Genomic DNA, 143437 nt, shown 5'->3' on the forward strand with positions numbered 1-143437 from the left:
TTTCACCTGATAGCAACAAAATACAGCGTATGTTTTCACGATGCAGCGCCAGTACATGTGTGTGTTAATAGAGTGCTGCAGGGCCCTGGTCCCCTCCACTAAAAGCCAATGGGATTTTTCCAGACAGAAAATAAGTTCTTTGGCAAACAAAAGTTTATGATACTTACACGTTTTGTTCAGCAAGATAATCTTCTCTAAGGACCACTGATTTTTGAAGCGTAAGTGGAATCGCCAGAGGTAATGAAGTATTACCGGTCGCATTACTTCAACTTTTCAGACAATATAGATAGATAAAGATATATAGACAGATAGATATAGAGTATAAAAACAGCGAGGCTGTAAAAGCGGACTAGTGAGTAGATGACTTTCCGTGTTCGGCATGAGGACGTTAAAGTCCGTTACAGCCTCTGTAGTCTCATTTAGCCGCTTGTTAGCAACCGCCTTTTTTTTAAGCCACGTAAAAGCTTCGAAATTCACGAGTCGGGGGCATCTGCCGACGTATTTTATGTCGTAGAACAAAATGTGAAAACCTCTTAGCCCACTGACTTTGAGACGAGGGAACCGGAAGTGTAAAAATGGCTGTGCACAGGCCAGCATAAAAAGGTGCACTGGCAAACATTTTGTCAAGTGGGTTTGCAAGACACAAGATCTGATCATTGCCTTAACATACGGAACAAAACAAATCTGCCTCTGTGGAGTCACTGATCACGTCCCAAATCCTCCCCAAAACAACAGATACGACGGGGTAAATAAAACAGGGCTGTTTGGCTCAGCAGCAGACGTATAATCACTCTTTTGTTGGGGCACCAAAGGGGGCATGGCAATTATTTAATCCCGTCCAAGCTGAGCCACGGGTCGGCCTTCCTCCAGCCCTACCTTTCCTCTCCGGCCCAAGACTCTGTCCTGCGGCAGCTTCGGTGGCAGATGGGAGATGAAAGGGGGAGCCGGGAGGAACGAGGGGAATGAGAACAGGTGGGGGTGAAAACTGAAGAAAAGGAAAGGGCACAGGGGTCAACTGGGGCAATAGAAAGGGGGAGGAAACTTACATATAGACTTGCAGAGGGACAGATCGATGGATTGATTTTTTTTCTTTTTTCTCCTTTTAGTCTCTTTTTTTTTTTTTTTTTTTTTTACCAGATGTCGACCAACTCTGTAGAAATGTGAAAAGATGCCTGTAGGATAACCTTCTACTACTAATATCCCATAGCTCTCTTATGTGCTGCAGTTTGTTTTAGTGTGCTGTACATCATCTGAGATAGAGCCTCAACATTTGCTCTGCTGATGCAACACCTCCTGTGATACAGTACAGAGAAATGCAGCCTATAAAGGAATTTAATATTTGAATTTAATCAGGTATAGGATTAGGGTAAGTAAAACAGACAAAGTGGTAAGAGAGGGGTGGGGGGCTAGGTTGGAGTAGAATACAGTTTTATAGGTACTCAAAGTGAATAATGCCCTTTCAGAGAGGCTTAACAGGTTTAAGGACTCCGTAAAGAACTGAAGGTAAAAGGCCGGCTCACAATGTGAATACAGCTGCCCATTCAGGACTTTAGCACCCCCCCCCCCCCCCCCCCAAGCCATACGCTAATGCTGCCCCCTGCCTTCCTGCTATGGAGCAAGCCCCAGCAGACTGTTGAACTCCTGCTGCATCCCGCCCCCCTCCCCTCCCTGCTGCGGCACGCCGGGCTGGCCCCTGGCAGCTGTTTAGCCAACTGAGGCAGAAGGGGCTGCAGGGCAACAATGCAATTTGACTTAACTCAACCTCCGTCTGTGTGTGTGTGTGTGTGTGTGTGTGTGTGTGTGTTCTTGCGTCAGTATTTTTTCCCAAGTATTTCATTAAGAATGGAGCTCCATGGATCAAGCTACCCCAATCCCAAAATCCCAACACCCTTGACTATCACACTGTGAATATAAGATCATGCTTACCAGTTTAAATTACAAGCGTTTGAGCTGCTCGGAGCATAATGGAGTTTAATTACACTCCTGTAGAGATGACCGTACCCAACTGCCCAAGCAGTGTGTCGAAAGGCAACGAAGCTATGAAATATATATAGAAAGATAAGATGTAACTGGACAGAAACGTCCCGTCTGTGAGAGCAATCGTGGTCCTGGTTCTGACTCTGACTATTTGCAGACAGCAGCATGTCGGTATCTTCATTAGCATGCCGGCAAGCAGACTGAACCATTTTTCAACTAACTCGATCTTATGAATAAGGACTAGCCAACCACCTATTGTTACAGCGTGGCCCATACGTCAGACAAACTGCTTCCTGCCATTTTTAACACTTTTTAAAATCACATTCCTGTCCCTAATTGGTTACAGCTGTAACTGCATTTTTTTTTTTTTTTTATCTTTTTGTCTTCTGCTTTATTAAAAAACGCTTCAGTTTCATCATTTGCGTCCAGTGCCGGTGCCGCTTTTACCAGTCCTGTTTGGTCGTGTCACACGTCTGCTGAAGGCGTGTTCTGAAATGAAGCTGTTAGCGCAAGTTCATTCACACCACTTACAGACTCAGGTGTCTCTCCTGATTGAACCGGTTCACAGGAAAAACCGAAAGGACGCCAGGGATATTCAAAATCAGAGTATCGCTGCAATCTCCACACTGCGATGTAGATGGACATGGCTTGGGCGAGTGCATCAGCTCCCCATCAGCACAGTCTGGCCTCCCTCAACGCAGACTGTAGCGGCAGAGCCCCCTACTGCAATTTCTATGAACCTGCGAAACTGGTTGGACCTATTACTCCATCTGACAACAGATGTGCCAGATGTGTCTCAGTGAAGGATGATCAAAGATCTTCATAAAGGACTATACTTAAAGGAGAAATCTGGTGTCATTCTACAGTTTTCTTGTTGTCAATACATCCCATAAAAAGACCAAACTACAATGCCCATGTTCATCATTACGAAGACACGCGTCACCCAGCGCAGCGGTGTGGTTCACTGATGCATTTTTAATGTCTTTGGAACATTAACGGAGCTCTGTGGCACAGAGGAATAAGATATATCGGGGTGTGGATACACAGGTAGCACTTGTTAGGATCAATTCATCGTTGGCTTTTCATGGTTTTGCTGACAACGAGAAAACACTATCTCAAGCCTTTGAGGTCTGTGTGTAATTTCTATTTACTTATCTCGTATAAATGTAAACCACCCCACATCAGAAAGCCTACGATATACAGTGCATCCGGAAAGTATTCACAGCGCTTCACTTTTTCCACATTTTGTTATGTTGCAGCCTTATACCAAAATGGATTAAATTCATTTTTTTCCTCAAAATTCTACACACAACACCCCATAATGACAACGTGAAAAAAGTTTGAGATTTTTGCAAATTTATTAAAAATAAAAAACCTGAGAAATCACATGTACATAAGTATTCACAGCCTTTGCTCAATACTTTGTTGATGCACCTTTGGCAGCAATTACAGCCTCAAGTCTTTTTGAATATGATGCCACAAGCTTGGCACACCTATCTTTGGGCAGTTTCACCCATTCCTCTTTGCAGCACCTCTCAAGCTCCATCAGGTTGGATGGGAAGCGTCGGTGCACAGCCATTTTCAGATCTCTCCAGAGATGTTCAATCGGATTCAAGTCTGGGCTCTGGCTGGGCCACTCAAGGACATTCACAGAGTTGTCCTGAAGCCACTCCTTTGATATCTTGGCTGTGTGCTTAGGGTCGTTGTCCTGCTGAAAGATAAACCGTCGCCCCAGTCTGAGGTCAAGAGCGCTCTGGAGCAGGTTTTCATCCAGGATGTCTCTGTACTTTGCTGCATTCATCTTTCCCTCTATCCTGACTAGTCTCCCAGTTCCTGCCGCTGAAAAACATCCCCACAGCATGATGCTGCCACCACCACGCTTCACTGTAGGGATGGTATTGGCCTGGTGATGAGCGGTGCCTGGTTTCCTCCAAACGTGACGCCTGGCATTCACACCAAAGAGTTCGATCTTTGTCTCATCAGACCAGAGAATTTTGTTTCTCATGGTCTGAGAGTCCTTCAGGTGCCTTTTGGCAAACTCCAGGCGGGCTGCTATGTGCCTTTTACTAAGGAGTGGCTTCCGTCTGGCCACTCTACCATACAGGCCTGATTGGTGGATTGCTGCAGAGATGGTTGTCCTTCTGGAATGTTCTCCTCTCTCCACAGAGGAACTCTGGAGCTCTGACAGACTGACCATCGGGTTCTTGGTCACCTCCCTGACTAAGGCCCTTCTCCCCCGATTACTCAGTTTAGATGGCCGGCCAGCTCTAGGAAGAGTCCTGGTGGTTCCGAACTTCTTCCACTTACGGATGATGGAGGCCACTGTGCTCATTGGGACCTTCAAAGCAGCAGAAATTTTTCTGTAACCTTCCCCAGATTTGTGCCTCGAGACAATCCTGTCTCGGAGGTCTACAGACAATTCCTTTGACTTCATGCTTGGTTTGTGCTCTGACATGCACTGTCAACTGTGGGACCTTATATAGACAGGTGTGTGCCTTTCCAAATCATGTCCAATCAACTGAATTTACCACAGGTGGACTCCAATTAAGCTGCAGAAACATCTCAAGGATGATCAGTGGAAACAGGATGCACCTGAGCTCAATTTTGAGCTTCATGGCAAAGGCTGTGAATACTTATGTACATGTGATTTCTTAGTTTTTTATTTTTAATAAATTTGCAAAAATTTCAAAAAAACTTTTTTCACATTGTCATTATGGGGTGTTGTGTGTAGAATTTTGAGGAAAAAAATTTATTTAATCCATTTTGGAATAAGGGTGTAACATAACAAAATGTGGAAAAAGTGAAGCGCCGTGAATACTTTCCGGATGCACTGTACAATGCAAATCATTCATCATTTATAAGCCTAAAAGTCAAATCTGGGCACAACGAATGGGGATCAGTAGTTTTTATACTTAACCGCGCTGTTTTACGGTCTATTGGACAATCAGACTATGAAGCAGTTCATATTTTCAGCAGTGCAGTGAGGTCAGATCATTTTATCAGCATACAGTCAAGATATAGGCTTTAAGCCAATAAAGCACCAGACGTGACCAAAAGTGCAGCCACCTGAACCCAGATGGATTCCCAGTCTGATCACTGGGTAGTCCACCAGAGCACTTTGCAGGCTCCCGGCTAGGAAAATAACCTCTGTTCTGTTTAAATACATGAGGGCTTTATTCCATATTTAAAAGAACTTATTGAAACTTTCATATTCAAGTGTTCATGTTTGCAGTGTAAAAAACAAAATCGGACAATCACAAATTGTTCAGTTACAGGTATTTTCAAAGTATCTAACACACCTTGTTTAGCTTTCAGACATATAGACCATATAATGGTCAGGTGCGGAAATCCACTCACCATTACAGTACATGTGATAATCTCCAGACACTGATGCGACTACAACTTATACAAGGACACACACATGGATTTGACTGACTTTTGAAAATGAAAGACTCATTCTTTGCATGTCAGCATCAAAAGAATGTAAAGGCTTTAACTGTGGTGTATGCTTGATTTAAAAAAAAAAATGCTTTACAATGCAATGCTTTACAGGAGTCTCACTTCAGTGGCAAAAAAAAAAAAACTCAACAAAAATAAAAACCCTCCACACGGTCTTTCTTTATCGCTAACATTGTTAACATTATTTTCTCAATCCATTTTCATGTGACCTCACAGACAGCAATTCCATCAATACAATGTTCCTACGAATACAGTTTTAAAATATAACCACAGAAAATCTGTTGAGTACTATCAAAAAGTACAGTAACCAGCGGTGGAGTCCAAAGGAACGGAGGGGTTCCTGCACCTGAAGGCCATGTATGTAGTCAGTGATACAACTTAACAACATCTCTGTCTGACGACTTTGTTGCTATAACGCTGGCCGTCCATTCAGTTTGTCATGCATGAGCGCGATGGCTCCGCCTGTGAAGTCTCTGAGAACCTGCACCGTCTCCCGCTGGAGCTGCAGCGACTCGCGCACAAACTCCTGCTGAGTCTCAGCCAGCTGCTGCACCGACTCAGACAGAAGCTCCAGGGAGCGGGAGACCGTCTCCAGCAGGATGTTGGTGGCGTGCTGCTCTTGAAGGCTCAGCGACGCATTATGCAGCATGCTGTCTCTCGTGCTCTGCGAGGGCTGAGCCGGCATGGGCAGCGGGGCCGTTGACGTCGAAGGTCCCGAGGACGTCTGAGGTTGTCCTTGTTTCTGGATGCCGTTGTTTCCTTGGTGATCCTCTGTTGGTTTTGCTGCCTGAGTGGAGGGAAGCACGTCATCCCTTTGGTCATCGTCCGAGTCTCCAAATGCAGCGTCGACATCTTGAGTCAAAACAAAAAGGCTCGTCAGTGTTTTCTTGTTAGTAAAACATGTTGCGAAAATCCAAGGTCTTTCTCAATTTGTGCCCAAATCTTGACAACTCACCTTCTGTCGTGGGTACTTCATACTGCACATCAAAGGCAGATTGTGTCGAGTCCCCTGCAACATTCAAAGCATATTAATAACACAATTTGCATGAATTCCTCACCATATGCATGTATATCTTGTGAGCTAAATGTGAGCACAGTGAGCGACGTTCAAAATAACTTACTGTGTGTTATGAGACTTATAAACTTCACTGATGTCTAGACTGAAATGAAGGCGACAACATTTTCATTTTTAGGTGAACTATTCTTTAAAAGCACTCACTTGTGGCGTAGGAGGTTGGTGGGGGCATAGACCCCATGTCCAACCCTCCGTTGGGAGAACTCTGCATTCCAATCATATCCTCCTCTTCCATTTCTTCTTCCTCCTCTGGCACATCGTCGTCATCGCCAAGCGGGCCAAAGTCACCCGCACTCTGGTCTTCCTCGTCCATCTCCAGGATCTGGAGCACTATTTTCTCTGTCTGATTAAGGTCTCGGGAAAGGCGCGAGTTGAGGCCCCTGTTGGGCACTGTCCCTGACCGCATGGCAGCCACTTTCCGCTTGGTGTCACACTTCAGATCGGACCACTTCTTGATGACCTCGATGACCTCGCGCTGGCACTCCCCGATCTCATTGACCCGTGCAGTAATCTCTGCCCATGTGCGCTTCTTCATGTCTGTTGGCACGCCACGGTTGAATTTGCCTTTAAGGGGGAAAAAACAAAATGACCATAAGCACTTCAAATTCAACCACATTCATACATTCAGTACACTTTCTAGTATACCCTTGTTTGCCCAAACCATCCAACCTGTTCTCTCTGCTTGGCTTTGTTTATTTTATGCTTTGGATTAACCAGCTACTGTGCAATCACTCCTTCACTTTCCAGGAACCCAGACACAAAACCTCAAAGCAATGTCTTCATTCAAGGAGGTGAATGAAACCATTCTGATTGGGAGGAGCACCTGAAGACACATACCCACAACAACCATACGATGCTTCCTCACTTCGTCCAACAATATGTGGACTTCGCTGAAAGAGAAACGGGCTTTTCTTTTCTTGAAGCGAGTAACACTGTCTTGGTTGTAGTATATGGGTGACGACATCCTCCACGCACACTGTCAATAGGTATCCAGCTGCTTTGTGGTCTCTGCTGTGCTTCAGCTCCTCCAGCTGTCTGGGGTGTTGTGTTCACAACAAAGTCAAAAAGAGCACACGAGTGTTAATGATATATCTGCTCATGTGTCACTAAACTAAATTAACCAGTGACATTAAGGGCTATACACAAAAAGCTGACTTGATGAGAGCAAAGGTAAGTGGTGTTACTGGAACGATAGCGGTATACTCAGAACAGCTGAGCAATGACCATGTGCACGCCTGGTTGGTTGATTAGCCAAATAGATAATGAATGATCATCATCAACATTTCAACTGTAGCGTAGTTACGTGCATATGTCTAACTGTCCTCGCATTAAGCAAGAAAACAGCAGCAGCTCAGCGTGATGATAACAATGTCAGTGCAAAGAGTGAATGAACAATGGACGATGCTATAGGCGCTTTATTCACGCGACAGCTTAGTTAGCTAGCTGACTGTATCTAGAGCCCACTCGTAGTTAACGTCACAGTCAAATGATACCTTAACCGACATTGCCCTGCTTATTTTTTAACGAGTAACGGTTAACTGATGTCCCTCATACAGTGCAGCATGCACTTAGTTAGCTTGTTTGAGTCTAATGTTACACAACAGCACACTAGGTTAGCTCTCTCTGCAGCAAGACGTTAGCTAGCTAATGCTATGTTAGAGTCAGAAATGGCTAATGAAGCACTTAGTTCACGTAACCTCACTTCACGAGGTATTCCTTAATGGCAAAAATAGCGAATGAGATGGTGAACATACCCCCAAGTCAAAGAAAGTGGGTTTTGGTCCAGAAACGTAATGATAAACTTCCCTCTCGACAAGATAGCTATTGTCAAGCTAGCCAGTATGAAGCTAACGCTACACAAAAGATGTCCGGTTAACGTTAGTTAGTTAGCTTGCTAGCCAACTAAAGCAGCTGGCTAAAGAATTCTCGACCAACGTAATGATATAAGTATGACAACAGTACATGATCTTTAAGTATTGCTTTCACGTGTAACTTATAACAATAACAGCGATTAACATAGTGATTTCGCTAATTATGTCGCTTCGTTTCATGTCTTGTGTTTCCCGTTGTAACAATGTGCTTTTATTTTGAAGGAGCGTGTCTTTCTTCTGGTATCGTAGGCTGACTTGATTCTACAACCAACACACACACACACACACACACACACGGTGGAAATACAGTATGTCTAGCTCAGGAAGATCTGAAGTATCTGATCCAATGATTCCCTCACTCGTGAAGCTCTTATTTCTTGACGCAGGGGGCGTTGGTATTTATCGCTTTACTGCATTAACAGTTAGTATGCTGGTGGTGTACAAGGTATGCAAAATAGAACAAATATTGATTTCACTTGAATGCGTCAGGTCTTCTGTCAGTGGAGGGCGCTGTTGTGTCATTTTGACGGTTTTAGTTGAAATCAAGGTTTCATAGTGCAGAAGAAGAGACATATTTATTTAATGCTATTAAAAAAATATAACCATATAATAGATTATTTCCAAAAAACCCCCAGTAACATTAAACATTAAATGTCCAGTGTTCCCCATTTATGTTAGGGAGGTTGTCATTTAGAAGCATTGAAGCGTCATAATCACAAAATATTGGCTGTAACTCCATATTTGGATTTGAATGAAGATTTCATATTAGTTGGCTATTGGAAATCGAACATTGGCTATTTGAAGTTCAAAATAGCCAATGTTCGATTTCAAATAAATGCTTTGCCAATCTGAGTGGTCCAGAAGCAGATCCCAGTTCAGCCTGAGTGAGAATCCAATAGTCACACAACAACTGTTCACAGTGCATCAAGTACAAGACCGACATTTTGAACATAGCCTTTTTATTCCAAATATGGCACAGGTTATTCATTTTACCAAGCATCTTCAGTGACAGTTTCATGACTGTGGCTATGACTACATGGGTTAAAAACCCCTTAGTAATGGCATCTTTACTATGGCTGCATGCATTAGTGGCATACACGATATATATTATCAATTTACACACTGTGCTGGCATTATGTGGTGCAGGCATTATGGAGAAGTACACAGTGATAAGTGATCAGTAAGCTGAGACATAGAGAATGCTACGGCCAAGTTACACTACCAGCATTAAACATGAATTGTCAAAATATTAGCCTGCCCACACAAAACATTGTATTTATACACTAACAAACTACTATGAATATTAGGTCACTTACAAGTTTGGTATTTTATTGACTTGTTTAGACCTTCTAGTGGCTGTAGAAAGCACTGGGATTCCTGACCGCTATGCATATACAGTAACAGTGCTACCCTGATGCAAAATAATGGGAGTGTACAAATCATTAAACCATGATCTGCTTGCAACTGGATGCGGTGCAAGCACATCAGAATTCAAACATTTACCCTACTTTACTGTAACCAAAATGGTGAGCTGTCTCACACTGTTGTTTTAGTGAACAAGAATCTCCAGTCAGTGGACTTGGGGCTGGTTTAACAAAGACACTGAATATAACGGACTGTGGTCTAACAAATATTAAAACTTCAGTTATAGTCTGTTTAGTTCTTATCTATTACAAGTCTCTGCGAAGGCGTTGTCCATCCACACAGTCTAAACACACCCACACAGTTCTGAGAAGGACATAATTAGGCAAAATAGGTGGAAACAACTGGGCGGGTGGCCATTCCAACCAAAAAAGTAGTGAAGTAGGTTTTTGTCAGCAGGTGTCAGTTGTCGAATGTTGAAGGTACGAGTGTTTGTAATAAGCCTGGGGTTAAGGTAGCAAAAAACTTGTCCGTCAATTTTGAAACTGTCCAACGTCAGCATTAAAGCATGAAAACAAACAGCGAAACTAATCTCCGCAGACCCCCTCTGACATACAATATCTGTGAAACCAGCCCCAGCCCACATTAGGTTTTTCACAAATTTCATGATGTAAAGCATCTTAATGTTGGCCTGCCCCCTCCTGTGCCACTTTGACTTGAGGGCATGAGGCGGATCAAGAGCAAATGCCAAGCAAGCGGACTGAATGACACAAATTCAACATACTATCATCTTTATGCACCTGAATCATGTTGGCTAACATACTTGTCCAGAGCATTCAGTGGCATTTGTTTTTGAGCCTCGAGCCATTGCGAGTGCAGGTGTGCCCTTTTACAGTATCAATTCTGTCTTGTGAGTATCGTGGAACAGCGAACAATCCCACGACACGTATTGCATTAACATTCTAAATACACCTGCACGCACAAGGGGGTCGCTGAATGACAGGAAGTTGTCGGGATGGTTGAGAAAATATTTAGTACTGTGTAGAAAAACAAAGTGGTTCCGTATAACAAGCAGGGGAGACATCGTCTGGACTCAAGAGTACATGGTCAACTGAAGCCACTGAAAAGACAAGAGCAGAGAAGATGACTGACTTTATGTAAACAGTGAACTGTTCCTATCAACTGAATCAAATACTTTTGAAATATCTTAATTCCAATAAAACCCCACTGATATTTAAAAAGAGCTGAGATCGGTTTACCTCCTGAACGTTGACTTTGATAGTCCCATTGTTATCCTTATCCAGGGTTTTGAAGGCACCTGAATCAGAGCAAATGTTAAGCCCACTACACCTTCAGTTTATGAAGTCAATCATTCTTATCACGCAGATAAAGCTGCTAAACCAATAAATAAATCCATTTATTTGAAACTCACGGCACATGGCATCCAGCCTCACAAGGCAGCCGATGTAGTTGTCGAAATCCATGTTCCCGTTTTCGTCGCTGTATCTGCGAATGATCATCTGGAACAGCTGGTCATTGAGGGGGAAGCCTGAGGACGAGATTAACAGATGAAAACACCGTATATTACCGTTGAACAGCAATTACATAAAAAGCGTACCCACACATAGGCTTAAGACTGCACTGTTCAACACAAATATATACAAACGACTGGTGCGACATTCAAATCACTAACCCTTTACACAGCAGCTCAAAGATGAGGCTGTCAAAAGAGTTCAGAAACATTTGACTAATATTTGACTAGCTGCCCTTATCTACGAATTTGTTGGAATATTTAACTAGTGTTAAACTGGCCATACAAGATAATAAAATGATGCCAGCAGAGGCTAAACCAAACCCAACCTCACAAATTCCACATTTGATGGAATAATAATAATGGTAAAATGATCATATTTACATGTAGGTTTTCTGGATTATGAAACAACTCTCCCTCCATGACTATTGCTCTACCTGTGGCTGTTATTACTGGTGTTAATAAACCTTTTGGTTTCGCCTACATCTTTTCAGTGGCTGTGTAGGCAACAACACACAATACTACACAACACTAAGGGAAATAAAAAATAAAAAAATCTCACCAGCAGCTCTGAAAGCATTGGGCAACTCATCTGCACCAATGACACCGGAGCCATCTGTGTCGTGGGCTTTGTACACTCCCTGAACAATAACAAGGAAGTATTTAAAGCATATATGCTTTATGAAAGTTTCCTAGTAAGCTCATTCACAACCTAGAACAATATGTCTCTGTAACAACCTACATAGCTGCCAATATGTTTGTAACAACTATATGAGAAATTCCTTTTAAAAATGAATACAATTGATTACGTGTTTTATGTTTTCCTTGTACTAATAGGCTTAATTCAAGTACCAAATACATGTGTCACATGACAGGTAATTTGTTACCAAGATCCATTTGACAGGAAATTAAATGATCCGTTTAATACTGTGTGCACTTCATTAAACAGATGTATGTCTATGTCAAACATGGCACTTAATCAAAGTAATGAGAAGTTTGGCGCACTGTACATTCAAAGTCCTCCCTAAACAGCTGATACTGTATATACTTGAAGCTACAGCTCCTTCTGTGTTCACTGTTACTGGAGATGATTAACAATGGCCACAGGAATGTAACTGCAGCACAGAAACGGATGTGGGGGACAAATGGAACGGGGGGCCTGTTGTACTTGCCTGCCATTTCTTTATATTGTTCCAGAGGTGTTTGAATTCATGAAAGCCGAGTTTCCCAGTGCTGTCACTCTGAAGCAGCAGCATTAAGGACAACAGACATCAGGTGTTCTTCCTTGGCTCCAGCTCAAACAAACAGTGGAATTACTTGTGTGCCCGCTGTATTTGCCTAAGGCGTATTATGACGTGCCTTCCTGGGGTTTACACTACAAATGACAAGGACCACGTAACTGCCATTTAGCTACCTTTACACTGTTGATTACTAATGAACAAAATAGAGTTTACTTCCAGCTTACATTACAGAGCTATGAACCCCCTGTTTGCACAAGCCAAGCATAGTCTCAGAGCTTTTGACAGTTTGACCAAATTTCTGGGATCATGGCCCTTTACTTTTGGAGCAGAATGCTCGAGGAAATCTGATATCCGCTCAGTGCTTAACCCTCACACATTTCAAGGTCATCGATCCTCACCATCCAATGCTGCTGGCCAAAAGGAGTGGGCATAGCCCAACTGTGAAAATCTTCTTTGGCTGGCCAAATCATGACAGTACTTTGCCTCAATGTTTCAACATATGTCCGCAGCCTTTATGAGCTATGGGTGTGATGGAGTCTGGTGAGGCGACGCGTCCCTCTTTATAGCCAACTGTTGATGTATTTGTCCTGTCCTGTCACCATCAGGCTCATACTGTCACCTGGACACACAACACAAAAAAGCCTACTATTGATAGAAAGGATACATCCATGACTGCCACCATGCTTCTGCAAGACTCAATGCTGAAACCATCCGTCTTCAGGTCTCCACCTGAAATACGAGAAAAAGCAGTCATTCACCACGTTGTGCACGCCTCTTTTACAGATGGATAAGAAGTGCAGAAGTTGTAAAGGACTGAATCTCGACAGAGTTAAAGTTAGACCACAAACGACGACACGAAATGCGCGCAGGGACGTGTAAGAGACAGACTCTATAAATATGACACACATAAACAGGTCTTACGCTTTGCAATGATTCTGTTGAGAATGTTCATCAGCTCAGGTGGGCTCACTTCCATGTCCTACGTGACAAATATTTAACAGTGTGAACCTGTACAGACACCCAACTGCATGGTGTAACACAACAGAAGATGGAGAAACATTCTTTCATCAGTTAGTATATGGAATATATATAGATAGCGTCGTTACAGGTTGACATAGCACTCACATCTCCAGCGAGTTGCTGGAAGACTCTGCGGAACTGTTTCTCCTCGTCGCTCTCATGCTGCTCTGCATATACAGCTGGCCTGCGTGGTGGAGGCTGCGGGACAGAGTCACAGCAGACATTAGAATCCAGAGGCGGCAGGACAGTGATGGTCAGACAGAGCTGCTAATGCAATGACTGCTACTCACAGGGTCAGAAGGCACAAACTGGGCCGGGTCGATGTTGCTACAAAGATGAGGTTAAAAGTGAAGAGACAAGTTAAGACACAAACCGCCTTTTTTTTTTTTTTTTTTTTTTTTCGTGGCTCAGACAGGTACTTTGTGCAGATTCTCACCTGACAACATCGATGACGCCACTGAGAAATTTTTTGGCAAAAAACATCTTCTGTCAACTGTTAAGGACAAATGAAAAACATACATTAGATGATAGATTGACACCTCAAACAACACCCAAGTCCAGATTCTCGAAAACACTCTTTTACTAAAGACTTCGGCACTGTAGGATCATGGTTTTAAGCATGCATCTATGGAGTAAGTCGAATAAAATACTTCGAAAAGCATGGCAGATGATCACTTGTGGATAGAGTAGAACTGACTATAGCAATTAACTAGACCTGAATTCAAACTTGCTCTAGTTTTTCCCCCCTCAAAAAGGGAAATCCCAAGCAAAACCAGAATTTTAGATGGAACAAAATAGTCAGAAAGCAGGAGTAGAAGGCATACACAAAAAAATAAACACAACATACACAGACGATGCAAAGCGTCTGTCAACCACTGCAAAACATGAACTGGTTTTAACGTCGTTCGCTATTCCGTCCTGTCATATTTAAGATACATATAGTGTTTGAGAAGCTGCTACCAGCAGCACTGGTTGAGCTTGTTGTCTATGCAGCAATGGCATGCAGCCATGCCCTAAGGGGATGAATAAAGTATCCAAGCCCTGTGTTTCCTTCGATTACTACAGCGGAGTTGGAATAATTAGCGGCACACCCACTACAGCCCCTCTTGAAATGTTTCCTGTTGTGGAAAAAAAAAAAAAAAAATTCAAAGCCGCACCCAGATTACAAAAAAACAGATCCGATTTCAAAAGGTTGTCATAGTGCAGCATACATTTATAAATACACCTTGGAACTTTAAAAAGCCCGCTAGCGAGTTTTTACAGTTTGAAAGATTAGTTACGTTAGCGTAACGTTACTCTAACCTCGCGGAAGACAGAGCTAACATTACGCTCCAGGCTTAACGTTAGCATTGTGTCAGATTAGTTTATATTATTAACCCAATCAATTGCAGCTGTCTAATACCGAAAAGGCGTTGTCTGAACCGCACAACCTCCTCACAGAACAGACATGAGATACTGGCGATAGCGTGTGAAGCAGCTAGCATAACTAACTTTAGCGTTAGCTAAGCTAACTTGTCGTTACACGTAAAGGCACGTCAAATTCAGCTAAACTCGGAATTGTCGTGCTTAACAACTATCTAATCCTACACTGTTTCTAAAGCAAACGTTGGTGGTCTAAAACTCGACGTCTGTATTTACCGTGAGGAGACAGCACTTTGTAAAGTTGCAGGCAGTAAACGGCTTCCACTAACCTCAGCTGGCAGGAGGGTCCGTCAACACGCCCCAAATGACGCCGCAGAGAGGACCTGGGATGCGAGAGGAGGTCTCACTTCTGGTCGGCATTTCCGTCTTTGCTTCGGGGTTCAGTAAAGATTCGATATGATGCGATACACTTCACTTCTTCTGTTTGTACTGCCCGGTGTCTGCTTGCGTTGACAGCGCTTTAAGACGTGCATTCAGATCGTATTTACATTATACCCCCCCCCTAGTAGTGTGATAACGTGCAACGGTGATTAGTTAAGTCACGTCAATTTTATTTATATACCCCGATATCACTAATCACAATTTGCCTCAGGGGGGGGGGACATGCAATAGATGTCATGTATATTCGCTTAGGTTACATTGTGTAAGTAAAGAGTTAGAATTATTGTTTTGTTATTACTGAAATATAAACATTATTTGTCGTGCGGCGCGTCTCATCAAATGATGCTGTAATGTATGCGACGTTAGCAGCGCAGAGATCTTACCACGACGACATTTCCGGGTTATAGACGATGTGTCTCTTTATAAGCTACATCGTCTTTGTTGTATTTCTCCTTTCTTCGTTTCGTTTGTCTGTTTACTCATTTCTTTTTGCGCAGTGTGCGTGTTGAGTAACGGCGTCTTCCTGCCACCGTCTGATGGTGGAGTGTGAACCCGAGGAGCTGTTTTATGAAGTATAATATACCTTTATTGTTTAGATATGCGATTTCATGCTCTCTCTCTCTGTGCAAATAGGGTCTTCCAGTAATTAGTTGTTTTGTTTTTCACCGTTCCAAGACGCGTTTGATGCCAAAGGTGTTGACTTGTTCTACATTTAAGTCAGTGATGATATATATTTTATTTATATATATATATAGCAGTTCCACCTCATTTCAACTTTGACCTCCACACAGGTATATAAACATGTTCTGAGGACCTTTTATGGTACATAAAGTGAAACAAACCTCTTTTCTATCCAAACAAAAAGAATAAAAACAAACAAACAAAAAAACACACCATCAGTAAATATATTACACCGCAGCAACACTGTACTGGCTTCTTCCAGACTTAACATTAAGGTGTCAGTGAAGGCTTGGGCTCGATAATGTACTGTGTCATTATCTGTTATGGTATCACCATAATATGCAATTACACAGTGTTGCTGTGATATTTGTAGTCTCTTCTGTAATGATAACAGCCACACACACACACACACACACACACACACACAGAATGATTGTTACTAACTGTGCCAAAGTAAAATGTGTCAAGGGAGCCAATTGCCTTACGCCAACATAAAAAGAAAACACAAAAATGTAAAAAAGAAAACTTGGATTCAGTTGCTCAAAAAAAGAGAGAAAACTCGGCTCATTCTCACTTATCAGTGTTCTTTCGCGTGCTTGTGGCTGACTGGCCCTGCTTCTGTCTATACGTTCATGTATTTCCATACAGTAAAACAAACATTCAGACTTGACACTAAAGTGTTTTAGCCTCTTTTCCAGAAGCTGCAAGTCAACACAGCGGCGTGGGCTCAGTGTGAACATAGCTGTAACAGGAGGCAGTAGATGCACAACATTTAGCAAAGCAGTTGTTTTAATGCAACGATGACAGTCTTCTGGTAGTTTGGGCACAAAGTTGATTGGCTACAGTGAACAAATGAACTAGTTACGAGATAAGATCAAGCTTAAAGTGATCAGAGCTGTAAATATTATGAAGCGCTTGACAAAAGTAAACTAGAATATAAACAGGATATTACAAATGAAGTTCATCTATTGGCATTCTACTCATTGTGAATGGCATCACATGGAGATTTATATGTGCTGCTCCCCACTGTGCTCCGCTCTACAGAACCTGAGTTCATAATCGTTTTTGTCTCAGACATTCCGGTCTGATTTGTATTGTGTGGTTTGTCACAGAGTGAGCACTCTGATCATCTCCTCCCTCCGCTAACCGTCACTGAAAACTACAGTAGGAAAGAGACATCTTCATTTAGCTGGAGATCGCCATGCAGCTCCTTCATTGACCCAGGTCTGGTCCCTGGAACCCTAGTTTGAGAACCACTGCATTTTAGTGGCAGCTGAGGCATCACTGGAGCTTCGGCGCCATGTCCCCCCCCCCCCCCCCCCCCCCCACATCACTCAGTTTTACTTTGCTATATCTATAAATGAAAGATTTCTTTGGAGAAGAATATTTTCACGACGGTTCATTGAGGAGCTGGAGCGCCGTTAAAAGGCCCTAACAATCCCTCTGAAGATTTGCCAATAGACTTGGGGCATGTTTAAAAATGATAGCACGCCACATTGAATAATTAAACACAGCTTAATGAGAACGGAGAGAAAATTGTGTTTTCATTTATTTTGACAAAATCCTATTCTCTGATAATTGGATCATATGAGCAGTGATTACCCCATACTTGTAATGGATTGTGCCAAACTGCCAAGGGTAGGTTTTTTTTGTTCTATGTACTGCTTTTTGTTTCTGCAGACGGAGCTGTAGTCACAGATACAGCTGTCAAGTGTTATATTTAATCTGTTCAGGTGCACTCCGACTGGGGCCCTCATTTCCTGTCACCTCTCTACTGTCTACCCACTAACAATGGCACAAAAATGCCCAACAAATGCTTAAAACTAAGCTACAAATCCTACAGTTTATTCATTCTACAGAGTTTCACTTTCCAGGAAGATGAATCAGTGCACACAGTTGATCAGGCTGTCATCTTTACAGGGTGAGATATCAGAAATCAACCCTAGCAGGCTGCGTTCTGTCCTTCCAGCTTGACAGAACATTTTACTGACATTCCTGGCCAACTGACTTGAAAATGGTTCAATAGCAATAATTTGAATATTGGCACAAAGATCAAACGTCGGCGTTAATCATCTGCCTTTCCTGCCACAGCTCTTACACAGGCCAGGAGGCTCAGCCCCAGAACAGCAACCCCCACCCCCACACCCACCCCCACCCTTGGGTTTAACTGGCGTAAAATGGGACTGAACACAGGTTTGACAGCTGAAGGACAGAAACTGTTTGTCCATCATGCTGCCTTCAAAGTGGCGCCGCAAGAATTCAAAAATGACAGTTGACAGTCTTCGGACATGCAGATTTTAACGCGTGTGTTTAAGTGTAAGTGTAAGTGTAAGTGTAGGTGCTGAATTAAACCAACAGGTGGAGTCAGAGAGCATTTGCCAGAGCTGAGTTATGGGAAACACACTGCTGTATATTCTGCATTCAGCATCCAAATACTGTTGGTATAAGTCATTTACATAAAGTCTGGTCTGTCTGCAATTAGCTGAATGCAGCCATGGCTGATGTCACTGTTTTTTTTTCCTTTGCTGATGAGAGCCGCTCTGTCTGCACTGCTACATTTCTGCTACAGTCAGACCTATAAAAAGCGGCCCCTCTGTATTTTCTCTTTTGACGTGGTGATACGGAGGTTTGGCATCCAAAATTGTCATTTCAAGCACGACGGGGCTCCTGACGGATTACAATAATGTTTGCACTGATTCAGTTCACAAGAAGATCCTCACCCACGCCACTCACTCACCAACAGACTAACCTGATATATATTGACATCAATCTGATGTTTGTGCTCATAACCTTTAGAATCTGAAAATCCCTCCCTGCTCACATTGCTAATCACTGTCTATTTTCACTGATTTACCACAAAACCATGAAATAAAGGCGTATTTATTGGAGTGTTCTGACTCTCTGACACTTTGACAATCTCTTGTTTCTTCGTCCCAGTGCCGCTCTGTTTTTTTTGTTTGTTGTTTTTTTATTTTTTTTTATCATAGCTACATCTCCTCTTAATCCCTCATGGCCAAGCACTATCACGGTTGCCTTGACAGTGCAGACACTTCGCCTGCTCTCCCCTCAGCTGATAAGTCTCAGTCCTACTACCCTCCACTCTCACCGCCGACGGAAATAGGATTCATAAATACGACGGCGACATGACCATGAACAACGTTTTCACTGCTGCTGCTGCTGCTGCTGCTTACATCTCTCTAGTTTCTGCCCCTCAGAATCTCACGTGGAATCATGAAGAATCTTTAAGCTTTGAGTTACAGCGATGACAGCACTGTTGGCGTACAGTCTCTCAAACTATAGGCTTGATTTTCACAACTGCGACCAGGTTACTAAATTATAGAAAAGTTCAGGCATTGCACCACCTGCTTTGATTCTGTGAATGCACTATTCTTCCTGTAAACAAAACATCCCATGTGCCAGTGGCTCACTATGCAGCACTATTACACTTGTGCTTATTGTCATTGCACGGCGTGTACTGCATACGAAATGTGACACACTGTGAGGCTTTTTGAATGCATGTGTTTCCATATAGCTGGAGTTGAACCTGATATTTAAGACGTGATAATATACGATGTGCAGTGCAGAAACAGTGATATCTATCCTTCAGATCCCACTCCAGCTAAAATTACTCCATCCATGAAATAGAGGTATCCATGGTTACATCAGGAGCCATGTTAAAGGGTGCCTCAGTGTATCTCTATTCTCTAGCAGTCTCCACCTTTTTCCCTCATTCATCATTTGAAAGAAATCACTGTGCCACCTCAAGGTTTCCGACGGCTATGATTCGGTTCTGCAAATGTGATTTGCAGTGAGTCATTTCAATAACATTGATGACAATAGACCAGCTATGAAATATCTCTCAATAATGAATGCAAACCATATTATATCTGCAGTTACCTGCGTGACTTTGAGGGAGTGATATGCAGAGCTTATGTAGCTTGGTGCTACACAGGCTGCAGATTGAAATATTGTATAGGAGCATCCCCAATACGACATATTTGCAGTCTTCAGAACAACCTGTTACCTTGACAACGCAATTTTATCATTCAAGCCCATTGCTACCTTCTCTCACAGCAGGAATCAAATGTGCCTTAAATGTATACTGCTGCAGGGTTTTACACCTCAATTCAAGGTAGAAATGAGACATCTGACAGTTTGAGATGTGCAGAAGATTTTCGAATTATGATTCCACTCCAGTGTTGCACAAGGGACAATGTGTCTTTTGCCTTTACAATGGTAGGAAGGTGCTTTTGGTCTGAAGTGCTTAATAAACAGCAGATTGGACAGTACGATTAAAGGAGATAGTGGAAGATAAGGTTTTAAAATGAGATAATTAAGACTGAAAATGCTGTTGTTCTTCACAGTAAACAACATAACAGATATTTTAAGCATTCCAGATATCTCTGTAATGGCATGTCGTTAGGAGGGATAAACTGCAGGGGATTAGAGAGAGAAGTTCATAAATTCAAATTGGCAACATGTAATTCCCCAAATACCAGTGACCTCAGGGCGGTTACTATTTCCAATGACTTACTCATTGCAGTTCTATGCCCAATTGTCAGGCCTTATTTGCAAGTTAGTTAGTCATTCTGATAATTGTTATGCAAACTAAATGCAAGCTTTCCATGAGGCGAGTCCATCTGCTGTTGTGCCTCTTTCGCTGAATTCCACAAGCACCCAGGAAGGATTCCAGCATTTTTCCAAAAGGTATCCAAACCAAATTAGCAATGAACGTTTATCTCCGGGAAACCCAGAGCAGTTAGAAAAAGGTGGATGTTGAGATGGGACTGAACCTTCATGTTTCTATCATAAATACAGGGTGGTATTCAGAATTACTGAGATCATCAGTACAAGAAAAAAAAAAAAAACAACAGTACATTAATTGCAGTTTGTTTGTACATCTATCTAATTATGAATTTTGTTTTTTGAAATCTTCATTTATTGGCATCAGTTCTCTATTTGCGTTTAAGTAAAATGGTCCTCTTCACACTGCAACACTGCCAAGAATAACATACCAGTCTGAAACATATTGGGGCCGACCTTCAAAACATCCACTGTTATATGTTGCCTGCTGACTGCTGATGAAATGTAGCTATCCAGCTGACTCTGAGACAGTCAATGACCATGTCCATTGTCCCCGCTAAATAAACAAATGAAATAAATAAATATATCATGTTTCAATTGTAGAATGTAAACTGCAGGTCGCTAAAACAAGTCCCAGAACAAATACTGTGGACATGACCCCAGCATAGCTACAGCCCTGTATATATGTGTGTGTGTGTGTGTGTGTGTGTGTGTGTGTGTGTGTGTGATGTCACCTTCCTCGCCTGTGCAGCTGAGCTCAGAAGATTAGGGATGTATTTGTTGGATAATGGACAAGGTCAAACAGTGTAGGAGGAATGGCCGTGTGCTGGATTGGCTCATGGACGTTGTTACATAAAAGTCATGGCAGCCTCTAACATGTTGCAGGACTTTGAAATCATTCCCACTAACTTGACCGTAGTTCTGCGTGGACGTGATTGGGATCGTGCTCCGAGCTGATGTACAGTTTGCATTCAATGATATAACATGTAGCACGTGATTCAGGGGTGCTTTCTATTGAGTTGAGTACTGGCAAACCCCCCCCCGGGGATCAATAAAGTATTTCTGATTCTGATTCTGAATCCGGAGTCAACCTGGTTTGACTTGTATTCCAACTAAAAAGACTGGAAACTGGAAACTGATCACCACAGTTTGCACGGATCAGCTGTGCACGGCTAAGGCTGATATGTTATTATATTATCCACCTCTGACAGAACAGAGGTCCCTCTCAAATGAAATCTAATTTATTCAACTTGATTAAACTAATTTATTCAACTTGATTAAACAACAAAAAGGGTCTGATCGGTCCCCAGAGTTGCTGTGTCATTGAACGGTGTGTGTCACCCTGCTGTCACACTGAAAACGATTTTCTTCGCCCTGCAGGGCTTCGGTGGAGAGTTTGAATGTCCTGCGATGGTCTGAATGCTCACTCGGGAGTCTCTCCACCACAAAAAAAAAGAGAAAAAAATCGGATGGGTTGGCACGAAATGGGCGACACACACTCATGCGCTCCTCAGGATAAACTGTAGTAAATTTAGTGATGCCTTAACTTTTCATCTAGGTCAACATTTCAATTTGTCCAACACTTTGATTCATGACCAAATACCTGTCAAACTGCTCAGCTCAGAAACAGCCCGCAAGCTTTGTGTTTAGCGCTCATCAGCAAATGTGAAGAGATGGGGAGTAATAGCAGCACTGTTAGCAATGTTAGCATGCTGACCGTGTTACCTCCTCACAGAGCCGCTAGCGTGGCTGTAGTCTCGTTTCCTTCCGCTTTACATCAGCCCTCCCATGGTCCACACACACACACACACACACACACACACACACACACACACACACACACACAGGTGTTTTCACTCATGGTACCTAATTAGACCTCTTCTCAGGATGTGTAGGCGTGGACAGACTGGGCTTGATTGACATCTCCTTCACTCTCCTGAGGACGGGACCTTTCACATCATTTATCAGTCTGTTTCAACATTTCTGGGTCTTTCATTCGTAGCACAGCTCCACCCTTTTAATTAGACAGAATAAGTCCTATTTAATAATAATGATGAAAATACCTGTGTGTGTGTGTGTGTGTGTGTGTGTGCTGGGCCTATAGGTGCAAAAACAGTGGCTTGGCCTTGGCCAATGTAACATCCCATAATCTTTGAGTTTATTTGGCAGCGGAGCGCCTGTGTTCAAAATGTGATCACAGAGAAGACAAACATTTGAAGCCATCTCTTGGATGCTCAAGTGAATGAAACAAAATGCTCATGTTTGCAGACCAAAGTCACCACCACTCCAAGTTACAAAACAAGCTTTTCAAGCTGAACAACATAATGAGGTACTGCTATCCGTTATCTGACATCCTACAAACACAGTTCACGTTTACGATGTGCTCCGACTGGGCACTCCAGAAATCGATCTATTCATAGGTTGTGTTGGTTGCAATTATATAAACGCTCGACCTTTCACTCCAGTGAGACCGAGCCGGGGGGGAGGGAGGGGGGGGGGCAAGGTGGAGAATAAAAGCAACAGAAGACAAGTGATGTTAAAATGAACATTTATAATGACTCTTTGTTGCCGTCGCAAAAATAATCTTTAAAAAACAATTCAATTATTAACACTGAAATGCTGACTTCACTGGTAGTCCACGAGTCATAAAACACAACTCACTGAATTTCTTTTACAAACACAGTACTACAGTTACATTAAATAGTCATTACCGTTAAATCTATTAATGAATAATGTCCAAATAAACTAATAATAAAAACAATGACACTTTTAAAATCCTCTCATTCCCTCACCATAGTAGCTGTTGTCTTTTTTTTTTTTTTTTTTATCAACAGTGTATCATTTAGAAAATATACTGCTTCTGAGATGTTTCTCTGACAAAAGCAGAAAAACAGACTGGCAGCATAACAATAATGGTACATGAGCTCAAACGTCGCACAATTAGGGTGATGTTTTTCAAGGGGAGTGGAAATGGGACGTAACCATTCCAGTGATCTAACATTTAGTTATGTAGGCTGGCTGCCTTTTGGCTCAGTATGGAATTATTTGGCACTCTTGCTGACAATATTTGCCATAAAAAGCTTTCATAATTTCTCTAAAATGGCACAAGAAGACATTTTCCTCTCTTTTCTGAACATATTCAGAGGACTTTTTCATTTTTAAAAGACATATAAATGCTGTCCTAGAAAGCCCTTTAGGTAGTTAACACTGTGGACTTCTCCTCGTCACGAACAAAAGACATTAATGTCAAAGAGAAATGTACCCAATCAACAAAACATCACTTTTCTTAGGTTGGAATATTTGATCTTATGCTGTCAGTCCATTTTTTTTTCTGAGATGGAAAGAACAGAGGTTAAAAACAAAGTAAAACCGAACCCCAAAAGAACATTTACAATGGCGTGAAAATGGTTGCAAGGTACCGGCATGCTTTCTTCAGTTTACTCTTAAGCAAGCGTTCAACCCTGCAGAATTGTCCAGATAACCAGGAAACAAAAGAACAGTCTTGCAGAGTTTGACAGGAAAAGTGGTGTAAAATATCCAACACATACATGAGTTCTTGGGGATGGAGAAGGTCAACTAAGTTCATGGGAGGTTCAGAGGGTCAAAGACAAAAAAAAAAAAAAAAATGGCCTCATGTCTGGTTGGCAAAAAGAATCCTGTATTTTCTCAGACGAAAGGGCTCAGAAATACCTTAATCCGTTTAAAGGGCGGACACAGTAGCAGGTGCTCAGTGTGATGAAACACAAATCGTGATATTGTGTAGGCTGAGAGAGTGAGCCTCAGGGGAGAAGAGGTTTTAAGAGAGGAACAAGCAGCCTTAGCCAGTTTGTAGCGTTTTAAAACCAGTCCTAGCCTTCTTGTGAAAGGGCTCCGTGGGGGCGGATGAGCGTCCGGGATACATTTGGAGTGGAAATAAAAACAAACAGAACAACTTTTGGAATGATACTGTAATTTGTTTGGCAATCAGATGTGAAGCAGTAAATGCAACGACAGGGGTTTGTAACACAAAATAAAGAGAGAAATATCATTCGTGTAACCAGGCCACTCGAAGTCTAACGGGATTCCTCTGTGGGGGTTTTTTTTTGATCATGTTGAGGTGGCAGAGGCAATCTCCATTTCGCTGGTGCCGATTATGTCTCTCAGATCCGACTGTTACGCCGGCCGGACCTTGAGCTTGCATCCCTCAGTACCTTCAGCCCAGCGCTTCCATCTTAATTTGCTGGAGAAAATGACATTTCTCGAATTTGTAATTTAAAGCAAAAAAGGACAAATGTATACAGATCCCTCCTGGGTTTCACATGTTAGTTCAAAACAAAGCACTCAGTGATTGACACAAACCTCTGCTGAAGGGAATGTGAAGGAGAAGCCTTCAAGTGAGGAAACAGGTGCTACTTTTCTATTTTGTCCGAGAGACTCCAGCCCTTTTCCATCATTCATGAGACCCAACAGGATCGGGGGGAGTAAATAAACCAAAGTAACTTCAGAGCAACAGCAAAGAATGGCAAGAAAATCAAACAAACTGTCGAAAGCCAACATAGTTTTGCTTCAGTTCACACCCAATATGACCCACTGATCAGTAAAGTGCATTTATGCAACACCAAACAAACAAGATAATGTTGACAGCGAATCGGAAGTTGTGTTAAAAACATATCTGGTTCATGACTATGGCCATGCGAGGCCTACCTGACTATAGCTGAAATCTGACATAGATATTAACTCTACATGTATTTGACATTCCTGCCCTGAATTTACATTGAAAGACTGATAACATTCGACAGAAAAAGAAAAAAAGAAAAAAAAAAAAGAGTAAATGGGTACATTCATAGATTAGATCTGGGCTTTCAAGCTATGACATTAAAAAAAAAAAAAGAAGAAAAAACCCTAAACACATTATGGGGCAGGTTATATGAGGTTCAACCTGTTTGTAAAAGAAACGCATGCCTGATATCCTAAAAAAGCAAAAACACAAGGAGCGAATGCACTGAATAACATTTTCACGTTTGCTTGTTTCACATTTGTAATACTCCTCACTGCACCTAAAAATCAAAATATCTTCTCCAATGACGTGTAGAGAGATGGACTCGATTGATGAGAATTGGATCTGAGATGTGTGCATGTGTGTGCGCATGTGTGTCTTTTTTTTTTTTTGCTTTTTTTTTTTTCGGGCCAACATGACAATAATGAGCTCCCTCCCAACTCCCAACATACAAAACAACTTTTTTTTCTCTTTTTTTTTCTTAAACATGAGGCGAGTAAACTTAAGTGCTTTACATTTGACCGCATGCAGCGTTATGTCTTTGAATGTTGCGAGACACCTCGCAAAATTTTTGTAACTTTTTTTTTCCTCCATAATTTACTTTTGATACCATGCAATAGAAGACGTGCAAAAAGATAACACCTAACTCCACAAACACATTTTTGATTGTTAATGGTATGTTATGAATGCTTATAACATGTTATGCTTAGTCCATGCTGGCCTATAGAGACATTTGTGAGACAGCAGTACTTAAGCCACAGGTCAAACAAACACACAAGGGATGCATGGAGTGTAAAACAACATGGATCCATAAAAATCACAATCTTTAACTCTTACTCTATGTACCTATGGGATAAAACAATGCACAAAAAGTTCTTTGTCCTTTGTTTTCTTAAGTAATGTATTTGATTATCTTTTCTTAACTTAAAAGACAGTGTTTGATTGGCACTTGATCAGCACTTCTAAACAAGTTATTGATATCTAACATTTGATCGCACATCTACAATTTCAGAAGCTGCGGAGGTCTAGTTTGGCACAGGTTGTACTATGGAGTCTATTATTACTTTTACTATCTTACCAGTACTGTATAGTATTCTATACACCTCGTTTTATGCTCCAGCCTTTTAGAGCATGTTTCTAATCAACAGACCAGACATCTTTTCAACTAAAATATTTTGTATAGTTTACTTATCAAATAGCAGCATTTTCATAACTTACAAAAAGTACATGTAAACCTATTCATTCAAAATCTTAGTAATTTCAAAGGTTCATACAACAGACATAAAACACAAAACAGGACAACATGCTACTATATTGCTTCCAATATTCTTTACATTTTCTTACTGTCAAACTAAATCATCAATGACAGAAATATGGACACCACCGGCTGATGATGAGTCATCATAATGCACAAACAAATCGCGAAGCTAATCTTAATCAGGCTTAGTTGGCACTCTCATCATCCACACAAATATAACATAGTTCACATTGTATCGACAACGCTGGACTGCATTTGGACTACAAACTAGAATAGCTACAATAAAGTACATATAGATCATATGACGTGACATACTGTATTCCACAGAAATGAATTCTAGTCATTTTCAGATAAGAGGATATGCATAAAGGATGTCATTTGTTTCGGCTTGAGGTCACAAACAAGTTCCCACCTTACTTTCACTATCTTATGCATTCTGTCCTTACTATGCTTTGTTTAGAGGCTGAAACGTGAGCTCACTTTTGTTTCAGCCAATTGTACGAATATTTATTCAACCACGATTTGCCTTCTTAATTGGAAGAAAAAAAAACGACACTTTCTCTTCCCTTAAAAGGCCATAGTTCACAGTCGAAACATTTCAAAAATCCTACTTGTTCTTCTTATAGAGGGAATTTGATATTTTGAGCTAACGTTGCTGGTTGGTCTTGTGGGGGGGGGGGGGTGTCACAGTTTTGGAGGCAGGTGTTTTTCTGTGCATTTTAGCCTTGTGAACTCTACGGCCTGGGGAAATATTTTCATACCCTTATGACCTATAGTGCATAACTCCCACCAGCAGCACACCCTAACACACCGCCCATGAGAAGACAAGACAGGAGGAAGGAGAAAGAGGGGGAGAGCACAGTGTAGGAAGAAGCACAGACGGGGATTAGGACACAGGAGGAATCCCGGAAACAGTGGAGAAACAGCAACATGCAGGGGAATAAAATGTTGAGAGAAAGAGGAAAGTTAATGAGGGGCAGAGAGAAATAGTATTTGGCACAATGTAGATCAGATAGCTTTGAAGGAGAGCTCTCTGCAGTCATGCAGTCCAGTTGCATTGATAAAACATCCCCTTGTTTTGTGCTTTTCTTATTATATGCTAAAATTCTTGGGCAGTAAAAGGTTATCTTATGCTATGATTTCATAAGTGGCCAGATTGTAGTTATGGATGACTGTGAAGCCTTCCAGACACGTAGTGAAAGGAACGATCTCAGTTAGGAAAGAAAGGCTCACTGTTGCGATTGCCACGCAATGATGTTCAGACACAAAGAGTTGTTTCAAACGCTTCCAAATCCACTTCACGTTCAAACATGAATTATGAAAATGAAAAGAGAACAGGCTAGTCATTAAATTTCCCCAAAAAACGGGAGTGGTTCGGATTTTCTTGGGACACTTCTCAGCACCAACCCTCACAGCCGTGTATTCAGAAAGCTGATCATAGAGCTTGGGTTGATGGGGGACAATTAAAAGATGTCTTTCGAGCGGGAGGGTGGGGGGCTGGAGAATACAGTGCAGGAAAATGTGGCGGGAATAATTTGTGGTTCGCTAATTGAAGTGCAGTGCATTGGTACTGGTAAACAGAAACATCACAAGACGCTGGAGTATAAATGCTCTTGTGGAGATATCCCTTCTGTCAGTATTGGTAGGTCTTGTGTATGTGACATAGATGTGCACATTGAAATATACTCACATCCCAGCAGGGACAGACACGCTTTACATTGTGTTCTTAATGTCTCACAGTGCAGTCTTCAGAGACCCAGTGTACTCAGGATGAACACCATGGATAGCAGCACAGAAGGAAGCCAAGGTAATCTGCGAGTGCTTGGAAATGCTCTAGACAATTAGCCTCCCTGCATTAGACAAACAATTGCCCATAAAAGACAACGATGCCAAAACATTTCGTGATGTTTTATTACGTGCTCCACCCGAAGTTAGTGAGCGTTAACGTGTTTTGGGAACGATAACAGGCTGCCTGGATGAACTGCAGAATCGTTGTTTTTTTTTTTGTTTTGTTTTTCTATTTTTTCCGTCTTGATGCAAATTGGGAAGGATGGCTCACAGAAAAAGTGAGTCCAAACCTTTTCAAGTGTCATTCGACTTCCCTTTCATTAGTGTATGTCTCTTGACTATTTGGTACCCTTAATGTAAAGGCAATAGTTTCTTTGTTCACAGATATTGGTTCATACAGCTTTTCTTATCAAAATGCTTTTGTAGTGCTTTGTTCTCTTTGCGAACTGAACTGGTTGGACACTGCTTCAAGGTAGTCTGAGCTTTTTGCGTTAATTCTTGGGAGTTACAAATGTGTGACTAAGGCAACAAAAATATTGTCAGGTAAAATCTGGCCAATTTTTAGAAGTAAAAAAAAAAAAAAAACAACAAAAAAAAAAACAAAGGCCTGCATTGGGAGCGAGGATGGACTTGAAGTATTAAGACTGGATTGCTCGGCATCATGAAATGCTGAAATCAATCCTTTTTCATTAGGTGAGAGGCTGGGTCAGATCCAATGGGCTACTAATGGCTGGACGACACGTCGAGTAAATCAAGTAGAGAGTCGCCAGAGAGATTCTGATTTCATGGTAACGTAGATATAAACCTAATCCTATAGCACCAAGAAAGGGTTAAACGACAACATATTTCTGTGTGTTTGTAGCTATGACGGAATATGCAAATACGTTTCAGTGTTTGTGGGTTTGTGGGAGCATTATCTATGCGTGTTCATGTAAAATATATTTATACATTCCTGTGTGTCTCCTCTATCCTCTCACATTGATTATTTAACCCCTGAACTATACTTGCAGACAGCAACAGTGAAGTTCAGACTGGGTTTGAGTTATACATTTCTTTCACTGCAACACAATATTTGATCCCTGTAAATAAAAAATAGCGATAGGCTAATATTGTTTTTACATTCAGATCAACCTGCATTCACAGGTTTAAATAATCTATTTGTGTTTGAATGAGACCATGTCAATAAATAAAGGATGGAAATATAAAATACCCAAATTTAGAAACTTCAATTATGATATGAGCCAGAATTCAACATATGTCAACATAGATGTGATTTCTTTAAAGAAATGATACTCAGATTGCTTCCCCATAGACTGAGGCGACCTCAGGTGCTTGTCATAAAACCTCTCCCCTGTTCACAATGCCTTCCGCATTGTACACAAAGAGCAAGGTTTGTAAAACAGCTCTATCAGCTGGGCTGGAACTTCATCTGACGCGCTCCTCAGCTCACCGGGAGCTGAGGTTTGCAACTGAAATTAAAACCAACAAAACCCAAACAGAAAAAGGAAAAATAAAACAGCTATGAGGTTTTGGAGGAGGGTGATACCCTGCGGCCTCACCCTTGAATCTGCAGCTTGGCAGTGGACCAGTTCAGCTTACTCTGATCACCATCGTCAAAAGGACTCGACACAAACTTTTAAAAAACATCAGGACGTCAGTCCTAAAAACACATTCACATATCACACACACTTATCTTGGTTGTCTCCCCCACCTCCTCCTTTGTGATTCTCTCATTTGATACTGAAATATTGAACAGATATTTGGACATTTCTTTTTTCTATTCATCGTGACCCTCTCAATTCCCTTCTATCTCTGTCTTCATCCTTTCCTTCTTTCCTCTTCTTTTTCCTTTTAGCCCACCTTTTGTGGGTTGGTAGCGCGCACGCCCTGCTCGTAAGTGATCCGCTGGCTGATCAGATACTGCGCTGCTTGCGTAGCGGCTGGCGACCCTGTTATGGTAACTTTACGGTTCCGAGTACCAGGAATGAACTCTCCCTTTTTGGAGATCTGGATGCGGGCTCCTGTTAGCTCCTGGTACTCTACCAGCGTTTTCCCTCCTTTCCCCAAAATGGCACCAACCAGATTCTCGGGAACAGCTATTTCAACCACGTCCTTGGCCCCATCAGCCAGCTTCTCTGTTGCCAATAGGGAGGAGGCCATCAGTGGGGATGAAGCATTTAGGTAACCATTGGAAGCCCCTGTAGCAGCTGCTAGAGAACCCAAGGAGAACCCCCCGAGGCCTGTAGCAGGGTGGCCAGCACTGCTGGAGGCATCAGTAGCGTAGGAGGCCAGTAGGTTAGCCGCAGCAGCAGCAGCCGGGTTAGCACTAGCTGCTACTGCAGCGAGGACCCCAGAAGCAGCTGCAGGGTTGAGGCCCAGGCCCAGGGTGTTAGTGTTGTAGCCGTAGCTGGCCAGCGTGTTGAGGGCTGAGGTGATGGCCAGCAGATCATTTCCAGAGAAGCTGGACATGGTTGCAGGGAAGGCGCCCATTCCTGTCAAGCCGGCCTGGCCCAGAAGGCTGGAGGCAGTGGCAGCTGCTGCGGCTGCATTGGGCAGCACCTCGGCCGTATTAGCGTAGGGAGAGCCGGTGGGGTTGGAGTTGGCCACTGGGCCCGAGACGTTGGAGTAGCTGATGTTGAGGCAGCTGCTGCTCTGAGGGTCCTCCTGGATCTTTTGTACTATGATCTCCACAGCCTTTCGGTTCTGTTCAGGCTCCCCACTGATGGTTACCACTCGCTCCTGCAGGTTGATGCCCTCTGGCTTCTGGGAGAGCTGCACCCAAGCCCCTGACTGCTCCATAACTGCCTTCACTGTGGCTCCACCCTTGCCAATGATCAGCCCCGCTGTGCTATTGGGCACGATCAATTTGGCCTGTAGAGAAATAGAAAGATTGAAGTAGCAATAAAAAGGTAACAAGAGAAAGATTTAGCGGAATAAATGGTCGACAGAAAGAGGGATATCTTTCACTGAGTCAGAGTACTACACCAGCCCCCGCTTTACTCAGCGATTTGTTAATCCCAGGGGTTTAGGCTGCAGCTGCCACACGGCTCTGTCTAGCTATGAAAGACTGTAGGTAAAAATAACCACATACCCTCACATTTTCCTGACCCTACCAGACTGTGGGTCATGGCCCAGAGAACAAGCAAGACTGGCGCCTAATAAACAAGGTGTCCTGGAAGTGAACTGTGCCTACCACATAGCGACCACACACCCTCATGACTGATTATTGACAGCACAGTAGCTCACCTGTTTGACGCGGTCGGGGTTGACAGTGGTCTGTGGCTGCAGTATGCTGACTGGTTCGGGTTTCTGGGCGCTCTGGGGCATCTCGCGGACTTTCTCCGCGATGAAGTTGTGGACGCCATTGAGGGCTTCGACTGTACCCTGTATCAGACAGACGCGCTCTGTTGTTCCTGTGATGAGAGAGGAGGAAGAGGACAAACACGAGTGATCAGCTACTGTAATGTGCTCTGAGTGGGTACTTGGCGAGCAGATTTGAGGGATTTGCTAGTGGCTGGGCTAAAAATCTACATTTATATTAAGACGTCTTGGCAATGAAAAATATTCCTTGACATTTCACAAAGAGACCCAATTACTAAGCTATTCCTCGCTTGCTCCATTTACACAATCAACAGAGAAACAGCTGAAAGAAAGAACCGAGCCACAGGGGGGGGCGGGGGGGGGGGGGGGGGGGGGGAGGATTCCTCTTCAATGATGTAACTCTTTCAGTGCTGTAATACTGAGCCTGTCCTTGCCTTGCAGCTCTAATAGACCAAGCACACACTTGTTCCTCCTCTAGGCTTCTTTCTACACCCACATTGACGGCCCAACCGGCATTCCGTTGCCATGGTAAAGGGGCCGAGCCGTGGAAACAGGTGATGCAACAGCAAGTCCTTTATACTTGCTTGCACGATTTTTAAAACACTCTCCCTTTTGTAATCAACCTTCCTGCTTGCTCTCTTTAGCATTTGACTGTTCTTTAGCTGAAGAGAATATGAAATGCCCCCCCCACACACACACACACACACACACACACACACACACACACACACACACACACACACACACTGATTGAGTTACATTTGTAAAATGGGAAATACCAGCTCATAAGGTGATCTTGTGCCTGAGAAGCGCTGCTCTAATTCATCGCTGGTATCTCCATCTCTAATTCAACTGAATCTCAAATTACTTAAGATTGGGTGACCCACATCTGCATCTGTCCGCCGAGCCATTTATCAGAGGTCAGGAAACGCTGCAATAAATCCAGGCAAATCAGTCGAAGTCAGACCTGATTGGCTTTATACCACAGACCTTTCTAATAATGGATTTAAACAGTCAATAGGTTCAGTTCAAGCATATCAGGGAAAACAGTAGGAGACTCTAATTGGGAAAAATGGGGCAAAGGGCACCTGACCTGCAACTGACCTTACTTCCTTAGTTTCCTCCTTAAGTTCTTGATAACAGACATACAGAACTACATAATGCACGAAGAGCATTAAATAAAACTTTTGGAGAGACAGCTCCAGCGCATTTTACCCTATTTCTAAATGTCACCTTATTTTTTACTAAAAGTGACCAAAACACAAATCCTACTGATCCTACTATAAATGAAATCTCTGGGGGCTTCGGACAGAAGCACAGTTGGGGCCACTTTGGTGTAATTGTGCTGCACCTGCCTGTCACTCTCGAGGTGACAAAGTGACAGGCTGAAAGCCTGCGAGTACAGGCGCTTGTCCTGTTGTAGATTTTTATGCCGGCACATGCATTCATCGCAGAACATCATTACTAACATTTCAAAGTGATAACAGATGCAATCCAATAGATGTGTCGCATGCAAGAGGCATTCTAGGCGAGGGTCAGTTGTTTGGAAATGAATCAGGCAAGATAAACAGTAGTTATTACTACTACTAAGCATATTCCCTGCTATTTCCCATTCTTGCTATTAATGGTGAGCATGCCAGAGGAAATGATGAAAGGATATTAATTCTTGTGTATGAAATGCTCTTATATATGCGAAAATGAAATATCAGGAGATGGGAACTAATATGTGTGCAAAATCTAATTTCACTGGAGGTAAACATAAAAAACTGGGGCTTGCAGACAGTGATTTCACCTTAATCTGACTCATTGGAATTTACTTTGACGGAGCAATCTCTTTGCTTGCCCTACCCCCGACGCCACAAATTACAAACTAGGCCATCTTGAGTGACGCAACACGTGCCTTGAGTAATCCTTGCCTTTTTCTTCGCTTGGCACTGCAACCTCTAGTTAAACAAGGTCTTCGAAGAGTCACAGTGCTGCTGGTTCCAGGTCAGTTTACCCTAAACCATCACATATGACCACAACTTTCGCCTCAGACGAGACGCCGTGTAGAGGACGTGAAACTGTCTGAATGTTGCACTTTTCACTTCCTGAATTGCTTGCATCAGCTTTTTGCCTTCTGTCTTCTTTTTCGAGGGTGACGAATTTCATAATAACAGCTCTGGGCTTTGAGTTGCAATAAGAGTTAGCTCGTCCTCTTGTTGGCAGGAGGGGAGAGAAATGTGTCAGTGCCCCCGAGAGCACACATCTCAGCCTTCAGCTTTCCCCCGTGAGAGCAACGACTCTCAGGTCTTCTATCTTGATCCTGAAGTGAGAAAAAGTTTCACTACTTCTGCCTTGTTGCCTGAGCCTTCCTGTGACGGGACTCTGCCGCCTTAGCTTGTCCAAATCCTTTGTCTGATTTATTCAGTTTGTTAGCATGCCACACATAAAGTATCACCCATAATTACTGTCATCACATCAGCAGATTTTTAAAGTAATCATTCACACTACAAATTGAGCTGGAATGCTTTTGTTGGAAATCCCAGTGCTGAATATATTCGCATCGTGTCACATTGTTGCCATATGGCATGCTTTTCTAAAACGTAAACACTGATTTTAAATGCGGGGAGCTATTGTGGCAGGCCATTTATATCCACTAAATCAGAAACAGTCTCCTGGACAACTTTCACGTTACATCACACCCTGACCAGAGTTTCCCAGCAATCGCCGTTGTTATTTAAAAAAAAAAAAAAAAAAAAGACGGTAAACACACCACGCTTATCATAGACATGTTCTGGCATTTAGTCCAGATGAATAAGCCATTACATCAATTACAGACTGTACCTGGTCCTAATACACTGTAAGACAGACAAGTTATGCTCGTTACCGCTAAGCAGTAAATGTAGGCAGAAACAGGACACTGTGGTACCTTTCGGAGCAACAGCGTCATTTAGGAAATGCAGTAATGTCGGATCTGATGTCTGTGTCGCATTAAAATACACCAGGGGTTTCACTATGAGAAGGAGCGCTGACACAAAGTGCAGTCTACTGGGTTACGACTTAAAGACAGCAATAGTATAAAATGCAACTCAGTAGTATCTCCCTGAAACCCTCCCTGACACCTAAATGGCCACAAATGCCCCCCCCCCCCCCCCGGTTTGTGATGCAGGCTTTCGGATAACCCCGATTACATCATCTACTATTCCTTGTTAACGAGTAAACCGACCTCCAAGTGTAAAAATTGGTGGAGTGCCCCTTTAATCGACTGACCTTTAGCAATCACAAAAAGCATTTAAAAATATTGCAGCAGCTGTTTGGTTGCAGTGACACATCCAATGTTGCGCTTGCAGATCGGGCAAACAGAGGGGCTTGCTACATTAGCACCATAAAGCAGAACAATCTTTGCCTTAGTTTGAAATCCCTGCCCATGATGTCATCCCAGACAGAAGTGATACGCTCCTACAGGGAGCATTAGGGAGTACGTGCTGCACACAGAGATACGGCTGAAACACAACAAAGCGTGCCTTTGCTGTACTTTCTTTGTCTGCTCCTTTTTTTTTTTTTTTTTTTCAAAGGAAATACCTCACCTTATACTCCGTGGAATAGCGGTGTTTTTCCAGTATGAGGTCACACATTGTGATTGATATTTTAATGATCAGATAATGGAAAACACACCCAGTGTTTCTATGACATCACAACAGCTTCGTGTGTTCGTGCTGTACAAAGTAACTCAATACATGTACTTGGCCGGAGGCCAGCTGCACAAAGCAAAGGGTTTGAAGTTTTGTTTCTAAGTTTATGTTCAAATCGTGAACTCCCACGGCTCTCTCTGCAGCTGCTTTAATATGCGGATGTGCGTAAGTAGGTGTGAGGAGGTGTGTGTGTGTGTGTGTGTGTGTGTGTGTGTGTGCTGAATGTACAGTGCGAGTGGGTGAGTGCACAGCGTGCTGCATTTATGGGGGTCTCGGGTAATTCCAGCCATGCAACAGTTCAGACGGGTCCAAGCCAAATAATCAAAACAAAAACAGTCACTGCCCATGTGTTGGGAGGCAAAGCATGCTAACAACATTTTAAGAAGAAGTATGATGTCATTGTATCTGGCCTGAACTCCCCCAACTACCAGGAACCAAATCTGAGAGAAACAGCGAGTGGGGAGGAGGAAAGAGGAAACTTGGCGTGTGTCGGAGCAGCTTGAGTACAGCTGGGAGAGGGGTCATGTCCACAGAGAGAGATTGAAACAGGCTATTTCTGGGCCTGCCCCCCTGTCCCCTCGCTCGCATACAATCATGCATCATCCACACCCTTCACTATCTCCGCTCATCCATCTGAGTCCGCCACAGCAGGGCCCAGTCGCACAGTCCCCCATCAAGACCTTTGAATTCATGGTCTCATGTCTTACACTGACGGATGGGAGACGTGAGGTGGGTGGGAGTCTCAGACTGAGCCATCGCAGGGAGGATTGCAGAGGAAAATGGCTGCATTGCTTGTTGTCCCTTGATTTCTCTAGTGTGCGATTGTGCTGTGGTTGGAGTGTGCTCAGGCTGCCGCAGGATGAGAGATGAGGGCGTGAACTGTTAGCACCGGCATTAGCATGCTACATTAGCCCAAAGTGAGCAGCTGATTCAACCGCGGAGGAAGGTAAAGCAGATGAAGCCGACAAGTTTGACGCGCCAAATTGCTTGCCTCTAAAATTCAGGACCAACGTCTATATGTTGCTGTTACAAACTTCTCCGAGTTGCCCATACTTAATCCAGCTGGAGTCTTTTTAAAGGTTTAGCCTCCACTGACTTCTCGGAAAGCGGCACTCTCAGCTATTGTGCAGTGTACAGTAGCAGTCGTTTCATTTTACTTGTGTGGGCCAGAACAACCGCCCAATCAAATCCTTGCCAGCACCCTCTCCCTGAACTCCTCTTCTCACTCATCACGATAATGAGTAGGGGGGGATGGGCAGAGCAGGTGGTGGCCTATGAACACATCCACAATCCAAAGAGAGGAATAAGGATACACATCTCTCAGTTGGTCCTGTTCCAATGAAGCAGCCATAATTCATTCCCTTAAACATATGTCGGCCTCGTGTGCGCGTGGAGAATTTCAAGCCGTGCCCTCTGAACACGTGTCCTTTCGTCAAGTCAAGTCAGTTTTTATTTACACATAGCCCGATACACCAAATCACAAATTTGCCTCAGGGGGCTTACTATCTGTACAGCATACAACGCCCTCTGTCCTCAGATGTCATGGCTACCAGAAACACGGTGGAAGGAAAAGCGCAGGAGAAGTATTTGCTAGCACATCTTTCTTTCCCCCCCCCCCCCCCCCCCCCCCCCCCCCCCCCCAGTGCTCAGTAATTCCTTGCCACGGTTCAGTCAGTCCAATATATCACATGGAGCTCCCGACAGAACAGGTCAAATTCAAACCATGTTGTGCGTTTCTCCCGTCGGTGGTGTAATGTTTTGAGCTCTAAATAATCGAAGGGCTCTTTCTAAGGACGATCCCTCCCTGTCTTTGCCGGGAGCCGCTTCAGGCAACCAGAGAACGGACGGTGAACCCTATCGACGCTAGTATTTCTCGCATATATATTTTGTGCTACTCATATTTCATAGGTCATGTGCACTGCTGCCAGTTTCCTATCTAGAGGTAATTATATGTAATAAATAGAAACACAGTAAAAAAAAAAAGTATACCACTACACGGGGATTATTTGCTTGCATCAGTTATCACAGAAAACATCTGGAGCTAATAAGCAGCGAGACGCTCAGCACCTGTTATTTTTCAGCAGGTTGAAGCCTCCTCTGAGGCATGAAGGACAAACACCCAGACTCCTCTACGACTCGGGCGTTGGTGTTTGGAGGATAAGATGGTTCGGCTTTGCCCTCCGTGTGATAGGGGTCACCGAGCTGCACGAGCTACCTCCTCCTGTTGCCGTTTTTTTTTTTTTTTTTTTTGAGTGAGCCTCTCCAGCACAATCAATGCTTCGTGGCCTCTGCGTCACACCATTTCTGCTCATTTTGTTTTGAATAAAATGGCAGCCCCATGCAAACGTGTCCAAGAAACGTAACACAGTTCTTGCGATGAAACCCGAGAATAAAAAAAAAAAAAAAAAAAGAAAACCCTGCAATCAAGGGTGCAACCTGCTGGACTTAATTGAAGCCGAAATCGCCTGCAGACTTGAATGCAGCGCCTGGCGCCTATAACATCTACAAGCATGTTCGGTCCCTCAAGGACATATGGATAATCAAGTTCAAAGTGTTTACGATTGGTGTGTGATTAAAATGGACTGCAATTATTCATGGGGAGCCAAATGAAGGGGACATATCAAATGCTCTCTTAAACCAAAGCATCACCCCTTCAGCTGGGTAATGAGTCAGGCGACTCCTCTCATACATATAAGCCTTTATGCTCATTTTAATTACAGAGTGTCCATTCTTACCTGGGTAGAAGTCTTTGGATTTGGACAGCTTAATGGTGGCACCCGTCTCTTTCTGCAGTTGTACGATGGTCTGGCCGCCCTTGCCAATTATAGAGCCGGCTGCATAGCTGGGGATCAGCACCTTCAGGAAGTACTCACCCTCCTCTGGGGGAGAGACACATAAAGTGGGAAAGGGTCAATCTGGTAAAGTAGCTCTGCACATCATCACATACGCCATACTGGTGCCCGAACCCCAATACCCCTAGAATAAGCAGAAACTCACTGTGGGAATACATAGCTCTGACATACATGGGGAAAGCCAATAACATATTGCGTTGTTGTAATTATGTCTGTATTCCTCTGGCAAAGGGGGGGCATCTGGAAAGAGACTCTGCCTTTTGAGTTCCTTGTAGCTCTCGGTGCATTCACATTTTATCACAGATTGGTGACATGTTCTGTGTCCTGTCCCAGATTTCTCGTGGAGTAAAATGATGACCTCCTTTCCAGTTTGCAGAGGTCTAATTTTAACTGTTTTCAAGGAGTTTTAGCCTCTGACTAAATACAAAGCCAGGTCCGGCGTTGCTAATCAGTCTCCATGCACCAATAAAAGGAAAAGTAGAATAAAGAGTTGGGCCTGTGTTTTCCCGAGAACGAAAGTTACGCACAGAGGACTAAATGCAAACACACATCATCCATGCAGTTGGTGAAAGCCAATACAGAGTGATCCTTCTTAATTAACAAGACGTGAGAAGAACATATGGGAACCAATCCCACAGATTTGTTCGGAGGCTATAGTGCCAAGATGGTCTAAATCTCCTCCATTTTGGAAGGGGCTTCCGTGGCTTACAGTGGCTTGCAGCAGTCGGTGACTGACGGCACGTCAGGTGGAGGAATTTGCAGCCCAACACGTTTCTCCACTCTCAATTGGGAAAGTTCCTTTTTCCTACGATGCTAATTAAGAATTAATCAGCACCAAGAGTGGGCAAAGTGACTGTCCAAGAAAAGCCTGCTCACATTGAGTGCGCTAATCTAGTAAAAAGCAATCAACCACATATTGAGCTTGGGCCCGAATACAATTAAAGAACCTGCCAGCAGTACATCAAAAATATTATATTTATAGATGCGGTGCGGCTGTAATTCCCCACTGGATTCCAAATATCATATCGATGACATCATGGTAAACACTTGGTACAGGTGCGTTCCGAGCACTGGTACAAATAATCCCCTCCGCATGCTGATTTCGATGCAATGACGTCATGTTCGATCCTTTTCAGCTGCCTCAGGGGTGACGTCTCTCGAGCGGGCAGAGATGTAAAAAGGCACTGTCCATCTTTGCAGGACGAGATTTCTCATCCAGGTTTTTTTTTTTTTGTTTTGTTTTCACCGACTGTAGTGTGGCACAGGTCTTTTTTGATCGCGGATGCCAAAGCCTGTCCCCGTGTCACTGCAGGCTATGTTTTGTGGAGGGTATCGAACGTGGGGGGGGGGGCTTGCTTGACCGGCGCACGGTGGGGAGGAAAGACGGACGGATGGATGGATGGAGGTGGACCGCCCTGCACTGAGACCAACCTGTTGCCTCAGTAATGCACTCATTAGATTCAGATGTGAATGAACATGGCACTGTGACATTAAGGAATTTCACAGCCTACATGTTAGCCCCCCTCTACTTATTGCATTAATATGCCCCTCATGCTCCATTCAGACCCCGGCTTGTTTTCGTGCACATCACCCATAACCAATGGCTCTGACAAACATTACAGACAATGACATAATTGTTAATGGAATTCACTTTGGATTTGGATTAATTAGCCACGGTTGTGGAGACAATCCCAAACCCCCGGAACATACTATGCCCACATTCACCTGAATGCACAGACACGAAATGAACATTCACCCTGTTGTATGTTCCCACTACACACACCAGCATGAAAAGCTGGTAAATATGTCAGGTGCGGGTCAATGTGTCATTTTTCTGAGAACATCCTACAAAAAAAAAAAAAAAAGAAAGAAACAGGAAAGAAATGTTGTACGTTCACCTCTGGCCATTGTCCGATCTTTAGATTTCCGTGCTATATTACAGCCGGCTCTCCGCTTTTCTCACAATGAATAACAATAAAATGACCTTGGTGAAAAAATAAAGATCATGCATGTCTGACACGGTCGCCGTAAAAGCTTCTGAGCCCCCATTCCCACCATATATAGACCCCAGACCATAGATATCTGATACCGTAGCCACACAAAGAATTGAATTTGAAGGATGCTGGTGACAGAATCCAAACATCCAAAGACCTGTTGTTGACAGACAAGCCAAAAAAACCCCACTGCGTAACTTTCTGCTCATCTTCATCCAGAGTAAACCCAGCAGGGGAGGAAGCCACTAAGATTCCCTCCATCGCCCTAACAGCCACGTTTGCTGTCATTAGTCAATAATTAATTCTGTCCTAGTGTCTGAGATCACAGTAACAGGTTTTAATGGCGTCATGTGGTAGAGTAAACATGGCAATCTGTTGCTGCAATCCGCCAGGGAACGGGAGCAGTGGGGCACATTGGGAAGCTGAGCCAGTGGGGTGTTAGTTCAAACCCCTGCTTCCATTACTGGAAGGATGGCTTGGAGCAGAGACATGGACGCTGAGCCAAATGTGTTTAGTTAAGTCACTCAAGGGGGGTGGGTCAGGAGGAAATGCCTTGTGACCGTCCTCCCTCCTTCTCACTACCCCTCCAAGTACCCATTCTGCATTTCAATGGACTAACCTGCTGCTGGCAGGCAGCAAGGACGATGGAACGAAAAATGAGCAATAACGGACAAATGAGCTTTAGGTGTGTGAAATCGCACGTAGTCTAGCATGATGGATAAATTCAACAAGTCATGACAAAAAGAGTTTGAGGCTTACCCATTCTGAGATCTGCTGCTTCTCAAGTCCTCTGTCAGATCGCCATCAATGCCGGGGCACAATCTCTAAAGGGGATCTTAACATTAGCCTAGGCATAGGTGCAATGGTAGTGTTGAGGAATGCGGCCAGTCGACTTTTTCACCGCGGTCTAATTCATCAGTGGGTGCAGAAAAAGAGATTTCACCGCAGCATCCGAGCCATGCCTGCAGCTGGCCAGAGCCTCAATTGTCTGAGAAAATGCTAATGCAGGCTCTCAGTGTTTTCAGTGAAAGACGGCACGCATTGTTCAAGCCTGCATCGGTTTGAAGGGGGGGGGGTCTTCCCTGCCGCATCACCCTTTTCACTGCTCTCATCCATATTCATCGAGTGGCCTGTCCGTCTGCAGCAGCGCGCAGGACTGACACCTTGCTCGGCCAATGGGTAGCCTCCTCCCTCCAGCACGTCATGTCCCCACCCCCCGATGCCGGTCCCAAAAAATTGAATTTTCTCTCCTACTCCGCCTCTTTTGACGCAGCACTATAAAGTATGGCAGTCCATTCACTCACTTTTTTTAGTGGAAATTGACAAAGGTGAAGTGGCTGGGGGTGCGGGGCTTCAGCGGTGAATGGGGAAGCATGTAGAGTGACCTTCAGCAGTGGCTGAAGAGGTGTATGGATAACATAAGCAGATGATGAAGGAGGTGGAGGAGGAGTGATCTGAGACAGCGTGCCTTACGCCACCCACCCTCCGTTCCTCGTTTCCCCCACCCCCAATCCCTTAGACGGCCATGTTTGAGAGGGCGGAGGGGCTCATCAACCATTGCAAATGGCAGTGCCGCAGAATGGTGGAGGGGGGTGATGAAGCCAATCACTACGCCTATAAATCTTACACCGAGAGGTATCTTAAGTGTCTGAATGTGTGTAAAAACCGCGACGTGCATGTGTGTCTGTGTGCGCACACGGGAGGGGTGGTGGTGGAGGGGGGGGGGGGTAGTCCAGCTTCATCTATAGAGCTTTCCAGGGAACCTGTAAAAAAAGAAACTCCTTTTTTTTTTGTCCCCCTGGCTGATGATTAGTTTCATCCACAAATCAAACCTTAAAATCGCGGCCCATTTGGTTTTGGAGCGAATGCCTTCCAGAAAATTCTACCAGTCTCATTCACTGAGAGATGCTCTAGTATATAGACACAGCCTCCCTGTGGACTCCACTCCCTCTCACAGTCTATCTATCTCTCCTTTTCTCTCCGCTTTGCTCTGTCTTCATTTCTATCGCTCTCTCTCTCATTCTCTCTTTCGCTGCCACCTGGCAAATTCACAGTCCGCTCACGTCACATCGCTCTGCAAGGGCACCTGTGTCCTTCCCACCACAGAAAATAAATAAATAAATAAAAATACAGCTCACATTCCTGTGCCAACCTTTCCATTAGCAACATTACGAGATCATACCTAATCCCTCAGCCACACAACCTTTTGGAAGGCACATGCTTGCCAGCAACATGGGCTCAGAGTATGGGTAATTAGACAGAGAAATGAATGAAAGACGTTCAGTTTGAGGAGAGAAGGGCAACGCTGATAAAAGAGGAGTAATATCCCTCATTCACTGTCCACAGCTCTTAATGCACAACGAGGGGCTCAGCTTTGAAAGAGCACGGGCTTTCTTCCCTTTGTTGTAACTGCCAGTCATGTTAATGATCAGTTCGGTAGGAATAACGTGATCAATATCAGACGTAGTCGAGGGGTTGGTGATTACGGGGATGGCTGAGGATTATCAGGCTGTCTGTGCCAGACAGGCTGTGGATGTGCAACACTACAAATATTGCATGGAGATCACATGAAATGGGAGGTGATGCTAAAGCACAATGCACGGAGCAAAGGGTGACAAGATATTTATGAAACATCTGGTTTGTGTAGGAGTCACAAATGGTCTAAATGTGCATTTCATGTGAACATGTACGAGAGGGGGGTGGGGGGGGGGGGGGTTCTGTTCCTCTGAGCTCAGCCTGTAGCACCGCAGTCCAAATTAGCCTCAAAGATCTGCACTTTTTTTTTGTTGTCGTTCAAATGAGATAAGATTGGCTGCCATCTCACCTCTGTAAATCAAATGTTGGCGAGCTACTGCATATGCTAACACCTTAGAGAACAACGCTAAGCTAACTTGTACCACATGAACGTAATTTAACTTAGAATAAAACCCCTCAAACGCATTTATAGTGGTTTCGGTTTCAGCCCCAGTTACCATTTCGCATGGTATTGCCATCACCGCACTGAGATTTTATAAAGGAAGCCGTTTTATTCATTTTTGACACTTCCAGGTCAGCATTAAAAGACTAAGCACAAACCCAAAGTCCCGTTGCAAATTAGGAAGATGTATGTTGGAAGGAAGCCATAAATCTGCTCTTAAAAAGGGCCTCACAAAAGTAGTTATTCTTGTATATGTTCATGGCGCAATCGTGAATCGTGACACTGGCTTTAAAATGTTCATCATAGGCCGTTGGTGGTGGGGAGAGTACATCGCATACAAGTACTTCATTATAAAGTGCAATATGAATTGCATGAGTCGAAGACATTAATGCTTAGGAATGGGATTCCCTCACAGGTCTTCCTTGATAAGGAGGTGGGGTGTACTACAACAGATGAGATCTTAGTTTAGGAGGCCGTCTGGAACACCTTCGCCTCTGAGAAAACAAAGCGTCCTCTTCAGAGTTAGACCATCACCCGGGCACGATTAATTGCGCAGCTCCAGATTCTGGCAGTATAGCGGGGGCTGTGATACAGAGACGCCTTTAAAAGAACATGGAGTCCGGCTGGTAAAAACGGCGTGTAATACCATCACAGAAATGTGACCACTGTAAAAAAAAATTGAATTATGTATTTTTAGTACACATTAAGATTTCCCAAACGCAATCTCACACTCTGTCTGGCCGCTCATATCACCTGGATGGTGGATGGGAACGCCAATGCGACTCCTCTGTTCTACGGTGGTTTCAGGGGTGCTAATGGGGGGGACATATGGGGCCTGAATCTGCACTAGAATACTGTCTGGCGGCACAAGGGTCCTGATGTTCCTTGCTGAAATTACATTTCTGGAGGCGCGGCGAGGTGCAGCGAAGACGCACTCATGCTGTCAGGAATAGGATCCGACGCTGCCATCGTCGAACGGCGAGGTGTCTCAGACACTGACGGCAGACAAAGGAAATTTCTGTAACATATGGTGAAGAAACTGCCTGCTCTCCACGGACGCCTAATTAACACTGTGTTCTTGAATAAGTGGTCCCCGCGAGCTGCAGACCACAACAATCACGAGCCCAAATAAGACGTAGAGCGGCTTGGCACGCCGAATCAGCCGTCATCCTCGCTGCTGCACTCCGACATCTTACTGACGAGCAGGAAGGCAAGTGTGCACGCACCTCCTTGTTGATTCTGTGTAGGCCGCCACTATTTCTCCTCCAGAAAAAAAAAAAGAAGCCGGGATCAGTTTTGCTAAAATGGTGCTGCGGTGTTTCTGTCCTCTCTCCCCCCCCCACCTCCCCACCACCTCACCAAGTAGTTCTCAACATTCTCCCTACTCCCTGATGTGTTTGGAACATCACCAATCTTTATTTAGTTATTGTCCGTAAATCTAAATGTGTGAGTGTAGATTCTCTGGCAGGGGGGGGGATTGATGGAACCAATCACCTTTTCCCAAAACAGTCCCGACAGCCTAAAAGCTGGTACAGCAAACATCATGGCAGGCCAACAAAAAACTACCAAACAGATGCTGAGATGTGGCTTAACCCAGGCAACCTATAAATAACTTGACTTTGATAGGAAGCGAGGCTGCAAGAGGTGATGAGCGTGTGTCCTGCTAGTTAAACAGGGTTGTCTGATGGTTGGGTTTTTTTCCCCCTGACTAGCTCACATGACTTCTGACGGTGTTCGTTTGACAACAAGCAGAAGGAACACCCCACTGAACCCTCCCAGACCGCTGCCACCAAATCTACGGGGTCCATCATCTCAAGTGAGCACAAGAGCTCTGTTGTTTGTGCATTTCTTGTCAGTGTTCACAGATCAACACTGAACTAACCCTTGGGGGGAGGGGGGTGTGGGGGGTCAACTGTGAATGGTTCCCTGTCTCTGCAAATCATCACTTCTTCACAGCATGGCTCCAGATGTGGATGGGGATTCAAAACTGACCTGAGCTCAGTCAGTCAGTCAGTCAGTCAGGCTTCTCCCCTGCTGGGACACGCAGCGTGTGAAGTAACAGCCAGGAACACAGTCAGTGTTTCAAAGTGCCAACTGCACAGGTGCTGCGTGTTACAGCCATGCTGTGCAGCCCAAATCTGCTTCCCTGCATGCAGGCGAGGCAGCGTGTCTTCCACCAGTGCATGCAAAGGCTTCTGCAGCAACAGATCTGACTTCATGTGGAGGGGCTGCTTCTGCTGCTGCTGCTGGTGGTGGTGGTGGAGTAGGTGGTGGTGGTGGTGGTGGTGTGTGTGTCTCTCTTACCTCCAGTGTTGGTGCGCTTGGTACAGCCGGCCTCCTCCGCCGGAGTTTCCAGCGGTCGTTTGCGGGAGTCCGGGTTGTCAGCCTCCATGAGGGGCTGCTGCAGGCTGTGGAGGTTCGGATTGGAGTATATCCCGTTATGGTCCACGGCTGCTCCGCCACCACCGGCCATCATCATCTTTTTTCCCCCCCCCTGGAGATGTAGATATATTTGCGCTATTCCCCCTCTATCTCTCTCTTTCCCTCTCTCTCTCTCTCTCTCTCGGTCTCGGTCTCTCTCTCTCTCTCTCTCTCTCACACACACACACACACAGAGACACACACTCACACACGGCGCCCTCACCACCACATAGACCGACGTACGCGCACCGCGATGTGAACGGCAAGTTTTCAGGGGCTCGGAGCGGTCTCAAAGGGATCAAAATGTCAGACAGCACCGGGATCGGGGGATGGGGGGGGGGGGGGGGCTCCTCTTTCCGCTGCTCTGCCGCGTCCCTCACAGAGCTAAATATAAAAAGCCCATTGGGCGAAATGCGCCCGTTTAACGCGCTCCCCGCCGCTCCGGCAGCACGCTCCGCTTCATTGTTGACGCGCAGGAACAGCCCCGCGCCTGAAAATAACGCCGACCGGCCATTATTAACACAAGTGCCACAGCTTCACGGGGAGGAGGGAGGGAGGGGGGGGGGACGGCTCGCTTAAGTCGTCTTCTCCGTCATGCTTCTCCGCGTGGAGTCCTCCGCGCGACAAGTGCAGCTGCTGTTGTTGTTGTTGTTGTTGTTGTTGTTGCTGCTGTTGCTGCCTTTGTAGTGCGAGAAGGGGGGGGAACTAGAGTTTGAGAGCTCCAGAGAGGACCACAGTGCCACTGACCGGCCGGCGAAGCAAAGACCCACCTGGTGTGAAGCGATTCATCCCGCCTTCCCTGGATTGTTGGGACCTCCTTTTGCAGTCTCAGTCACACCTAAACTGCTTTTGTAGTTCTTTATAGGACACCTCACCTTTTGAGATTATGTAATACTGAGAGAGAGAGGGGGGGGGGGGCATGTCTGTTAAGCCCCCTGATCTCATGTTCAGTTTTAACATCTAGTTCACTATATTTATCTTTCTAACATAAAAAATAAAAACAGGTGCACCTGTTCCCAGTGCAGCTCCACTTGTTTCTGGAATTCTCCAGTAACAGGTGTCACTGCGCTGAGACACAAGGTGGAATAAAAAAACAAACAAAGGAAGGAGGCTCGCATTAGGAAGAAGTGAGCCTTGACTTCAAACGTTCTGAAAGTCAACATGAGGTCAGGGGAATTACACGGAGGAAGGACGCAGAAACAATACAGGCAATAAATACCCAACAACACGGACAGTGTCCACACCCAAATGTGTCGTTTATTTTTCTGCAAATTACACTGTACACTATCTACAGCACGATCAGGTCCTTTGACCCCCATTCAGCTCCCCGCCACAGAAGGGTTACTGACTGATTTTAAGACTAAAATGAAGTGTTCGGGGAAAACCCTTCACGTTACACACTGTACATGAGCAAACACTTTGGGTCTGAACCACTGGGACTCAGCGCTCCTCTTTCTTGGCCGGAGCGCCCCTCTCCTCGGCGTCTCGAGCTTTGGCTGAGGCCAGCTCGGAGCCGGCGGTCAGCGCTGACACCCTCTGGGCGAGCCGCTCGAGGACCAAATCGGCAGTGCGGGTGAGAGTATGCTGAAAAAGGACGGGGGACAAAATAGCACAGCATTAAAAAAAAAAAAAAACGACATTTACTAGTATTTAAGTATATAAGACAGATTTATGCAGACAAAACATCAGCGCTGGGCTTTGCTTTACGGGGATTGTGCTGAGCTGGTATTGGATGCATGAGGGCGACAAAGCTGAAATGGTGCATGAAGTGAAATATTTATTGTTCAATAGCAGATATATATATATATATATATATATATATATATTTGTTGGCCAACTTCAGCTGCTCAGCGATGGAGAGCGATGCTACGGAGGCTGACCACGTAACGGCTGAAAAACCTCAACTTACTGGAGGAAAAGCAAACGAAAAGCATTTTATTGAAGCATGAGGCCATCATGTCTTCATTGGACATTTGCGTTGGGTCTCTTTTAGTTCTCGTGCGTACATGGTTCTTATGTGAAACTGGGTTGTTATTGACAATTACAGGCCACCACAGGTCAAGGGACAGAGGAGAGGCAAGGGGCCTGTAACATCAATTCTGCTGCAATTTCTCCTGGTGGCCAGTAGAGGTCAGCAACTCCTGACTAAGATGTTTGTTTCAATTCACCTCTCCTTTGCAAATAATACCTTTTCTCAGTTTGCGAGCATGCTTTTTGTGTTGACAAATATATATATATATATATATATATATATATATATATATATATATATATATATATGCAGAGATAACAGCAGGGAAGCTGACGGGAAGCTACAATGCAGCTTTGATTAGGATCACAGATCACTGTAACTGTCTGCCACGCACAGTACCTGTAAGATATGCAGTCCCTTTAGCGTGAGGACAGCCAGCTCCCTCAAACCGTCCCCGGTCAAGTCCAAGTAGATGACGGACAGCAAAGGACTCTTGAAGCTCCGCCTCCACTGCAGCTGAAACTGTCCATCTCGTCCTCTCCCTGCCGGCTGGAATTTGTAGCATAGAAGTTCCTGCGTGGCAGAAAGGCAGATAACACTGTCATCGTCACCACAGCAGTCGGTCATTCTAATCAGACGCCTGAAGAGGAACAACAAACCTCTCCTGTTATGTCTTGTTCTAGCATATTCAATCGCTCTGGGCCTATTGTATCTGTCGTGTTACTTCAAAGGTCAGCCCGCGATGTTCTATATTTTTCTTATTGTCAACAAATCCCATGAAAAGACAAAAAAAAAAAAAAACAATGAATGAAACCTACTGACAAGTGTGTATCAAAGCCTGATCTGTGCCATTAAAAACACACCAGTGAACCACACTGTTGCACTGGGTGACATGTTCCGTCATTAGCATGAACACACACACTGCAGTTTATTTGAACTCAATCCCCACACACACCGTCCTGCTGCTGTAAATACTCATTAGAGCACCAAATGTGGATTAATCCGCCGCTGAAAATAGTCCCCAACAAATGCACTATTTCCTCCTGTTTGTTAAAAACTACAGTGACCAGGTGCCAATAAAACTTTATGTCCACTGGACTTGGAGCCGAGAACCACACAGCTGTTTGTTGAAGAAGAAAAGTAACTTCATGGGCTTTATTGACAATATAAAAATCTAGAATATCACCAGCTTTGTCCTTTTAACGTGTAATATGTGTAAATAAGTCCATCAGCGAAGAGGAGCTCCGACCTGCCCATACGTTCCCAACAGCACCTCCTTCTGCCCGTCAAAATCCAGGTCGATGACCAGAGCACAAAGCACTGCGTCCCACTGGTCGCTCTCTGAGAGGCACACGGGGCGAGACAAGCCTACCTCCTGGACATCTCTGAGAAAACACACACACACACACACACACACATAACACACTGCTCCCAACTCAGCCACAGAGATGAAATCTGAGTGACAGTGCAAGCGATATCTTTATAATGTTATCTGATCCTGACCTGTAAACAACTGCCATCTCTATAGTGCTGGTTACCAGAAGGTTGTAGCTTTCCATGTCCACACCTGAAGAGGAAAACACACACAACAGACAGTCAGTCAAAAAAAACCTTGAAAATCCTTTAGCAAGCGCGTCCACAGCGATGGCCAGACACAAGTTCCACTGCATATCCAGAAAGAGCAAACTGAAGAAGAGACAGACGGGGACACATGTATTATGTTAAGGTGTGAAACTACAACAGAGCAGTAACATACTTCTTTCCTCTCCACTGGGCTCAGTTTGGCAGCTCAGAGGGAACAGCAGCACTGTAGAAATTGGACTGTCAAACTGGAACCGCCAGCTCTGCAAAACCTCTGATAAGAACACACACACACACACACACACACACACACACACACACTATCTTTAAAACACACACCGTCCTACAGTATATTCATCATCACTGCCTCTTGTAGCCATTTCATACGAAACCACGATGGAAACTATATAAAAGATACATATTTTGAAAATCAGAGGAAATTTAGGACCAGATCTCATTTATTTCTCCACTCTGTCGCACTACTATTTACTATATGTGGAAAAACTCATACAGCACAGATGCAATAGTGCGCTGATGAGTGCACAGATGAGGCCCTGTTGTGATCCTGATCTAATGGAGGCATCTCAGCGATACACAGTAACTTTAACCGCAATGTTGCATGTAACGTAATTACTTCTTCACATACTATTAGTAAAGTCCCTGCACAGCCACCATAAACCCAAGCGGGTGATGGGAATTCTTTTGGCTGACTTTGTCTGAAATCGCTCCCTATGTACTGCCCTCCAAAATTCCCACAATGCAATGAAACCGGTAGTGTTTCTGCTAGCAGTCCCACGATTCGATGCGTCACATTTTACGAGTACAACATTCACAGCCGTGATATAGGTGCAAATAATACATTTAATGATAAAAAAGGAATGATGGCTGAATTCCATTTAGCTGCTTCAGTTTTAGGGTCCTGGTGTTGGTGCATGTTGACTCGCGGTGCTCAGACAAGTGCAAGGGGCTGTGCTGGGCGGGGGTACGGTGCAGGAGGTTTGGTCGTGAGTAAAAGAAATGCTTTAAAAGGGCTATCAGATTCCAAAACAGTGCAATACGATACAGGAACAGACAGGGCTTTACAACCATCTTATCTTTAGCCACAACAGTAGAAATCCGGGGTTCATGTTACACACTCATCCACCACGACAGTGCCCCCCCCCCCCCCCCCCCCCCCATCGTTAATGTTATTAGTCAATGAGTGAAGGAGGGTGTGATTTCTATGACTCTCCTGTTGTTTTGTTTGCATAGGGAAAAATCACACCTTCATCTTGTTAGTAGTCCAGTGACCCCATGTCGCCCCCACCTTCAACCTTAGCAGAGGTCTAATCAGCCGCAGGAAGTGACAGCGCCTGTGTGCGGTGCCTTAAAGGTATATGCATGCTGCCCACGTAAACAAAAGCAACACAGGAGTCTGGCCAAAGGCGCAGATGTGTTCAGCGTCCCTGGAGGAAGGAAAAGGGGGACTTCACTGTATTCCCCAATCTCACTTTTGGGGGGGGGGGGACTGTGTGAAAAGGAGTCATCAGACGGTCCATTAGTCTGTGTTCGGTCTCCCTCACCTGGGCCTGTCTGGTTGACCAGAGCCAGTCCAACGCAGCTGTTCTGGCAGCCAAACGCAGAGAGTCGCCGGCCACCGGGTACACCCAACACATCCAACCACAGCACACTGCACAACGGGGGCGGGGGGGAGGGGGGGGGGGGGGCACAAGCATTAGACACATGTGGATCACACATACATACAGCCGACGTGTTGACGTACAGTATTTGTATTTCTCTGACACAGACAGAGAGTGTTTTCTGAGTGAGCTTCCACACCGCACACACTCAAACAGTAGCAGACACAAAGCCCACGGAGACAGAGGGACTGACTTGCTGGGCAGTTGTTGCAGTTCAGGGAAGAGTCTCTCCACTGGCTGCTCTTCAAACTGGTGGAGGGAGGCGTTCTGTTGGAGACAGGAGAGCCAGGCTGAATGATGCTTTGATGCGGAGGTTGCATGCTGAATCAAAGTAAACGTCTCCTACAGATACACTAAACTCATTTCCGTCCTGTTTCGTCTCTCTTGCTAAGGCAAAAAAAAAGGCCTCCTATAGCTTCCGTCCCTTTTATTCCACAAGTCCTCTATTTGACAGAATAATGAATAATGAATCTTGTTGTTGTCGGCTGCTGTTCCCGAGGTCGAGGAGGAACTTTGAAACTCAACTTTTAAGCCAACGTGGGCAAGGAGTGCTCTGCATTTCCATGGCAACTGGGCAAACTCCATCAACTGAAGAAGACCACGTGATGCGATCGCACACACACAAAGAGAAGACAATACGAATGTACTGATCTTTCAGTATATGTAGTTGTAAAATACCTTAAAGAAATGTAGGATTAATGTTATTCTATAGATTGTTCATGTGTCAAATCTCCGCAGACACACAAGGGGGACAAATGTCATAAATACACGCAATTAAAGGACATAATATAACAATATCTTTAAGTTATGTAAAGTCATTAAATGATCTACTTTTGAAAAGGGGTACTGAAGGTGTTCAAAAATAAATACACCTACTCCTGAGAACATATACACACATAGACGCGCATTAATTGACATGCATACATTTATACATAGAGAAGAAGAACGGATTAAATCTACAAGTTTCAAGCACCGTCTGCTCTGACCTCCTTGTACAGGTGGATCCTCTGGTCATGACCGCTGAGCAGGAACACTGTCTCTCTGCCTCCGTCGTCACACTGCACGCTGACAGAGAGAGAAGGTTGCTGACATTTATCATCCTGCACGGAAGCTGCTGACAGACAACATGGCGGCCGCGGGTGACGCTAAAAGACACTCAAACATTCAGGGGCGCCTGTATGAAGTCTGACCAAAAGTTTACAGTGAAGTCGCAGCTGATTGGTCAGGAGTTGGCTCTCTCGGAAGTTTGGATCCGCAATACTGAACAAAACCTGCTCGTTGCAGCGGTGGTTACCGTGGCAACTGAACTCATTGTGAACTCGGGCGAGCTATCTCCGTGAGACTGAAAAGCCAGGGCGAACCCCCCGGAGTTAGCTGCTGAATGCCTCTGCACCCGTGCGCTCATTGGTCCGTCGAGTGAGTAAGCAAACTTACTCAGTGTGGTACAGCTGGAAGGGCGTGAACTGCAGCTCCAGGTTCAGGCAACTCTCTGTTCAGAGACACACACAGGACATCAGCATGACAAACCTCTGCTGGCGCGAGACACACACACACACACATCAGGACACTGCTTCACTCACGTGCAATAGACTCCAGGTTGAACTCTGAGCCAGGCTCGTAGTCACAGTAGATATTCAGGAACGGTGTGGCTTTGTCACCAGAGTCCTGCGGGAGTTCAGCCAGAATTAACAACGCTTCTATACGACCCTCATACTAGTAAACTATACACATGCTGCGACTTGTGACCCTGAAATGTGAAAGTACCTTTACGAATGTGATGCCCACCACCAGGCCTCTTTTGGGTGGAGACTTGTTGAAGGCATCGATGGAGACAATCTCTGCATCAACTAGATCAAGAAGACAGGATCAAGTCTTTGCAGCCAACAACCAACAACCGACACATGTGGAAGACGACACAGCTGCAGCACAAGTCTCTGGACTACATTATATAATAGTATAAATTAGTATACTTTCAAATACCGATTGGGCCATGGCTTTTTTTATTTGCCATCTTTCATTCTAGCATTTCATTAAAAGACTGCTGAAGAATGATGACAGCAGTCCAAAATCAGTGGATAAAGGTAAAATAACATTGTGCAATAATGATTACGTAATAAGTCATTAAGTAATTGTTTCAGTAAACATAATCAGTTTCAAGTAAGTCCACTATCCCAGCACCTGGATACCTGGCTGCAGAGTTGAACACACATCATCTCTCTGTCTTTTTAACTGAAGAAGAAGCTACTGCATGTGGAGCTGTAATCTATGAGGGAGGAAGTTTGGAAATTGGCTCCTCGTGAATTGGTGAGCTTCACGTTCACTTTTCATTACGTGGAGTAGTTTTGTATTTTGGCACGCCACAGTTTAGGACCAGAGAGGAGGACGGGAGTTCAGGACAGGAGCCGTCACTGTTCAGCACATCCGGAAAAAAACCCACGAATTGTGAAAAATGTCACGCTTTTGACACAGTATGAACACTAAACGCAGCCTTTATGAACGCTGGATGTTTCCTCATTATTACTATACTATTATATCATATATTATATCATATTATACTATTACAACCGCTGTAATGATCGGTAGATTTGATTCTAGTAATCATAGTACTTTTGGCTGGACAGCCAAACTCATTATAATTCACTTGTGTATTTCCTTTTGTTTATAATCCTACTGTCCATCATATGTTATACTTTTTTTTCCTTATGTCCTTGGGAAGTTAAGGAATGTTTACTTGTTTACCTGCACTGGTATATGTGCAGTGGATCCTTTACTTAAGTAGAAATGCAAATATTATTAGCAAAATATCTTAAGTAAAAGTGTGATGCTATGATATACTAAATGATTGGCCTTGAACTGATTACTGATGCACTACTGTGAAGCTTATTTTAACTATTTTATATACTGTGGGGTGGTTTAATCATTTTTAGAAGCTCATCCTATGTTCCGTAAGTAAAATATTAATCAGCAAAGTAAGTAGTAACGTCATCTGTCAGATAAATGCAGTTGAGTGAAAAGTACAATAATTCCCTCTGAAACGTGGAGTCAAACTATGAAGTGGCATTGAATGGAAATACTCAAGTGAAGTGAAAGTACCTCAAATTTGTACTTCAGTACAGTACTTGAGTACATGTACTTGATTACATTATACCACTGTATATGTATTGCACATAATATTGATTTATGTTCTTACTATCACATCCCTGCACATGAACAAACAATGTGTTTTGCAAACGATGCATTCCATTTGATAGAAGTTACAAAATAATATAAATGTAGAACGAAAACCACTATTATATTCCTGGAGGGCCAGTGAATGTGTGTGTGTGTTTGACTCCACAGTCAGTTTGTAGAGAACTCCTCCTGCTCTGATGAGGATTTTCATCGAGAGCTAATGGACCTCCATGTTGTTTGTTAGACTGTCTTCAGGTGTTCCGCTGAGTACCTGGTATGTAGGTGAACTGAACCTCTTTGGCCACAGGTCGGATTTTCTGCTGCAGCTCCTGGTACCTGAAGCACACCACCTTCCCTTTGAGGGTGGCCGCTAGCAGCTCCTGCTCCCCGGCCTGACACAGCCCGTAAATGTTACTCTGCGACGGGAAGCGGCTGAAACTGTCTTCCGCGAAGGGATAGGACTCCCGGAGCATCATGAAAGGACGTGGCCGAACTCTCTAATTTGAGCAGAAATGTCAGGAATTCCGACCGTTCATGGTTGTTTTCTGGCGGCTCTGTTGCTCTAGCGTCAAGTTAGCTCAAATGAGAAATGTCATTTCCGGCTAATTTATTTCAAAATAAAGCTAACACTCGCAACGACGAACAGCAGAATTAGATTGTATTACGAATTCTGATTTATTTTGAAGACACAAACTCAAAGTATCCGGTTGACCAAACTCGTGAAGCAAAACATCCTGGTTTGGGTGGAGCTGCGTTCAAGTCTGTTGGATGTATAGCCTCTAGTGCTCATTGACGGAAAATAAGGCTATTCCTGACGAAAGTGCGTTCGAATTAAGAAATGTATCTCATAGATCATCACGTTGGTTTCCGGTTTCTTTTACTGATACTTATTTCTTGTGCTTTTGTTTGCATGGCTTTTGACGTCATTCTGTCGCTGAAACGTTGCTCCATGCGGACTGATTGTCATTAAACGCACCCTGGTTTGTCATAGATAACCTGTTGCTAATGATCTCCTCTTATTTCCTGGTTGCATCTATCTCTGCTCACTTATTCTCTTCTTCCGTGCACCTCATTTACAGGGAGACATTTATGACCCACTCTGGGTTTATCCAAATAAAGAACATTATTAGTATTATTATTGAATTCCATACTTAACAGATACCACAGCAAACCTTTCAGATAGTCAAACATGAGAGTGCAGATAAACTCTACGAAACTACAACACTGTAGGTGTTAAAATTATTGTACGCATTTAAATGAATGCAAACGAACCATTGTGTGTGTTAAGAGTCATTATAAACTCACCAAACCATAGACACACTTTATGTACATAAAGGAATATGATTAGAAAAGCAAATGCTTTCATTGGGGCTGCCTGTTCAGCACATCTGTGGCCCAGCCAGTCTCATTACAGGCAGTGAATGGTGTTTGTCCAGCAGATGTCAGTGGAAACTCGCTCATCAAGTTGTTGGAGGGACTCTGGGGGTGGTGGGGGGTGAGCTGTACTTTGCCCTCCTGCTGGTCAGCTGTACTCCTGACAAGACGCAGGTCGGCCCAAAGATAGAGAGGCTAAGCTGCAGCCCGAGCAAAAAGGCTGCTGGATTTATATTGATGAAAAGCAAATTTACATACAATCTACTTTAAAAAAAAAAAAAAAAAAACAATTCATCTTTAACTGAGACATGTTGTGGTGTCCTCGAGAAGGACACAGTCCAAGCCTCTTCAGGGAAGCAGGTGACCGGACCTGAAAAAGAATCACATTTTTATTTCACTTTTCAACAGCACTGCTTTCTTCTCGTCTGTTTGGCTTCCTCTTCTTTACCCAAGTAAAGAAGAAAAATAGTGCCACAGGGGGTTTTGGGTGAAACTTGCACTCCCAGGCAGCGTATCGCCAAACCCGGGATGAGCTGCATCTTGGCTCGGCCTAAACTTAACCTACTGCCCGCCTCGCCAGCCAGCTCTTTTCCCTGCTCTGCTTCGGTGAATCTGAGGAAACCTTTTGTTTCCTCACATCCTCATCCTCGCCAACGCCGGTGACAATTCACCGGGAGATCACTGGAAGACAAAGATTGCGTGTAACATACATGATTTAGAATCACAGATGACTGCGACAGAGTTTTGTTCCCGTCTCATCTGTCGCCACTAACCTTTAATGGAATTAGCTGCCTGAGGTGCCCGAACAAACAAACACACAAAAGAACCCTGTGAGGAAGCCAGACCGAGCTCTCTGGGAAAAAAAAGGGTCTCTCCTGTCAAAAAATTTATCATATATTGAAGAGCTCAGCTGTAACGCCTTTGAATTTTTGATTTAATCAATTTACCAATGCAAAGCCAAGAATGGGACCTACACTTAACTGTAGTGTACTCGGTATATTTCACTGCAGCATCAATTTTGCACATGGGATGCATTACCGTCTGCTGACATTCTGTGACCTCTGAGGTGATTACAACTGACCTCACGCTCAGAAAACCTGAAAAAGACAGTAGACACGGGGGCTAATAAATATAAACATCTGAATCCCTAAGGATTATTTAGGGACGGAGAAGATCGTTGCATAAGGTTTGTAATTCCTGTCTGAGTCCTTGTCACGTATCACCATTTTCAATAAGGAGAAAATGTATCAACGACACGGTTCACTGTGGAACATGTTGCAAAGCCGTAGTCACAATGTAGGAATGTGGATAACTGGCATCCCGATAGGTTGTACTGAGAAGGCTGGAGAGTCACCGTCGCATTTAAGTATGGGGCAGTGAAATGAAGTGAAAGCATGGGTGAAAGCAAGGTGATTTTTGTGTTTTAAATTCAACCACTGGCTTGAAAACATTAAGCAAACATTAAAACCAAGTAAATGAACTCAAAAAGAAAAGACACTTCCTGGATTTCTGCAGGCTTGATGACACGTTCATCAGGTCGGTGGCCGTCGCTCTTGTTGTCTAACCGCCCCGCAGAGTGTGTTACTATGTCCAGTGTGTGTGTGTGTGTGTGTGGTGTGTGTGTGTGTTTTGCCAAGGCTGAAGCAGACGGAGGTGAGGCCCTGCGAGCTGCTGCTCCATATTGTGACAGTTCAGAGGTGGAGGTGTGCTACACCCCCACATCTCCTAATACCGCCTGCTAATCCATCTGCAGGATTACTGTCCACTGTAATCACTCATCCTCCACACTGACACACCTCACCTCACACTGCAACTCCTGACTCATTACACACACACACACACACACACACACACACAGCATGGACGTACCTTGCATAAGAAGTTTTTTATTGTGGCTGTAATTTCATATGAAATGGGAATCAGGTGCATCAGGATCATTGTGCTTCAGGTATCAGTTAGAAGCTTTATTGAGACATTCCCCTCACTGATAATGACAATAGCAAGGACTTCATTTGTTTGGCTTCACGCAGAGATGCAACGCTTCACAGCGCAGGATTCAAAACAGCATTACTGCAAAGAATGAACAGTGACAATGAGTCAACTGTTTGATCAAATAACATAAAACAATAACAATAAAAACCAACAGGAACAAGACAAAGTTAGGGGAGTGCTGCCCCAATCCAAAGGCCACGTTCAAAAGATAGGCCTAGGAGATTCGCCAGGGCTGGAAAGTAACTGAGTACATTTACTCAAGTACTGTTCTTAACTACAATTTTGGGGAGTATTTCCATTTTATACCACTACTGTACTACAGAGTCAGAGGGAAATATTGTATTTTTTACACAAAGAAACGATGATGATCTTATAAAATATATATGTTTAGATGTCAGAATCAGAATCAGAAATACTTTATTGATTCCCGGGGGGGAAATTGTACAGTACCGGTGCTCCTATTCAAGAGTAGAAAGTAGCATAATTTAGAGCTAAAAGTATGTCCAAAATATATACACATTTACAGTATTTAAGTGAAAAATAAAGTAAAAAAATATACTATAACAATGTATATGTGTATATATATATATATATATGTATGTATTGCACTGTTGTGTATGACTATATATGTATTGCACTGAAACATTTAAGAATAAATAGTGAGGTAGTATATGAACAGGTGAAGTAGGTCCAGATTTCCAATGTTGTTTCCAATATGTTTTAGCTTGTGACCCCTTATAAAAAAAAAAATAAAGCAGTATCTGGGTTGGGGGCTCTTGTCGTATTTCCTAACTGTATATAAAGCAGTTAAAAGTAGCACAGACAAATAGACAGACACGCGAAGAGGCATGAAGGTGTGAGGCAAGTATAGTAAAAAAGAGAAATGTGTCTTACCAATTGTAAAAAAAATAAAAAGTAAAAAAGTACTTTTACTTACTGTAATTTTCTTATACAATTTGTAGGTAGGTTTTTTACAACCGTGACAAATAGAACTTAGCGTTAAAATCACTCCCAGATCTGTAGTTGAATCTGTTTGGAGAGACAACCAAACAGCAAGTGCTGCTTCTCTCTTTTTACTTTCAATCCTACACGTTGGATCTCTGTTTTCTGCTCATTTCAGGGGTTTTTTTTGTTGTTGTTTTTTTAATTGCTCATCCAAATATTGATGTCAGTGCGACAGTCTTATCACAATAACCTTTCACTCTGTTTTAAACATGGCCATTGAAGTTATGTGATATCTTACGAGGAACAGAGTCTAAATTCAATTCTACATACAAGGTGTTCATATGTGCTCAATTCAAACATTTGCAGTGGGGGGGAAAAAGGGTGATTTCTTTCTCTCTCATACTCAGGATCAACACTTTGTCACTCATTATGTATTGACCGTGAAAAACATCACTATCAACAAGCGGCCTCTTTCAATACAGCTTTTCTCATTGGCTTAAACATATTTGCCCATTCAGAAGTTACATTTTCAAAACTCTCACACACACACACACATACACACACACACACACACACACAGGCCCAAACTGAAAGCCGCTAGCCAAAAATGCTCTAACCCTCACAAAACCTTCAAAAAAAAAAAGAAAGAAAACACAGGCAACAAAAGCAAATATTCCCATCAACACGACACGGCTTGTTCGTTTCAATCAATCACTACACCATGGACAACAAAGATGCAAGATTCTTCTATCAATATGACCCGGTTCAACCTTCACTGTGCTATATGTGATGTGCCATCCGTTGACACTTTACACAGTTGTAGCAGGTTACAGCATGAAGCGTGTTTTACGAGCGATAACAGCCCCTGCTGCACTCGATGTTGAGAAATGCTGTTTTCTTCATTCATGTTATTCTTGCGTGCCGGTCTTTCTGTACCCATGAACTTGTCGTCGACACGTGCGAGGCCGACAGTTTGCACCGAGACCAGCAAATTCACACGTTCATTATGGTGCAGCCTTTGTGCTGCATTATTTCACCACCAAAGAACCAATGAAGAACTCCACCCGCTCTCAGAAATGCTCCCCCCCCCCCCCCCCACGTCATTCTTTTTGGCTCCTCCAACATGCATGCTCCTCCACACTGCTCTCCCTCTGGCCCCTTTTACTCTCCTTGCGTGCCCTCCCTCATAGGGTCCGGCTCATTGAACCAGGACATGTTAAATCTGCAGGTCATATTGGGCTTTATGGTGACTCAGCGCGGTGAAGGTGCCAGGTCATGGGTCTGGAGCTCAGAGTGGACCGGAGTCACATGTGGACTGTCTCGCAAACCAGAGGGGTGTGAAAGGGGATTCTGAGACCACAGCGTAACTGAGCGTTGAATATAGTGCTTGGTGGTGTGATGGACTTTTGTGTGTGTGTGTGTGTGTGTGTGTGTGTGTTCAGTGTGACAGTATGGAGCTCCAGTTGGAATGAGTCCTAACTGGACTGGGGGGGGGGGGGGGGGGGGGGGGGGGTGGTCGGTGCTGAGCTGCTGGTGGCACCTGGTTTGCACAGAGGAGATTATTACAGTGTGTGTGTGTGTGTGTGTGTGTGTGTGTGTGTGTGTGTGCCGGGTGAGTGATTGGGGCTGACAGCAGCCTCTGTATTGCTGGCTGGCCTGCAGATTTAGCCGACCTGTTTTAGACACTCTAATCTGGATTAACTGCAGCAGTGTGTCAGTGGGGACGAGAACTGGAGCTTCTCCCACCCTCTGCCCCTTCACCTGCTTCTCCTCCATCCCTCTCGCCGCCCCTCCCCTCCCCTCTGCGTATACCTGCTCCCCTTCCGCCAGCCGGACCTCCATCTACCTGCCCTCTCTCATGGAGATTCCAGGCGCACAGTGTGTTGAACACAAACTTAAAATGAAAGCGCTTGCTTGCACCAGTGTGAATGTGCCTCAGTGAGTGCAGCTTTAGGGGGGAGGGCAGTCGGGCAGGGATTATACCAGCTCAGTCCTTTTCCCTACTTCCCTATTTGCTGTTGCAGCTGCAGGACAAGCTGTTCCACTATTGGGTGAAGATTGCATCACCATCATCAACATCCTCTGGACGCATAACATATATGATCTTTTTTTTTTTTTTTTTTTTTTTTATCAGATAAAAATAAGTCACAAAAAAAAAAAAAAGATCGCACTTAGCAGGATTTTTTTTTTTAAATCCCACATTTTGGCCAGTGATCGCAATGCCTCATGATAATAATTCTACAATATTTCAATTTCACAGATTTGTCCTAAATGGTGTCATTTTTTTTGAATTAAACTCAACAAGAAATGCCAACAAAAAAAAAGTAAAGAAAATGTATTTTGAATCAACTAAAGCGGTCATCGTTTAAAAAAAATTCAAATACTGATGAAACATTTGTAGTCCGTAGACTCCGGGAGTCCCACGTTTTTTTCAACTTCTGTATAAAAGTGATGTGTCTATTTGCAGGTTTCCATCAGGTGCCCCAGCTGTCTCCTCGCTCTGAATCCTCTGTCCACGTCGTTCTCTCTCCTTCCTCCCTCCACCCTCGGCTCCTCCCGTCATCACATTCTCTATCTTTGGCTGTTTTCTTGCCTTCTTTCTCCCCCCCCCACCCCCCACCCCAAGTCTACACACCGACCCGTCCGCATCCCCCTTTGCGCGGGCTGCAGTTCCCTCCAGCCTCCTCTCCTGCTCCACCACTGAACGGATTGCTCAGTCTTTCCTCCCTTTATCTGGAGATAAGATACTTACTTTTCAGATAAAGCATATTATGATAAATCAAATGAGCTTTGTCGGTTTTGTGCATCTGTGTGTGTGTGTGTGTGTGTGTGTGTGTGTGTGAAGGCAGCATGTGTGTATGCAGCTGTGTTTTGGAGATAAATGTAATCTGTCAATTATGTGTGAATGTATGAAGTGCAGCAGAAGCCCAGCAGGTTAATTGATCATCAGGAGGGGAAAAGGGAAAGGACGGAGGGGATGACGTAACGAGAGCTGAAAGGAACATTATCCTTTCTGACATAGAAATTCTGCTTTTTGTTTTCGTTCACATAAGAAAGGGTCACATTTAGGGTTAGGGTCAGAAAATAATGATACAACATCTGTTTAAAGGATGGCAGACATGCAGATGGAAAATCAACATACACGTCATATGTTTGATATAGATTTCTACTTGAACCACTTCCTCTGCAAATCATTTGCAACTTATGAGAATCAACTTTTGGCTTATTATGCAGCCTGTTGCTTGTGGATACTTACTTGGACCCGGTGTGCGCGTACGCGTGCGCGCGCAGTGGGAGGGGTTTGCCGGGGCCACTTGCTCCCTCTAATTAGCAGCGTGTGCCCGGGTAAAGAAAGTCAGTGGAGCGACCTCGCCAAGGCGCAGAGGCACCCGGGGGCCCACTCCTTCACCTGTGCGGTGACTTGGTGAGCTGTGTGGAGGCGGACTCGGACGCTCGGCGCGCTGCAGTGTGCTCCGCTCAGCTGACAGACAGTCAAAGCGGCTGAAACTGCAGGTAGACAACAAAACAAACAGAAAAACACTTCTTTTTTCTTTTTTTTTTTGTCTTTTTTTTTCTCTCTCTCTCTCTCTCTCTCTCTCTGGTGAACTCCGGCGCCGGTGCCGCTTCTTTCCTCAGCAGCGGGTTTGGACCCGACGCACCGACTCGTTGCCCCCGCTGCGCTCTGAGGGGCCCCTCGGCTGTCGCGTCGCGTGTCCGACACACAAGTCCGCGACAGGACTTAAAAGCCTGCTGCAAGGATGATGTCCTACATAAAGCAACCCCATTACACCATGAACGGGTTAAATTTGCCCGGCCCCGGGATGGATGTGCTGCACACAACCGTCGCTTATCCATGTAAGTATAAACTGCTACATTTTAAAAAAACCCCAAACTGTTTTGTTGTTTTACTTTTACGTAGAGCTGCCTCCTCTTGTTCTAGTCAGTAAGAGTAGGCTGAGCATTCCAACAGGAACGATGCGTAAAGACGCGGGAGCCTCCCGCGTCTTTACGCATCGTTCCGGGATGAAAATCATTTAAAAGAGATTTAAAAAAAAAAAAAAAAAGCTTGTATAATAATGATTAAACGGTGAAATGAAGTATAACATTATTATTCCCACACTGGAGTATAGAAATAGACAAATGAATCTCACATTCATCTTTAAGGGTTCAGGAGAGATCGGTGATTTAACGGAATGTTAATATTTTCATTTCTACCTGCTCTCTGCTGTCGGGTACACCGCATCAGCACATTTGTTAACGAGCACACACACTGAAATCTGACACGCAAATAATAATCAGACAAGATTTGACATATATATATATTTTTTTTTATTTTATTTTATTTTATTTTATGTTTCTCACTTTTTCCTCAGAGCTCTCAAAAGTTGTCTCAAGTCTGTCTCTGTCAAAGACTGACAGGAGATGGAGACACTTGTTGTGTTAAATTACCGTGACGGTGCATCTATAATTCCACACTGCATGTTATATATATATATATATATGTGTGTGTGACACAGGTTTGGCTGTGCAACATGGAGGGCAGATAGATTCAGTGGGATGGGTGGTTGTCTTCTTTTCTGGGAAAACTGAAACTCTCAAAAGTTCTCCCTGTTCTGATAATTTGATATAATGAGCGGACACACGTTTGTCTGCGTATTGGTTACAGGGGTCACAATGCAATGTGAGGTTTCCACGTTTTTTACTTGCTGTCACAGTCACACGCACATAGCTGAGGCAACAACAAACCTGCCAAAATAATCCCTGAAACGGCCGGCATGTCCCCTTTAAAACAAGAGTCTGAGCCGTGCTCATAATTCATGACATCTCTCAACTGCTGCCAGTACCATAACCCCCCCCCCCCCCCCCCCCCCTCTCTCTCTCCTCTGTGTCTCTTGGGTTTGCAGCCACTCCCCGGAAGCAGCGTCGCGAGCGCACCACCTTCACCCGGACGCAGCTGGACATCCTGGAGGCGCTGTTCTCCAAGACCCGCTACCCAGACATCTTCATGAGGGAGGAGGTGGCCCTCAAGATCAACCTGCCCGAGTCACGTGTGCAGGTACTGCAGAAGTAGGCCACGGCCAAGATGGAGGCCTCGCTGCTCAGCGCGGTTTACTCAGAGTGAGACGAGACATCTTGAGGGCTTTAAAGGAGACACGCTTTTAGTGCAGCCGCACATCACCTCCGCTGTCTCCTGCACATTCCTCGATGGTATCACTTAGTAACATAAGTCACGCTCGTCCTTCCTCAGCTGAGTTAGTCACAGCTCAAGACGCAGTCGCCATGTTCCTGTGTTAACATGTTGCGTCTGCTTCTTTGTTTCTTTTCTCCAGGTTTGGTTTAAAAACCGTCGTGCCAAGTGTCGCCAGCAGCAGCAGCAGAGCAGTGGCCAGTCCAAGCCCCGCCCTCCCAAAAAGAAGGCCTCTCCGGTGCAGGAACCCAGCGCCCCCGACCCCGTCCCTAACCCGTCTGGGTCGTACAGCCCCTCCTCTGCCCAGTCCGGCCCCAGCCTGGCCCCGAGCTCCAGCACTGGAAACACTGCCGTGTCCATCTGGAGCCCAGCCATCTCGCCCCTGCCCGACCCCCTGGCCTCCTCCTCGGCCCCCTGCATGCAGCGGCCCTCCCCTTACCCAATGAGCTACGGCCAGCCGTCGGCCTACACCCAGGGCTACGCCAGCACCACCTCCTACTTCACCGGCCTGGACTGCAGCGCCTACCTGTCCCCCATGCACTCGCAGCTGTCGGGCACCGTGGGCGCCCTCAGCCCCATCACTGTGCCCTCGATGGGGGGCTCACTAAGCCAGTCCCCGGCATCGCTGTCCTCGCAGGGTTACAGCACTGCCTCCTCCCTGGGCTTCACCTCTGTTGACTGCCTGGACTACAAGGACCAGCAGGCCTGGAAACTGGGCTTCACCACAATGGACTGCCTGGACCACAAGGACCAAAACTCCTGGAAGTTCCAGGTCCTCTAGAAAGCGAGAAAAAGAGTGAGTGCGTCAACGTGCCGTGTGAGATAGTGTGAGGCAGCTCAGCCAGAGGACTCGAGGTCTTTGATTTTCAGCTTGTTGTTTGTAAGATTTCTTTTCTAAAGGTGACCTCTGTAGAAATGCTTTGGGTGTGAGCGACCCTGGAGCCGGAGGGAGCGGTGACTGTCATCAGTGCTGCCTGACCGCACATCATATCTGTCGCCTCCTTCATACCACGCTAAACCAGAGAGCAGACGCCTTGAAAGAGTTTGTAGGGAAACACTGGAGTCGCACACTTCGACATGACGCACACACACACACACACACACACACACTACACATGTTTCATTTTGTTTTAAACTTGCGTTGTCATAGAGTGAAAAGAGAGCCGCTTTGACAGGAAGGAGCTCTGAAGTCCTATAGAACACTTCCTCCTTCAGGGTTTCATTATTTTAAGCTATTTATTATTATTTTATGCTACATTTAAACATGTAGTTTGGTTTAGAAGGTTTTTTTTTTGTTTTTTTTGTGTGTTGCATATTACAGTGTTTAGCCTTTAGTATTATCACCCCAACCTGTTTGATGGAAACGTTAGATTCTTCTGTTTTAGTCTTGTGACATATTAAAGTGATCTATTCTTTACACGTCTGTGCCCTGATAGTCATTGACATTCTGTGCTTTGAAATGAATGATACTTTGTGTTTGCAGGTTTAGAGCTCGTTAGGGAACTGGACGCAGTGTGGGTGTAAAGCGGAGGGGGCGGGGAGGGTGGGGCGGGGGGGGGGGGTCAGGTCTGGACCCCCGTCATGTCATGTAATATGGCCTGCATGGCCTGCGCTGGTCCATCTTGGTTATTTTAGCTTATCTGATTCTGGGAGTGTCCCAATCCTCTTAGCCTCCCTTCAGCAATGCCCTAAGTGAATTAGTTAGGATTATTGCCCTATCCCCCTCTGTCTCTCTCTCTCTCTCTCTCTCTCTCTCTCCATCTCCTCCCCATCTCACTCACCTCAGCCTGCTCTTCCTCCCCTTCCTTTTCCTGTCTTTTCTATCTCGGTCCACCTTTCCTTACTCCACCTCTCACCAACTCTGCAGTATCTATTTTCTCTACCTCTGCCTGTCGTCTCTCAGGCGGCCTTACGCCTGAGAGACGACCCTCTCGTCCTCTGCGCTCCCAGAAACGACCCGCGTTCCGAAACATCCCCAATCACCGACATCAGTGCAGTTTAATAAAGCCTTTTTTCTTTTTTTACTACAGCTGTTTTCATGAATTGTTCTGGCTCTCAGATATCTATCTATTCTATCAGCTCAGCCCCCCCCCCCCCCCCCCCCCCTCCTTTTTTTTTTTCCAACCCCACCCCCACCACTCCACCAATCTCCCCAACTCCTCTGACAACTTGGTAATCCCCACATGACCTGATTACTGCCACGCAAACTTAACTACGACATCAAATACGTGAAAATATTTTATGGCAGTGTGTGTTGTTGTGGGAGTGTGTGTAGGCGGTTAGAGGGGCTTGATTCTCTGTTACTTAACAAAACAAAAAAGAAGTTTGACCCCACCCCCCCCCCCCCATTGATTTCTGTGACGCATCTTTTTAAAGCTTAATTGGATTGAAGGTTTGTCATTTCAGAGCATTCAATAAATCTAACCTACGGTCTTGAGGTATTGTTGTTTAGGATCTGATTAAATGTGTGCCAGTGATCCATGCGTCATGTCAGCTGAATCCATTTAAAAGGCTTGACAAAGTGTCACTCCTGACGTGGGACTTTTGTCGCTGTGCAAATCATATCTGTCCTCAAACCACGTCAAAGTGTCACATTTCGATAATAAATTCAGATGTGCTGCACTGAGAGAAGCCAACGGGTAGCGAGAGACATTTCAGAGCATTTCTCTGCACTCAACACTGACCTAATCCCACTCTGCGCTCGTTTTAATCCCTCCGCCCTCCCTCTCCGTGGTGGGATTGGTTAATCCCTGCGCCGGCGCACCCTGATTGGTTAACCTCTCCTGGAGGGTGCAGTGCATTTGTAATCTTCCCCCTTCAGCACTGAGAGTTTCAGACAGACATTTGTGCCGTAATCCCAGGGAGGAGCAGATGTGATGGGGGGAGGGGGGGGGGGGGAGGGGCAGGGGCAGCAACCCGGGCAGACCTTGAGGAAGGTGAACGCGGGAAAACAAACAAAAAAAAAACCTTGTGAGACCTTGTGTTGGAAAAGTCCAAACGTTGGCTGAAAGAAGTAGTTACAGTTCACAGACTCATGCTTTATATTTGGCCTGTTTACCCAAATGAGATTTAGCACCAGGTGTGGTCACATCTCCACCTACACAGGAAGCGATGAAGCACTGAAGTGTTTCACGGTTAGGGGAAATTCACACGTAACATCAAATGAACTTGGAACAAAACAAGCAGAACTGACCTATGAAGTGGCTGTTGATTACCGGGTCATTTGTCTATCAGCTGATCAGCAATAACGGACTAAATGTGCTCAAATGTGAACCTGGTCTTCATCGGTGACACTCCTCCTCCTCCAGTGTCCACACATCAGTGTTCCTCTTGGAGAAAATGGTTCTGTTTTTCCAAATAGCGTATTCAAAAAGTGATATATCAGGCTAAATTGCAAAATTACAATGTATATCAATTATAACATTATTATTATTATAAAACTAGTGCCCGTGGAATTAGCTCCTGACTCGTCCTCTTGATGTTTTCCCGTCATCTTTTAGCAGCACATAACAATGTGGCATCAACCTTTAATGATTCTGACTTTTCTTTTGCAGTTGGTGGCGGAAGGAGTAAAGTAAAAGTACCTATACTGCAATGTACAAAAATACTACAAAGAGAGTGGATCGCATCAGTCCAGCTCTCAGGTCTTTACACTGGCTTCCTGTGTGTTGAAGAACAACATTGTAATCAAACCTGTTTTTATCTTTGTCCAACTCTTTTTAAAACTCTTCATATATTGCCTTGTGTTTCTTTTACTCAGCTCTGGGGAAAAAAAACTAAATTAGACACCACTGCAAAATGATCAGTTTCTGTGGTTTTACTGTTTATGTAAGGTACGTGTTTGAGTGAAATGAACATTTTTGTATTATTCTATCAACTAAAATTTCTTAATTTAATCTAATTAAAAGCATTTAAGTTCATATTCATTTTCAAACATGATAGTAATGTTTTAACTTAGGAAGAGAAGAAAATTCAGATATCAATTGGTGAAATAACCCTAATATTTTTAAACCATTGCTGTCGGGTGACTTTGTGCCACTCCTGGTGCAAAGATTCAAGTAGCTCTGTTCAGTTTGATGGCTGGAGTGACATTCCAAAACGTTCTCATTGGAGAAGTCGCCCTCTGCCAGTCTGCAGCTTTGTTGTCCCCAATGTCTGCTGCTCGACTTCGTTCTTGTGAACAAAGGGATGGAAGCAACCTGACGCTCACTGTGTCCTTCTGCCACTAAAACCAGGATTGAACCCTTCCTTTCCTTCACTCAAAAACTTCTTTTCAACTCTTTCGGTGGGGTCAATAGTTCTTTTTTGATTCCAGTTCCTTGTGAGGTAATGCTGGCCCTTCTTTTGCCATGCCAAGTGAGGAGAGTGACGACCACAGCAGTGGTTTTTATACGTTTCCTCGTTAGATGAGATTTGGTTCAGCTGATAACCTCATCAGTACCTAAGCAGAATGAGGTGTGCTTGTGCTGGAATGGCTGCCATACGCATAAAGATGCTGATTTAAGAAGTCTCTATAGCCAGTATATCAGTGCCTCAATGAAATGCTGTAAATAATAAATCACACCGACTAGCATCCATTAGTTTACACACCTATTTATTACCACCATAATATGAGAAATTTGGAAAATACAAATATCAGTTTATTTATACGTCTGAAAATCTCGAGGAATAAGAAAAATATAAAAGAAAACAAATATGAGGTTATATTGTGTATCACAAATTTTGAGAAAGGGACAGATTATATGTTCAGATCTACAGAAGAGTGCGGGAGACACACAGACCCTAAACATGCAGAGCGTAACTTTCACTATAATGTCAACTCATACTGTTGTGACAAGTCTAAAGTCTATGTGGAGATAAAGTTAGAGAGACAGAAGCATTATGTGTGATGACTGATCTACAGTGAACAATTGAGGAGACGGTAAACCATCGCCCCCGTGTGGCTGCCATTAGAATAGAAGTTGCCTTGGAAAACAGAGAAGCCCTTCCTGATTTTCTATAGCGAATCAGATCACTGTAAAAAAAAAAAAAAAAGGAAAACAACTGAGAGCCATGTTGACAATATTAATTGCTTTTTTTTCCTCTTAATTTGATGATTTTGGAAGTGGTAAAAAGAAGAGATGGTCATCGATGAATTATATGCATACAAAAAATAGACACCATATCCACAACGATAATCAATACTCTTAAGCAACCAAAAGATTCTTGTTTGTTGAGTACAAGTGGTTTGAAAGATCAGAGCTCACACATCCACACAAGCAGACAAACAGACTGCCATCCCCTCCCAGTGCACATCACAGAGGTGAAGGAGGTGGTTTGAAAAGGTACAGCGAGCCATCGGGCTGCAGCTGGGGGAGCCGGGGTGTAGAGGGACGGACTAGGCGGGAGGGGAGGAGGGTGTTCAGAGGGGGCAGAGGCCTCAGGACTAGTTTTAATAGCACCCTGCTGTGGAAGTTGCAGCTCCCCTTAAGCAGACTAGCCCCTCAGCGACGTCCCTCTGCTTCGGCTCTGTTTGCCACACAAACCACACCGGCTGGCCTCCCACCCTGGAAGAATCCAGGTGAGCTCGAGGGTGGGCTTCATGCTTTGAGGCGCAGCCCAAACCCCGTGACGCATGTTTGAGTATGTGTGCACATGTAAGTCTGATCTGCAAAAACCTTTTGCATGCACGAAAAAGGTACCCTAAAAACATTTGGTGAAGACAAAAAACCTATGAGAGACCAGACTTCAACATATTTCTATCTCTTCATAATCAGGATTACTCTAAAGTCTACTGAGAAGGTGGGCAGGTGGGGGAGGGAGGGTGACAGGGTTGGGTGGAGCTGGGTGGGTGGGGTAGAAAGAAGGAGCAAGGGCAGGTTCAGGTAAAGAAAAACAGGACAGAGGAGAAACATTAGGGAGGCCGTCTAAGCGCGCTCTCCGCGGATGCGGCGTGCCAGCTGGATGTCTTTGGGCATGATGGTGACACGCTTGGCATGGATGGCGCACAGGTTAGTGTCCTCGAACAGACCCACCAGGTACGCCTCACTGGCCTCCTGCGGGGAGCGGACAAACAGAAACAGAAGTGTGTCAGTTTTAGAGTTCGAAAGTCATACTGATGTAGCTCTATTGACATATATTTTGTGCACACACACACACACACACACACACACACCTGCAGGGCTCCGATGGCAGCGCTCTGGAAACGCAGGTCAGTCTTGAAGTCCTGAGCAATCTCCCTCACCAGGCGCTGGAAGGGCAGCTTACGGATCAGCAGCTCAGTGGACTTCTGGTACCTACGGATCTCTCTCAAAGCCACGGTACCAGGCCTGAAACACACAGCCATGCTCTAGCTCAGAACACCATCTCAATGTTGGAAAAAAAAATGCCTCTTTGTCACTTTAAAAAAAAGATGCTTCCTGTGTGAGCAGTGAAAGTTGGATTTATTTGACCATCTCATCTTGATGTAGATGATTTCAATGACGTTATGACGTCAAAGACATGGCTGTGTGGGGAAATCCAAGTGCGTTACCTGTAACGATGGGGCTTCTTGACACCACCGGTCGAGGGGGCGCTCTTGCGGGCAGCCTTGGTGGCCAGCTGCTTACGAGGAGCCTTTCCTCCAGTGGACTTACGGGCGGTCTGCTTGGTACGAGCCATTACGACGAAGTGTCACCTGCAGGGAATATCGAAAGCATAAGAGATTGTTCATACTTCAGTTCGTACTTTTCCTCTCTGACCTCAGCATGTTTTAAGGCTGCTGTTGTGTTCACCCTCTCCACATCTTTGTTGCATTTCATTGTCAGTATTATCATAGGCACTCCGGACAAATGTTCCTTCTAAGCTCACAGCCTGGTGACCGATCAGTCAAAATGTATAACACAATAATAACTTAGTGCAAAATATTTTGCGAATGCTTATATATTTGGAGGCCTGGAACTGACAAAAAAGCTGTAAAAAGATTATCAGATGTATCATCAGAGGTCAAAAGAAGAACTGAATACATCAATTACAATACTTTCAGTTAAATAATTAAAACGTGAGTGTCAGCTAGCTCCGTATATACGTTTTGGTTTTGCATGATATTAAATGCAGAGTTTTGTGGATTTTGTTTGCTGTTTATAGTCACTATTTGCTCCTGGAAGTACCCAAACATCTGCAGAAGGGTCAGTAAAGTCTCATGTTATTTTCAAGTCTTTCATGTTCAGTCATATCGCGCCGCCTGGGAAAACTTTTCCTTCGGTTTGGCCGCAGCAGACACACCGTGCCGAGCCAATCCAGACGCTGCGGTCTACCGACTACACCAATCACAATACTAAACCGGACATTATTACGAAACAGACCAATCCGCCATGTCTATGTCGCAGTTTATGACCAATGGGGTTGTAGTCTGCAGGGTTTTAGGGCGGGACGAGCCGTCCAAACCCCGCCTCATACCGCAAGATTATGGCCGCAGACCCAAATCAATCTACCAGTGTAAAGGCAATGAGCGGGACTGTAAACTGACATTTTTTCCTCAAAAACAAACAACGTGTGCACACAAGACTACCAACAAAACGTAGGAGACAAGTGTGGCTATCAAATAAGCGTCAAGGCGTGCGAAGGGACGGTATATTTGAGCGAAACGGCGAAGGAGAAATCGCGTATGAAAGTGGAGCAGATATTTCGGCAGTGGAAGAACTGAGCCGTTTTTCCCTCTGCCTGGGCATCGGGGCAGCTGCTTTTCCCCCTCTCTACAGCGTCGAAATAACACGCTATTTCAACACAAAAACAACTTTATCTGTCTCATTTCCTTCACAAAACGGCGACCAATGTTCTATGGTTAAACATTTGTGACAAAAATGGAACTTACCGAGGGTGAATTTAACGCTTTTTCTTCGCACGGATACAAGTGTGTTGTGGTTGTCTGGCAGTGTCAGATATTTACTATCTCTCACACAATGGAAGCAGAGCGAGCAGGAGCAAAATGGCGGCCGTGTCAATCATCTGTCTCCCACAATGCAACTGCCAACATTTGTAAACATTGTAACTTCATTTCCTCAACTGGAACTTTTTGTTCCTAACGTTGTTGGCGTCGACTAAAATACCGTAATAATAATAATAATAATAATAATAAAAGTAACGTTTATTGTGTAAGTGTTTTATGTTATGAGCACGTGCTCTAGAAAAACAATAGACAATAATAAGGAGCAAGGTCAAAAATGAATAGTTAATTTAAAAAAAGAGCCAAATACATTAAAAGAAATTCAAGAGATGATGACAATACAATGTATTTTGAATAGTGGTGGTAAATAACAAAAGTACATTTAGCTACTCAAGTACAATTACACACACACACACACACCTCTTTTCCTCCCACTCCATTTCTTTTAACCATTTCTTCAGTTACGAGTTACTTTGCTGATTCAGATGATTAATACAAAATATACTAAGTCAATTATGATGTATAGTTATAGATAGAATTACCTTCACCAGCTGCAACGTTAGAGGGAAACGTGCATTAATGCATCAATAATTATAATACATTAATATAGTATGTTATTCTGAAATGGGCCATTCTGCACAATGAGGACTTGTACTTTTGATGCTATTACTTGAATGATCAGAGTACTTCTTCCACCACGTCAGTATAATTCTTATATAATGTTTGATATATTTATGTATTTGAGAATGAAAAAAAAAAATAGTAGAACGTAACAGTGAATGAATCAAATTAATAAGATCCAGCAAGTGGGTCTCCAAGTTATTATTATTTTTTTAATTATGTAAATAAGGGCACATTTTCAAATTTAAAGGACACCCAGTTGTATGTATGTAGTGCATGTACACCCTGAGAGAGCGACGCACAATTTTCTTCCAGAAATTCCAACAGAAAATACAAGGATCCATCTCACACTCACATATGAATGAACAAGAACACGCCTTCACTTTTGATTATCATAAAATTGTTGGTTTGAACTAAATTGCTGACAACATTGTTACTTATACTTAAGCTTCCAAGAGTATAGAGATAAAAAAAAACAACCAACATTTTGAATGTTGTTAAATCTGTATCTACATGATTACAGAAGTATTAGTCAATATGGCGAGTTCTGATATTCACCAAGTGGAGTTTGATCTCCCTGATCACCTCACTGGCCATGATATGAAACAGGGAATATGAGCATGTTAGGTTGCAATGCATGAGTTCAGGCCTGCATGGCAAAGGTTACGGCCTTGTGATGGCATGATCATTTCTACATATAGGGTTAGGGTTAGGATTAGGGCCAAGCTCCACACACTCATGCTGAAAGGCTTATTAACCATTCATGACCAGTCTTCATGTTTGGACGGATGTTTTGCCCTGGAGCAGTCAAATCAGTTTTCTAATCACTTGTAGTGCCCCCTACTGGCCTCATGTAAAAAGTCCTAATTTAGCTTCCTTTGAAAACACACCAAGAACTCTTATTTGATCACGTGTTATTAGTACTCACCTCATCACATCACAGCAGTTAGCATTCAAACTGTAGGATGCCAGGTGTAATCTTGGAAATTAAAAGTAAACTTTAGCAGCCTTATCCCGATGGTTTGTGCCTCACTCCACCCATAAAATCATGGCTGATGATGAAGTTACACAGCTCTCAACACCTTTAGCGCAACTGGACGGCAATCAAAAAGATGAGTCAAATATGCCATGAATCATAAAACCTTAAGGGGGGGGGGGGGGGGGGGGGGCTGGTGCAGGTAAGAATTCAGTGTCCTGCTCAAGGACTCCTCAGCAGGGTGGATGTTTACTGAAACAGGGGTATCATTTAGGGCCATCTAGCTGAAATATGGTAACTCATCTCGGGTGTAAATGCTAAATGCCCCCTTTTTTCTTTTGAAAGAAAGAATAACTTTGGCAGGGAAAGTAAGTGGGACCAGGTGAGATCAGCAAGGTAGGGAGGAGTTAGGGCCTTGTAGGTAGTGGTGAGGATTTTACAGACACTTTGGAATTTGACTGGGGGCCCAGCGGAGGTCTCTGGAGCGGGTACGGGTGCATGACGTGAGCAAACTTCAGTAGTTTATGGAGGACTTAGGGAGCTGCGCCATAGGATGCTGTTGCCGTGATTAAACCTGGATTTGATGAAAGAGTGAATGAGTTTCTGCAGTAGCAAATGACAGTTTGGGGTGGGGGGGTGGGGGCTGAGTAGCCGATTCTTTTGTCCGACTGAACCAAGCATGGGTGCATTAGCAACATCAAGCACATATTAAAAAGACATGGATTATAGCTATTCCTGAACAGTTTTATTTGTTTCATATCTAACTTTAGATACCTCTAGTTTGAGACAGGAGTGTTTTCACATTCAAGTACACAGTGCCTTACTTCAATGCCCCATCTGAAAAGGTAGAGGCTTTAGATAAGGCAAGAGGAGCAAAACCTGCAAGCGATATAGAAGTCAAACAGTTACAGAGTACAACCTGGATTTGGACATATTGAAACATATTGTAATCCATACATTATGGTGGACCAAAAGGGCATGTAGTATAATACCAGATGAATGTACGATACATCGATTTCCAGCCTGAAAATAAATGGCCCCCAGATATCTTAAAACAACATTTCCCTCCCTCATTGCAAGCAGAGCCTAGTGAGACCCGTCAACCCTGAACTGTCAAGAATCATCAAAAGTGATCTTAAATTTAGATATCACAATGTTTGTGCATTATGACAATGACAGTAAACAAAATATGGTCTGTAGGAACAAAATTTAAGGCTCATCACCAAGTTGTTGTCCCCCCCCCCCCACCACCCCCCACAAAGCAGCGGCAACATGTTCGTCACCACGTTGTTTGGAGAGGAAAATGTTTTCAGCTTTATTCAGTTAGTCCAGTTCATGAAAGTACCGTGAATGTGATGGGAGAAAAAAACGAAACAAAAAGACAAAATAAAAATAACCTCTTACAAATCTAAACAGGCATTCATCCATCTTCCCCTCTTTATCCCGTATGTGCAACAACTGCGCCAAGTCGTTTGGTCCCTCTTCCAATGAAGAACAAACAAGTACCAAAACATTCCATTAGAAGTCATTGAAATCTGTTTATAGTAAAGTTACATAAAAATGGCACAGTCACAGAGAAACTAAGACATTGATAACCACTATATTAAACCGAAGGTAACCCACTGCAGCTCCTTATCAAACTCCACACCCAGTCGGATTCTTCAAAACAAACATGGACACCAACTTGTGTACATATTAGCAGAGGGAGGGTGCGATGACCTACATGTATCCTCCTTCAATAACTTGTGCTGTAACATCCAGAAAGAACGCAATGAATAGTGAAGTACGCAGAACTGTTCTGTAAGAGATAGAGTGCATGCATTTCTAAAATGCAAACCTTAATCCCAGTTGATGCTCATACCCAGCGCCACACCCAGAAGAAAAAAACAAAAACAAAATTCAACTAAAAAAAAAATCCCTTTTTACTAGTGATTCTATTCATATATATATTTTACATTTTTGTGGTTCCTGTTAAAAGTACCTTACGTCTTTTATATCATATACATTTATGACCGGCTACTATCGCAATCAATCAATAATATGACCTCTTAGACAATAATTTCAGGTACATTCAGGACTTTCTGTAAAAAGTCTTACAATTTTCTTTACAATTCATTAAAAATACAGAGGAGCAAAAATATTGGTGATACAACAGTCCACTGTCCTGCAGAGGCTGCTCAACCGTAGCTCAACAAAGTCCTCCCTCTACACAGCTAAAGATAATTTCACACGTCGCGCTTCATTCCGTACGTATCTCTGTCTCTGGCCTCTGCAGGGCCAGGTCAGTTTGGATAAAGGCTCCCTGGCCCAGTGCTGTGGAGTACGCCCTGTTGCTGTGGCTCACTGTGAATCCGGGGGCGGGGTAGGAGCTGGAGCCTCCACGTGTTTGAACAGGGGCCTGAGGCTGAGGTACTGGGTGGTAATCGTCCAAGTTGTCGTAGTGGGACTGCGTCGTTTTAGTGCTGTGTTTCGGATACGAGTAGTCCCTGTCCAGTTCAGGTTTTCCCTGGCTGTAGTGCTGCTGCTGCTGCTGCTGCTGCTGCTGCTGCTCTCGGACGCTGTGTGATCGCTCCGGTTTGGAGCGGGCAAGTTGTTCCCTGGGGGATGGCTGGTCGTCTGTACTGTGGTGGCCGCTTGGTGTTTTCACTTTACTCTGGTGGTGGTCAGAATCAGGACACTCGTAGCGTGGTTGGAAGTTCTTCTTGTTGGGATACTCCTGCTGCCAGTGTTTAGACCTGCTGCTGTCTCCACCCGGCTTGTCGTCTCCGGTCTCGTACTTGGCCTCGTGTCGGCCACCCTCTGGCTGCTGGGAGAGGCTGTGGCTCAGGGTAGCTGGAAGGGAGTGAGAGGACTGGCATTTCTTGGAACTGCTTTGCTTGGCGAGCCCGTCTGACTTGTCGCCCGCCGTGCTGCCCTGCGCGTGCATGTCAGTCTCCATGTACATGAGGACGTCAGGGTCCGACACCATGTGTCTGGGGAGGTAGCGCCCGTCTTTGCTCTCGGCTGCAACCAGCACAGCTTTACCTGGGTCAGATTTACTGCGCAGGTGCAGGGTTTCATACCCCGATATATCTGCTGGTGCAAACAAGCCGACGTTGTCGTACTGAGAAAGGACAGGGCCTTTAATCTTCTGTCTGGCCCTGCTCTCCCTCCGGATGGAGTGCATCCGGACCCTTTCTGACTCCTCGGGGTCCCAAGCGAGGTAAGCAGCAGCTTCGTTGGTCCCGTGACCAGGGGGCATGTCCCTGCTCACAAAGCTGTGCTCCTTCCCAGGTGGGAGAACGTGCTGAGCGAGGTAGTGGTACCCAGCCGCCTTTCCACCTGGTCGGCCAGCAACGGCTCCGGGATCTCGGCTGCCGTAGGAGTGGACGTGCCGGACTCGAATGGTGCCGTAAGGGTCAATGTCATAGTAAGGCGCCTCCAAAGGGCTTGAACCGGAGTACGGACTGTAGCGATACTGAACCCGTCCATTCTCAAAGTAAGGCTGCAGCTGGGTGACGTGGTAGTCGGCTTGTGAGGAGGACTGCTGCGGGGGCTGCTGGTAGGCTTTGCACTGATACACGGGCCGGTGGTAAAAGAATATATCGTCATCAGGGGGAACTTCTGTCCTTTGGATGGGCACTGAGCGGATAGTAGAAGGTACATGGAGTGAGTGCACTCTGCGGATGGTGGGATAGCCGTGGGTTCTGTCATGGCTATAACCCTGGTGCCCTGGCCCTGGCGACACGTACACACTGCGGGGGTTTCCTCTCGACTTTATAGAGTGGTGGTAGGACCTGGGACCTAAAGTGCTGTATCTGTTGTCTACTCGGGCGCTGTAAGGTATCTGAGGCTCAGATTTGGACACAAAAGAGAGGTGTGGGGGGACGCTGTCTGGCCGGTAGTGGTGTGGCATGGACTGCGGGCCCAGAGGAACGGGCCTCTGGTGGTAGTACGCTGATCCTGGAGGCTCAATTAAGACCGGCTCTCCTTTCGTGTGGTACAGGTAGGCTGGCTGGTGCGTGGAAGGTTTGCGAGGAGAAAGAGGATGGTGAGGCAGAGCATCCTCCAGATGGCCAGGCGCAGGGCCCTCGCCCAGGATATGGTAGGCTTCACTTTGGCTGAGTGCTGCTGTGGCCAGTTTGCTCTCTATGGTGCGGACAGGAGGGGCTGGAGGTGTGGTTCCGTACGAGTCGTGGTACTTCGCAGACTCTGTACAGGGCTGTACCGGCTTTATGGCCTCCCAAGGCTTCTCAACAGGCTCAGCAGAGGTGGGGGCCACTCTTGCACTGGCCTTTGAGAGGGGCTGGGGTTGGGTTTGGGGTTGGACCTGTGTCTGGGGATGTGTGTGAGGCTGTGATGGTGGATGAGACTGTGGATGAGGCTGTGGATGAGGCTGTGTCTGAGGCTGTGGATGAGACTGTGGATGAGACTGTGGATGAGGCTGTGTCTGAGGCTGTGGATGAGACTGTGGATGAGACTGTGGATGAGGCTGTGATGGAACATGAGGCTGTATCTGAGTTTGTGTTTGATGCTGGGGCAGTGAGACAGCCTGCCTTTTGGGCTTTTGTACTTTGGGAGGTGGCTGTTCTGATGGTTTTGGAAGGATTGGGGGCGGTGCAGTCTCCTCTGGTTTGACCTGAGACAAAACACAACAAAAACAGTCCCTTATTTACTGTTATCATAAACACCAAACCCCACACACACACCTCAGCTACGTGCTGTCCAGTGTCCAGTAGTGGTGCCTCGTGGTGTAGGCATACTTTGGCTGAATCAAAACATTACCTATGTAGGCCAAAAAAGACCCCTATGGCAAAGTGCCACAAACACTCACGCTGCATGTCGTACAGCATAGTGTGCAGGACTTCTAAGACTTAATAGACTTGTAATACGATACAGCACGATAATGAGTGCCAGCGGCCAAAACACTGCCAGTGACAAAAGAGCACAGGTCATTCCTCACCTAATTAATCCTAAGAATCATATGAGTTAAAGGAACAGTCATTCTACACAAATACACTTTTGAAGTCTTGCAGAGAGTTACGTGAGAAGATTGACTCCCACTCTCGTGTCTGTGTGCTAAATATGTCGCTAGAACGGTGGGACACTTAGCTTAGCATAGCATAAAGACTGGAAACAGCTAACCTGGCTCTGTCCAAAGGCACCAGGAAGACATACAAGATAAAACGTGTTCATTTGTGATCTTTCAAGGTGCTGGGAGGATTTTTTCCCCCCTTTGCACAGAGTCAGGCAAGCTGTTTCCCCCTGTCTTCAGTCTTTGAGCTAAGCTAACCGCCTGCTGCCTGTAGCTTCATATTTAATGTGAAGAGATGAGTCAAATCGATCTTCTCATCTAACTCTCGGCAAGACAGCAAATAAGTGTATTTCTCAAAAAGTGGCTACTTACCCGCTTATGTTATGCTGCATATGACTTATTAATACATTTGGGTCACGCTTAATGCAGCTCAATATCACAATACACCATTTGATGCTTACCTCAGGAGCAGGCTGTGGTAAGACTCCAGTGTCTTTGCAGCTGCCACTGGGGGTGGTGGCTGGAGTGGTACTGGATGAGCTGGTACGGACTGGGACCTGTCCCGTGACAGGCTGCTGCCTTTCTGGACTTTTCCTGGTTGGAGAAGTCAGGCTGGTTGGACTGGTGAGTGGGGCACACTTGTAAAAAGGAGTGCCTGGAGGGGTGGAGTCTGTGTCGGGCCGTGTTCCAGGTGCAGTTGTAGAGGACTTGGCACTGTCTGATGGCTTGGTAATCGTGCTGGTTAACTCTAGCGGCTGCTGCTTGATTGCTGGACTGAAAGTGGAGGGATAAGAAGAGGCTGTGGGGACAGTCAGGGCAGTGGTGTTTGGTGGTGGGGAACTTCCTCTCCCTGCTCCTTCCTCCTTAGAAGTCTGGAAATGTGGGACCAGTGGATGTGGCGGGTCCTGGAAGTTACAGGCCTCCTGTGGCTGCAGAGGGGACACTGGTGTGGAGGGCTCAGAGGGCCGAGACTGAGACTGAATGGAGACCTGCTGGGCAGACTCAGCGAGGGCTAGGGCCAACATGCGGGCAGCGTTTTTAGGAGGGGGAGGAGGAGGAGGAAGGGCAGCAGTGGGAGCTGTAGAGCTGAGGGAACGAGGGGTGAGGTCCTTTGAAGAGTCCGGAGCTACGACTCCTAGCAGGGACACAAAAATACAAGGGATCTATAGTTGAAGAATGGGTAAGCAAGAGAGCAGTAGGTGAAGAAAAGAAACGACAGCAGGCAGGCTGGTTTTAAGGTGCTTCAAGAGCAGGAAAGAGGGGAAGAGTTACGCCTGATGTTCAGGCATCATATGAAAAGATTTATATAAGATGAAATCCGTGCAAACCTGGGAGACTAAACCTAGAAAGAAGGCATTTGTATATTTAATGGCATGATTTATCACCCTATTTTAGTGTAAACAAAAGAGTGACAAGTCAGAAAATGCCAAAAACCACACTTAAAAAGGTAATTCTCTGCTCCCTACCTTGGTGCTCTTGGCTGCTGGCAGCTGGCGCCTGCTGTACACTCTCCTCTCCCTTCAGCTCTCGACTGTCCATGCTGTCAAAGGCTGCCAGCTTAGAGTGCAGCTCCATTTGGAAAGCTTCACTAAGCGACGGCTCTGCTGCCCTCAGCAGCCCACTGCCCATCAGGGGAGGAGAGTCCTTGGCTACTGAAGGAGGAGATAATGGCTGTGGAGAGACAGCCTGTCCAGCGGTATTCTTGTCCGGCATCTCTGTAGAGAAAAGCTCTGAAGTGGCCAATGGTGTCAAACTAGTGGTCTTCCCACATTTAATAGGTGACACAGCCTGTGTGGGTTTATCAGTGTAAGAATAGGAAGTGGTCAGTTTCTTGCTCTCCGCCTTCTCTCCGGCAGCCCGGATGAAGTCCGTGGACAACAAGGGGGAGGTCAAGCTGCCCAGGAAGGTGGCAGAGATGAAGTCAGAGCCATTGGTCTTGCCACAGAAGCTGCCCGGGCTCCTCTTTAACGTGGAGCCCTCGGCCCCGGCTGGTGAGTCATCAAGGGGGAAGGCATAGGAGGTGTCGGGGAGACTGCACTGGAAAGACATGGGGTCAAAGTCCAAGGATGCCATGCCAATGTCTGGCGGGCTGAGGTCCACGTCTTCACCTGCTGAGCGGGGAGGTGAGATGAGGGCAGGCACACAGATGGGCCCGTCGTCTCCGTCGCTGTCCTCGGTGGCATCAAGGTTGTCGTAGGAGTTGCAGTGCTGCCGGCTGTCCAGCAGCTCGCCGTTGAAGGAGGCTGACAGGGCATCGCTGCTGGAGCGCGGCCGCCGAGGACGGTACACCTTGGACTCGCCTGGAGGAGGAAAAGAATATAAAAGGCCCCATGTAAAACATTTGGCTGCACTGTAGAAAGAGCATTTAGTGTAAGCTATGGGCAGCACTGACTGATTAAAGTTGCTGCTGAGGCAAAGTGAACTGGAAAACACAAATGATTACCTTCAACATTGTGCAGGGAGCTCAGTGACTCTTCACTTTTGGCCGATCTTAATGTTGCCGTGTCTCCTCTGCCTCCTGGAGCATAATAATTATCAGGTATCAGCATTCAGCCTTGTTTAGTCAAATAAGCTCTTCTCATTGCAGTTGTGAGGTGACTGAAAAATTCACTGTTCCCATTCCAGCAGTGGAGGGAGGACTCACCAGCGAGGGCCATGGCCTTTAGTTCATTGGGCTCACTGGGGTTGCGGTGCAGCTTGCGCTTGGACATGGAGGAAGACTTGCCCAGGTTGAAGAAGGAACGCCAACTGCCCACGGGAGACTTCTTAGATTTAATAGGAGGCCTCTTCCTGTGATTAGAAAATGGTAGTGGACAAGCAGGCAGGGAACAGTTAAGTCTCCTTAACTTGCATAGAAATCTCAATGACAGATCCCGAGACACAGGGACAGAATAATCACATGAATGTGTTTTTAACTGCTTTTTAAACTATACGTGAGTAAAATCAGATCATCTTCATTTCTAGGAAATATGTGCCAAAACCTGACACTGGAGACAGCAGATCTGGAGGAAAATGACTCTGCCTGCAGTCTTACCCAGCAACCAGCAGAGGGAGACACATCCCAGCATTATTATTTAAGTCCAACCAACATTCAAATGCATGTCTTTTGCTACAATAGCTACAGTAGATCTGCACTGTAAGATAAATGTCCGTGTCTCTGTCTAAATTTAGATTTTACATGAATTGGTTTTTAGAAGAAGTCATTAAATGGCATAACAGGAAGAAGAGTTAACAAACCTCTCCATGGGAAACTCGATGACAGTGTGGAACTTGCCCTGCAGGGCAGCAGGACCTTCGCCCACCTCAATGTACTTGCTGTCTTCAGTGACCGGAGAGTTGATCTGAGCCTGGGTCCTGGCCTGGGCCTCCTCCAGAGTCAGAAGTTTAGTAGAGGGCGATGAAACCAGCAGGGATTTGGGCCGCGACAGTGAGTTGTGACCTGGTGATGTGGAACAGTGTTTATTGCTCAAGTAGAAGCAGTAGTGGGTAGTGATTCCACAACAAATTTTGGGCCGGGGTCTTATCTAACCGCTGCCTGTACACACCTGCTCCCTCTCGTATTAGTGAGCTGAGTTTAGTGCTGAAGAGAACATCCACATGGTTGAGGATGAACTCCACCACCACCGACTGGATTCGGACTTCCATGAAGGCCGCTGTGCCGCTGAAGCAGGCAGATTCAATCTGCTTTGACCTGAATCATGGACAAACAGCGAAAAGGGAAGCATTACATTTGATTTAGTAAAAAAAAAGTGTTCAGCTTCAAGAATTTTGAAATAACATTTCCTGCACTTGATGAGTTGATCAGCACCCTCCCACAAACAGCTGCTTAAATCCTTCCATTCAGGCAGAATGACTCATTCAAAGCAGGAGACACGGCACTTTCTGCTGCACAGAGCCCATTAGAGTCATTACATGGCTGACTCAAGTCTGAGAAATCGTTAATGCCCCCCATATAAGCTCAACTACATATACGCTAAAGTTAGAGCATTAGAATTATGTTGTTATACAAAGAAATCACTCAAGTAACAGGGTACTTTACAGTCAATCAACACAGCTTTTAGGTGATGATTTACAGAGTACTCACCACAATGAAATACATGCATACACAGAACATTCTATGGAGCTGGACGGCATCTCACCTCAGCAGGTTGGGCGCCCAGACAATGGCCAGGTTCTTGCTGTGCATGTTGGTGATGTAGCTGAACGCTGCCAAGCGGGAAAGGTGTCTCATGAGGAACTCCAGGGTCCTGCAAATCAAATATTCACTTATTCTGATTTAATTGGCTCCCTCTAGTGATGTGCAGACTAATGGCCATGATAGAGCTACTTCTTCAGAGCATCAATATTTCACTATGTGCTCAAATCCCCGAAGAATGTCACTTAGAAATTAGCATTTGTATGCTTTCACAAAGGAAGGGAAATACAATTCATCATCACCAACACAAAGGTCAGCTGGGACCTGTTAAATGATTCCATTCAATGCAGTGTGGCAGAACAAGAACCCTTGATTTTAACATCAACAGACACACACTACTGATGTGAATGCGCATCTGTAATCTGGAAGTTCCTGTGCCTGCCACAGGGGGGCAGTGTGCCTCCACACTGACCTGTAATGCGGCGGAGGAAGCTGCTGGATGACATCATGGATTTTGATGAGTCGCTCTTCGTCTGTTGCTGCTGATACGGCCTCCTTCAGGGTGACAACAAAGGGGAGAGATGGGGAGAGGGAGATTAAGAGTGGGACGTGTCAGTGTATCAACATCAGGCTCATTCACTTAGTCATCCCAGGTTCACGCTGCTACATGGAGCACAGGGGGGACATCGGCCTGCAGCCGCCACCACCACCCCCCAGCTGCCATAACAACCAGCAAACATTTACTTCGTCTTCAGGGACGGCTCTGTTGTGCTTGGAGAAAGTTTTTATTCCAAGTCACACAGAGAGCGGTTTGCTATATTTATAATGACAGGGTGTGGAAGTACAATGCTATGATTTCAGGGGTGTTAAGTGACTCATAACTGTGAGATAAATGTGAAGAATTCCTTTAAGATAAATCTGAGAAATGTCCCTTCTTCCCAAAAGAGATCAAGCACAAATTTGAAATCAGTACTGTCAGTCACATCCCATCAGTGTTCTCTGGGGAATCAGTGAGCACAACAAACAACCTAAAAAGTCAGGCGCTGTAATAGTTAGCAGACTTGTACCCACACATTAGTGTAAGAAAGTGGTGCGTAAGGCTTTGCTTACAGAGAATTTCTCATAGAGCTGGTAGGTGAGCAGCGGGTTGGGCAGCTCTCTGAAGTAGAGCTTACACAGCGAGCCAACGCAGTGGATGTCCTGGATGTAAACATCTTTGGTCAGGTCGGGGATCTGCTCAGAGTCAAACTCGTGCCTGATGGAATAGAGAGGGAGAGAGAGGGAGAGTCAAGCTAACTTCTTCTGAAGAAAAAGGCATCGATGGAATGACAGCTGCAGTTTGACGGATGGATACGAGACATGAAGTCAAGCCGCATTTCAGCAGTGTTTTAGAGGAGAATGCTATTGACATGTGCCTACATTGCTGTTAAAAGTCAAAACAAATCAATCTTAGGCTCCACCTGGACGTTTCACTGTTGAGAGGGAGTTTAGTGAGAAAATCTACTTCAAACTGTAGAAGTGGTCCTCCCCACACAAGCGGGCACAATCCTATCTATTTACATGTCAACACAGCATTACCCTTACACACCTCGCAGCATAGCACAACAAAACTCCATGTCCACTGCATGTCCACAGCACATACGGGATGTCGCCTTTTGTAAGCCAAACACTCAGATTACCAAAGTACAAATTCTTCTCCTGGTGTGACAACATTAGATAGTAAAACACACCACATGTCATCATGTTTTCTGTCTTTCACAGAGACAGTAATCCTACATGCAATTCACGTTATCAGCCTTTAGATGAGTGCTGTGGAAGGAGCGTGCACAGAGATAGACACTAAATACTGGAATAAATAAGGAGTGTGTGTGTGTGTGTGTGTGTGTCCCACCGCAATTTCTGGATATTTGAGGCAATTCCAGAGAGGCGGTAGATGCCGTCCACCACACCGTGCTTCTCGATGAACTCGGTGCAGCTCTTGAGGACCTGGGGCACTGTGAAGAGAAAAACAGCATGTCATCACATAACACATCAGTCAATATTTGTCCAGTCTTCGCTGAGCGCTACAGGGTCAAGGATAGCATGACTTTCCTTTTTGATGTGCGAGTACGGAGTGTGAATAACTGACTTTCTAGTGCTTTTGGAGGGAAAAGGCACTTTTCGCGCTGAGGGTGGAAACATTTGAACCCTGTGAAGTAGACACGAATATATCCCGAGGAGCTTCCTATATTTGGCGCTTTTGGTCGGCCTTTAACCTACTTTCTACATCGATGCAGTTTTCTGGATGAAGCAAACCGTCAGAGAACATGTTGTTGTGTGTGAGCGAGGCAGCCAATCACACATGCTCGGCTTCAAAACACAATGCCAGTGATTGTGTGTTAAGAGATGGACAGACAAAAAAGGAAAAACCTCAGAAAAACATAGAGCTTCTTCCTGCTCCTTCAGCAACCATGAATCACACAGACATGTTATTTATCTGTGTGTGTGTGTGTGGGGGGGGGGAGAGATAAGGATGGTGTGTGTGTGCGTGTGTGTGTATATATAAGGAGGCTCCCAGGCCTCCCACAGCTCACACATCATATAGATGATGACAGAGAGTGGGACACTCGCCGAAGCAGCTGTTCAGACGAATTCCACACATAGCGAAAGAGAAAACAAGGCGAGGTTTGAGGAAACTAGCTGGCATTCTGCAGCAGAGGAGAGGACAGTGAGGGTGGACAAATCCTCTCCGAGTCCTTCTCGTAGGAACATTCTGTTATGAGGTCCTCTTATCACACAGATACACGTGTGTTTGAATGTGGAGTCAGTGTTGGACGCGCAACAAGAACTCTTCCTCTTAAATTTGAGTTAAAACAGCATCAGCTTTCAACTGTGTCACTAAGCTAGCAAGAGATATGCCGGGTGGTCTCTCATCATCGGACCATGTAGGCAGATCCCTCTTTAACAGTCCCTGATCGGTCCTTTGGCCGGCATGCCACTCAGAATGTGACTGAAGCACAAGGAGTTATTGGAGATTTCTGAAAGCAAAATAAATTTCATGGAGCAGAGGCTTTTTGTTGTTTTCCAAAGTCTCAGTGTGTTGTTCGACGTCTAGCTGTCTGTTGAAACTGCGCTAAGATTCAGTGCTCTACTTATAAACTACAGAATCATTCACTCCACATTTCTTACTGTCACTGAAGCAGTCAGAACACCTTTGACCCCACCAAGTGTGATAGAGTGTCTTATCTCTCTACGTCAGGATCTCACAGAGGTCAAGGATTGACTTCTTCACCCATGAATGTGCGACTGCGATGCTGATCTGTGACCAGAGGCTCGTTAAAATGGACGGGACTCGGTGTGATGGCTGTGAGCTAATGCGCTTGCGAGATGAGAACCATTCATGTCCTGACACAGAGTATGATCCATTAACATGAATAAATGGGTTTTCAAGTTGGTGTCAACATGAAGTGAAATGAAGTTATTGATCAAGCTTCAACAGGAGAGTAGCGACATTACTGTGGTTGAAACTGATGTTACAAAGTATCAGGAGACCATTATCCTCCCACTCTGTCAGTGAGGACATCACATTAGCTCACCTGCCAGACGCCGCGCTGCTCAGAGCGCAGGAAATCAATGTGGCGGCAGCAGATAAATGTAGATAAATGATGGACTTCAGCCCAGCACATATCTTAATTACAACCAGAGCTGGTGTTTACATACAGTGTGTGAGAAGGTACATGATGACTTTCACCTAAAAACCATTAGCTCAGAAGCTGGAACGGAGGGAGCAGCAGGTGTGTTTGGGGTGGAAAACTTGTCTCCTACAAAATATGAACACACACTGAGCTCTGACAATCATGACGTCACTGAAACTACTGTGTCTTACTAAACATAACAAATTCTCAAATTAAAGCTGGTATTCACATGACAGCAGAGTCAAATAACCCCCTGTGAAACCACAACTTGTTGTTTTTACACTTTGGTTTTTGCACAGATTAAACAGACTGTGTTACCTTTGGACAGACCCAGGCTAGCTGTTTGCCACTGCTTCCAGTCTTTGCGCTATGCTAAGCTAATTGACTGCTGGCTGTGACGAGAGTGGCATCGATCTTCTGATCCAACTCTCGGCAAGAAAGCCAACAATCGTATCTCTCAAAATGTCAGTCTGTTTATGTAAACTACCAGGCACCCAGGAAGACTTTTAATGTGAAAACTCTGCAGGGATTGTTGAGTTTCATTGACAGCAAAGTGGAACGCCTGGATATGGTAAGTGAATGAAAACAGCATCTCTGCTAAAAGGACAAACCCATAGGAGCAGAGTACAGTAGTGAGTGTGACATGACTTAAAAGAAAAAAAAAGAAATCTCTCAGGTGTGTGCATTTTCTCACCATCATGTCCTGAGTTGAGGAGGTGCTCTCCCAGGTCACAGCCGAACACCCTCTCCCGGAGGATGCCTCTCTGCTTCAGCTTCTGCTTGGTGGGCCTGGACTTCATGAAGGAGCGCAAGAAGGTGATCAGCTTCCCGTGCTTCTTAGACACTGAGGAAGGAAGGACACATCTTAGACCTCTTACACAAGTGCATACTACTCTACAGTAAGTGTGGGTTTGACGCTGGCTGGGCTTTCACACAAGGTCTGTCTGTGCACCGGAGTGAAACCCCATACAAGCTGCTCAGGGTTGTCCCATTGTGCATTTCAGCTTCATTCTAATGCAAACCCTTCCTTTATGCGTGTGTAGTTTCCTTGAGGCAAAAGCTTCGTTCTTAAATACCACCTCCCAGGCAACTACAAAGGAATCCTCCACATCCAATACCAGTGTCCTCTGCTCCCCTTCAAAACAAGACAAAAAAAAAGGAGCAGACCTACTTAAAAACCCAAACCGCAATAATCAGATACTATGTCTGGGAAAGGGTCATAATCTTCTTAAACTACACACCATGTTTTCTCTGCTTTAGAGAGAGCAAAGGCTATCAAGTGAATCAAACAATCGGCTTTTTTTTTTTTTTTTTGAAGGGGGAACAATGGAGCCGGCCTCAACTCCAGACGTTTGTTCAAAGAATCTTCACTGAAAAATCACACATCGTCGGCCACTGGTGAGATGACAGTATACAGAGTGTTTTTCCACTCTTGGGTCAGTTGACTTGACTCCGATGAACTGAGCTTGTCTGATGAAAGCATCAATTTCCCTTTAACTGAGGATTGAGTTCAGTTATCTTATCAGTCTTGGTTAAACAGACACAAAAACAAACAGTTTCAATCTGAAGTTTTCCACTGACCGACCAAACATGTGTCATAGTGCATTCAACACGCCATTTCTCAGTGACAGTGGGTGCGCTATTGTAAATCAGTCAAATGTCAGGGTTGGAGAGCAAAACAGTTTGCCTGCAGGGTTAAAACTATTTCACCATCTTCTCACTGTTTACCGAGTTGAGTATTCAAGTATATTCATAATACAAAGCTCTCTCTGTGAAGAGGAGGAGCCTACTAATCCTGATATTTAGAGGATCTTTCCCAGGTGAGCTCTTAAAGCAGCATCAGTCGCCCCTTTCTCTCGGTTTTCCACACCTTCACAGCACTGTAAAGCTTTCCACTCAGACCTAAAGCATCCCAAAGAATAAGACAATGTCTCCCAGTCCACTCTCATCTCTTTCGTCTCTCTGTTCTGTGGATCTCACCCTTTTTCTAGTTGTCTCTCTTTGATCCTCTTGAATCTTGACGCCCTTGACACTGACTTTGACGAACAACTCTCCTATCATTCCTTTCTCTCTGCAGTTTTCCACAGCACAACCATCCACTCTGAATCCTGGAGGCCAATAAATGATTGAGGAGCAATCGGCAGCCACGCTCCTGAAATCTGAAACATTTAAACTGGCAGTGCGCACGGTCTCAAACAAAAAGCCAGGAACCCTGAAAGTTTACTACTGAGGACGGCAATAAAAACATCCATGACCTACCGATCTAGGATCACTGTGTTCTTTCAGCCACACCACCATCTGGAAAGTGGAAAAACTGCTTCGTCGCATCAGTTTTTTTTATTTATATTCCAGAGCGCATTCCTTTAACTGATTATAAACACAGTCACGATCACAACCCCTCCACTTCTCATGTGTTTCACAGCCTTGACATCATATTCACTTTACCAGCTCCAGACTTCCGACCGACACAAACGCAGAGGTTGCTAATTTAAAGAAAAGCGCATTTTACAATTCAATCAGATAAATAACTTGTATTTGGAGAGGCACACTTTCAGTATGCTGTGCCAAGCTGAGCTCTGCTTCAACTGCAGAACAACTGAAAGTAGGCCAGTGCTCGCCAAACTCCATCTCTACAAACAAAACAAGCTGAGTTAAAGAAAGCTGAGGCTGAACTGTGCTCAAAAGATAACAACAATACAATAAAAGTGTCAAGGCAGCGTCTAAGCAAAGATTTACCAGACGTGATGGTACTATGATTAATTTATAGAGACCTGCACAGCATCACGAAGCATGCACATGTGCTGTTACAAATATTATTATTTCAAAGAGCCATCCCAAAACATCTACTATGTGAGACTGGGCCCTCTTGCCCACAGACCATTAGGTAGAAATTAATGAGAGGCTGCCTGCTTTGCATGCTAAATGTACACCGTGGAGAAAAATTGCGTGCAGCAGGCTTAATTGACAGTCCATCGAGTACATTTAGAATGCAAACATCAAGACCAGAGTGAAACTAATGAGCTGATGGGAATGGAAGGTTACTTTGTAGCTGAATTAATTGTACAGTTGCTCATTGTGTTGGCAGAATACTAACAAAAATGTATGCAAACAGTGACAGCGCATGAAAAAATACTGTGGGCAGGAAATTATGTTCAGTGACATTTTCACTCACATTTGCTTTTTGAAATCAAACACATGTCAAGGACGAGTAGAAACCGCAACTAAGATTGTAAATGTAACAGAGGAACTCACTGATTTTACAAGACAAAGTCTTGGGGAGGACTGCTGCGTATGTGAAAACAGTTGTATAAAGCCTCGCATGTCTCCACAGGGAGCAGTTTGAAGCCTGATGAACGTCCTCAAGTGATGTCACTTGAGTCAGATGGGATTGAAGACAACAATTGTGAAAATGCAAAAAAATCTGGGAGTGTGGAGTCAGTGAGCAGACCTCTGTAGCCCCGCTCCTCATCTCTGCTCGAGGCTAGCAGCTCCAGGCTACATTAGCCGCTACTAGCATAACACCCCTGAATCTCAAGGCATTGTGGGTAATTTTTGTGGAGAAAAATGTGTGTGATGAAAAAAGATAGCTCTGGTTCTACTGAATTTATTTTGATCCTTTTTTAAAAAAACTGTCCATCGTGGGTCCGAAAGTGTTACGTCAGCGGAGTAATTGTTTAAGTATCAATGAGAAAAAAAAAACTGGACACGGTTTAGGTTAACATCCAAACACATGATTGTTAAAAATAACTTAAATGAAATTAGGTCCACACATCCATTCTTTACATGTCTACCCATCTACCCACTAACCGGACACTTTACTCACACTGTGAGATGCATTCTGTCATTTCAGTTTTTTTTCTAGATGATAATTAAATCTATCCTGTCAGTTAGTGTTGAAGTTGAATTATTTGGGCTGACGCTCACACACACACACACACACACACACACACACACACACACACACACACAAACAGTATCCCAAAATAAACAAACCAAGACTGATTTATAACTACCTCACTCCTGCAAATAAATAATGCTTGAACCAAACTTTTGAGTCCTAAGTCTCTCTGTGGCGTGCCATTTTACTGAAGTAGGACAATCAATTCTGAATCAACCGCCGGCCTCCGCGCCAGCATCCGCAAACAAGACCCATCGTTGCATTTCAAGGAAAAGTTGAGCTACAACCCCCCCCACCCCTTGCGGAGAAATTCCTCCTGCGCTGCTGTACCCGCAGACAAAACCGCTGAGGCAGCTTTGTTTACTCACTCTTAAGGCATGAAAAAGGCCCTTTAGTGTCATGTAGAGGAGGGGGGGGGGGGCTGACTGTGTGACTGTGTTGGCTTTACACCGACACGTCTCTTTTATTTAGGAGCCCAGACTGACTGTAAGACGTGAGGAAGAGGAGTGCAATGACAGGCATGACTCTCCAGAGGACGGACGGAGACTCCCATCTGCTTACTGTCAAGGCAGATGACAGCCTGGGGGCCAGCGGCTCCTCGAGCACGCTCAGCACTGAAACTGCCTCTGACACACTCGCTGCTGAAATCCAGCTGGATAAAGGCATTTCATTTAGGGATAGTGGGACTGATAAAGCCTTCATGTGCTTCTAATTACAAGATTTATTGCTTGGGGGCGTTTAAAGGGGTATTCCAACGACTTAGTATTGCACTTTCAAAGTCTTGTCTTCAAGTGTCTTTTCTTAGACCCTCCCTGTCTGGTAAACACCCATGTCTTTCAAACTCCACACCTCCAGTTTGTATCACAGGCATTCAATTACACATTTGTAATCTCAAGCTCAATTTCTCAGACTTGACAGAGGTCCCCCAGAGGCTCAGAAGACATCATACTGACTGTTTTCACAGGCTGAGCGGTTCAAACCATGACTGGCAAACAGATCTTCATGTGTAAAATTGGTGGAGTGCCCCTTTAACACACACACACACACACACACACACACACACACACACACACACAGGTGAGATAAAATGGTTTCTGTAGAATATACTTTCTGTAGGATATTTGCAGAACTCATGCAATCTGATGGTACGTTGTTGACATGTGACACAAGAGGAGGGGGGCGGGGCCCAGATGTACACAGCTAGGGAAATTACAGCCAATAGCCTATGTCTTGCATTTGCATATATAACAGATACAATCTAATGCCTGAGGAGCACGAGCAGGTTTCAGTTACACCTCTTAACTGAATGTGCGACTATGACGAGCGCCCCCCCCCCTCCACACACACACACAAGAGATCCCAGTGATGAGGAGAAAAGAGGCCAAGCATTACAGCAGGAGCAATTACAGACGTACTGGCAAACATCATGCTCTCTTTCCCTGCTCCGACCCCAAACCGAGCGCCTCATTCCATTCAGTGAGCGAGCAGCTTTTCAAAAGGACAAAGATTGGAGGAAAATTCCAGCTTCATAGCAACACGGCAAAGATGTGCCATTGCTCCCGAAAGCAGGGCAGTGACACCACAGAGCCAATCAGCAGACTCCAGCCTGAGATAGTTGATACAACTACCGTGCGTGTCAGTGTTCCCTGAATGCACAACCACCAGTAGGTGTGACCGCAGCTCCTTGGGGCTTCACAATGCTCTCATCACGGCTCAGCTCAGCCCTTTTCACTTCAGCCGACACCCCCCCCCTCAGGACTCAATAGCCACACACGCCCACGTAGGGAGCGGGAAAACTCAAACTGCCTTCCTGTTCACTGCTTTAAATTCATAAAATCATTATGTGAACGGGCAGGATGCAATTACATCATCCGTCTCAGAAATCGACATGCTGTGAGAACAAGGGTTTTGGCAGGAAAGTGATTTGTGGATGCACCAAAAGCTTTTCTAAAAGGATTAAATGTGTTGTTTGCTGTGGTGGGTCCTTCAAATTTAAGTTGGGTCTTTCTGGGAGCCAGTAAAGCAGAAATATAGAGTTGTTTATCAATATGATTGAATTCACTTAGTCACTTTCATCACCAGGTATGTCTGTGCTAAGTACAAAATCCTTATATCGTGACAGACACAGTTGAGGGAGTTTTTCCTGAGTAGTTTAACTTAACAAGCCAACTTAATGACTGTTATTAATAACATTTCCTGATAGAAGTCATTGGGGGAAAAAGGACATTTGTCCATTGAGAGGTGACAGCCCCACAGAGGTAATGTTTGCATTTCTTCTCAAACTAAAAGACAGCACATTAACACTGGGAGACGCGCTGTGTTTACACCCATTAACGCATCCTGACCGTCTCCTGCTGGTGTTTCTGGATGGCTGTAAACAACAGAGCAGTGTCTGCCTGTCAAAAGGCAGCCATGAGTGACAGTGACCTCTGTTTGGACACGAGGGCCCAAGTGTGTGCTGATGGTAAGAGCAAAATGCGTTATTGTTCCATCTCTCAATGCACCAGTGAACATAGCTTCAGTTGGGGAGGGGGGGGGGGGGGGGCTCAGCTGGGTCCTGTGTTTTCTCACCCAATAATTATGCCTAATGGTCAAACTGTCACATCAGAAATCATGAGGTCATGAGACATCAACAAATGTCAGCATCAGTACCAAGAGAGCACTGAACCTCAAAAACTGGTGCGACTCCTCCAAAGCCATTTTTTGCTAAATTCAATTAGTACAATATCAGAAACAAAAAGTAACTTATCAATTAACTAATTATTTTTTTATACAAATGTCAGCTATGGAAAACTGCCTGGTACTGTCAGACCAGGTTTGACTTGGCTGATTGTTCATTCAGATGCCTGACAAATATAACAGTTACATAAAACTTTATACATTTCAATATGTCTAACTTCTTTCTTAGCTAAACAAACTCGTTATTCCAAAACTGCATTTTAAAAGTCAAACTTTGCTAAAACCTCGTGTTGTATCTTTCTCAAACTTTCAGTCTACGATATTCTGATATTAGTGAATAATTAGAAATATTTCAACACGGGAGGGGGGGTGTTATTCATAAGTTATTACGAGAGAGAAACGGAGACATTACGAGTCATGTGAGGAAGGAGCAATATTTTCCATACTTCTTTCAGGGCGAGAAACCCCTGCCACCATTCAGAGTGCTGTCCCTTCACACAGAGTATTCCCAATAAAACACGACACAAGGCTAACTGTTAAAAAAGAAAAAAAAAGCAACAGACTGTACCGAATATATCAAATGTTGAAGTCTACACAGTTCACACGCAGTTTCTTACCTCCGCTCCATAACGCTGGACCTGCCTTGAGGCTTTATGACTGGGTTTCAAAAAAAAAAAAAAAAAAGTCCAAAGTACAACTATCCACTTATCTTTTTCTGTCGCTAAACTTGAACAAAATGGCGACGCAACCTCGTGAAAAGTCGCAAAAACGGCAACCAAGTGAGAAAGATACCAAAAAAAAGATGAAGGTTTTGACACGACGAGCAGAGCAGAGTAGAGCGGCGCGGCGGACTCTCCTCTCCGTCTCTCTGTCGGCTCCGTCAGCGTCCACACAAAGCTCCGCTCCAGCGGATTGGTTTACAGCCCCCCACACGTGCTGCCTTGAAGTGCTCCCGGAAATATGAACACAACCGGTCCCAGTAGTATTACAAAACTGGGAATGTATTATTGAAGCAAATCTCACATCAAGTCAACATGACAATGGGTGAACCTGAACAACAACTTTTAGTTGATATATCAAAGCAATATATATTTGATGCCATGCCTGCAGTCTGTGCTTTTCGATTTCTGAAGAGCACTCCTCTTCTCCAAAACTCAGTAAAGGGCTCCCTCTAAGCTCCCACATCCTAGGTCAGAGGCTGTGAATGCAGTAAAGCCTGGCTGCATTTTAGTCCTACAGTCAGGAAATCTTTACATTCATGTTAGATGAAACAGTTTGGAGCTACTTTGTGCTTGCAGTATTACAAGAAGAATAGCGTTACGAATGTTACTGATGGTTTTGTATGTACAAATCTCTATTGGCCATCAGTTGCTCACACAGCAAACCCCTGCCTCCCAGTCATATTTACATGGCTGATTTGCACATGTGCTTGATTCTAATGTTTCCGACAGCATATGAAGGCAGCACGGGAGTCAGGCAAGGCAAGAGGCAAGCTGGTGGTTTACACAGTGGAAAATACTCCTTTACATGACACACACACACACACACACACACACACACACACACACACACACACACACACACACACACACACACACACACACGCTCCTGCTTTTATTCTCTGTCAAAAATCGCTTAATTTGTAATTACATACTTATAGGAATAGGCTAATTATGTAATTCTAGACCTGTATATAAAGGTTCAAATTAAATAGTTATAAACCCTTGAGACTCAAAGAAACTCAAAAGTAAGTAATTTCAAAAAATGACTTCCTATCATTCTTCTTCATCATTCAAATAACTCATCAGGCTCCAACTGGTGTGGTGTCAGGTGGAAAGAGAGACCCTCACACTCTTACTGCGTACACTGCTGACCGACTGACTGACCCCAAGCTGACACTGGCTGACTGTCAGAATGATTCAGTCCGACTTAAACAACATATTGGATGGCTTTGCCTTGCCTTGACTTTAAATCAGCTCTCCCTTCTGAGGCCCCCCCTGGCCCCCCCCTGACAGCATTATCTTATTAATTCTTTAACTAGCTTAGTCCCTTAGAGTCAAAATGAAGTCAAACTAATTTGTTGTTGGTCTAGAATCACAAGACCACAGTCAGACTTTTTTCGCAGCATGTGATCGCTTCAAATTGTCATGCGTTTAACAAGAAGCTACAGTAAGACAAACATTTCTTTGGGCTGATCCTCAAATGTATCTTTGCATGTAAGTTCTGATGTTTTCCATTTTTACTCAAGTACTGTACTGTACACTTTTAAGGTACTTGTAATTTGGTATAACATGCTGTTTACACACTGAGGCATCAGTATTAACAATCGAATAATGCCATATATAATAATATATCAGTCACTGTTCTTTTGCAGAACCACTACTTTTTCTTTTGATACTTTAAGTTCATTTAGCTGATAATACTTCTGTACTTCTATTTAGGTAGGATTTGGAACGCAGGGCCTTTACTTGTAATGGAGTTTCTTAAATAAAAGCACCAATAGAACGATGTCAAATTAAGTAAAGGATCTGAATACTTCTTCCACCACTATCCATCTTCCATGTGTATGTAATGCTCTATAAAATTCCCCTAATATCACTCAGCATTAACTCCATGCGCTGGGGGAAATTACTGAGAAAGTCAAAAGAGTTTGTTCTGTGCAGCTCGGATCATAGTCATACTGTATGTCTCCTACGCTATCACTTATAGGCCAAGACACAGTGATTCATTTGTCCACTTTGTATGGTGCTTTTTTACCTTACACGCTTGTCATGATACCTTAAAATAACTAAATAAATAAATTCAACATTTGTGGCATTATTGGAACAGAGGGAGGCGGTTCGGTTGCCATGGACACGGTAGAGGCGGTAAAGCAGCAGGTGGAGTTCGACTTTAGGACTGAAGAATATTAGAAACGTGCTGGAAAAACACCTACACAGGAAGTAGTGAGCTCCTGCCCTGATGTCATATCGCATGTAACAGGGTGAGCGCTTTGTGTTGGCTTAAGCATCATCCGGCTGCGGTTTTGCATGGATCTGAATGGACTGTTTCACCCCTGGGACATGGAGCGAGCGAGGCAGCGCGTTTAGCAGCTGCATGCCAAGTTCAATGCCCAGGAGCAGAGCGCCATGCCGTCTGACACATAAACACGGCTGTACATTTGAATTCCTACCTGCTGCTTAAATGCCTGTAAGCTTTGAAGCTTTGCAACAACAGTGTTTTGTTTTAGCGCCGAAGCCAATGCGACACGTCACAACAATGACGCAACACAACTCTGTGTAATGCAACTGCAGATACTCACTAGCTAAGTCCACTGAGGGAAGCCAAGGTGTAAAAACTGATCTTTGTGCTTTGCGCGCGCACTCGGTTTACAACACAGCCCCGAGTTGTTAGTATGTAATCAAAAGCGGCCTCCCCCACACAAAAGGTGCTGTCTATAACAACAGTGTCTTATTGAAGCTACAGAGCAACAAGTTACACAAGGGACCTTGCATAGTTTCACAGCACAGAAACTGGAGCACCAGGAAATGATCTGAGATCCTCGGGAACAGGAGGACAAATCTTACTCTGTCTCACACATTCTCTCCCCCAATTTCCCTTCCTCTCTCGTCCACATAACCAGCTGTCTTGGCTCACGTATGCTCACAGCTGCCCAAATCACTGGTCCCCAGACATGACGAAGGCCTACACTGAGGAGGGGAACAGAGGGGGCTCTACATCTGGGTCAGTAACTGGCAGGTCTATTGGGCTGTCTGGGGAGGAAAGAAGGCTGACTGTCATCCTTTATCCAAAGCTCATAACTATTTATTTTCACATTGATGTCAACAAAAGAGCCTATTTTTGCTGTGAAGAGTTTAGTCTCTGTTCTCAGATGCCACTGCAACACAACACGAGAACATGGAGCAAAGGACTAATAACTCCGAGGTTCTATCGCCTCGATTTTAGCTGGAGCAGTGCAGCGTGTTAACAATTTCCATGGTTTTACTGAGAAACAGCAAAGGTTAGTGGTGAGTGGATCTAGGCAGAGCAAGCATATTTCTCCAATGCTGTGTGGCTCCCTGCAGGAATGTGCTCTTTCAGTCACCATGGAGAGGGAGACAGAGATTCTTACTGTTGCGGGACAAAGCTTAACGCTCAATGGATGGGTTTACAGGCCCCCTCATTGTAAAAGGATTAAATAAATCAAGGCCGGTCGAGACCTAGCGCCACGGCACCCCTGCCGTGGCCTTTCAGCCTCGACCAAACAGACACACACAAACACAGCTGGCCCCCGTCCAGACACAGGGTACATTCAGCAGCTTTGAGAAATGCTGTAGTAACCTGGCTCACCCCTGAAGCCATTTGCATACAACTTGAGGGGTGAAAACAGTCAAAGAACAGAGGGGCTGGAGGAATAGGATTGTTCTCTTTTGAGAGCAACATTTGAAAATTGGGGTTGCATTTTACACCACAACTTTTATATACAGTATTTTATGCCATGCAAAATGGACTCGCACAAAAACCTGAAACATATCCAAAATACAGCAGTAGAAGAAGAATCTGACAACGCAGAGGCAATGTGAAGGATTTTAAGTAACAAAATTAAATATGACCATTATTTGCATTACACAGACCTTTTTTTTTTTATAGAAGCTTATAAGTGAGTTAAAAGTGAGGAAGTTCACACAAACACACACTGGAAAAATACCTATTTCCACTATTAAAGCACACCCAGATATGGCTAAAGGCTAAAGTGTAGCGATAATGTGGACAAGTGTGTTAAAGGTCACAGACAGGATAGTTTACTATGCTGCGTGAGGTCATCCTCTTGTAATGCAAGACCAAATATTTTCCTGTGTGAAGAGTGAAGCTTCACCCCCAGTTTTAAGCTACAGTGACAAGTATACAGACTAGTCGTATTAGAGTCACACAGTGCAAACACATCACTCGGGATTGTGGAGTTAGGTTTTGGTTAGGGGATGGTGGTGCGGCACACCAAAGGATATTTTGTCTACCTGAACTTAGGCTGTAGTGGTTTAGCGGGTCGGCCACCCATGCACTGTCCTGTATTACACTCTCCATCTCCAAGTCTGCATGCAGCCCCATGGACAGATGGACCAACAGACAGATGGATGGATGGGCGATGGAGACGTGAGAGAATCAGCAGAGGGAGAGAAGCACTTCAAGTTAGAGAACAGAGCAACTGTGTACTTTGGGACTGTGAGGTCAGCAGCTTTGCATAGAAATGATACTTTGATGCTAAAGCATTTGTGAGACAGTGTACAGATGAAAAAAAAAAAGTTTAGTCATGAAGAAAAGAAACTGTGTATTCATCAATAAAACACGTCTTCTTACATGAGAGAACTTCTACTTTAAAGTTATAATCCATAAGATTTTCAGGAATTCAAGCCCTGTTTTTGTTACTATTCATGGTTGTCATTTATTCAGCAATGGCCATGAAGTGTATTCACTTTCTGAAATTAACTCTCCATATAGTAGTTTTCTTTGTTGGTGGCGGGGTCCGCCATTCCCACACAAGATTCAAATAGCCTACCTACGCAGCATGTAATCCAGTGTTACTGTTCTTAATTTGACTGATTGATATCAGCCTCACTGTTTAATGCCGACTCTCCTAACACCATATCAGAGCTGTATTTAGTCACTGCTAATGCTAAGCCAACATTTCCTGCTGCTGCTACTTCATATTAAAAGCATTCAGCTGGTGGAACACGAGTTGGCTTTAGTTGTGACGCAGTCACAAAAAAAATGTTTTCACTGAGGTTAGCGCTAACCTCAAAAAATGTGTCTACAAAACATTTCTACAGAACATTTCAGGGGATAATGGAAGAGTCAGGAGCAGCGGTAGCGGCAGTGAACTGTTAGATGAAGAGCTGCAGGCGAAAGGCTGCACACCTCAGCAAGGTAACCACTTCTGCTAACTGTTTCCTGCGGTTGTGTGAAAAACGACTCACACTGTGAGCAGCATGATATCAAATGGAGGGTGCTCACGGCATGGGGGAAAGAGTCCAATTATTGACGGACATCTTTGTTAAAACAATGCCAGTTTGTTTGGCTGCGTGTGTGTAAACAGATATACCAGTTGCTCTTCTGTTAGCTGCTCAAGGATGTGTCTGCAGCCCTTGCTGTTCCTACCGCTGACCACGGCTGTCACCAAATCAAACCCTGGAATCTTAAGGATTATAACTTTAACTACATCCAAACTCTAAGGAACTAAATGTCACAAATGTGTAAATGCATGTTGTGTGTGTGTGTGTGTGTGTGTGTGTGTGAGCGAGTTAAGGTGGAGTGAGTGGACAGGTGGATGAAGTGTGTATACCAACACGCACAGGGAGGGAAGAGACTCCAAGAAGCAGGCTGCAGGCCAGAGCAGGGGGAGGCTGAGGCAGAGGAGTCACAGTCAAATGCAACAAATCAAGACACATGCTAATACAACTGTACATCCCTGCGCGGTGAGACAACAGTATTAATGATGCATTGCAGAGGTGAACAAGCAGTGCAGTTCTGACACATAGACAGGCAGCTTAAACGCCATTACATTTAGTTATCTGTCCTGCCACTGATAACAAAGTTGATCCAGGATCTGCTCTTTCAGAGTCAACATTGAGTCATGTTAATATTACGGACAACAGGGCATTTGCAGGTTTTAGAAAACCAAACATTAGGCTTTGGTTATTACTGTGTAGAATATAGGCCAAGATTGAATTGAATAAAAACCAAACAACGAACATATTTCTGATTGAACATAACTAATCAGTGACACGATCTGTATTCAGGATATCTACATGATATACTTGACCTGCGGATACTCTGTAAAAGGAAAAGATGCATGATTGACAAATAAGGACACATGCATAAAACAGACAAACAATAATAGCGACAAGCATTGAAACATTGCTCAAAAGCAAGGGGGGGGGGTGGGCAGGCAGATTAAGTCACGGACTGTGGCGTGTGCTGTGTGTGCGCTGCAAAGTTAACTCTACACCGCGAGATACATTTCACACAGTCTGAAAGGCTCAAAAACATAGGGTTTGAAACTTGATTGGCACATCAGATAACATGGGCGCCCGACAGCGCCCGAAACCCCTGCGCCTGTAATTATATCCCCTCCCTCACAATTATGGATCTTATAGAGTTGGTGTCTTTTTTTTTTCGCTGTGTCATCACTTAATCTAGGCCCCGGAGTCTGATGGTTAGGAACCCCGGCTCCACTCGCTCGCCCCAAAGCCAGCCCAGATGGCTGTGACTCATGTTGGTTGAACCGGTCTTCGGGTTTGGAAGGCGGTCGAAAGGGCTCGGTCGTAGCAACGTGACGCGGGCTGCTATTTCTGTTGGGTGCCCGCGGTGTGTAATTCAGCGTGTGAGGAAGTGAGGGCGAAGGTCAAAGCCGGTCTTGCAGCCGCCAAGTGTTGTCAGGTTTGATTCCGAGAGGGTTTGTGTCACGCATTTGTCTCCGACACTCTCAGGCGCGTGCTAAAGAGCTTATCTGTTTGCTCTGGACAGCGATAGATTAGCACAGTTATTTGCAGTGGATTTGTAAAGTGCTGAGTCAATATGACGTGATTAGCGGGCTATTTGAGAGGATGACGTGCCAGAATTATGGGTTTCCTTTCATTGTAACTCACAAATTGAAGCTATATTATCTTTATCTCTGATGTATTGTAATTCAGTTCTATGAAAACAGGTGACGACCTCTAACAGGGCTCTGTATATTTAATTTCACTCTACTAAATTGCAGTCAAGCGCTCTTTTAATACTAAATCAATCCCTTGAGATAAGAAGTCCGTCAGACCAGCAATAATATCTGTGGGCAAGGTGTGACACACGCGCACACACACACACACACACACCCACCCACCCACCCACACCCCCAGCCACATCATCCATCACAGACCTAACCACTTCCTGAAAATGCAGCCGCATCAGTGAGACATTAACTGCCATCAGTGATAACGTCCTTCCCCCCCCCCCCCCGTGAACGGTTTTTAAGAGGAGCGGGAGGAGTACCTGGTTTTGGTACCGTGTTGGTCATGGACTGCGGCACTTTATCGTTTATGAGCTCCACGCACTCGCTGGGAAAGAAGCCGACCTAGGGAGAGAGTACAGGAGTGAGACAGGCAGGGTGAGGCTGGGAGGAAGCACAATCAGATTTAGATAATAAAATTAAGGCAGAGAGAGACAACACGCTATCCAGACTGAGGTGTGGCTGTCCGTTAATCATGTGATGTTGGTATTAGAAGCACCGCCTGCGGCAGCACAGCACCGCATCTGCTGATGTGGTGTGAAAATGACCATATCGCACATAAGGTACATATTAGGTGTATCTGTGTACCTGCTGCTCCTGTGAAAAAAACGATATGAAAGAATCTGAAATTAAACTCCACTTTGTATAAGACCGGTGGCAAACATCACTGACTGGCTGACAGGCTACCCCCTAATGGATATAGGTGGTACTGCAGGTGTTTGTGTGCATTTGCTGCTCAGTTAGTTCCCCAACATATGTCCTGTTTGAGTTTCAGTCATTAGTATGAATGTATTAAAGTGTAGATCTGAAATATATAATCGTGGGCTCCGCCAACATCTACCTGTGGGAAACAGCCTCTCCATGTCTTTATGTGTTCGGAGGGAGAAGCTCTGTAATCCACTGACAACTTGTCAGAAATATGAGTGAACTGATCAGTAAGTGCCACCCTGCCAGTGAGCCTGAATGGCAGGACTACCTCAGCAGGTCAGAGGAGGCTCAGCCAGACAAACCAGGCTTTGTTGCTGCACTGAAAAGATTCTTGAAAATGTTGTTTAACTGACGGGCAGTATTTATAATAATAATAATCAATAATCTGTGCCTGACAAACGCAGCCAAACGCCTGCAGCCCTCTCCACTTATTTGAATGGAGCTGGCCCGGTGCAAAAAAACGCAAGGGTCGCCATGAGAAAAAAAGTTGAGCGTGACTCAAGTCTTGCTGTAACGCGACACGACGTCATCCGCCAAAAGGCGCTGCGTTGGCCGATCACACACACACACACACACACACGTGCAAGCACACATTCCTGCAAGTTTATTTAGTCACATGAGCGGTGTGTGTTTCTACCGTTTCCCTCGCCATTGTCGTGACGGAAGATGAAATAGTTGCAGCTGTGATAACCTTCCAGAGTTGTAAAATCAGGTCTCTGAGTATTACAAACTGTTTCATTTTTGAATGTAAACATTCATCCGTTACTCCAACTGGACCTCCTGGATTGTATTTCGCTGTCCGCTCAGTGTTCTGCACATATTTGTCTGGGTGTCTTGCTCCATTATTATTAACCTCCATTTCAAAATAACTTGCAATATACAACGGGCTGTTAATTTAACAGTTTGTTTTCTCATAGCCTCAGAAGAAAATGCGCTCAAAAGCGAAATTATGCGTTAATATGCAGTTAATAGTACCGTGAGCAAATAAAACGACCACATCCCCAACAGCACAGATTCAGTGTGTTATGGGATTGTACTGGAGGCTGCGTAGGAATATGAATCAGTTCAGCGTTACATGGGGAGGCACACACCCCGTAATCTGCTGAAAAGCTTCACATGGAAGAGGATTTGTATCCTATCTGACTTTCAACAAAGTGTGAGTATTTGAAATCTGCCGTACGAAGCGAAGTTCTCTCCTTGTCCTTGAAATACCTCACGTACAAATCTAATCAAAAGGTTTGCATGCCAGAGGAAAAGACGAGAGAAACATGAAGTGTTGGCTGCATACCTGAAAGCCATGCTTGCCCCTCCACCATGTGGTGTCTTCTTTAGGGGGCATGTCAATCACTGACACAATGTCGCCAACCTGCGGAGGGCAACAGAGGGAGGGGAGATAGAAGATTAAAGATGTGCCAGATTGTCCCTTGAGAAGACATCAGTGATTGCTAAAACTGAAGGCAAGCGTGTGTTTATGTGTGTGTGTGTGTGTGTGTGTGTGTGTGTGTGTGTGTGTGTGTGTCTCTGTTGTTGTCACCTCGAAGGACAGCTCGTCTGAGGCCTGGGCGATGTAGCGCTTGATGACGTGGGCAGCAGCAATAGCTGGCACGTTGATGGACGACTCTTCATGAACCAACAGATGATTTCCCTTATTGTCAACCTAGTACGCACGTGCACGCACACACACACAAACACACACAGACAAGACAATGTAATAATCCTGCCATAAAGAGCAATTTTGTTGAAGTGAAGTAATTCAGCTCCTTTCTGCCAGCTTATTCAAGTATTTTTGCTGTTGAGAAGAATGAATTATTCGTCAAGAAGGCTAGAAATTGCTGCTGATATGTACTACCAGATTCTAGTAATCCTTCAGCAATACTATAGTATTTCTATAGTAATCCTGTAGCCATAGAAACCCGTATTAATCTTTTATAGCACAGTAGAACACTGTAGTTTTAGTCTGCAAAGAATCTGTCTATCATTGTCGGTCTACCTTTCCTTATTTGTAGGTGCAGTGTGCCGTTTGCAATATGTGATTGTGATTTTTTTAGTTATTTCTCTTTGCTGCATTATATAACTCTGCAGCGTTTGAGACTAAAGCTCCCGCAATTCAGACTGCAACCTCTGCATGGCTATTATTGTTAAAAAGGTGTTACCATGCGGCTTTGTAACTGGAAAAGAACCCTGCAATGTTTTTCCTCATTCACGATGTGCAGAAGTATTCATGAATTTCCTGAATGACCATCTCATGTGTAGCGTAAGAGCAAGAAATAATAACTCATCTAAAGCAAAGCCTCGACCTCCGATACTCCGAAAAAAACATTTTCTTTTTTTCTGCCGAGAGTCAGAGGACAGGGCAGCCTTACCTCCATCCACGTGAGGGCGGGCCCACAGTTGATCTTGTTGTCAGCGATGGCTGAGAGCCGGGAGAGGTAAGCCAACAACATCTGGGAAACTGACTAGCATGGAAGAAATCACATAGGCCAGTTAGAGTCAGTCCATTTACTTCAGACAGCACCATTTACTACAGTAGCAATCCACTCCTAACACACTGAATATAAAACTGCGACAATGGGTGTTAATAATAATTCTAATTACGCAGCTAAAGAGTGTTGCACGGCAGTAAACCACCTGAAATGACATTTGCAGCTATGACCTCATATTACGGGGGAAATTTAGTTTTTACAGGTTCTGCTGCCCGACGTCTGCACATTTGAGCACTTCTGAAGAGGACACTAAACTTTACTTCCTGTCTAAACCTGCAGTTACGTCACTGTTCGCTGTTGGGACCCTGTGACCTCACGAATCTCAACACGGCGAGAGGTGAAAGGATAATAGTGTAGGCAGCTTTGCAAAGATATTACTCTGAAAGCATCCACACACACACACACACACACACAATAGCCCTCAGTGATAAACTGGTCTTACCAGTTTAGCCTGATACCTAACCTCTGCATTCCTTTTAGAGCCCCAATATGACTATAAAGGTTTCGTCTGGCTCAGAATACCATCCACAGATGGGGCCGAACGGGGAAAAACTGGCAAAGCATCAAATTGTGCATTCCCAAGACAAAAGCAACGCAGATCATATTGGATATCAAAGCACGGTAACTGGAATAGGCTTTACCTAGACTATCTGACAGATACCTTGTTATCTTGTATTTCAAAAAAGTATATGAGCAGCAAATTCACTCATTTAAATTTAGGAGCAGACTAAGTGCTGGATTGTTCAGTGAGAGCGTAAACAAAGCTGTCTGAGATTTAAAAAAAAGAAAAGCAAATTAAAAAAAATATGAAGTTAGCCTATTATACATGAAAAAATGGTCTTTCAATTTCAGCCCTGAACCCTTCAGTTTGTAGTTCAAAATACACTAAGTGTGTGTGTGTGTGTGGATATGTGTTTTCAGTGTTTACCTCTGACTGATCGGTCAGACTGTCCAATCGAGGCAGCTCAGGCAGCTGGGAGAAGCGTCGGTCATAGATACAGAGGTGCAGGTGCTTGTCCAGGACACGGAAATCCTCATAGCTGCGCTTCACAATCCAACTTCGACCCTTCGGGACAACAGCAAAAATATATATACGAGTGTAAAAGAGACAGAGGCAGAGGAGAACACATTCGTTGATTAAACAGCTACACGTGAGTAAGGTCTGAAGTTGATTCACTAATTAACATGGGAAAATGAAACGGTGTCTCATGCACACCACTGTGGACAGGCGTCTAGGAAAATGATATCACACTAAGTAATGCACACAATTACACACTACAAATGGGGTGTACTTTGCTGCCACGTGATTCTAAAGAACAAATTCATGTTTAAGCTTGTTGAATGCATCGTCCCAACCCCCCCCCCCCCGCCAGTAATTGGTGTCCATTCATGTCTGCACAATAAGATAATCGGCTAGCTGAATCTGCGTGGGATTGTTTCGAAAGGCGGTGTCGGTGCATTCAGGTGCTGTGGGAGACTCCAACGACAACACTTTAAATGCAAGAAGCTACCAACTTATATGATCCTTTATACAACATTTATATATGCTTATGCTAATGTGTCTTTTGGCTCTGACTATCCCACATTCTTCCTGCTCGGAAGAAAATGATCTGCAGTAGTCTAAAATGTAGCTTTACATTACTGCAACTACGTGATTTGTAGTAAAGGGCTAAAACATGCAAAGCCACTGTTGTGCTCTTGTCCACGAAGCCCCAACCCATTCCTGGTCTACAGTGCCCCATTGCATCAACCGTCCCATCAATCTGCAGAAGAATGAGTCTGCATAGTCTGGATTCTAGCGTGGACCAATGTGGAAGCTATGAAGTTTTTCTTCATCGTGTGAAAATGGCCTGTGTTCTTAAAAGGAGTCAACTACTTCAGGAAGGACAACAAAAATAAAGCAAAGTAATGATTAAACTCAAAAATAACATGTTATGTTATTACACACATTAATTGCGGTGTTCCCCAAGAGTTCACTTACATGCATCCTCTCAGTCAGGACACACAATCCTAGCGCTTCTTTCCTGTCTTAAAGCGGCTACAATCGCTATTTTTATATTAACAATGGATCACAATGACACCTTATTTACTAAAAGCTGTCGCTCGTAGTGACAAACCCACAGATAATTATCACGCGACTGCGCCGCTGGGTGTCTCGCAGCCTGCGACTTTACTGTTTCGGTTCACTCTGCGTTGTTTTTTTTTTTCCCGGCTGCAGCAGGCAGCTGTTTTCTGTGTAAAAGCTATGGAAGCCCACTGTACGCTATCTGCTCGGTGCCAAACAGCAGACAGACACAGTCAGAGACTAGCTTTTGAACATTGCGGAGCATTTAGCAGCTAAAGAGCTAAAAACATACATTCATCAGCTTACATTTACACACAAACACGACTCCAAGTGAGTGCTGCTGTTGCACCGCATGAAACAAGTTCATCATATCAACTTAAAGGGTGACGATGGGTCAGTGCTTGTTCCTGCTGCCCTCAAATGGCCAGTTGACGAATGAATGACAAATCTGTTTTTTAACTCAAGAAAATTTGTGTTTTGTTACAAATAAAGTTTATATTAATACCTAATAATAAAAAAAAACATATACTTTAACGAGTTACTGCCGTCATATCATTATCTGCCGTAGCCCCTCAACAGACCAAAGCAGGCTTGCCTGGCGTGGTCATAAAAGTCAAGGTCTCACAATGACACCAGACAGTAGTTGCACTTTTTAGATAACATTACAAGAACTCTCCCTCTGTGTCAGCATAAAGAGAAGCCCACTAAAGCTCTTATCAGCCAACTCTGCTGTGACTCTTCTGTCTTTCCTTTTGTTTTGTCTCTGGGATTGTCTTTTTTTTTGTTTTTGTCCCCGCAGACACTCTTCTTTTCATGCCTCTGACACAATGGCACAGTCTCACAAAAAAAAAAGAAGAAAAAAAGAGAAGGAAACAAAGAAAATGGGACTCAAGTCTCCCATGGACTTAAATACTATGATATTGGAAATGTCTTCATAAACAAAGCACATCACCGGCTTACTCGGGCCCTTCCAAGTAAAATGCAGTGATTACATGCCAACAGTGCAAGTGCAAACCAAGAGAAACAATCCACCACATTAAACGCAACTTTTCTTTTCATATCTAAGAGCTCTTCCATGGATTTGTTGTTTCTTTCTCATCCAGTAAGACGGGGTTCCAAACCTCAAAACCCCACTGAGGGAAACTTGTGGTGGAAAAGTCTTTCGCTTTGATTTGGCCTAGAAAGGTCCGTCTGTGCTGAGGCCAGGGCTTGTGTGACAGGGACTGCAGTGCACCACTCAGCCCACTGATTCTAGTGCTGTTTTAAAAGTGCTGGCTGGTGGAGACGCTCTGGGAGGGCTCTGTGGGCTTGGGGGGAACTCTTTATGCTTTCCTGCCCCACTTTCAGACGGTGTTTCTAGTTACCCCCCCCCCCCTCCTCCTCCTTTCTGGGTCTGTGGAACTGAACCAATCTCACTGTGCTGTGCTACTTTCTCTGTGTAAACTCAAGGCCAACTCTTTGCCATTTTTTCCCCCCTTTTCAAAAAGAACTAGTATACATTTAGCAGTTTTCCGATGGCTGTAAGAAGTCGGAATTTCCAAGTACACGTACTTGTGTGGCATTGCCAAGGTCGTGCAAATGGAATATGATCTGTAGAGGGAAACACATGAAACCAGAATCAAAAATGTCACTGGAGGAGGCTGGGGCAAAACTTCTGAGCAGCTGGTGTGCATGTGTGTGTGTGTTCTACTTTAAGGATATGCCCAACTTTGGGGAAATCAAATTTCTTGCTTTACTTCGTACGTGATGTAATCATAAATCATTTGGCTGTTACTTTACCCCGACATCCCTCCTTAAAAAGGAATTTTAAAGATGACTACGCCAACTTTTTCATATTGTGACAAGGCCTCAGCAATGAGACTAAGCAAGGAATGCACACATGGACACAGCAGTGCCAATGACGGGACCGCTCCGTGAGAACGTGATACTTGGTGGATGCCGCCACCAATAACTGTGGCCGTGAATGACTGAATGTTCCGATAATGACACAGAAACAGCAACACAGAAAACATTGCAACCTGTCCTCCAAGAGGTCAACACAGGAAAGTAAAATCCGAGAGATTCAGCCGAGGTGATGTCCTAAAATACGCAGAAACATGTGTGCGGTACTTTGTAAAAGCCCAATCTATCAAAATCGCTCATCCATCCTGGCACTCATCCACAGCTCTTTTCCATTCACTTCCAAATCCAAACATAACTTGGATTTTTTTTAAACAATAAGTTCGGTGTTTCAGAAGTGTCTGAATGTGAGCCATTCTGCGCTGGATATCTGAACAGGTTGTACTGAGCCATCATTTGGAGGGTTGGAAATCACCTCTGACAGGTTTTTAGATAGAAGTTGAAGGCATGAAAACATTTTTACAAATGTCTGGGAGTGTGTGTGTGTGTGTGTGTGTGTGTGTTTGTGTGTGCGTGTTTGCAGATGAAGCGGAGTCTGCGTGGGAGTCTGTTTATAATTCGATCCATGCGTATGCATGCTGTGGGAGGTCAGGTGTGTCTCCGTGGAGTCCGGGCCGTCTTACCTGGCAGAAAATGTGAACCAAGTACACCAGCTCCTTAGACTCATAGCCGTTCCGCGTCACTTCACACTGCTCATCCCCGAGGGACAACTGAAAGACACAGAGCGAGGGAGGGGTTGAACCAATTAGACAAGCATTCTTCATTTTCAAGAGATAGAATCAGATGGCCGTGTGTGAGAAACTTCCCAAACCCTTTGACAGGTCCCCTATGACAAACTCATGGGTGGACCGCACTACGGCACAAAACGACTCTGTTTGTGATCCGAAGGTTTGCCAAACACGTCAGGCAGGGAGACATGGATAAAACCGAGGCAAGAGAAACCAAGATTCTCTCATTTCACATAATGATGCAGCTATGACTGTTTCACCGTAATATGCTGTAGCTTTAATGAAGCGCTGGCACAAGATCTAAAATAAACATGAGCTGTTGTCAAACATTGTGGGAAAAATATTTTAATAACTTTGAAGAGGCTTAGAAGGACATTTCAAGGCAGTATTAGGAACATTAGGTTTCACAAAACATCTCCGATACGTTTTCCTTCCTGCCGTCACTTTCAAGCCCATGCAGACAAGGCAAGGAAGGTAAAGGCAGCTTTCAATCACAGTACACACTGCGCCTATGCTATACGGGAAAAAACAGGGGGGGGGGGGGGGGGGCAACACGGAATGACTGATAGAAAAGGGGGACACATTCAAAACGCGGTCCAGCCGACGGGAAGCTTCTGGAAATAAATGGATAAGATGATTATACCCATGAGCTCCAAGTGGAACAGTGCTGACCGCCCACTTATTGATGAAATATAGATGAGGGAACAGGCACGGAGCTGGGAGCGCTGGCACGGCGCTAGCATCTGCTTAGGAGAAAACACAATCACACGGGCAGCTGTTTTAAGGAAGGAGCTGCCGCCGGCGGGTATCTGCTTCGACAGCTTCATCTTTACAAACCTCACTGTCTCAGTTAGATGAGCCCCCCCTTCAGGAAGAAACGCTCAATTCGAAACCTTCTTGGGAATCCAATTCTGGCTCTCATTCGTCCCAAAAACTTGTAATTAGTTGCATTTATTTCTTGTTTCTTATCATTATTATTAATGATATACAAAGCCAGAATCAAACAACACAGTTGCATAAAAATACACCTAAATAAAACTAACAAACAAAACACACCTTATTGCTGAGAATGAAGCTATAACTTCTTTTTGTTCCCTCTTGAAAATAATAATCCGCACTAAGCCACTACGGACATGGTTTTATTTCACTGTCTATAATGTACCTGGATCACAATTAATGAACTGAATGAATGAATTTGATGGACACAATCGGATACCAACACAAAACCTACAGATAATAACTGCATAGATGAATTACATTAAATGTGTTCCCTTCAGACTCAAACTTCATTTCATATGGTGCTATTCTAATCAATGAATCTAACCACGTTTTAAATGACGGTGCATTCGGACTGATCCATTCCGAGGACGGTATTCAACCCAGGTGCATCAGGGAAATCACACAATAAACTGAACCTGGGGCACTTCCGAGATACAAATCCCCAAACCTTCTTCCATGCAATTCTGTAAATGTTCTCTTATACCACCAACACCGACTGATTAATGTATAGCAGTTAATGTATATGTAGATGTTAGATGTATAGTAAACTCACAATTTGCATAAAATCAGGTAGTGCAAATTATTCCTCATCAGTGGTACTCAATTTCATCAGCTCAAAAGATAAATACTATTGATTAATAGAGTGTATTTTCATGAACCTATGAACTGCTAGCCATACAGTTCTGGAGTGGTCGTGGATGGGGTTTGTATGCGATGCATTTTGTCCTTTCTTTTCTCAGACAGTTGTTGTCTTGTATAGGTCACCGGTTCATCCGGACCTAAATTACTCCCACCAAAGGCCTTCCACAACACAAACTTAATGACCCGTGACTTAACGTGTGCTCATTGTCACGAGCTCTGCTTTTGTCTCCCTGCTTTGGGCCGGGGGAGGGGGTCTGAGCCTAAATTTGGGCATTGCTCAGGAGGTGGTACCAAATCCCAGGTCCCAGGTACTGTCAGGGGATAATGCAAAGCAGGGTGTGTGGTTAGATAAACACTGCGAGGAAAGTGTGTTTCAGCTACGAGTTACATTTCCCAGTAATGCCGGTCCTGTTGTCTCCCTTTGCTCCACTTTGTTGACCTCCTATTCATTTACTAATACTGACGTTTAAGAGTCATGAGAGCTCATGTGTAAACGTGACAGAAAATCTATATTAGCAGCACTTTTCCCCATTGTTGACAGTCCCACAGTGAGCTACACTCACCTACCGAAATGACCATGTTTGTCCTGACGTGTGAGGTGCCGTGTAGCTATGTCAATGATCTATATCCAAATTAGTTCTGGTTTGTAAGACACAGTGACAGGTTCTTAAAGGGTCGGGTGGTGGGAAGCTCCAGGTTGCTGGTCATTAACTTCCCGTTGTATCAATATGTAGAACAAAACAATGTGTATGCAGAATTCTGAGCATTACACATGTTATTTGGTGCTCTTGGTGTTACGAGTAGAGTTTTATCCATTGCGCTCAACACCAGAAGACGATATGAACACATGACGTAGCACATCACCTAGCCAGATGTGTAGTTCCAGGTTGGAGGCAGTTTCCATCAGAAACAATGGTTATATTGTTCAATGCTACTGTAGCTGGTGTTCAGGATCGGCCTTCTCGGCGTCCACCTCTGAACGTGTCTCTTCCCGTTTCTCAGTGCTCCTGAGGCCTTGTGTGTTTGGTACTGTCACCTCACAATGTTGCCTTTTTCTACTTGCTTCAGCTTTTCAGGTCAAATCTGCATCTGTTTGTTCGGACAAAAGAGAGGTTTTTCTGCTTTCACAACAGCAAGCATTACAGCTAAGACTGAAGGTATTTATGTGCTCCGAGGGGACCACTAAACAGATATTGTTTAAGCAATGTCATGGTGCCAGTGAGGGGAGAAAAAAACACATGGAAGTGTTTTTGTTCCCATTAAAGAGGGCTCGATTTGCAAACGGTTGTTAATGGAGGGGCAGCAGTAAATAGAGCCTTCACAGAACAACAATGTCCTTTTCTGTGGCGGTGTCCCTTTTCAGAGACACTAACTAGTATGACAGCAAATGACCTAATTGCCTCTCTGTTGTTCAGCATCAGCGCCGAGAAACCGAGAAATGTTTTGCACTCCACGCACAAGCAAAAGCCAGTCTCCTCGCTGGAGCAGCCAGCAAAAAGCAATAAAAAGCAAACTTTAGAGGCGAGCGCGCAGAGGCAGACATTGGAGCGGAAGGAGGCGTTCTCCCATTTCACTGGAAGGGTTTAAGGGTTTGGACCTAAACTTTAGGAAAAAGGACAGCTGCCCCATGACCAACTGTGACTGAGGAGACAAGAGTAATTGCTTTGATTGACCGGGATCGCTGCTGCTGCAACAAACGAAGACACCATGTAAGAAAAACGGACAGAGCCCTGCTGTTTTAATGCAGAGCGCAGCAAAACTCTGTGCTGTGCTGCAAGACGGGCTAAGAGCAGCATTACAAACAGTGTCTGACATGTTCATTACCCGGAATATTTTGGCAATGATGGATTACACCTCTTCAACTTTTAAATGTAGTCAGCCTCACGCCCTTTGGGCACGGGCTGCTGTTAAACGTTAGCATGGATTTGAATAGTGTTCGTTGGTAAACTGATTTTTAGCATGTTGGTTGGTCGATCCACCGCAGACTGAAATGTCTCAACAACAATCGGATGGATTGCCATGAAATTTGGTCCAGGCATTCATGGTCTCCAGAGGACCACCGGCCACCGGCTATTTGTCAGGATAAGCTTTCACTTATCCTGACAAATAGCTCAACGTCTACTTGATGGAGCAGCTTCGTGGTTCCCAGAACAATGTGTCTTACTGACTTTAGTGATCCCCTGACTCATACTGCAGCGCCACCATGAGGTTTTGAGCGAAATGTCTCAACGACGTTTGGATGGATTTCCATAATGTTTGGTAAAGATATTCATGTTCCCCTCTGGATGAATTCCAACAACCTTTGACGACCCCTTAACATTTCACCAAGCACCATCATCAGGTGCTGACTGCTGTATGTACATGCAAGCCAAACATAAAAGCATCACTCTGCTCTACTATTAGGCCAGCACAGGAAAGGCTGTAATCCACTTTCATGCGACCTCTTGAGTGAACTCTGGGATGAAACGTTTCTTTCTGTGATTTTCTGGAAACAATTGATTGGAACAGCATGGTGAAAAAATGTGTTAGAAATTAGATTAAGATGTGTGAGTGACTAATGGGCGACAGTAACTGCTGCAGGAGCTTAGCTGCCATTTTTACATCAACAAAAAAAAAAAGGCCGTCAGCCAACTTGGACACAGCATCTGGCCTAACCTCAACCTACCCAGGACCACCAACACCAGCAAATAGCATGAATAGGGGAAACCCTCAACGCCGCCAGAAAAGGTAACAGCTTCGATCTATACGAGAGATCGAAATGTAGAGTAGAATTTGGTTGGTAAAAAAAGTCAAAACATCACTAATTGTAGTAAGAATCCCACTCGGAGCCTTTGAGTTTGTGGGTGAAGCAACATTTCAGATATCAGTCCCCACTGGGCGGTATTTAATTCGGAGGCTCCGAAACCTGACACAACCTCCAGCAAGCAAAAGATCATTTAAAAGACAACCACCAGAGGGTGACATGACATTCATTTTTCCCTGCATTTAAACAAAGTCCAAGGCTTTAAATTGATGAACTGTTTACTCAAGTAGCCCTCCTCATAAAACGCACACAGTATACGCATGGACATGTGCAGCTCCACCCTTCTGAGGGATTTTTGCAGGAAGACACGTGTCATATTGCGAAAATATAATATGTTTAGACTTAATATAAAGACATAATAACAGAACAAACATATATGAAGCTATTGTAAAGTTAGCACTTGCAGACACATTATTTTAAGGGGAGTATGAGGCACTACATACAAAGACTAGTGCAGGAGAATTTTCAGCAAGTGCATCTGCTTTTAGCCAGTAGTTAATCCAAATTACAACTTGTGATGAGACCCAGTGCCAGATCCCGTGCGCCCAAACCGAGCGGTTTGCTAGACAGGCCATCTACCAATTCCAGGCCCGTTTTCCTGCAATGCATGCAACACACCACACTATAATTTGATTTCAATCCAACCTGCACTGCCCTAGCACACATTGTCCCTGTGGCCCCAGCAAAGCTTAACAGCAAAAAGGGGGGGGCTGCAATCTTGCCAGTCCTGTACAAACTATAACTACACGCACCGGGATAATGAAGTGAGAACAGGTAATATTTCCCAAAATGTAACGCTAAATATTAAAGACTGAGCTACTCTGGATTAACTGGGTTCAAGTTCAAACCCTACATTATGGTGGAAAGATAAACAGAAGGCAATGCAACTTCCCTTAAGATCACAGCTAGAAAAATTTGAACTTTCTCCTCGTCCTCAAGCCGTACAGTATATGGCCATATTGGGGGGAAAAATACACATCATTGGGTGGTCTGCGCTTTCTTATTGTTTACATCATAACAGCAGGCTCATTACATTTCCAAAAGCAAGAGAAATCCCATCCATGGTGGTCATTTTCAATAGAGAGCAAGTTAGAGACGGAGGTGATGTTGCACTGTCCCTCTAACAAAGGTTTCTGCAGAGGGGAAGAAAGAAAAAAAAGCTGAATCCAACAGCCATATTTTGGATACAAGCAATTTTTATGAGTCCTGCAGGCACACAAGGACAAGGGGGAAGCATTGATCTGATGACTGCAGAGCAGCAGCAGGAAAATGAAAGAAAAGAACCAAAAGGCACAGTTAAAAAAGACAGAAAGACACTTTGTACTCACAGCAATTTAAGTCTGGTTTTCTCTCCTTCCGTGTTTTAGTCCCTACACTTTCATTCCCTTCATGCCGCGCAGCTTCACGCACAGAGTTTGCCCCTCCTTAACACTCCAACACCTGTCCCCGGTCTCTATTTCTCTGAGGAAGCGCTTGTTTCTCGAGTGTGAGAATGTACATCCCGTCTCGCAGAGTCCTGTCTCGCTGGTCCGGAACACAATTCCCCTCGGCAGGATGTAAATGTCAGCTCTCCACTTTCATTCACATACAGTGTGAGCTCTCCCAGTGTGGGATCCAGAGACAGAGGGCGGGAGGCAACAATATTAGCAGCAGCAGCAGCAGCAGCAGCAGCAGCGGCGGTGGTGGTGGTGGAGGAGGATGAGAGGAGGCTGTGATTTAGTGGATTCCACAACGGGACAGCTTTCATCTCCTCCATTTTGCCCTCTCTCCCATCCTACCATTGTGATGCCCCATCCTGATTTTCTCGCCTTCTTTCTTTCTCTCTCGCTGGCTTCCCTTCTCTGATGGCTGGCACCCCGACACAACTTTAACACCCAACTTGATCAGCAGCAGGAAACAAAAGGGAGGGAATTAACCGATTTTTCGGAAGAACAAAAAAGCTATTTTCTTTTCAGCCTTGTTCTTCTGACGACCTCGGTCTGCTCTCTCTGTCCCTCCGCCACATGCTATTCTCTCTTCCCCCCCGTCTGACATGCTGGCTCACCCCTCCCCCCTTCTCTCCTCCTCTTCCCCCTCTCTGGTTGGTATGTTCCCAGGACAAAGAGCAGGGATGGAGAGAGAGAAAGAGAGGGCAAAAAGAAGCAGAGGAGAGGGAGAGGGCAGGGGGTAACAGAACAAAAATGGGGGGGGGGGGGGGGTATGCACTTGCGCTAGAGCAGTTTTCTTTCCTTCCACATGTACAGTCCTCTCTAAAGCACTAAAGCACTAAACTGAGGGAATCTGAAGTTCTCACAAGTAGACAATTAACAGAGTCAAAGGACATCTGGGCATTACAGCTAAAAGCACGTTCAAGGAGGAAAATAACCGATGCTTTGCAAATGCAGCGAATCATGGGAAGCTTCTTCAACTCCAGGCGACCAAACCCTGCGTTCAAAAAATTCATTCCACAATAAATAACCACGGAGTGTGGTAGCTCTCAGTCCACCACACTTGCAAAGTAGAAATAGAATCACCAAAAATATAACCTTAAACTCCCCTCTGCTACGCAGCCCGTTCTCAGGTTGCAGCCAAATACCTCAAAGAAGAAAAAAAAAAAAAAAGTAAAGAGGAAAGACAAGTGTAGGTTGCATCAGCTGTGATGACTTCATATGTGCCATCCACACATGAGATGGATTAAAAGGACCTACTGCTGGGGGGGGGGGAGCAGAAATCCGAGCAAAGGGCCAGCCTCACAGAGGACATGTGGGGAGCCAAGAGAGGCCTCAAGGATACAGAGCTGCAAAACTTGGACCCGCGGCGCTCACGAAATCCCTCCCTGAGTATGCGTGTGCAAGAAAAATACATCTAACAACAAAAGGAAGGAAAACTCAAACATCCACGTAGCTCAATTAAACCTCAGGTTTAAACGTTGCAAACTACCTTACTTACTTTTATCGCTGCAACCTTCATTCCTGAAATGACTCAACTGCAAAAGTGTTCCTCTAACCACACCTGCTACCCAACATTCACAGCGGAAGGGTCTCAATTTGCAAACAGTCGCCGCTGCGCCCAAATGATTGTCCCGGCTTTCCTGGAGAAGCAGCGTTCGAGACGAGCTGCGAGCCGGCCCTCTCAGATAGCTGGGATGTCCGGGTTGGATTGGCTGCCGGAGCAGAGCAATCATCATTCTCCGCTACAAGTCCGCTTGTGAATATCAAATGATAATCCAATGATGACCCAGTTCATTCAGCTCTCCGCTCTGCTGTGCCAGTGACAGGTCGGACTGATGTATCACAAACCGCACGTGGGGAGGTCCTGGAAAAGTCCAGGAAATGTAACCACAGCTGAAGTTCAAACCCTCATTAAATGGCATTATTGTTTTATACAAAAACGAAGGACGCTGCAGGAAAGATGTTAATATGACATATGACTATTAAGAGTCCTGATTCATTCCCCTCATTACTGTGCATGATTCATCGGTTACAGCTTTTCAACACACAGCCGTTCAGCCTATCGTTCAGGTGTGCTCTAGCACTGAGACCCACGATGAGCTCCCATCCCAAACCTGAGGACTCCTGACTTTACTCAGGCATGACCGACTATGAATCTCTCCCAGTGCACTGAGGACCACAGTGCTATCTTTGGAATTGTATTAGACATGGCAGATACAAGTCACTTGACATGCAGGGAGTTAAAAACTAAAAAAAAAAACAAGACTATGAGTCTACAGTCATTCACTGCTGTGCCATGAGTGAATGCTAACATGCTCATAGTTACAATGCTAACACGCTGATGACGAGCAGGCATTATGTTCACCACGGTCAGTGTCATGGTCAGCTTGGAGCGTTAGCATGCTAACATTTCCAAAAGGAGTAATGAACACAAAGTACGGCTGAGGCTGATGGGTATGGCATTAGATTTGCTGGCATTTGGTCATAAATCAAAGCACTGGACAAATTCAAACTTTGATCTGATGGATGATGAAACCTCCGGAGAACAGCAAAGTTGTTACAATTCATCCCGAGGTGAACATGAACGTCCATCCCATAGTTGTGGAGACATTTCACCTCATGAGTCAGGGCAACACTGCTAGCATGGCTAATAAAAATAACGCTAGCTCTGTATCAGCAGAACTGCTTGAGGAACTAGCAGGAGCTAACGTCCGTTGCATTTTTCAAATAATCCCCAATTCTCAGACATGTACGGGCAGAGACGATGGAGGACTTGTCACATTTTCAACACTCTCCATGAGTCTCAGCTCCACACCAAAGACCCAGAGCCACGACAACTTTTCAAACCAAACGCGAAACTAGGGAGCGCTAAAAAGGCACGCCGACTTCGTGCAAACTCTTCGCCGTCGGTGGATGACATGGCAAGACAATTCCCCAAATAGAGACTGGTCTCACAGGAAGACTGCCACGATTATCGTGACACAAAACCACGATTTGTGTGTCTCTTTCTCATTTAAACTATGATGGAAAAACAGACCTAAAGAACACGACTTTGACTCGGTGATATTGTTCTGGGTGATTCAACACTAATCATGAATAGGCACTACATGTGTTGAAGCCTCTCATTGATGTTTTCTTTTCAAAACACGTGGGGAGGGACGTTTGCAGAAAATGGCAGAGAAATGTTGCAACTTAAAATAATGGCCTTCTCCCATGACACTATTTTCACGCTGTGGTATTTTTTTTTTTTTTTTGTCAGACTGCAGAACTAGAAGGGTTTGCGAACGCAGGACTGCCTGCGGGGGCTTTGCTGCAGTACTTCAGAGCTAAAAGGAGGAAGTGTGAAGGAGCTACATCTAAAATCATTTCTGAAGCTATAAAAATGGATCTGGTGAGGGAATGAGCAGCGCGATGGGATTTAAAACACAGACAGATCGCTGGGAGGGGATGAGATCATAACTTGGAGCAGGTTCACAAAACTAATCCCGTTAAGAGAAAGATTTGTTTGCTGTAGTGTCCATGCACTCACACACAGAAGTACAAGTTCAAGGGCAGTGACCGAACACAGAACAACCCCCAGATGAGTGGGGATAAAATGCCTTTCCACCTAAGAGTTGACACTATATTGTCAATATGTGCATCCTGCTAATTCAGGCCACTCTGCACACTGCTGTTATCCCACCTCGCCATTAGCTGTAGGCCCATTACAATCACGCCGATGTGTTAGATAATGTGGAGAAAAGGGCACTGTTCACAAACACAGGTCACGATGTATGCAGCTAAGTGAACGGTCTCCTTTCAAGGCGCCTCAACATTCCAGTTTTACAGAATGAAATCACCAAAAAACATCTCGATGTCAAAGGGCATATCGCAACCTCATCTTCAGGAGGCCAGGAAGGGGCGAGGCGTTCCACACATGCTTTCAGCTGTCCCGGAGTGCAGCCCCCTACAGCCCAGTGGAGGCCCCACCAGGTCAGGTAGGAGAGGATGGTTTGTCAAGTGTGAAGGAGGAACGGGCAATAAATCAGCCTAGTCAAGCTGCAAATGCCATAACAAGAGAGAGTGTACGGAACACAGTTAAGCCGGTTCATTTTTCGTGCCGACTGGCTGGATGTCAGTTTAGTGGACAAATCACAAACAGTGGAGGAGAACACGATCATCACTGTGTGGAACACGCATGTGCGTCTGTATACAGCCTTGATGCTTCTGACGAACACATGTTTGGTACATGACATACATACACAGACAGTCTTCACAGTTGCTGATCTCAACAGCTGGTGCTGTGTAAAAGTCCTCTGGTGCACAGGATGCGATGCATTCTATATTTCCAGTTCAGTTGGAGGTGTAAATACCACCGTGGGACAGAGATGACTCAGTCTGAGGAATACAGAGTCACAGTATTAAACACGCTGCTCAATCAATGAGTAGTCTCTGGGAGGTGCAGTGCGAAAGCACCGCAGCTATGTAGCATCAGATATGTTAGCCACTGAATATCTTGAATATCACCAATGTCACCTTAAAATTTGGGAAGTACCAGAGATAAATCTAAGGGGTAGCCAAATGGGGGGTGGGTGGTGGTCTGATTGTTAAACAAAAAACACTATTTAATGCCAAAGTTCATATAATTTGGGTTATTTCACCTGAGAAACGTCCTTATTTCTCACTAGTTTGAAGTTGGCGGGGGCTTAGCTGGAAAAAGGTGATGTCATTCTGTGCACCAATCAGAGTTTAGCAACATCTTGGGCTACTGTCAATCAAATCTGATCAGATCACACACAAACAGTCCTGATGAAGCAGATCAGTTGAGTTTTTTTTTTTTGGGGGGGGGGGGGGGGGGGGGGGCTGCAAGTCATTGCTTTGTTTTAAAGGATCACAAGCCAAAAATGTTGGCAAAAGATGCATGTTTGCAGGCATGCAGGTCTACATAACGTAACATTGATTTCTCAACAATGTTGATATCAGACTGCAGCAGCAGTATCTTGAACTAACAATGTGTGGCAATTCAAATAACTTCAAAATGCTCAAACAAAAGTGAATTAAAAGTATTGGCAAAAATATGCTAACAGTGTCATGACTAAGTGAGCTGGTTTTCCCATCCTGAATCACATCTTCAACAGTCAACTCTTCACTGGGTGGATTTTGTACCACTTTATAAAAGCGCACTACGGCTTTGAGGACAACCACATTTTCAACCCTTCTCGGTGTCCTGCAATAACGACCACAAGAGACACAGAGAAAAGGGAGAGAGGTTGTGTGTGTGTGTGTGTGTGTGTGTGTGTGAGCGCTCTGGCTGGTCTTTTGTTTCCTCTAACAAGGGCAGAATGAGTCGAACCGTTACATCATCGTCTGCTCACAAGGAGTGGAGAGAGGTCCTCTGAATGAACATGTGATCGAGGGTGTGACATCATATCTTGCTTGCCTCGTCCACAATAACATGTGCCTGAACAATTACACACTCGACACCAATCTAATGTTGATCTTTCTTGTATGTTTAGTGCCATGAACATTGCGTGGATCCCGCTGTTAGTCAACCCTGCGCCTTTAAAAGGACAGCCTGCCTGGGTGTGTGCTGCCCAGTGCCGTTTTCAGTGTAGAGCTGCAGTTGATGGATTGGGTCCCACTGGGGGAGGGAATTCATCTCTATGCCTCTCTCTTGGTCCTTTGTGAGTGAAGGGGCTGAGTGGGCAGTAGGAGCATATTGTGTCATGATGCTCGGGCTAGTAGGGTGAACACAGGCAGGAAGGATGCGTGGATAGAAGGGTGGATGGATGGACGGGTAAGAGCACAGACAGACCGACGAGAACCCCCCCCCCCCACACACACACACACACACAGTGAGCTGGCCTAAAGAATGGCTGAGAGGGGCGTCAATCTTTATCACACGCATGGCCGCACACATACATACATACATACATACATACAGCCTACCGCGCTCATTCTCCCGCACACTGAAATCATGGCCTTTATAACGCCGTGCACTGTTGTCGAGATGAGAGAGGGGGCACCCCTTCACAGCTGTTACACTCAGATTGATTGCTGGGATTATTGTCGGAGATTGGACACACCTCCCTTCTCTGTCTTTGTCTTTCTCTCACACACACACTCTCACACACACACATAAATATCTTAGGCCACTTATCGCACTCTATGTTTAGTATTAACCTATAGCTGAGAACACCCATATCTGCAAAATTTGATTTTGTTCATATCAATTTCTTTGGTGCACAATATTTCCTGCGTACGCCGCCATTAGATGTCTGGCCTCTGGCTGTGTGTATCAGGACACAAAGCTTTTGTCTGTCTGTCTGTAGTCTGACTCACCGGATGTAGGCTGCAGGGATAAGTCTGGCTACTAATATCAGACTTATTCTCCTCCCCTTCCGCTAGCTGCGCCTTACTGTTTCCAAAGTTCCCGTCGCTACGTGAAACAACAACATCAACGACCTCGGAGCTAGCAGCCTACACGCTGAAAATGGCAAGTTTTGACAAAGATTTGGATCGTCCGTGGTCCCCCATCCCAGGACGACGATGCCAGACCAGTCTGGCTGTGACCTTGGTACCGCAGTGGAAGCCCTGAAAACAAGTAAACGGCCTTTCTGTAACATACATACGAAGAGTAGGGCTGCAACTAACGATCATCTTCATAATCAATTAATCTGCAGAATGTATTCACGATGAATCCTTTAATGTACAAAATGTAAAAAAAACTGTGGGAGAAAAACACAATTTCTGAGCCCAGGATGATGACTCAAGCTGTTTTTTCTGTCTGCGCAACACTCCAAATCCTTGAACTTGTGAACGTTGAAAGATGACTGAATAATTATTAACCACTTATCAAAATAGTCGCTTTAAAGACCCCACCCCCCCAGATATATTTGAAGACATGTAAAATACCCTACTTGGAAAAATAATGTGTATTGTATGTTTTTCCACAAAAAAGAGTTCAATTTCCTTGCTCAAAATTCTTAAAATTACCTGTACTCCATCTCCATCATTGAAAAACCCATAATCTATGAATATACAAATACTGTTTATTTTAAAAGTTGAACTGCTGCCCGATAATTGACACTCTGAGATTTAATGTGAGCACAGAGAAGCCCCCCCCCCCCCATTCAGCAGATCAATCACAGTCAAGGAACAAGAAGCGAAACACAGTTTGACTGGAGTTCCCCTCTGACAATCTTGGAGCAACTTGCTGTTGCTGTTAATCGTCGTACACCAAACAGTAGTTGAAAAGCGGGACAGTCTTTGGACAGCACCGGCTCGTGTGGTTTCCAACTCTCCATTAATAGTAAAATGTGTAAGAGCTTGAACCTCAGTGTGCGACAGGGCGGGACAAAATGCTAGGTTGTAGATAAACCATATGGAAGAGCAGGGCCGACTGGGCACAGTGGGATAGTAGTGTTGAAGTCAATAAAGTTGTTTTCCTGGTGTCTGGCTGCAGACATGCACTCCACTGGCCTGCAGGGCTGGGAGAAGGCTGAGGGGAAGACAGCGGAAGAGAGGGAAGCTGGAGGCCATTCAACAGAGACATCAAGCAGGACGGCGGCCGTGGACAGTGAAATGTCAAAGTGTCTGGAGGACAGCAGTAGATACAGCATTTGTACTGAATACTGTGCTGAAAAAAAGTGGGGTTTTAAGAAAGTGGGTGTTTTATTAGATACATATGCTTGTTAAGGCAAACAGCCATCTCCTTTCAACAACAAACTGTGCGGCTGCAGCTCAACACAAACAGCATGTGGACAGGGTCAACGAGTTCGGCTACATTACAATATCGCCGCCAACATTTTCTAATTAGCACGAAACACAAAGTAGAGCCAAGTCTGACGGGAATGTCATTCGTTTTGCAGGTATTTGGTCATACCTGTCAGTATCCTCTGCGGACCATGAATATCTGTCCAAAATGTCGTGGCAATCCATCCAATAATACAATCAGATATTTCAGTCTGGACCAGGGTGGTGGCCTGACTGACTTTGCCATCCATAGAGCTGCATGGACACAGCACATCAGAAGCAAACAGAACATTTGTAGCTTTATCCAGTTCGTGTGCAGATTCATGAAATCAGGAGATTCCACCAGAAACAAGTAAAAGCTGAGAATCTGACATCATGTGGCAAGATTACAGCCAAGACTGAACTATCTTTCTGGAGGTCAGAATCTGGATTCTTCAAGACGTACATCTCTGTTACTCTTAAGTGCCCCTGCATTATACTGTGTACTCACACACCCACAGAAACACACATATAATTCACAATGAGTGTGCGCATGCCATTTAACATGTAATTTGTGGACACGTGAATGTAAATCACCATAAAATAACATGTCTGCACTCACAAGAAAGCTGAACTCCTGTCAGATTTAGCCGCATGCTCTGCTGAGCTGGAGGGATCACAGCACATTGCTTGCATACAGTTACAGGTAAACAAACAAATGATGGCGTAAATGTTCAGACTGGCGTGTCAGTGAGACTGAAAGACATGCATCCCGTCGGTCAGAGTTTGGCCAGTTACCCCTCCGCGTCAACAAAACAGCCTCGACGACATCCAAACCGAGCTCACAGACCCATCAGTTTTCTTTAGCTTAGCAACACCTTGGTTGCACACCTTGGTGAAACAAAACAAAATGTGTTGGGGTTGCATACAGTATCTGAGCTGCTGAAACACAAACAACAAAATATTCAAATCTAAGGAGTTAACCTCTTTCTCACCAGCAATTCAGAAAACGTGCAACACTTGGAGAATAACACAATCTAAAGCCACGAAACGTCATCCTTGTCAATGAATTAGCAGCTGAGCGAAAACAATCCAACTTTTGCCAAAACAATTGGCGGGTGACCAGGCAAATATTGTCTGAAACACCAGCACCGCAAGAAACTAAAAACTGCCACGCAAGTGCTGCTCTGAATGCAGCCTTGGCCTTCAGTGACTATGAGATCCCAGTGTTTCCACAACAAAACCTCGCCTGACTCAAATTCTCCCTTGGCAAGCTTTTTTTTTTTATTATGGAAACGAAAGAATATGTCATCCGGCAGAAGGCCTAACGCCAACCTGAGCCCAGAGTCCTAACCCTGCCTCAGTCCAGCATGCCGCACTTTAAATCTGCAAGGCCTGATGCAGGATGCAGAACTACTGCTGGACTTTCAGACACAAACACATTCCTTCAACTTCAACGATAACTTGTACGGCTGTAACAGATGACAGCCGGCAGTACCACAAATAATATTTCAGTGAATATGCCCATGTCCGTATGAACTGTCTGAATACGCTGCTCTCGTGCAGCATGTAGCATCAAAATGTTCTAACGCACACAGCAATGCTTCCATAGTATCTATATCATGTCAGAATCACTTGGGCCCAATGAGCAGAATACATTCATCAAACAAGCAAACATGTTTGGTTCAGGCGAGATCATCTATTATAAAATATAGTGAGTGACAAAGGGAACAAACACAGGATCATTAATCCCTCAACAAACAAAGAAGACTTGCCTGAACGTGAGCTTTTCGCTTGGGGCTCTGTTCACTCAAGAGAGGAGGCAGGAGCTGCGCTGAATAGTGAAGCCGGAGCGCAGCAAAAACGCCCAAGCAAAACAAAAAGACGGGGCTACTTGAAAGCAATGTGAAAACCACAAAGGGTAACGCGGTCACGATGCTCTGTGCCGCGGCGCGACCAGCCAGCGCAGCACACACAGCTGGGATAACAAAAGGAGAGCCAGCGTGACTGCAGACAATTCATATTAGCTGAAGAGTTTCCTTTACGCATGCAGCCAATGAATAGATGGAGTCTGTGGTGTAACCCGAGTTACATCAACAAATAACCTGCAGGTGAAGGAGATGGAAGCTTTACAGCAAACTCTCTTGCTCAGCCACCCCCCCCCCCCCCCCCCCCCATCCCCTCAACAGCAGCGGGTGATAAATTTTAGCTGACTGCTGACCCCTACTGGTGTCTGAACATAATGACAAAGTTTGTCTGAGTGAGAAAAGTCCAACCTTCATGATGAAATGTCAACATTGGCCTGGAACATTTCCTCATGTGCACTTTCTAAAAGTAAAACGGACTTTTTCATATTGTCACGGAACAGTCCCGACCGTCCTTTTCGCTCTCTGCACCTGCTTATTCCTGTTCAGTGCCACGATCCCTGATTGAAGCCAATCCCTGCACACTCAACAGCACTGTGAATCCGGAAATCTACTCGGTCCCATTTTAAGGAATGATCCAGCAGTTTAGTGTTGCAGGAGGACAGGGGACAAAATCAAAGCAGAACAGGGTTAGATGTGACTCCACAGCCAGACAGTCACTGACAGTAAAGGCCACTTTCATGTCAGAGGGCAACTCTAACAATATGAATCACCTCAATCTCAAAAAAAAAAGAAAAAAAAAAAAAAAGAGGCTACAACAGATACTTGTTTAATTGGCAGGAAGACGAGTAACTTCACCCAGTTCTACACCGAAACAGCTCCGTCAGCCGAGGTGTGTGAAGTTGTCATGAACGAGGTCGTGCTGTAGCCGATCGTAGAGAAGATATCAAACGCGTGCAAATCATCGACCGTCTTCATGATATCAACCGCAAAAAGGATGAATTCCGCTTGATGTCAACGGGGAGAGACATGTGAGTCATACTTGTGTCTTTATGAACATCGTCTTTCCATTTCTCACCCAACACTGCAGGGGAATAACTAGAGAGAACACAAACGGGGAAGTTCAAAGCTTCATCTACACCATGACTGACATCCACGGTGCTGTCATTTTATACCAACAAAATTAACAACATTTTAAAACCGCAGCGGGGAAGCAAACGCGCTGCTCGGAGGGCGATCAGTCCAGCCCCCGCAGGGTGAATTCTTCATCATTTGGGATGCATGTGATTAGACTTGCCATGAACGTGAAGCTTTTACGGTCTTTTTTACCTGAATTGTGCCAAAGTCCACGTTTTCGTAGTGGAAGTGGGCGCACTCTGCCAGTTTCGGGAAGTGGCCCTTGGTGAAGCAAAGTCTGAAAACACACAGACACAGTTTGGTTGGCAATCCATCCTCTGCTCATGATAACACCTTGGAGTGTGTGTGTGTGTGTGTGTGTGTGTGTGTGTGTGAGACTAGTATAAGAGGGAGAGTGCAGTGCAAACAGAGGGAGTGAAAGGAGGAGGAAGACACAGAAATAGACTCAGGGAATGGAAGGAACCCAAGCGGGAGACCGAGGCGATAAACAGCCAGTTAAGAGCGATAAATAGAGAGGAACAGAGGAAGGAGGGATGTGAGAGAGGTGGAGGAGACAGGCAGAGGCAGGTGTGTGTGTGTGTGTGTGTGTGTGTGTGTGTGTGTGTGTGTGTGTGTGCGCGTGTCTACTCACTTCTTGACATTCTTGACCTTCATGCTGGCCGTGCTGCTGCTGCAGGAGCGCATGAGGGGCTCCGTCCTCAGCTCTGGGATCTCAGCACTCCTCGCCTAAAATGCAGAGACACACACACACACACACACCAACATCAGCCACCCGGCTGGTGCATACACCTTTATACATTTATCTCTGCCACTGTTACACACTGCTGGCCAATCCTCCGGTTCGGTTGTGCTATTGGAGCAGCGTTCACATAGCCAACTGGCCTTTCGTGGCTTGATGAAATGTCCGCCCTGCTCTTAGTGAAAGTGGTGCAGTTCAACTGATCAACTGAAAGCTGGGTTGTCGAATGAGGTTGGAGTTGATTTAAAGTCGGACGAGCCGGCAAGTGAATAAGTGAATTTCGTGACAAACCTGTAGGAAGTGTAATCAATGACGAAGCAGTGCTTGTTTACTAAATGTTAGATCAAGAGGCCGAATGAAGCACCAGGCTGCTTAGGTCGAGTGCTAAATTGTTAAAGCGATTTGACTTTTAATCTGTTGCGATAGTGTTCTGTAGCCAAAGCTATAGTGCGTCCCACTGTTGTATTACTGTTTATCAAAGCTGGTTTGATAAGCTGGCCCATCGACTGCTAGTGTAAGTAAAATATTGATGACTTAAGGACACAATAAAATCAAAAATACATTTTTTTCCAAGTTCTAATCCTGTATACCTGTGTCAATTGCTCACTTATTTATTTACCAAATAGATGGGATTTTATATCAAAATCTCTCTTTTCTCTTCCTTTAAGATGTTATAATATGTTTGAAGACTCATCTCATAGGTAACCCGTAAAAGTGCCTTGACAGTTAGCTCGCAACTACATTTCTAAATGTGAATGAGCCCACTCCTTTGCAGCCGCGGGGGCGCCAACATACATGTGAAGAGGGCTCCAGCAAAAAAACAAGAAAAAAGAAACTCTGCTGTATTTCCAATGTTTACCTCAGGATCATTGCACTCCAAGATAAAACAACTGCCAGCATGATAACTTTCCAGAGGTGTAAAATCCATCCTCACACCCTCTGTGAGGGTGATAAGGCTTTAAACTCACGGATCTCCGACTGGACTACCTGGATCGCGTTTCGTGGTCTGAAGCGACAACGCGCCACCTCCAAACACAACCCCCCGCCCCGTCTTTGGCCAATCAAATCTGAAGGATTTCATTTAAAATCTCCCGCGTAATTACACCCCACCCGCATATTGACTCTGAAAGACGGCACGTTACAGAAGCCAAACTGCTGTTCCACCGTGACTTTAACAGTCATGTTGGATCACGACCTGGTTGATATTCTCTCAGCTTTGTTTACTGGACAACAGCATGAGAGCTTACCCCTGTGTTCTACGTCTCATCACATGTGCATTTTTATATTCATTTCTGAGATGCGATGACTGATGAGATCAGTCGGGGGCTTCTTGACTTGCTGAAGGTGTGACAGGACCACACAGACGGGGACTCCTCGTGTCTACTGCCTCGCCACAGAGACACGGGCTTCCCCCTGCTGTGTGCACGGCGTAGATCATCGCTTGAAACAGCAACGCGCAACTTTTTGTTTGTAGTATTTGTCCGCCTTTTCACTGTGTCAGGAGAGACCTCATTTCTATTTTTGCACCACATGAGATGAGAAGTCTCTAACCAATCACACGGTGGAGTCTGAGCATCGAAAATCGAATGCAGCTGTGGTCAACAAAACATTTAGAGAGCCTGGAATCTATTTTGGTGCGAAATCATTAAATGAAGGTGAGGAAAAAAAGATGCAGAGATACAAAACACATCTGTGGGGAAGTCACGGGAAACTGCACCAAAGTGAGGTGTGAACAGGATGAAGTCAAGGTGGACCGGAGCTGTGAAAGTTTGCTGTGTTCGGCTTGAGACTCCGCAGCCAGACGGTCAGTGACAGTTAAGGTGGTATGCAGATGAGGTCGTGGTTTTATCAGACAGCAGGGGCAGTCTTACGCCACCTCTGTCCGAGGTGTCGACCGGACACGGGACAGCAGTTTGGACACGCCAGTCATTTCAATTGCTCATGTATAGTAGAGCTGCGACCACGGGCTGAGAAAAAAACGGATTCATCGTTTTCCAAGAAAGGATGTCAAACACTCTACAGCTCCAGCTTATTCTGGTTTATGTTTTAACGAACTGGATATCTTTGTGTATTGGACGGTTGGTCCGACAAAGCTAATCAGGTGAATACATCACCTTGGGCTTCTGACATTGCAGCTCTGACATACAGGGCTTTACAAGCTCACCACAAACCTGCCACGGTTTCACAGCTATATGAAATACTGAACTTTAGCTTCTTTAATGCTTGCTGCCAGTAAAAGTGTGTGTGTGTGTGTGTGTGTGTGTGTGTGTGTGTGTGTGTGTGTGTGTGTGTGTGTGTGTGTGTGTGACCAAAAACAGCCACGGGCACATTCCAAATGCTATTCTGACTGTGTGACTCCGCTGCTGTAAATGAATGTGAAAGCTTTGAACTTGTTCAGGCCTATTCCTAGTCCATGGTCTAAAATGCTGTATGCCATGGCACATCTGTAATTATTGAAACCGATTTTACAGCTCATTTTATCATTACGTTGCGGGGATTTGGGGATCCTTTGTCCCTTTAACGCCGTGCTCTGCAGTCGACACAGAACATCGTCTCTCCTACAGAGTGCAACAGGGCGTTGGTGTGACGGCTTACGCCAAGTTGCTTAGCGCTTCTCGTCACCTCCTCGAACCAGCGGAGGCATCCATAATGCATGCCACTCCAGTGCGGGGTCCCTCTCGTATCAAATATTGAACAAAGAATAGCAGACATGCAGTATTAAAAGCCCCGCCTCTGTGATCAATATTCATTAGCCTGGCGAGATTGTTGTTCCTCTTTCTCTCTGTTGCCCGATCGAAGTGAGCACTCGCGATAGGGCTCCAACCACGCGCCGACCACGGGTGGCTCGGCATGTTACCATGGAGACGGCCTCATTTTCACCGTGCTGTTGATGCAAGAAGCGAGATCCGAACCAAAGACGGGAGGAAAAGGAAAAAATGAATGATGCCGCCTGGTGAATGGGATCCGGCGCGGAGAGATGGGCTGAAATAAGGAGGCGACACAGGAGGACGCAGAGGGCAGGTAGATGACTATCTATGCAAAGGGCTGGGAGCAGGGCAGCTTCAGGACGCCAACAGTCACCTGCATTAATCATGAGCGTGTGAGATAGTGTTTCAGGAGCAGAAGAGACGCAGTTTCGATACGAGAGCGAGACAAAACGAATCAATCCGCTGGAATGAAAACAGACACCGATAAGATATGTGACAGGCAGCAAACAGCTGATCGGTGTGGTGTAATCGCTGGATCTGGCATGTCAGGGACGACGGTCAATGAGAGCACAATGTGTGTTTACGCCAAAGAGAGAACATCTTAATGACTGTGTGTGTGTGTGTGTGTGTGTGTGTGTGTGTGTGTTTCTGACTTAGCCTACTTTCAGGGACACATTTCAGACTAAAGACTAGATCATTGGGGGCGGCTTATCCAACAAAAGGTTAGGATTAAGCAAGCAGTGGTTATGGTAAGTCTCCAGGGAATGAATGAATGAAGTCTATGTAATGTCCCCAAAAGTGACCTAAGTTAACGTGGGTGAGGGTGTGTGTGTGTGTGTGTGTGTGTGTGTGTGTGTGTGTGTGTGTGTGTGTGTGTGTGTGTGTCTCTCACCATGGCACTGATGGTCTCCTCCCAGTCAGGTCTCTCTCTGGGATGGATGTGAGCCAACTCAGGCACAATATCGTCGTCCTCCAGGTGACGTCCAGGCCTCAAGCCCCTGCAGCCAACACACACACACACACACACACAAACTTAGAACTCAACCTCACTCTGATGATACTCGGCTTTAGGGCTGCAACTATTACTAATTATTTTCATTACTGATGTGGTGATTCATCTGTTGATTGATTGATTGATTGATTTATCAAAGTGATGTCTTGAAACACTTGAAACTTGAAGTTGCAAGTAAAGAACCTAAAGTAAAAAAGAGAACTCAAGGGAGAAACACTTCTTTATATATATATATATATATATATATATATCACACACAGCGAACATATCCTCATCAAACAGGAACGTGGTTCATGGTTGAGCATTTAGGAACTAAAATCACACTATTGATTCATATAGACGTAAGAAGAGACGACTCCTGTGATTAGTCAACTGGCAGAAACTGCATATTTCAGGCAAACATTTCTTTTTCCAGCTTCTCAAATGTGAAGATTTGCTGCCTGAATATCTGTGGAGTTCGGACTGCTGGTCAGACGGAATAAGCAATTTGATCACCTGGGGCTTCAGGGAGCTGTGTTGGGTATTTTTCACCATGTTTTGGACATCTAGACCAGTGGTTCCCAAGCTTTTTTCTTAAGGGACCCCTATTTTACCATTGTATATACACTGAAGACCCCCACCGCCCTCCACCCACATACAATTACAAAAAAGGGGAAAAAGTAGCCTACTTCTTTTGAAATATCTTTATGTATATTTGATTATATTCATTGCATAAAAAACAATAACAACACAATGAACCTAAATAGTGAACTTAACACCCCCCCCCCGGTTGGGAACCACTGATCTAGACCAAATGATGAATCAATGAACCGAGAAAATAATCGTCAGATCGATCGATAAGGGAAATAATCATTAGATACTGTGCCGTTCTGCCTGATGGGGAAAGATCTTTCCAGCTTTTTGGAGTTCAAACTAAGAGTTGCAGTCTAGGTGAATCAATGACCAGGCAAGGACAAAGCGTAGCGTGCCCAGAGGCTGCAGGGTCCGGTTCAGGACATTTTGAATATATTTGTCAGCATCCGGAGAGCAACAGAGGAAATGAAACAGGACAGGATATTGGAAGATCTGATGAAGGTAAATTTGAGTTAGCGTTGTCTTCATAGAACAACTTGAAGCTGATGAGACGTCTCCCCACACAGACTCCATCAACTTCAAAGACTGCCCTTGTTTCCAGAGAAGCGGAGAACGGGGAGGGGAATGAAACAGACTTGCACAGCAGCATTTCACAAATTGACTCGTGACGCGCACACACACACAGAGTGCATACACTCCACAGCTATATACACAGCGATTTTTAACCATCATCCCGAATGCAGGAGTGACACTACATCTAGTCTAAGAAACTAGCGTAGACAACAGAGGAATCTGAAAGAGGAAAGGACCTCTGTTTTGAGGAGGATGGAGCAGTCGGTAGCAGCTGCAAGATGACGCGACGTCTCTGCATCGAGATAATTGGACTTAAGGGCCGGGGACTCGGGAGTCAAGACGCAGGGAAGTTCAGTTTGGTAATAAGCAATTCTCTGCACTCCCAAACCCCCCTTCCACTACCACTCACTGATCCCACCTCATTGTTCGGGCAAATGATGCCGCTTTTCCTCAGCATAACAATTTCAGGACTTTATACCAAGAGATTCAAAAAGTAGGGCACAAGATAAAACACCGTTATTATTATTGTTATTATTATTATTATCATTATTATTAAAAATCCTCAATTAAAGAAAGTCTCTTAGACAATAAGCACATTGATGCATTCGAGGCTCACAGATCCAATTATGGAAAATAAAAATAAAAGCAGTCTGAAATGATTGTATTCCTTCCAACTGCACCAAATCCTGAACAAGGTACCGAGCATACACACACAGATATATATACACACACACACACACACACACACACACAGAGATACAGACTGAGTCCCAATGGAACTTGTTAAAGCCAGTGAGGCAGAAAAAGATCACGGAAATTCTTCAGAAACGGTGCAGACACTTCACGGCTTTGGGACCTGAAAGGCCATTAACAAAAAACCTTGATTAGAAGCGTCTCGGCAAGAGGTCACGCGGAAAATAAGCGAGGGCAAAGAAAGTGCTACAGCAGGAGTGTACGGGGAGATAAACATTCATAAATATTCAAAAAAAAAAAAAAAGGTGAGGAAGCTCGACTTTGAAAAGTGAGACTCCAATCAAAACCCTTATCCCTGAGGGCTTGAACAGTGGCTTTAAAAAGTTTGCACTTGCTTACAATGGATTCAAACAGTCTCCCAGTTTCAGCTCAAGAGCCAAACTATCATCTACAGTTGATCGGAGTCTGTGGCAGTGTCAGATAAGGCGGTATTTATTGTAGGCCTACTGTATTGGATTACTTCACTGTGTATTATATATCGGGAGCGGATGTGAATATTTAGCACTTGGACTCAACAGAAGGATGATACATTCTAGCTTCATAAAGACATTTCTGCCATCTTTGTCACAACAAATATGTCTTTAAGCACTAATTTCCTTTTCTTTGTTGCCTTCAATGACACATAACTGCATGGAGTGGTGGTGGTGGTGGTGGTTGTTGTTGTGGCTTTATATTTGTGCCTCTATTTTGAGCCCAGAAAAAAAAAAAAAATCAATTCACATAAGAGACATTCTAATCGTGCAGAGAACAATTTAATTTGAGCAAACAAAAGTCCCTTCTGGCCAAGAGGAGAACTGGAGTGGGTCATTTGTGATTGGTTGTTTTGTCTTCCTTAATCCAAAAGCAGGATTAGCAGTTACTAGGGAAGTAGGGAAGCACTGGTAGAACGGTTTTTAAAGGATGCATATAAAGGATGTGATATAATGTTCAAGTTAGCCAATAAGCTACTGATTATCTGGCAGATGTTAGCTAGCTACCTACCAAGTACAGACTAACGTAAAAATGGAATTTAATAAAAGGTTTAAAAAAAAAAAAAAACTAGGTAAGTGACCAAAACTGTGACAACTACTTGTGTGGTTTTCCTACGTAACATTCCGCCAGCGTTTCCTTACAGTTTCCTTACGGTTTAACGCTCAGCTGAGGTGTATCGATGAAAACTAAATGACTAAATGACGACAAAGCAAACAGCTTTGGCAAACGCAAGTCCTGAAATTTGCAGTAGTGGACGGAAACGCCCGTTCATTCGCAGTTTCTTTGGAGCATTTTCAGCAAATGCAGTTCAAGACTGCACTACATTGGGGGGGGGGGGGGGCTGGCTACTGTAACACTCCGTCAGGCTGAGTGAGCGCGCAGGACAACTTGTGAGTGCACAGAGCAGAGATGTTGAGAGCAAGTGTCCGGAGGGATTGGGAGCGTACAGAACAGAAACATCCGGAGGGGGCTGAGTGAGAGGTTATTAGTGTCTGCTCAAATTCAGTTATTCTTATGATAATCTCTCTCCGAAATCTAATTTAAAAATACGATACGCACTACACGTCCGACCACGCGTGCAACAGATATATATATATCTTGTTAGTTCATCCTATGGCGTAACAAAGCGGCCGTCTTCAGCAAAGTCGTTTCTCTGTCGTGATGTGAGTGATGAGAAATTATTTGTGAGAAGGCTTCCAGACTGTCTGGGCTACTGACTGACTGACTGACTGACTGACTGACTGACATCCCACAACCACAATGACTCTCATGACATGCTTTAAGCACCACTTAGCAGGGAAGTACTGACACACTGTGAAGCACTTTCAGACGCCAGAGACAAAAGGCCGAGCTTCGCCGGTGCATTTCCCCTCCGCCAAGTATCACCTTCTCCGTTCAGAAGTGCGGCGCACTGCCGGCATTCCCGGCATTCCTTGGCGAGGAGGCACGCGAGGAGGAAGGAGCTGCTCCTTTCAGCACCTGCTCCAGAACACTTTTAATAATAATAAAAAAAAAAAAACAGCGATAACAATGACACTGCAGCCAGAAAACCTTTCTTTAACCCTGTGTTGAGCAGCACTCTCACCTGCTTCCCGCCTACCCTCTCCCCCTCCTAGATCAGTAGAGGGAGGAGGGAGGAGGGAGCCTTCCCTCAGGCCCGCTGAGTCAAATGTTTCTCTCTCTCCACTCTGTGTGAAACACGAGAGGTTTTGGAACCTCCCATTGAAAACAAATGTTCCCATCTTGACTGTTTTCCAAACATTTCCAACACCCTCTCACTTTTGGTGCGTTAAAAAGCAGCGGCGGCTCCATTTTGCTCAGGGAAACGAAAGCCATGAATCTCTTCTCAGCCACAGCTTTCTCCTGTCTCTGCTATTAGGCCTGCTGGCCACTGAATGCCTGACTCAACACACGCTCAGCCTCAAACAGACGTCACGCGGGCTTGTGCGCTAATGTTTCAACGCGGTTGCCACAGATGCCAGTTAAGCGCAGGGCTTTTTTTCCTTTTCACGTAGGCCGACGGGGCTTGAGGCCGACGTATACACGACAGGAAGCACCACTGTCGCAGAACCTGTGCTGCAGAATGCTTTGGAGCAGAGATGTGATTCAACAGAACCAAAAGCACAAATGAAGCTGAAGTGTATGCTAATTGGATGTGGTAGTTAAAGATTTAGCCAATTTGTCGGGGTAAAAATGAAACAGCGTTGTACTCACTTCATGGTATGATAATATTGTGTTATCATTTTACAATATTTTGCCTAAATTAATGATTCTGAGCAAATTGTGATGAAGAGCACAGAAAATTAGTCATTCCAGTTTTTGTTGACATTTGTGGAGTTTCAGGGTCATTTCTCATAGATTAGTATCTTTAAAAGGGAATAGTTCAACATTATGTCTCTTCGCTTTCTTGCAGAGAGTAAGATGGACTGACACCATTCTCATGTAGCTCGAGCAGCTAGCCTGGCTTTGTCCAAAGGCAATGGGGAGGGGGGTGGGATCAGCTTGTCAGCACCTCTATAGCTCACCAATCAACACCATATATCTCGGAAGAAATAGTACCAGCATATAACCCTCTGTAAAACCAGAAGGTTTGGTTGGTCCCTCGGAACGGTTGTTCGTGTGTGTGTATATACACACACACACACACACACACACTTCTATCACTAGGCAGGTTGATAATGCATTCATAAAGGTGTGTGTGTGTGTGTTACTGGTGATAGATCTATATATAGGGCTTGTTGTCACTTATGTGGACTGACTGAAAGTGTGGGAAGTGATTTCTGTTCCTGTGACTCATCACTTGTTCTCCTACACACCGGTCTGTATACAGGAGTGCAAAGATCACCCCTCCTGTGTGACTGAATGACGTTATACGTGTTACAGTGGAGCAGACTTTATTACAATGAACATTAAATCAGTTGTGACATTAACAATCTTGACTTGTGTTGACTGGTCCCATCTATATATACCTTCGGAGATGGTTGGCAACCGAGCTTCTCAGGTTCCTTCTATCACTAGGCAGGTTAATAATGCATTCATAAGGTGTGTGTGTGTGTGTGTGTGTGTGTGTGTGTGTTACTGGTGACAGATCAATAATCTGACAGCCACAGACAAAGAATGGGTCCAGGGTGGCAGGTGAAAGCGAAAATGAAGCAGTTATTTCTTCCCCTCAGAATGATCCTATGTGAAAGACAGTCACGTTCGAAGCTTTTGTTAGCGACTGACAACCAGTTTAAAGCTAATAAACAGCACGGACCTACTTAGGAGGCAAGAAATGAATAATAGCAAAGCCAAACCCAGGCAACAAGTGCTGCCAGTTTGGGTGGCTGTGATCACTGTTTATAAGAGCAACTCTTAAGAGCATGTTTTCTGTACCGGACTGAACACACATGGACACACGCCACTTTTAGAACTGCCAATAATACCCTCCAGAGAATACTATGGCACTGGCCTGATGAAAAAGATATCCAATGAGTGGCGACTAAAGGCTAAGGGGAGTGGAGTGCCTCATGTTCGAGAATGAAATCATGTTTCTTGTGGTCAATAATTTATCCAAAAAGAATAAACTGCTGAATGACTCTCTCTCTCTTGGAGTCGGCTGTCTGAAGAATGAAGCCATTAAATATCTTCAAGAGCGATTCTGCTAAAGTAACGCATCTGTAAGGAATCAGTTATGTCAAGTCTGTTATATACAGCTGTAAGTGATTCTCACGTGCCCGTCAAAGAAGAGCTGACCCCGTTTCTTTCTGTGCTTTGGAACTATGAGAAGCAAAATAAAAAAAAAAAAAAGGTAAGATAAGTTTAAAAATTCTTAGTTTTGAAAGTTGGATTTGCTTTGACGTAAATGATCCTCTCTTTGGTTGATCAGTGAAGCTCGTCGCGACACGTTTTCTTTCATTTCTGCCTTTGAGATGAGCCGTTCCCGAGTCTGCACAGCTGTTCACCTGTGTCGATTCTGCATCCTAACTCAATAATTTGTGAGGATGAATCTTTTGAAACTCTGACCGGATTTAGCTCTGAAACTCAATGAGAGTTTGACTTGGTAGCCTCAGAGAATGTTTGAGCTTTTATCCAGACGGAAAAGAACATTTCTAAGCCAGCAAAAAGTATTCACATCCTAAAAAAAAAAATTTAAAAAAAAAACCCAACAAAAACAACTTTTCATCATTAATACAGCAGATCCCAAAAGCATTGCTTGATAACAGTGTTGGTTGCTTTTTTTTTTTTTTGTTCTTGCTCCGGGTGATATACTAGTACATGAACGGTAGCAAATCTAGGCCAAGCTATCCAATATCATAAGAATGGCCAGTAAAACTTATTTAGGCTGGATGTAAGAGTTTCTATTCGCCGCCTCTGGCTGAAAGCTATGAGGGTGAAACTCAAGCTTGGTTTCGGGGGTCGCTAAAGATATTCAGTGACGGGAACAGCAGGGAAGTAGGACTGAGTCAAGCGCAGGGTTTCTGCAGGGTTCACCAAGTTCAATCTAAGACTTTTTAAGACCTTTTAAGTACTGTATAGAATGACATGTGATACCTGTTTCACAATCACACCAGCCGAAGTAGCACGACAGGAAACCAGCAGGGACGATATGACCTAGAATCATTTATTGCTATAACAATTTTTACAGTGCTTCCCAGCTGTATGTAACAGTAATTCTTAATGATATAATTAATCACATCAATGCAACCTGGGCCCGGATCAGCTGCGAGAAAACTGGTGGATGGATGAACCAATTTAAAAATGATTAATTCATTCAAGTTTATAATGGACACTTCGTCCATTCTGTGCGGATGAGTTTCCTTAGAGAGTGCAGCGAGCAGCAGCGACGGTGTTTGCTGCAGGCCTGATGGCGCTGACTGAAACTCCGCAAAAAGAGGGATTGAACAGCCTTCTGAGTGCACAATCCACTGTCACCACCACAAAACCCACGTTTCGTTTTATAGGTGTGCAACGGCTCAGTCCGCAACCAGATACAAAAACATTGTTTTTGTACCTGATTAATAGCCTATGGCAGGCAAGGGTCAATATTTAAGACTCCTTAATGCCCAGTTAAAATCAGTGTTTTCCTCTTTAAAACATCGACATATTCTCACTGCAGCGTAGCAATGCCCCGTCATCCATCCGGCCTTCCGGTACAGCCTTGGGAGAGAAAAGCACACACATTTAAAACGAAATCCCAATTTGAAAGAGTGCAATTTTCAAATTGCAAGAGCTGCAATTGCAGTTATAACCTGCATAATTAACAGCGTCTAAACTTGTAGCGAGTGAGCGTTTAAGCCGGCAACCACCGACTTCCCCGGCTACAACAACAACTGTCGCTGGCAGATTTACTGCGGCTAATTAACGTTCATTCTGTGCGTTGGGGAAGCGACATAAAAGGAAGCCGTGGCTGTTGCCTGGTTGTTATCCTCTCGGCATGCCGCCGCCTGTGCATATTGGTCAAAGAGGGTTTTGTGGAGGCAGAGACGCCACTCTGTATCATTTTTCATTGTAAACGAGGAGCTGGCTCTGTTTTTGACGTTCATAAACCACCAAGAGAGCGACGTAAGTTACCGGCTAGCGTTAATTCAAGCGGGCCGGCTCTGCAGTAGTCGGCGTAAGAAATGCTGGTGAACAGAGTTGTCAGAATCTCCCAGTCAAACTTTTTTTTAACATTAACATTAACATTTTAACACCTAAAAACACTTTTTAGCCTTTTCTCTGACTGACTGGTTAAAACAACTCTGGCAGGTCCTCAACAACAAGCAACCTCATGTTATCTGAAACAGGGTTTGTGATGATGTTTGGTACAATCCTATCTTGCACAGAAAAGGATCACAATTCAAATCACAGAAAAATGGCAATTTGATATTTCCTCCGATCGTGTAGCCATGCTATACACTAAGGGTGAACAGGTGGCGAGAGTCTGAGTAAATATGATGAAGACTGGGCACTTCTAAGGGTGCATGAGTTCATTGTGGCCCCACTGAAAGTCAAACCTATTGTGGACCTTGCAAACATTGAAGGAAAAGCCTCCGAAAGCAACAAGCAGAGAGAAGAAAAAAAAAACGGAGAGGAAGCCATTAGTAAGCAGTGCACGGAATTTCAACCTTATGCACGTTCTGGATCTCGTCCACTGGCTGGAAGTCTCCCCAGCCGGCCAGCAGTTTAGCTCCCATCCCGCCGAGGCACTTTATCTGCCCTGCATATGGCGCAGCCGACAAGACAGGAGTCAACTGTCTATCTATCCCCGTTTCTATAAGGCTCTGCCGTCCAGATATTTACACCAACAACTTAATGAAAATTGGTATCGTCCTACACCGGGGAAGCTCTGCCCAAGCAATCTGATCTGGCAGTGCTGTGGTGCTCCAGCTGCACTACAGCTCAGCCAGCCAGCCAGCCAGCCAGCCAGCCAGCCAGCCAGCCAGCCAAGCCAGGCTAAACTGAAACATGCCTTGATGTCTCCATAAATATTACTCTGCCACTGATACAGATTTACAGAAACAACTCAACATTTCCATGGTCACTGAGTACAATGGTAATTTTTCCCTCAGAAGAACTCAGGCATGGATTTAGTGAACAGCTGTGTTAGTAACCGGTCGTTGAATAGCAGCGTGGCTGTTGTGCAGCATCAATTACTAGAAAACCAGAGCAGGGAAGAGCAGCATGTAAGGGGAGCCAACCTAATTGCTCCCCCCTTGCACATGTGCAGTATATGATGACACACCGATATTAACTTTGGAGGACACGAGCTCCTCACAATAACGTTCCGTTTCAACACGTGTGTTATCTAAAACGCTGAAATCATGTCACGAGGTCGAACTAACGGATAAAAATAATAAAATAATTTCCGGTGCTTGATTTAAAATGCTCTATTTCACAGACTGAACGAGGTGCAGGTCCCACTGAGTATGAATTCTTGTGTAACTCTGTAATAAAGACAAAATGAAACAAAAACGATCCACTGGTGATGCTACAAAAACTATTATATATTTAACCTCTTTTAAAAGCTTTGAATCAAAGCGGTGACTTCCAAACCTTTAATGTCTTCACTATGTGTTTTCGCAAATGCTTTAGAGCTCAAAGTGACAATGAGCGACAATGTCCATGGAGTACACCAAGAGCATCGTTCGTTGGACCCTCGCTGCCTGGTAAACGCCCAAATCAGTTTGTAACGCAGACGTCGCTATGACATCATCGGGGGTTATCATCTTCTTCTGACTGGACAAACCTCCTCCAGAATCACAGCTGACGTTATCCGGCTGCTCGTAGCAGGACTAACTTTGACAAGCAAACTGATCTTAATGTGGAAAAATTGGCCCGGGCGCCCCCCCTTTTAATACACTAGAAGAATAAAAAATGTAAAAATCACAATAACTTGATAAGAAGAGCAACGTTAAGTGACACAAACGTAAAAAATGTGGCCATGATTCAGCTTGTAGTCTGAGACGGAGACGAAAAAGCGCATCTTGCTTAGCTTCCAATTTATTGACCAAAAACAACAAATGGCTGTTCGGTTCTGTTCAATCAACCTGCAGCCTGTGCGCACCTTAAATGAACAGCGACGCGATCGATTGAGTTACAGGCTCACGAGAGCTCGCTGGCGTGGGCCTCTCCTCTGCACAGCACCGCTCTGTTGTCTGCTCGCCTGCCTGACTGGATTAGGGAATCACAAACAGCGTAACAGTTTTACAGCCTTTTCATTCTCTTCCTCTGTGTTGCCTCTGGAGGGTGGGGGGGGTGGGGATGACCTCCTCAGTCCTGGCTGCCGATCCTCTGATCCACCCCTGTCCACCAGAATTCACCGGATAACTTTTCAAATGCACTAGCCCCGGCCAAATGCCCACCCTGATAAAAGAAATGATCTGCTGCAGTGGGCAACAGACTGGGCGCACACACACACACACACACACACACACACACACACACACCCTCGTATATATACACTACATGACATCACCTAGAAGCTATTTAGCAGAAGGATATCTCTTTCCCTTTTTCCATTTCCTTTCTCTTCGTTCTCTTCACTCCGTCTTTATATTTCTCTCCTTTCTCTTCTTTCCACTCACTCACTCTCAGTAGTAATGTTGGACCGCTGTCTAATGTATGCTAAGCTGCTGCTGCCATGGTAACCCCGGTGCAGGATTTAGACCCAGTTCAGGACTGGAGGGGCGGTGTGCGAGGAGGGCAGGTGGATGGGGCTGAGCAGCCTCAACTGTAATCCCCCCCACATCCTAAAAAGATAAAATACAGCAGCACAAATTTGCAAAAACACACACAGATGTACACAAGTATAGCCAGTGACACACACACACACACACACACCACTAATCCAGCAGTGGGAGCCCACATCATGCTGCCTTAGCAATAATGCAGAGGCACTAGCCACCTGGTTGGTTGGCATCGGGGCAGCTGTACGTGTAGATGTACGTTCCAGTGTGTTTCTGGGAAGGCTGGCGAAGTCAGACTGTGAGTGGTGACTAACAGAAATAGTAAGGAAACGACAGCTAAATGAGTCACAGCCTTAATTTCCATCTCTGATTGCACAATGTGTCAAAGGAGATCCCCAGGACGCGCTGGAGATTAGTTCTACCTCGTTGGCAGGAAGTGTAACACAACTGTAGTGTGGAGGAGACAAGTGATACCCCAGCAGCACCTGCTAGCTGACGAGAGAGCTCGCCCGGAAGCCCCTGACGACAGGGATTAATGGCTGCGTGCGTTTATCGCCTGCACGTGTGACGCCAATGTTTGCCCTAAAACATCCCTGTGAAGCATGTGTGTGTCCATATGTGTTTTTGTGAATGTACATGCTTGAGGGTGTGTGTGTGTGTGTGATGACAGTGCTCGGGCGTGGGGGTGTGGGTGTACAGCTGTGGCGATGACGTAACAAGCTGAAAGCTGATACACTCGGCCCCTCCGTGGAGGCAGTGGTCGCTGGGAGTTGACCGGCTCCGTCAGTGAAGGAAATCTGAATGAGGGGTTTCCAGCGGTGACGGCTAGTGATGGCTGTCGCCCAGTTGCTATGGGCTGATGGGGTGTGGGTGGGGGTTAAATAGGGGGTGGGCTGGTGACTGTGCAAACTCCTATCGGCTCAGCTATAGCGCTCACTCAGGCACGTCTACTGATGCCTCCCCCTCCTTCCCTGCATGCGCATACCCTGGTGTCATTTCTCCTTGAGGCATAGAGGAAGCCAAGTAACACCCCCTCCAACACCCCCCCCCCCCCCACACCCTCGCTATCGTCAACACACACTCCAGCACATGCACGCACACATGCACACTCTACACCGGCACTGCTACAAGCACAGACCAGATTCGCCAACTGTCAAAACCTGAGCTCTTGCCTCACATACAGTGAGAGTAATGATACAGAGGGAGACACACACGCACAGAGCGCATAGGAAGAGAGGCACACACACACACACACACTCACATTTACACACTCTCCATGTCCCCCTGCTCCGACTATAAACAAACTAGCATGCTCACCAAATCACAACCTAAGGTGTGGTCCTCCTCTCCTCACACACACACACATATACACACACACACACTCTTCCTCCCCTCTTCACTCTGATGGAAAACGGGTCCGGTCCGGCTCCGAGGGTGGTGCGCCAGCCTCGTCCTGTACCTCTTACCTGTCCAAGATGTCATGGCTGGACGTGGCTGTGGCTCCCAGCAGTCCCAGTGCTGCACTCCCCACCGCTGCGGCAGCCCCGCTGCCTGCCTCCATGATACTGACTCACTGCAATGAGCAGCCTGCCAGAGAAGCGGAGAGGGAGAGGGAGGGGGAGGGGGGAGGGGGGAGGGAGGATGCGATGAGGTAGATCAGGAGGGAGAAAGACGAATGAGATAAAAGAAATCACATGTAGAGGCAAAGAGTGAGGGTGACGAGGGAAAAAGCAGAGGGAGAGAGGAGTAATGAGAGAGGAGACGGGACTGTAAAAGGCAAGAGGAGAGAATCAGCAAGAAGATTGGCATGGGAGCAGGAGGAGAGAACAGGGAGGGGGGGGGGGGGGGGGGGGGGGGGGGTGGAGAAAAAAAAGTATTAATTGCGAGCGTAATCTGTAGATGAAATAAGTCATGCTGATGGAGCTTAGCGAAGCAGGATTTCACTTCGGTGTTAACACATGGAGATCCTGGCACACACGTCTTGAGTGTGAATCAACAGTCAAACACCAGCATTGGCTGCCCTGCTATCCTGTGGCGTCTGCGCTCTCTGAGGTCTCTATCCTCAACCCACGATATCAATTGTCAAAGACATTTTTTTTTTTTTTCCCTCCAGCCAATCCACTTCAAGTATTCAAAATAATTTTTGTCCGGACCTCATCTACAAAAGCACTGTGTCCGGACAGCTTTCATACAGAGAAGTCGAGCTCAATGCTGATTTCAAGTATATCAAACTGTCCAGTCAGCATGTCTAGCAATTCCCCCGCTCCAAGTACAAGATTAATAAACGCCACGTAAATCGCACACATCCTAAAAACGCAAGCTTGCTATGGAACAGAAAACTTAGCGTAAGATTTCTGCAAACACAACAGACTTTGGAACGCTGTGACAAACACAAGGCTGACTTAAAGCTGGTCCCTGAACAGTTTAAGTTACACTAGCAGTGAGCTTGTGAACCTTGTCCCGTCCCATTGGGAATGCTTGAAAAGCACGTTATATTTTTCTTTTCGTCCACAAAACAAACGTGAGACGTGATAGACCACTCTCTGGAAAGAATGTACTGAGAACATTGTGTTTCTTGTGTCACGGTGCTGTGTTGTTTCACACTACTGCATTTGGTAAGAATGGAGCCTTGTTAGAGGACTATAATACGAGTATTACTTCGTGAAAATGCATCTATATTATAATTACTACACAACATTTTCTCACCCAATAGTACACCTTCACTATCTGACAATACTACACCATGATTATTGTCGGGGATCTAACTATCAGCGTTTAGTTTACCGAGCAAAACAAGCATGAACAAAAATGCAGATTTTCTCAAGAGCGGTCTGCACTTGCATGCGCTGTTAAAGTGAATCAGGCCTGCATTTTATGATCTTTTTAATTTATGATTATTATTTAATTATTGATTGATTATTTAGTCTGTAAAATGTCAGAAAACAGTGAAGAATAACACGTTTGAGAAGCTGGAACAACACAATGTGTGGCATTTTTGCTTGAAAAACGACAAAAAAAATGATTGTATATGTGACTATTTTTCTTTCCATCAACTATACGATTAATCAACTAATCGTTTCAGCTATAACTACTACTAAGGACAGTTCTGCAGCCATTTAAACCTGGGTTTTCTCCTAGGCTGGTATAAATCAGTTCATTTCTACTGCCTAGACAACCAGTTAGCATCCACTCTTGCTGTGTTCTCATTTATTCTTATGTATGCACGCTACTTGTCACACAGCACACGTGTTGCTATCTCTTGTTTAAAACTCCCATTTACTGTGATTAAGGTTACTTTGGGACTATCAGCAGTGCTCATCTCCTACCCACTGAATCATCAGCACACCCATAATCACAGCAGAGAACGCCCCTCTCGGGCATTATTGCTATAATGCGACCCACCACATGACAACCTCCCAGTGAAAATCCAAACGTGACGTTGTCAGCAGACGAAAATAGACGACAGGAACACAGCAGGAATGACCCAATAAAACAGGGGAGGAGAGAGAAGCCCATACAGCCTGTTTTTCCGTGGTAGTCAATGGCTATGCGCTTTAATCCCAGGAGGATGACGGCAAGAGGAGAGAGATGGGGGGGGGGGCAGGAGGAGAAAGCGTGGGAGGAGAGGATCCTCACCACAGTGAAGCAGCTGGTTCTACATCTGAGGAAGACTTGCTGGGCATACATAATCCCCAGGGCTCTCTTTGGTGTGCAATTTAGTCCAAAAACAGCATCGTGCATAATGCACACTATCTTTAACAATAGACATAAGCAGGTAACAGATACAACAAATAAATCTGTTCCATAACATCTTTTACTGTGGGAGGAATTCCTCTAAAAAGCTGGAGTTCATTTTAC

At 44.8% G+C, this 143437-nt stretch overlaps 7 protein-coding genes across 9 annotated transcripts; 1 reads left to right on the forward strand and 6 right to left on the reverse strand.

Annotated features, from left to right (window-relative positions):
- Window positions 1-5127: 5127 nt before the first annotated feature.
- Window positions 5128-8292, reverse strand: LOC139295638 (nuclear apoptosis-inducing factor 1). Its single transcript, XM_070917858.1, has 5 exons — window positions 8266-8292; window positions 7349-7546; window positions 6656-7075; window positions 6392-6445; window positions 5128-6288 (listed from the first exon to the last, which is right to left on the reverse strand). Exons 2-5 carry the CDS (start codon window positions 7473-7475, stop codon window positions 5846-5848), a joined length of 1044 nt encoding a protein of 347 aa, XP_070773959.1. The 5' UTR covers window positions 7476-7546; window positions 8266-8292; the 3' UTR covers window positions 5128-5845.
- A 1032-nt stretch (window positions 8293-9324) lies between these two features.
- capns1a (calpain, small subunit 1 a) lies at window positions 9325-15254 on the reverse strand. 2 transcript variants are annotated; one of them, XM_070917252.1, is made up of 11 exons: window positions 15228-15254; window positions 13973-14029; window positions 13827-13863; window positions 13642-13734; window positions 13438-13495; window positions 13181-13245; window positions 12448-12516; window positions 11838-11916; window positions 11177-11293; window positions 11004-11062; window positions 9325-10864 (listed from the first exon to the last, which is right to left on the reverse strand). In XM_070917252.1, exons 2-11 carry the CDS (start codon window positions 14017-14019, stop codon window positions 10838-10840), a joined length of 651 nt encoding a protein of 216 aa, XP_070773353.1. In that variant the 5' UTR covers window positions 14020-14029; window positions 15228-15254; the 3' UTR covers window positions 9325-10837. The 2 variants fall into 2 exon arrangements, with proteins under 2 accessions (XP_070773353.1, XP_070773352.1); XM_070917251.1 differs by having other exon boundaries at window positions 15175-15238.
- Window positions 15255-30257: 15003 nt separating this feature from the next.
- On the reverse strand, window positions 30258-45643 carry LOC139295667 (RNA-binding protein Nova-1-like). The gene is made up of 4 exons (XM_070917899.1): window positions 45469-45643; window positions 38137-38280; window positions 31653-31819; window positions 30258-31277 (listed from the first exon to the last, which is right to left on the reverse strand). The coding sequence occupies exons 1-4, from the start codon at window positions 45641-45643 to the stop codon at window positions 30258-30260; spliced, it is 1506 nt and encodes a 501-aa protein (XP_070774000.1).
- Window positions 45644-46817: 1174 nt separating this feature from the next.
- On the reverse strand, window positions 46818-54549 carry kptn (kaptin (actin binding protein)). The gene is made up of 12 exons (XM_070917426.1): window positions 54260-54549; window positions 52582-52664; window positions 52398-52482; window positions 52252-52306; window positions 51804-51882; window positions 51011-51084; window positions 50701-50807; window positions 49314-49412; window positions 49061-49124; window positions 48807-48942; window positions 47957-48130; window positions 46818-47169 (listed from the first exon to the last, which is right to left on the reverse strand). Exons 1-12 carry the CDS (start codon window positions 54462-54464, stop codon window positions 47026-47028), a joined length of 1305 nt encoding a protein of 434 aa, XP_070773527.1. The 5' UTR covers window positions 54465-54549; the 3' UTR covers window positions 46818-47025.
- Window positions 54550-62057: 7508 nt separating this feature from the next.
- On the forward strand, window positions 62058-64268 carry crx (cone-rod homeobox). Of its 2 annotated transcripts, none has more exons than XM_070917265.1 (3): window positions 62058-62193; window positions 63204-63355; window positions 63630-64268. In XM_070917265.1, the coding sequence occupies exons 1-3, from the start codon at window positions 62058-62060 to the stop codon at window positions 64266-64268; spliced, it is 927 nt and encodes a 308-aa protein (XP_070773366.1). The 2 variants fall into 2 exon arrangements, with proteins under 2 accessions (XP_070773366.1, XP_070773367.1); XM_070917266.1 differs by having other exon boundaries at window positions 62058-62154.
- A 3796-nt stretch (window positions 64269-68064) lies between these two features.
- h3f3c (H3 histone, family 3C) lies at window positions 68065-71449 on the reverse strand. Its single transcript, XM_070917427.1, has 4 exons — window positions 71319-71449; window positions 69999-70142; window positions 69642-69795; window positions 68065-69522 (listed from the first exon to the last, which is right to left on the reverse strand). The coding sequence occupies exons 2-4, from the start codon at window positions 70124-70126 to the stop codon at window positions 69394-69396; spliced, it is 411 nt and encodes a 136-aa protein (XP_070773528.1). The 5' UTR covers window positions 70127-70142; window positions 71319-71449; the 3' UTR covers window positions 68065-69393.
- A 2261-nt stretch (window positions 71450-73710) lies between these two features.
- On the reverse strand, window positions 73711-98764 carry arhgap32b (Rho GTPase activating protein 32b). Its single transcript, XM_070916842.1, has 15 exons — window positions 98714-98764; window positions 97382-97456; window positions 86505-86654; window positions 84028-84130; window positions 83247-83391; window positions 82609-82691; window positions 82141-82248; window positions 81547-81692; window positions 81239-81440; window positions 80646-80791; window positions 80445-80519; window positions 79468-80301; window positions 78463-79136; window positions 77471-77605; window positions 73711-77422 (listed from the first exon to the last, which is right to left on the reverse strand). Exons 2-15 carry the CDS (start codon window positions 97446-97448, stop codon window positions 75227-75229), a joined length of 5064 nt encoding a protein of 1687 aa, XP_070772943.1. The 5' UTR covers window positions 97449-97456; window positions 98714-98764; the 3' UTR covers window positions 73711-75226.
- Between the last annotated feature and the right edge of the window lie 44673 nt (window positions 98765-143437).

This window comes from Enoplosus armatus, chromosome 13, assembly GCF_043641665.1.
Source record: "Enoplosus armatus isolate fEnoArm2 chromosome 13, fEnoArm2.hap1, whole genome shotgun sequence".
Taxonomy (NCBI): domain Eukaryota; kingdom Metazoa; phylum Chordata; class Actinopteri; order Centrarchiformes; family Enoplosidae; genus Enoplosus; species Enoplosus armatus.

Coding starts and splice junctions, on each gene's coding strand:
- LOC139295638 (XM_070917858.1), bottom strand. CDS start 7,475: ATGTCGTCACCCATATACTACAACCAAGACAGTGTTACTCGCTTCAAG. Junction 6,446..6,655: donor ACCAACCTCCTACGCCACAA/GTGAGTGCTTTT, acceptor TGAATGTTGCAG/GGGACTCGACACAATCTGCC. Junction 6,289..6,391: donor TGAAGTACCCACGACAGAAG/GTGAGTTGTCAA, acceptor TTTTGACTCAAG/ATGTCGACGCTGCATTTGGA.
- capns1a (XM_070917252.1), bottom strand. CDS start 14,019: ATGTTTTTTGCCAAAAAATTTCTCAGTGGCGTCATCGATGTTGTCAG. Junction 13,496..13,641: donor TCCAGCAACTCGCTGGAGAT/GTGAGTGCTATG, acceptor TTTGTCACGTAG/GACATGGAAGTGAGCCCACC. Junction 11,294..11,837: donor CAATGCTTTCAGAGCTGCTG/GTGAGATTTTTT, acceptor TCTCGTCCTCAG/GCTTCCCCCTCAATGACCAG.
- LOC139295667 (XM_070917899.1), bottom strand. CDS start 45,643: ATGATGATGGCCGGTGGTGGCGGAGCAGCCGTGGACCATAACGGGATA. Junction 38,281..45,468: donor CAAGCGCACCAACACTGGAG/GTAAGAGAGACA, acceptor TCTCTCCCCCAG/AGGAGGGTGAGTACTTCCTG. Junction 31,820..38,136: donor ATCCAAAGACTTCTACCCAG/GTAAGAATGGAC, acceptor CTCTCATCACAG/GAACAACAGAGCGCGTCTGT.
- kptn (XM_070917426.1), bottom strand. CDS start 54,464: ATGATGCTCCGGGAGTCCTATCCCTTCGCGGAAGACAGTTTCAGCCGC. Junction 48,943..49,060: donor GAGATGGCAGTTGTTTACAG/GTCAGGATCAGA, acceptor GTGTTTTCTCAG/AGATGTCCAGGAGGTAGGCT. Junction 48,131..48,806: donor TGTTGGGAACGTATGGGCAG/GTCGGAGCTCCT, acceptor TCTGCCACGCAG/GAACTTCTATGCTACAAATT.
- crx (XM_070917265.1), top strand. CDS start 62,058: ATGATGTCCTACATAAAGCAACCCCATTACACCATGAACGGGTTAAAT. Junction 62,194..63,203: donor TTTTAAAAAAACCCCAAACT/GTTTTGTTGTTT, acceptor TTGGGTTTGCAG/CCACTCCCCGGAAGCAGCGT. Junction 63,356..63,629: donor TGCCCGAGTCACGTGTGCAG/GTACTGCAGAAG, acceptor TCTTTTCTCCAG/GTTTGGTTTAAAAACCGTCG.
- h3f3c (XM_070917427.1), bottom strand. CDS start 70,126: ATGGCTCGTACCAAGCAGACCGCCCGTAAGTCCACTGGAGGAAAGGCT. Junction 69,796..69,998: donor AAGAAGCCCCATCGTTACAG/GTAACGCACTTG, acceptor TGTGTGTTTCAG/GCCTGGTACCGTGGCTTTGA. Junction 69,523..69,641: donor CTGCCATCGGAGCCCTGCAG/GTGTGTGTGTGT, acceptor CGCTCCCCGCAG/GAGGCCAGTGAGGCGTACCT.
- arhgap32b (XM_070916842.1), bottom strand. CDS start 97,448: ATGGAGAGTGTAATACAGGACAGTGCATGGGTGGCCGACCCGCTAAAC. Junction 84,131..86,504: donor CCTCAACTCAGGACATGATG/GTGAGAAAATGC, acceptor TTCTCTTCACAG/TGCCCCAGGTCCTCAAGAGC. Junction 83,392..84,027: donor TCAAATATCCAGAAATTGCG/GTGGGACACACA, acceptor CTATTCCATCAG/GCACGAGTTTGACTCTGAGC.